The sequence below is a fragment of the Genypterus blacodes genome, unplaced genomic scaffold (assembly GCF_046128005.1).
Source record: "Genypterus blacodes isolate CSIRO-AG114 ecotype Tasmania unplaced genomic scaffold, CSIRO-AGI_Gbla_v1 ptg000022l_1, whole genome shotgun sequence".
NCBI classification, from domain to species: Eukaryota; Metazoa; Chordata; class Actinopteri; order Ophidiiformes; family Ophidiidae; genus Genypterus; species Genypterus blacodes.
The window spans coordinates 158060-282500 of NW_027466835.1; the positions used below are offsets into that span (position 1 = coordinate 158060).

The 124441-nt window shown below is 41.8% G+C and overlaps 4 protein-coding genes across 8 annotated transcripts; 2 read left to right on the plus strand and 2 right to left on the minus strand.

Annotated features, from left to right (window-relative positions):
• Window positions 1-8552: 8552 nt before the first annotated feature.
• On the minus strand, window positions 8553-10643 carry LOC142992495 (uncharacterized). 3 transcript variants are annotated; one of them, XM_076142963.1, is made up of 5 exons: window positions 10488-10643; window positions 10334-10397; window positions 9534-9863; window positions 9084-9437; window positions 8553-8720 (listed from the first exon to the last, which is right to left on the minus strand). In XM_076142963.1, the coding sequence occupies exons 1-4, from the start codon at window positions 10488-10490 to the stop codon at window positions 9121-9123; spliced, it is 714 nt and encodes a 237-aa protein (XP_075999078.1). In that variant the 5' UTR covers window positions 10491-10643; the 3' UTR covers window positions 8553-8720; window positions 9084-9120. The 3 variants fall into 3 exon arrangements, with proteins under 3 accessions (XP_075999078.1, XP_075999079.1, XP_075999077.1); XM_076142964.1 differs by having other exon boundaries at window positions 8553-9218; XM_076142962.1 differs by having other exon boundaries at window positions 8553-9437.
• Window positions 10644-18733: 8090 nt separating this feature from the next.
• On the plus strand, window positions 18734-63882 carry mgat5b (alpha-1,6-mannosylglycoprotein 6-beta-N-acetylglucosaminyltransferase B). The gene is made up of 18 exons (XM_076142988.1): window positions 18734-18880; window positions 19793-19899; window positions 29602-29746; window positions 33686-33795; window positions 35546-35619; window positions 37007-37174; window positions 39212-39376; window positions 42435-42604; window positions 49331-49462; window positions 51238-51371; window positions 51869-52003; window positions 53636-53640; window positions 54423-54578; window positions 54719-54865; window positions 55038-55154; window positions 57646-57720; window positions 62400-62671; window positions 63150-63882. The coding sequence occupies exons 1-18, from the start codon at window positions 18813-18815 to the stop codon at window positions 63346-63348; spliced, it is 2379 nt and encodes a 792-aa protein (XP_075999103.1). The 5' UTR covers window positions 18734-18812; the 3' UTR covers window positions 63349-63882.
• A 12423-nt stretch (window positions 63883-76305) lies between these two features.
• On the plus strand, window positions 76306-87888 carry LOC142992698 (SEC14-like protein 1). 3 transcript variants are annotated; one of them, XM_076143219.1, is made up of 16 exons: window positions 76306-76351; window positions 77508-77595; window positions 80327-80476; window positions 80771-80902; window positions 81554-81682; window positions 81784-81988; window positions 83225-83334; window positions 83674-83863; window positions 84369-84457; window positions 84552-84622; window positions 84703-84874; window positions 85651-85785; window positions 85882-86016; window positions 86215-86463; window positions 86729-86907; window positions 87118-87888. In XM_076143219.1, the coding sequence occupies exons 2-16, from the start codon at window positions 77533-77535 to the stop codon at window positions 87227-87229; spliced, it is 2121 nt and encodes a 706-aa protein (XP_075999334.1). In that variant the 5' UTR covers window positions 76306-76351; window positions 77508-77532; the 3' UTR covers window positions 87230-87888. The 3 variants fall into 3 exon arrangements, with proteins under 3 accessions (XP_075999334.1, XP_075999336.1, XP_075999333.1); XM_076143221.1 differs by lacking the exon at window positions 76306-76351 and adding an exon at window positions 76360-76754; XM_076143218.1 differs by lacking the exon at window positions 76306-76351 and adding an exon at window positions 76360-76750.
• A 27586-nt stretch (window positions 87889-115474) lies between these two features.
• Window positions 115475-118264, minus strand: nptx1l (neuronal pentraxin 1 like). The gene is made up of 5 exons (XM_076143183.1): window positions 117778-118264; window positions 117423-117630; window positions 116428-116672; window positions 116164-116343; window positions 115475-115696 (listed from the first exon to the last, which is right to left on the minus strand). Exons 1-5 carry the CDS (start codon window positions 118204-118206, stop codon window positions 115475-115477), a joined length of 1284 nt encoding a protein of 427 aa, XP_075999298.1. The 5' UTR covers window positions 118207-118264.
• Window positions 118265-124441: the final 6177 nt, after the last annotated feature.

Below are 124441 nucleotides of genomic sequence, written 5' to 3' on the forward strand. Positions count from 1 at the left end.
TAGTGTGTTTTGAAGTAAAGGATGCTGAAACGTATTGACAAGAAGGGGATTCGTGCTGTGGACATCAGGTTCGTTCACTTGTGGCTCTAAAAACATTGGGAAAAGGAAGCGTAAAGTTTCTGGGATGGTATCTGTTGACGTATTCTAAAGTTACTTGTCTTTGTTGGGCAAGCCAACCTGAGCACTGACAACAATATACAGTTGCTAAGAAACTACACCTAACGTGTATTTCTTTGTGTGCGTGTCATTTTTGGGTGTTTATTTAGCAGGGTGTGTATTGATACGCCCGTCAGTCAAACAGTCTGGCCAACTTTCCTAGAGTACACAGAATGGCAAAAAGAACATTTGCCCCTGGGCATCATAGTTATTGATTTATTAAAATATGAAACGGTTTCTTAACTGATTTTATCAGATGACTCAGTTTTAAAGTTCAAAGTTAGCAGTGTGCAAAGTGAGCAGTTAGCACACTCCAGTATGGTGTATATATAATGATGTAATGTCTGAACAGATGCAGGATTTGCAGTTTGTTTGATCAGGCGGTAGACTTAGACTTAAGGGGAGGCTATTAATGCAATTATATAATGTGCAAAATGTACAATTGCTTGGTTGTACATATAGGCGTGTACACTTTGTCTTTATGTAATTATATCTTTAATCTTTATTTAACCAAGAAGAGGTCCAATGACATTGACAGAGGTACAATGCTTCAGTGCCGCGCTTGTAAATGCACTGCAACAAACACATCCAAACTTTGACCTGATAATTGTTAATCCATGAACTATGGGAGATTTCAGACTAAACCGTCTTCATTCTCTCATTTGGTAGGAGAACAAACTGCAAATTCTGTATTTATTTGCCAAAATATGTACAATAATCTAGTAATTTCCATAGTTTCAATCAACTGTACCACCAGGGGTCGCTGTAATGTGACTCCTGAGGCAGAGGGATCACAGTTTGAGAACCACCACTGCAGCTATTATAAGGTCCGTCTCCTTCATCAAAGTCCATCTCAGGTAAGAAGCTTGACGTGCTCATAATTGGCGTCGTGATCGGGATCGCCATAAACAACCACAACTTCCTCAATGATCTACTTTGTTCCTTTGTTAGACACAAATTAGATTTCGATAAACTAGATTGTAGCAGCACTGCATGAACACTACTTGGTGGAGGCATATGTCAGTGTAAGAGATATACAGTATAAAGAGGTACATACTTTACATCATGACGGGAAAACATGTCCATCTAAGCCACAGGACTATAAACTAAACCTTTTCTTACTTGCTACTTCTTCTCATAATTTCAAATAGAAAAAACGACTTAATCAAACACGAATGAGGGTACAATCAATTACAAGTTTTCAGTTCATCCAAGTGAACAAGAAGCCCAGAGCAGAACACTCACACATGCCCCCTAACACCAGCGCACTCATTTCTTATCCTTTCTCTTAATCTTTCCTTTCTCTCCACGGCTTTGCGATTTAGTGAACAGATTGAATGAAAGCGCACATGCAGGTTGACCTCATGATTGTTTTCAGCCTCCTCCCTCCGCCGTTTGGCTGCAGGTCAATTGACATTGTCCTTTAGCTTGGGAGTAGAACACCGTGTCCTGGATAATAATAGGTGTGTCGGGGGAGGCAGGGACGAAAGCAGAGAGGCAGTGATCTGTCTCATTACAGGGAGAAGGTGTCCATCCGTGGAACACGCAGGATCACCTTTCATGGTTTCCTTCTCTCTTTGCTGTGTGAAGGCTTCCCAAAAACATTCTAGTCTTAGAGCACACTGGCCGTTATATAATAAATAGCACTCGATTGATGATGGGGTGTGTGAGTGTTTGTTTGAGAGTGGTCCTCCTCCTTCATGTCTGCAAGGAAAGTGGAATGGCTCCAAATTTATGAGTAAAGGGTTGATTGACACCAAGAATAACATCGAAAACAATTAGTCTTAAAATTTTCTTTAGATTTCCGGGGAAGACCAAGCATCAGTGGCAGTAGTAAAGGGTTAATTCATATTTTGGATCTACATTTATTCTGATATTCTCTTCTTGTATCCTGTGATGGATCATAGATTGGTGTATTTTGGTCTGGATGACACAATTCAATGGTATTGTTATACTTATTAAGTGCAGTTATTAAAGCAATGTCTTGACAAATCCTCTTGCTGGTTGTAACTCGGGTTGAGTTTCCAAGAAAATTCATCCCCATAAGCACCACAGGCTTCCGTATCGCTCCGATGAGGGAACTAAACTTGCGCTGAAATGTGAGACTGTGACAGCTTTCCTGCTTCCTCAAACACTAACCCACTTTATGTTCTCCTTCTGCCCTCATTAGTGGAAGGTTAAGCGTTCCCAAGTCTGCACTGCAGCGGCCATCCAAAGCATGGGGGAGCAGTCTGCAGTAAGCGTCTCTTTAATGTGGGCAGTAGTTGGATGGTCCTGATCTCAGGGCTTGTGTGGTGCTGCACTCCGTTGTTGTTATTTTCGGTGTATTGACGAGTTGCTATGTTAAACTTTACAGAAGCTCTGCACCACACTGATAACTCCACTCTCCACATCAAATCACATTTTCGTATTTCAACTGTCTCTCCGCCAGAGCTAGAATAGGAGTATGTTATCGACTGTCAGAGAAGTCTTGTGATCCTCAGTCTCCACATAGGAACTTTATGCCCTTCAACTTTTGGTTTAACTCTTGCTGAGATAGTTGGTGTTCTGTTCTGTATGTGCTGTGGGCTGTGGAATGTAATTAGTGAGTGGAGGAAGTGTTGCAGCCTTCCATGATGCTGTGAGCGATTCATATTTATGCACGCCGGGGAGCCAAGCTGCCCTGTAGTAAGATACATATGACAAAGCCAGTCTTCTGTCTGATACAAAGAGGATGAATTAGGATGGATGGATGAGATGGAGAAGCCTTAACCATTGCACAAATCACTCAACATAATAGAAAAACTAAATTAAAATATTTTTCTCTGATTGCCACACATTATTATATAACAGTGGTAGGATCATACTGGAATCATTCTTGGTTAAATAGAATTGAAAGCATCAATTTCAGTCTAAAGAAAATATTCCCACCATGTCAGCCTGCTGAGAAAATGAATAGTTGGACATGCCTCTTATTCAAATTGAATGTCAATGCCTGTATGTCCTTTATGTATTGACACTTCAAACATATATAATTTGCATAAAATAGCTCCACTGGTAGAGGGAAGATAGAGGAGGGCGGACCTGCGTCTGAAGATGACATTTAGTGTCTCCTATATGAGGCAAATTATCACAACCCTATCTGTATGTGTGTGATATGTGTGCATATGTGTGGGTGTATGTAAAGAGACATGGATGAGACAGAAATTGATTTTACTTGTGTACTTTCTGATCAAAGAGATATAATATTAATTACAGCTACTATTGCACAGGAGAGGAATATACTCTAAACCCTGAATCAAACAGGAATCAACAGGTCGCCTCAGTCAGGCTTACAAAACCTCAATTGTCAGCTGAATATGTGAAGATCTGAGAATGACTTTGTTGAAAAACAGGCTGCATAGCTCTCTGGAATTTAATTTCTGAGCCTCATTGACTTATAGGACAATGTTGGAGATTCAAAAGCCTGCGACAAAGACTATGAGGTCACGACCAACTCTCTAAAAAACATTCTTTTCTTTCTGGTCAAACGCTTACATTTAGATTATGGATTCAGAAGCACAAGAGAGGTGCTGCATAGATGTTAACGTCCTGACCTCTAGACTTAGCACGCAGGTCAGAGAGGAATCATTGTGACCTGATTAATGGTAATATGTATTCCAATAAACAAACCAAAAATTCTTATCCTTTAAATATCTGCTTTTATATCTGCATTTATTCAAAGAGGAAAAAATCTGAACAATGATAACAACTCCAGCGTTCTTAAACTGAACCTGGAGACAATCATCCTGAATGAATGCAGAATGGAGAAATGGTGGCCACCTGCTGCAACATAAAGCCTCCGTTCTTTTTATAGCACTTATGTTGCAAACTTCCCACTTCCCGTGATTACCATGGAGACAGTTTATCGATCCAACATATTTAGCTCCCTCGCCGTCTCATTCGTTGTCTCTCATCTCTTCATGGATATCAGTAATGTCTGCGTTGTATGGCCACTCACTGAGTCTAGAAATGTAAAGTGAGGTCAAAGGTCGCCACCCCAGAGCCACTGCTTTACAATATCATGCATTTACAATTCCTGCAACAAGCTGCCTTGGGAAATTTGGAGTAAGGAATCATTGTTGCTCTCTGGCGAATCACAACATATGGAAATCACAGTTTGTTTTTCCCTCTCGGAGCATCTGCCCTCTGCCACATGTGGGGAAATCTGCTGGGAGGAAAGCTGGAATTTGCATCCAGGATCTTTTTCAAGGTGAACTCATTCTTCAACCACTGCAGATAACTTTGGGCTTTCAGCAACCCCCGTAAACATCTGCACCGGGGTGACAGATGGGAGAAGCGACAGCCGACAATACCGATGAGGAGAAGAGATAATACAGTATATAATGCAAATACATTGTTTTCATTATTGCTCCTACTCCACACAACCTTATACTAATAATAATACCTACCAATTAGTAGATTTGTTATATCTCAATAACTGTATTTCGAAGTAAACATTATGTACACAATAACTCATTACATCCCATAATTACATACCAAAATAAAACAACTGCGCCATCCAAGCACAATCTCTAAAGGTGAGGAGTGTTTGTAAACAGTAATACTGGTGAATCAGCTGTGTGTGTGACGCTGTGTGTGTGACGCTGTGTGTGTGTGTCCTTGTCAGTCAGTGAGTTCAACTGTGCTGAACTCTCACCTGATTTTCCTGTGTGGGTTAACAAGGCTGCCAGCTCAACACTGCAAACACACAGGAACAGAGACAGCGACGTACACACACACACACACACACACACACACACACACACACACACACACATACTTCACTCCAACCAACCGCAGCGGAAGTGTAGAGACTCTTGAGCGGCGTGAACATCATGGAGGATGTGTGGCTGTGTGGCTTTGTGTGTTTGGGTTCCCGGGCACATGACCCGACGCTCTGTTTGACTGTGTAATGCAGCGAGATAATGGAGAGTAATGTGAGCGGCCATGTCAACCAATTGATTGAGAATCATACAACTGTAGACTGGCAGACTGGCGTGCATGTGGGGTTCATACGTGACGGTCAAGCACTTCTGTTGATTTTCCATTGAGGTTTCTTCAGGGCAACGTGATTTTTTCTTGTTCTCAAATTTCTTTCTTTTCAATCTTTCTGTACATGAGCGCCGTTAAACTGATCATTTCCAAGTAAAATGGATCAAAGGTTAGTGGGCCATTCAGTGAATAATGACATTTTGTTTGTGTTTTGTGTTTTTAAGGCCACACTTCTCTGATAAACGTCTTAGCTCTCATGTTGTTTTGCTGTTGCTCATCTTTCCCTCTCTCACTCTCTCTCTCTATTTCCATCTTTCTTCCTCTGTTGTTTCTCTCTCATCGTCGCTCCTCTTCTTCTTCTTCCCGCTGCTAGTCTGACTGACTGGCTGACTTTCTTAAGACACATTTAGCATTTTCTGAAAGTATGCAGTAAGCGGCAAAGATAAAGCAGAGACAAAACATCTATTATATGAATGTACAACTGTATGAATGTAATATTTTGCACAAGTAAATCAGTCGGCTAATGTAACGTTCTGCTTTGAGTATTCTGTCACACTGCTGACATTTAAATGCCACACAATGCCACGCAAATTAAATGCTATTGATTGTGACAGTTTTCTCCCACTCGCAGCAATACAGTTTACATCTTTAATGGGGTTTTGTATCGTAAATATGCAAATTTGTAGATTCTTTATGTTCTAAATTGACAAATGTCCCTTTCCAGAGCAGCAGAAGTGCTTTTCTCATCTGTGTCTTCAATCAGCAACACCTAAGTCTCCATCCTATATAGAATGAAACTGTATATGAATGATAGATGAGTTTATAAATTCATGTATCTCTCGCTCAGGTTCCCTCTGTTTGAACTGACTGCATGTTGTATCTACCATATGTAGTGCAGACCTGTAATGGAGGCATAAGTGTCCCTGCTGATGCACAGACAGTATAGTGATACTAAAGAGGGGCCAGGGAGAGGAGGAGGGGCCCGACAAACGCTTATAGAAAATAATTGGAATGTTATATAACTTAACTGTTTGATGTTGGATTCTTTTTTTCATGCTCCTGTGGTTTAACTCCATCTCTCCTGTCAATTAAATGGATGATCTGGTAATAGCTTTTCATCTGTTTTATCCGTTTCCACTTAAATCTCTCCTGTCAATTAAATGGATGATCTGGTAATAGCTTTTCATCTGTTTTATCCGTTTCCACTTAAATCTCTGGCACTGTCGCTGTGGAGCTCTAAAATACCACTGCGCCACAGATTTGTTTTAAAATAGAAGCAGTGGAAATGGAAGCGAGGCATTGTTTGCGGGGAAATGGTTGTGTTTTGCAAATTGTAAATCCAAGTTTGAGGAAAAAATGTTTCCAGCTCTAACTGTGAGCTGTGTCACCACGAGGTCAATACAGACGAGGTCATCTGAAAGAATGATACGCCTAATGAATGTCAAGCCACCTCCTCAGACCTTAGAGTGTAAACTTGTTTCCACTTTGCATATAAGTTGAGAAAGCTATAATGGAATAATGGAATGCTCACACCCTGTCTTGTCTGCTTCACATCAGAATGGCAGCGAATGTGATGATTCCGGCAACGAGTGCACAGACGAGAGGATAAGTGCTGACAGCTAAACTGAAGGGTGGAGATTTTTCTCAGAATCCATTTTCCACTCACGTGAGAATAAGGGTCAGGGGGAGGGGCTTTGAACACAAGTCCAGGTTCATCTGGTCCACCAGTCACTGTCAGTCAGTCCATGGCAACCGTTACCTTCATGACACCAGCTACACATTCCGAGCTTTCTATTTCTTTTTCTTTGCAAAAATCCCTGGCATGCATACAACTGGAAGGGCATACCTCTACCAAGGCTGAACCAGGCCAAGCTAAAACTCATCTTGTTCTAATAATGAAAAGAAAGAGAACAGAAGAACAGTATTCATCTTATGCAATCTTCTTCATTCCAGCGACACACTAGTGGTTGTTGCATTGTTTATTTGTTTGCAAAAAGAAAGATCTCTTAGATCTCTTTGGATTTAACCCCTTAATCAACAAATCCACCCTTGGATCTGCGTGGTTTATATAGCACAATATGTTATCTATGTACGTTAGATGTTAGTTGGATAAATACACAAATAAATACACAAATGTTAAATTTAAATACATATTAAATACATGTAAATTTAACACATCAATACATATTAACTGTACAGTATAACTATGTACACACACGCACGCACGCACGCACGCACGCACGCACGCACGCACGCACGCACGCACGCACGCACGCACGCACGCACGCACGCACGCACGCACGCACGCACGCACGCACGCACGCACGCGCGCACGCATGCACACACACACACGCACGCATGCACACACACACACCCTGTGACTGCCTTTACACTCAGATCTTTTGTCTGTTTTCTCACCTCATTGATCTCCAGTGTGTCTAATTTTGTTGTTGCCCTTCTGAGAGCAAAGCAGTTCAATTGGTTGTCTGTGCTTCATCTGTAGTGTGTGTGTGTGTGTGTCTGTGTGTGTGCTGTCTGCAGGGACTCCTCAGGTCATGTCAATGTGTGTTAAACTTTGTTTAGCTTCTTTAGACCCCTGAGGAAATGAGATGTCATTTCCATGTAAATCAGGAGAAGTCCCTGATAACATCCCTGAGTCTGTGCGGGTGATCCACACACACACACACACACACACACACACACACACACACACACACACACACACACACACACACACTGCACAAGAGAAGCACACGTTCATGTGATACTTACTCTCTTTGACATCTCATGAAATTCTTCTCTCACAGTGAGTGATCAAAAGGAAAAGTGACCCTTTCTTTTTCTGGTTATGTTACAAAGTATAATAAGCATTATAATGTACAATTGATCCTAGTCTATTTAATGTTTGTTTGTAACTTTACATCATGAGCCCCACTGACACACTAACAAATGGTAAGACATATCAAACTAACAAAGATAACATTTTGTCCAGCTTGGTCCAGACATATCAAATGTAAGATATTTAACCCATAATTGTCTGAAGAGAAACAAAAGAAACTGATTGTTGAAAAATATCAAAATGCAGGAAAGTCTAGTTTGGTGCAAAGTGGCGTGACGTGTACGGGTGGATGCAGATACACCAGAGGAAGCCAGACAAAGAAGAATTTAGATTCTTTGACTTTAGTTCGAAAGCTATAGGACAAATAGGAGAAGTGGTAATCACAGTGCCCACTTCAGGCTGACTGGCACCAACATCTCATGGATTCTTCCCTGGATCATGTCCAACCTGCCCACCATCATCTATTCTAAATCCACCAATAACTTTTTTTAGACACCCTCCTAAGAGACGAACAAGACCACCAAGGAAGAACACAACAAACATATAATGATGAAATACAGCAAGTTAATCTTTATTCATGTAGAACAGAATTACAAAGTCTCTACACTCAACACAAAAAATGACTCTTAGTGACTCAGTCCTCTTCTTTCCTTTTATATGTGCTGTGCTGCCACCAAGTGGTGAGACCTCATCAGCCTGTGCTTTGGGTTTCCTGGAGAGGCACGTTCACATTCATTTCATTGGCAGTTACATACATTATACAATGGGTCAAGGCCATAAAATGATCTATAATGGTGAAGTAATCATTGAGTTTTGGGAGATTACTTGTAATTCCCAAGAATACTTTTAAAGTAGTACTATGTGTAAAGTACTTTAAAGGGTACTGATGGTGTATTCCATCATCAGTTCTTTTTTTTGTTGCAGAATCTACTTAGTAATCATTCACAAATAATCAATTGTTTCTCATTTGTTTCTCATTTATTCATTGTTTCCCTGCAGAGGATTTTGTGGTGAAGTGTTTCCTGTTGTGATTCCCAATTAATTACATTATTACATCATAATAAAACACACTCACCCACTTGCTGGCGGTTACAAATCAAGCTTTACATGATTCATGTCAGCTTAAGGAGTCCCAGTACAAAGCAGATCCACTGCAGACTGAGCCGACACCCTGATGACTGCACCTCTTTATGGACCAGATACTTCCCTCCTATCCACAGAGAGCAGTTATAAGTATTTCCCGGTTGTGTCTCTAGAAGGCTTCTCACATTGTACAGCCCGTTTTGGTCCTTGTTGTCTGTCATGATTGCAGAATCAGTGATGTTATTGCTTCCCTGGAACCAGTGGACTGTCCCGCTGGGGTAAACTCCACAAAATCGGCACTCAGTGTGGGAAGCGTTGGTGGAGAAGTTAAAAGTGCCAGGACATTCTGGAAAGATCATGGATTTTTTAAAAGAAAGGAGGCAGATAATTGTTTAATTACTGGTGTGTGTGAAGGCTTTTAAAGACTTTAAAATGTACTTACCTTGCACTGTAACATAAGTTATGCTGTTCTCTATTCCTGAACTGGAGTATAGTTTGCAGATGTATTGTCCCTGGTTGACGGGCATCATGTTGGCGAGAGTCAGAGTGAAACTGTACTTATTGAGACTGTCTGCTTTTCTTTCACACAGACCTCCAGCACCAATGTCTGGATCTTGACTGGGACACATATAGGATACATTTGCCCCCAGCCACATAGCTTTAATAATATGGAACTGGTTGGATGAGCTGGCGTTACATGTCAGGGTCACAGTTTCACCACATTGGGCCACCACCACAGGCGGACTGGTCCTTAGCTCCAGAACTGGTGTAGCTTGATGAGACATGTAATTAATGAGACAAATGGCACAATATAATGTAATCATTTTCATTGCATTTGTCAATCTCATTCCCAGTACTAGATATTCCCACAGTCAAATGTACTAAAGGTATCTCTAAAGTAGGTCCCACCAACTGACAATAATGTGCTAAATAAGAATCTAAGAATACTGTGTACACATTCAGTATCTGGCATGCAAATTAGGGTCAGGGTAAACGACAAATAAATCAAAGTTATAGTGAAATATTAGTATTCAGCCAGATCTGTTTTCACACTCAAGCGTACTTTTATTTCAGGACAAGATGAAATCTTTGCCTGCCAAAAAGCACCGTTGCACATTGCTGAGCATCTTTTTGTGAAACATTTCCTTGATAACAAAACAAACTCATTGATTTTGAGATTTGAACTTGGAACAGGCATAGTGAGGCACACACACACACACACTCACACACACATACACTTACCGTTACCGTTACTGACAGCTGAGGTGAGCCAGATGAGGGAAACCAAGACAACAATGATCCTAGGCTGTTAAAATGCATGTTTACTGCATCAGACCAACATCATCAAAGCAGAGATTTAGATGAACATGAGCATGAGGCAGGTTTGTCTCCTTACCATGGTGTTACATTCAGGTGTTTTCTCCCTACAAAGCACAGTTCACAAAGATATTTGCAAGAAGGATCGTCCACTGTTCACACTTACGCTGGAGTGCAAACTTCACATGGTGTCAGGCTTCCTCACGGACGTGTGTGGACAAGCTCTGGAATGACTGATGAGAAAAAGCTAAGAGCAGAGGGAAGCACTTGCATTGTTAAGTTTCAGTGTCCTGCTATCATTTGTGAAATGTTAATGAAACCCTGTTTTTTCATCAAATGAAGCATGTTATATTGATGCTCTCAGTCTAACTCATACAGGAAATTTCCTTTTTCCTTTTTTAGTGTGACCTTCTATCGGGCCTGGTTAAAAGCTGTGCTGCAGCTGTCTCAATAACTTGTGAAACCCAAAACAGAACCCTGGGGAACGCCACAATCCAGAGAGGATATATTATAAATATTTACCATGGCAACGCACATGCTCCTACGCCTCCTTTATTCCAAGTAGCCCGGCTAAACTGGTACTTTGGTGAAAGGGTGGTCATGGTCCAGGGAAGAAGCTGGCATTAAAATGTCAATGTGGAATTAAGATAGACTGCAAACATGGTTAGAGTACCCAAACCTGCATTATTATCCAGGGGTCTGGACAACAACAAACAGGAAGGAAACGTGCAAGAACCACTAATGTGAGGCTGAGAGAGAACCGAGCCAGTGAACTCTGTATGTACTCAGAATACATAATAGAAGCAGCATCTCTCTGAGCTATGCCCACACATAATGTTGCACTGAATTTCTTATTCCTGCAGTATTTAAATGAGACAAACCTGAAGTTGGAGTTCATTCGTTCTGGGTCCTCTGATATTACAGCTCTGTATTTTCTCAGAATTGTGTTTAAAAAAATAAATCTACACAATGCATAGTTTCTGGCTAAAGTTGGGGTTTAAGGATTATTAATCATGTTTGCCAATCGGTCTGCATTTCAAGTTCAGATCTCTGTGTGAATAGAACGCTTCTGGTATTTATTTTCCACAAGTTTAGAGACTGATACGGAATGCTTGTTGTTAATAATTCATAATAGGGCTTGCAGATATGGCGAGAGAGAGGTTTGTTATGTTTGTTGTAACGGAAAATTCCACATCTGAAGCAGTCTGAACAGGCCTGAAGCAGGTAAGTGTCAGGCAGGAGGGGACTGGAGGTCAGCAGTGGCAATCTTAGACCAGATCTTATGTCCTGCTCTGTTGAGTGCAGTTAACTGTACCATGGAGGATTTAGAGGAGAACTATGAGAAAAAATGTCTTCTTCTTCTTCCTCCTCTGGATCTGTGTTTTTTTTTTACATCTAATCTGTAGAATCATACACAAGCACCCATATTGCATTTCAACTTCCTGAACCATATCGTACCACATTATTATGTACATAAACAGTCACATAGTCATACATTTTGTAGTTTCCAGATTGTTTTTAACGTGGAAGAAGAATGTCCTACTTTCATGTCTGGGATTGTAGCAGTGGTGAACCTAAACATTCTTCCTTCCGTGATGTGTGTCAAGAAACTTTGTGTTGACACGTTTAACCCTCAGGAGAGAGAATAAGCACACTCGTCCTCTGAATTTCACTGTAAAATTATAACGTCCTGATACTCCAGCATTAGGTCAATTTTACCCTGTTTATTATCAGAGTTTAACAGCTTTGAAGAGATTCTGCTCTACCAGTCTCACACAGTATATTCCTCCTGTAACTCAATCCACCCACTCGTCTCTGCAAAAGGGTGTTGAGAAGAGTTTAATGCGTGACCTGACTTCAGGGCAGCAAGTTCCACTTTGCCTGTACAGCAACTTTAAAGCGCCACCGGAATGTTACAACATAGTATTTGAGTTTGTTTTGCTTACACTGAGCAGCCAAATATGTAGCATCTCCTTCATTAGCTGCTGTGTGCTCCAGAGAGACTTCTTCTCCAGGGAACACAGTAAAACGGATTAGTTAACAGATTTTGTACTGTTAGTTGAATTTGGTGACTCACCCTAGAGTGTCTGGTTGCTTTTTCAAATAAACAAACATAGGCAGCACAGGCACTAATTAAATCTGTAAAGACAGGAAAACTGGGATGATCGCCAAGAACCTGCAGCTAATAACAAGTCTTTTCAAATAGTGTTTTTCCTGCAATTCTTCTGTCTTTTGTATGTAAGATTAATGTCTGTCAAAGTGTAATAACGGTTATTGGGCTATGATTGTGATTTCACCTCTCTTCCACCGCCACCACCCCCCGTTCCAAACAAACAACACCTTCCTCACCTCTGATTGCAGCCTGTGAATGGGAGCTCTGAGTGCAGCCAAGCAGATAAAAAGCGTGCAATCTGCTGCTATCTATCAGAAACTGGAAGTAGAACAGCAGAAAAGACATCGATTCAGGAAAGATGGCTCCACTCTGAATTCTCCACATGCTGCTGTGATCCAGAACGAAAAGGCAAGAAAACATGTTTGAGATGAAAAATTGCCTGTCACAATAAAGAGGGAAAAATCACGTAAACATGATTTTTAATGCTTTCTGATGCTATTAAAGATTGTTTATATGAATAGCAATAAGGTCATTCTGAAATTATTTGCATAAATAACAAACTCTACTGTTATTCATGCAAATTTTGCTCAAACCCACACATGAATCATTGTCACCTACAGCACCACAACTGGATATTTATCCCCAAAAGTGGGAGGTGTGAACCAATAATAAAAAATAAACCCAAACCCATTGTTCACTCTATTTCATTAAGCAAAAGCAATGTGAATTTGCTGAAATTTGGATGAAAACAACTGACTGTTTGTTCCACAAAGCACTGCGGTTGAATCTGTGACAGCTGATCTATAGGAAGATGTTTAAACGAGGCTTTTGTAGATTCCTGATAAACAAAACAGCAGACGCGTCGCCATATGTCTTACAGAAGCTCCTGTCTGTGTGCTGTGTGAATGCCGACGCTGTTAAGCCGTCTTCTATGGGTTCTACCAAGCTGTGAAACATAAATTCTTTCCTCAAAGGAGAAAAATCCCAACACGCCTGTTTTTCCGAGAGACATCAGAGTTCAAAGACGTCTCAGTTTCAGTTCAGTGTGGCGTCATGGCGACACGCAGGCAGGAGGAGAAGAACGCAGACATTTCAGAAGGAGAGCAGAAGAAAGTTTGTGTTTGATCTGTCAGAACCATAACAATGAACCCTCTTTCTTTCTTTCTTTCTTTCTTTCTTTCTTTCTTTCTTTCTTTCTTTCTTTCTTTCTTTCTTTTGATACTGTAATCAGTTCCTGAAATTAACAATATTTAAGCATAAACTAATTGAGGCTCTGTTTAAGTACCTATTGTATATTGATTTGAATCTGCCTGATCAACACATCGTTCACTGCAGCTCTTCGAATGGCCAAAACTGTTTCTTTTAGTACTCTAACCGCTATGAACCTTACAGATGCAAATTTCAAGAACTATTGCACTTCCCAGACTGGATACGTCAACAAATTCTGTGCAATTCTGTATGCCACAGAAATGGTAGATGGAGCTTCTATTGCTGTTTCTTCCAGAACAATATTTTCCTCATGTCATCTTTGAGATCAAACACGTAAACACAGTTCAAAGAAGCTTTTTCACTGTGCAGTTATCCTGCCTGAAGCTTTCCCACAGGGTGTCTCCCTCACCCAACACTTTGGGGAAGGTGCTGTGTGGTGCGAGGTTGAGATTTTCATTTTCATCATGGTGCTGGAACCTCTGTTGTTTGCTATCTTTGCCTTGGGTAACAACTTGCAGTATAGATAGATGGCCACACTTCCTTTCTGCTCCTGGAAGTTCTTGTTGATGAATAAAGGATTTAGAAGTGAGGAGTTTTAAATCACAAGGATTTATGCAAATGGTGGTACAGATTCGGTGGAAAAGGCTCTGCTCTCTGACAGGGGCTCTCAAATCAACCTCAAAGAATTCTGATGGGGGGGGAACTTATAACGCATAATACACACATGATGTGAGGCATATAGAATTAAATTGGTAAAATACAAAAAGAGGACGGCCGATGATCTATACGTTAAGACAGGAAATGAACTGAACTGAGTCAATCCGTGCAGTTTGCTTGCTCCTCCGTGTCTGCAGGGGCTCTGGATTTCTCCTCCACCTCCTAACACATGCAGGGAGAGTGAACTGGGGGAACTGTAGGTGTGAGTGTGAGTGCGAATGAGCTTGTCTGTCTCTGTCTGACAGACTGATGACCTGTCCAGGGTGTGCTCTGCCTCTCGCCCCATCGATCGCCAAATGTCAGAGCGCAGATAAAGCGGATTAGTGTAGAGTGTGTGTGTGTGTGTCTTTGAGTTAAACTGATTCCACCCCCAAACAATAATGTGTAACTGTGTAGATTGAAGGATCCATTCTGAGTACCAAGATGAACCTGACAACTTGCATACGTACATTTCATTAGGCTTTTTTTGTGACTGTTGAAGGAAAACTGCCAAGAAATATTGTAAAATTGCATAAAGGGATACGATCATATGTTCATGTACTGCAGGGTCACCAGCAGGCCTCTATGGAGATTCATCGTGTATGATCCAACCGCTCTTAAAGATTCATCACTCGTAAGCGTTAGTCCTCTACTCGCTTGGTATGACATGCACAGCCATTTCTGCTTTAATGGATCTGAATCTTGATAGAACCTTTATAAATGAACATTAAGGCAATCAGTACAGTTCCAGCACCTACATTAGAACTTCACAGGCGCTGCGCCATTACTCTTAGTTACATTAATGGCTGCCATGGACATTTATGGCAGTGTAAAGCGCGTGATGGATCAGCGAGAGCTCAGATAGCTGCTGAGGGCTCTTCAGTGTGAAAAGGTGGCTGATGGTGCGGATCTCCGTCTGGAAGACTGGAGAGTGTGAACTAAAAAGCAGATGGAAGTTTCATTTTCAAGCATTGGATTGGAGTTGAAGTGAAACTTTTCAAATGCAGTTGAATCACCTATTTGTTGTCTGGGTCTCAGTATATCCAGGATAGGCTTAGTACATTAACCCACCAGTAAAATATAATAACAAAAAAGGATTTACTCAGCTTATCCATTGTGATCGCACCATTCATTCTCATGTTTAAGTTAAGTTATAATACCTATTTATGCAGCAGTATAGATATATAAATACCTCACTCTGGGCTATATTTATATTTACCGCCCTCTTTATTTTTGCCTGAATGCATTGGTGGTTTGTTTTGATCGTTGGTAGGATTATTCAAAAAGTTCTGAATCGATTTCAGCAAAACATTGTGGGAGGGCGGGTCATTGCCCAGGGAAAAATGCATTAAATATTTAGCTCCCATCTTGATCCAGAGGCAGATACCGAAATGTTTTAAATAATAACATTATGAGATTGGACATTTTTCCATATTTTTGTCAATTTCTTTAAACGTGATTTGACACCAATTTGGCCCAGATCCAGATGAATTAAAAAAAATAATTGAGCACTATTTTCGATTATAGTTTGTGGCACTGTTGCTGTGCAGAAACCAGGTTGTGGGAACTGTCCAACTCAACTTTTGTCAAATCAATAAAAAAATGAATTTTGTCGAAGCCTGGGTAGATTAATGTGCCTGACTGAGTTCCTGTCTGGTTTCAGCTGTAAGGTAAATTAGGTATTACCATTCCTTGAAGTCTTGTTAATATCGTATCAAAATGTGTGAGAGGCTGTTCTGTTAGTCTTCCCTGAAAGTGCCTGATACCTCACCACATCCTATTACTTTATGACAGTAAGGACATTTAATTGTCCCAGACATGGTGACAGCGTATATCATTTGGCTTCTAAATCACTACTACTTGAGAGGAGGACGCTGGAGACAGGAAGATGTATTCTACATGTGAAAATACGGCTATTTGTCAGTCAACTGGTTTAGGGGAAGTTTGGCTGGAAATAAAAGAAGGTGGGGGTGCAAGTCTGTGTGAGACCGATCTTTTCTTTAAACCCACAGCTCACACAGACTTGGACTTTGATGCTCTAGGTGCAGAACAATAGGCCTCATTTACAGGATGAAACTCAATGCCCCCCTATTTTGTGTAGAGCACAGTGCTTTTGCGTTTTCATATTTTCATCAATTTTGCAATGGGCTCTATGTGAAATTAAGCAGTTTATCACGCACAAGCCTGTATTTTCGGATTCTGCCATCAAGATTTCCTGTTTAAAGTACAGGTTTGAGAGCGATGAAAACACTTTTCAGAGTCTGTTGACCCTGGACATCTTCTTCTGTGTAAAGCAGTTCTCACTGAAGCGGAGGGAGACAAAGCCACGCATAGAATGAGAGCAATTTGCAGTGGAAGAGTTCAAACAGACAGAATGATGGAGAGAGAGAGAGGGATTAAAACAAGGGGTTGTGGGCATGTCTATTGTGTTTACAGTGTTTAGGTCAAGGTGTAGCAGAAGGAAAAAAAAATTGTTGAACAGATAAGAAACAATTAAAAGAGGAGGAACAGAGAGAGAAAATGAGAGGTGTTATCTCTGGTGCCCTTCCACGAAATGAGAAGTGCAGGTGGTGATGTACTTGTTAAACTCTCCCATTGTGATTCTTCTCCTCTTCATCAAATCGTCTGAAAGCTGATACATTCTGTGACCACTTACCTATCTAGACAAGTACACACACACACACACACACACACACACACACACACACACACACACACACACACACACACACACACACACACACACACACACACACACACACACACTGAGGTTTTCTGCCCTCCCATGTTGTTTTATCTGCAGGTGATCAAACAGCCGTCAGCAGTGTCAGTCTCAGGACCAAAGAGGCGACAGCGGCAACAGCAACAGGTAAGGTCCAGCTGAGATTGAGAGCTTGAACAGTTACTATGGTAACAGTAAATGCTTGCTGCCCTCTTTGGTATATACTGGATGTGACCTTTGACCTTGGTCCCTCTCTATGTTTTGGATATTTGATATTCTCTCTTAAAGTGATACAGTTGCGATTTTATGAAATTATATAAATAAATTAACAAAATAGAATAAAATATTTTTACTTTAATGCTGAATCAGGGACTATTGGACAAATATTACTTTCTGATCTGAATCATATTGCTAGGTAACTTTCAGATCATATATTCCTTTGTTTTTATTTTATTACAGCAGTTAATTTGCTGGTTAAAGGATTTACAACCATGTCACCCTAATTATGCATCTTCATCAGACTCAACACTGTGGAATGTTGACCAGAATTCACATCTTACCTGTTGGTATTTGGCTGTTTGATTTATATGACCAGTAAACTATCAAACCCGAACCACAATTTTCAACAGAACATTTGCCACAATGCTCCAAACAAGCCAATAGAAGGCGCTGCTGGGTTGCTGTGGCGCTCTCATCTCGACGTGTCAGAGGCTTTTCAGCACCACGGACAGCGCCATAGTCACAAAGCCGTTTGTTTCCTTGCTAGTGTGACGAAGCTGCTGATGACATATTGATCAGGATTAATCTGTGGTCGCATTGCATTAAAGATGGTGTCAGACAGTTAATATCGCTGATCAATCACGTCCTTAACACTTGTAGTCTTGTATTGATTTAAGTTTTAGGTCATTAGTAAAGCAGAGGGAGGATACTTGTCTTAAGATAGCGTCACTTGAGTCAAAGGGATCCTCAAAACAAATTAAGGCCAGCGACATTACTTTACTAAACTTTAATAAACTTGTTTCCGTGGTAATTTTGAAACGCTTTTATACGATTTAGTATTCGTATTATGCAAGACGAGATAAGTGATCGTAAATAGGATACAAGTCAATAATAAGGCTTATAAAAAGTTGTTAATAAAATAATATGGTGGTTCTTTGAATGTTTAGTTTCCCAGTTCCGGTCGTTAGATGGCGCTGTCTCTAAGCGGACCACAGCTGATGGTCACAGGCGTGTTGAGCACCGAGTGTGCGGGGATTCACTCTGTGGTATTGGCGGAAACGAGCAGTCCTGTGTCGCTGTGTTTCCGACATGTTTCTACGACTTTAAAACAGATTTCAAAACAAAAAATAACGAATTACTTATTAAAGAAGAATTACGGAGTTCTGTTTTTGCGGTTTCCCCCCCCGCATTGGTGCTGCGGCTCAGTGCTCAGGCGGACAGGCGGACTAACCGAGGCGGAGGAGCGGAGCAGCAGCTGCGGGGATTTCTGACTTGAAGTTCCTCCACCCCCCTCCCGGCACCGCGCGGGTCACAGCCGGCCGGGAAGTTGCTCTCTTCGGCGTCTCCTCCGCCGTTCACGCCCGGGGTCCGTAGCTGAAAGTTATGGTTGTTACGGTGACTGTCAGAATGCTAAGGAGACCCGGTGCTTTGTACGAGTGTGGAAAATGATTGCGGCCAGCAGCGAGCGTTCCATTATGGTGAGGAGATGTCTCTTGACTTTCAAACCATTCAGGTAAGTGGACATGAGCGGTTTGATACTTTCTCACTTTACTCACATTTGCAATATTTAAGGTTTAGATCTTTGTTTGGCTTTAATTAGGAAGTTTCAGTGTCAGCAGCCAAGGAATAAAGTAACCACATGCTCATTAGGACATCCAGAGTGGTTGAACAGAAGCCGGTTAAGCATTTAAACACCGTGATGGTGCCTCCTGTTCTCTCATGCATTAAATTTTGGCCTTTATTTTGAATGTATTTCTCGTTTCACAATTATGCTTCAGGCTTGATTTGATATATTCCAATGAGCCACACACACACAAGTTCACACTACTGGTGTCTGGTCTGGCAGCAAAATAACAACAACAAACCTCGGTACCACCTTGGTAACAACAAAGCATGGCGTGCAGAAGAGTGTGACAATCTGCCCTGCATCTTTCACAGCACCAGGCTGCTGTCAAACCATTTTTTCCGGCAAATCATTTCAAAGCTTTTGTTCCAAAGCTTGTGAAGTCAAAGTCTGCCGCATGCTTACCGCTCTTTCCAAAATGAAACCATTCATCTGTGATTCAATGCTTCTGCTTTGGCTGTTTGCTCACTGAACGCGAGGTTGATGCGTCCATATAATAGTACATTGGAGTCAGTCAAACAGTCAGGCGAGTACACTAAGATTGTCTGGGTTTTGATGGATACAACAAGAACCTTTCAGATGGGTAGATGCATCATGTATCAACGCTTCATGAGGCCTGTCACAAACGACTAAGACATGATGTGATTTTACCCCAAAGAGCTTAACTTGAAGTAAATTTCTTTGACTGTTAAATTTTTAATCTACTTTCCTTGTGCCCCTCTGTCCGTCTCCCTGACCTGCATCTTGACTCGTGAGCGCCTGTCCCCTAACCGTCCCATATCTCTTGTCCGTCTCCTGCAGGATCTTCGTGGTGGGGATTGGTTTCTTCAGCCTCTGCTTCCTAATGACCTCCCTGGGGGGCCAGTTCAAGCGACCCAGAGATTCCCCCTTCACCATGCGAGCTGAAGGTGAGCTTGTGGTTGCATGTCAGTTCTGCTCGGTAGCCCCTCGGTCTGCAGCATCTGTGCCCTGAGCTGCTAATGAACAGGCAAGGCAGCATGCTGAGAGCTTTGTGGGGTTCCCTTGATTGTCGCCAGCAGGCTGACAGACCTACTCAGGTTGCTCATCAGGAGTGTGTGTGCAGGGTGCCGCTCCTCTTTTCACTCCTCTTCACCTCCATCTCTTTCCTGAGACGCACTTTCTCACTTATCGGCATCCACATAACCAGGTTTTGACCAGTATGAACTTGTAAAATACAGTTTAAGCATCTGCTTTGCCACCTCGCTGGGAGGTGAATGTGTTTATTCTGTTTCTGCTTTATTGAACTCATTGGAGAAATGCCACCGTTAGACTAAAGTACTTCACTGTCTGTCTCCACTGCCTCAACACATTTATTCATATAGCATAATGCATACAATGAATGCAATCCAAAGTGTTTCACGTGACACATGCATTAAAAGCATTGACAGTAAACATTGCATTAGAGCATTGGCATTAAACAAAGAAAGAAGAACAGCAGGTACACATGGTTATAATAGGTCAACAGTATAGGTTGATCCTAAGCCATTTAAGGCTTTGTAGACCATTAGAATATCTTTAAAATCAATTCTAAAAGCTACAGGGAGCCAGAGCAGGGGGGCCGGAGCTGGAGGAATGTGCTACCTCTGCTTCTGCCAGAATGCTGGGTGAAAAAAAATGTCTTTTGAAGTGAAGTTCATTGTTAGTTTGATAAAAGGCAATGATTGTTAAATGTTCCAAGCACTTTGCCCATTTTTCTGTCTGAATGTTGTCAGAAATGGGCAACGTTGTGATTGTGTGGAAATAACAATGCAGTGGGTTACATTTGCTTTCATTCTTTCTGTAACTGAAGGATAGAATGACCTGGATGTCAACATTTACACATGTGTAGTATATAAATGTTATTTATGTTATTTAAAAGTGCTTGTAGAAATACATTTGATTGATTGATTGATACACACTCCAAATAAACAAATCTCCACCTCAGTAAATGAAATATATTCATTCTTCATTCTTCTTCAAGACCCTAGTAAGAATATCAGAGAAGCTTTGTCTTTGTGGAATTAGCTCTTTTAGCTCTTTTAGCATATTTCAATATGATGTCCTGATCATTGTAAAGTGTCTCTGGTGAAATTATCCAACTGGCCAGTGGGGAACGAGCTGTTGGACTCCAGTCTGTCACCTTTCTAATCAGCGGCGGGCAGAGTGTTGACACCGCGGCTCATCCTGACTAATGAAAGCTGGCATGGCTGAGTGCTTCTGTCAATCACAACTCATCCAAAGTGTGTTTGTCAAATATCCTTGTATTTGTCCTACACTGATCTCAATTTGTTTCCATTCAAACAAGGCAACATTAAATGATGTTACCGCACCACTTGTAAGACAGCAATCCCCCCCCCCCCCCGCCCCCCAGGCTAATCAGTAATCAACATGTCACCCTGTGGCATGATTACCTAAATTAGTGTGTCGTGGAGTGGAGTGTGGCATTGGAAACGTTGTAGACTAGTCTGACTTGAACGATCCTTCATAATTACTGACCGGTGTCAATCTGTCAAAAAGTGTAGCGTGTAGGAGAAGATGGGAGACGATTTCAAGGATCTCACCTGCTTATGAAGCTGAAGGAATTGTTTAGGATGTGGGTGGGGGTTGTGGGGGTGTGTGGGAGGGGAAGCTGTGTGATTAATTAAGCGCTCACAGGCTGCAGCCAAGGGAAGGTACAGTATCTGGCCCCCAGCTCATTAAATGCTGCCTCACAACCACCCAGGAAGAGCCAGGCTACACTCACTCTCATCCTGTGTGTGTGCATGTTTGGGGAATGAGAGGGAGAGGAATGCACAGGGATGAAGTGTTCACCAGAGCAGCACCTTGATAGTATTCAGTGTACACACCCAGCCAGTTGCCTCTACTGGACCCTGAAGAGAGCTGCACTGAGCTACAGGATTGTATTAGACGGTTGATAAGAGACGCCTTTTGGATACACACATTCATCTGCATCCGTGCTTTCAATGAAGAAACACGGGTTTGAAAGTTACAAGGCAAAGAGGTTTACGGCGAAACTAATTTATGCAGAAATATCTTAATGATGAGAAGCCCCTGGAATCCTTCGTTTTGTGTAATTTTGCCTGAAGTTGTTTTCCGTCTTTCTGTTCTTCTCTCTCTCTCTTGCTTCCACTCGCTCTGTACTAACTATTGCTTCCTCGCAAAGTGATGTTGACTGATTTGTCGGGTGAATATGATTACAAACTCAAAAATATTTCATATGTGAAATTGAGAAAAGCAAGTGAATCATCATCAAGCTGTCATTTCTGGCATTTTAGATTATTGACCAGCATGAATTTATTGCACCTGGATTGTTCTTCTTCTCTGGGCTGCATTATAAACAGTCGTGCTTTACATCATATATATACTAACTGTATGAGATTATAGCTTTTGCATCACAGAGGTGTTGATGTGGAACAAAGCTCCGACCTGCATGTGGATACCAAGCGGTATCCAGATTTGAAATGCACGCACAGGCCTTCATTATTTGTCTTTTGAAGGTGCAGGAAACTAATGATGTGGAGAGGGAGGAAGAGGAGGGACAGTGGCAGAGACTATTTCTGCTGGAGTGGGGAAGCATGAAAGGCTAAGGCGTTTGATCAGAGATATCTTAAAGGCTCCAGAGGTGCACGGTAGCTTTCTAATCAGCTCTTTGAAGACCACAGTCGCTGCGTCCCCTCTACCACCGCTGGCCTTCATATGGCTCTGCCACAAAAAGACCAGAACTCTTTAAGCCCCCACCTGGGTCACTGCGGAAGCCATTATCATTTAACCATCCTTGCCCCCTGCCACAGGAAAACAGCCATAACACTTGGAATATTTATTGCTCTGAACTCTGAACTATAGCTCATGGCATGTTGCACGATAAACTGTATGTTGGAATTGTCAGGAAGCGCATAAGGAAGTAATCACTTTCTCCTGCCTTTTCTGCGTATTTTAATCCATTATTGAGTTGAGCAGCAGAGCGGATCACGTGCGGCGTCGTGCTCTGCATCCCCGTTCACTGCAGCCTCTCCTCAGACAGTGATGGAAGTTCTTTATTTCATGGCCCAGCAATCTCCACTACCTGCTGCATGAAAATGAGCATTTCATGACATCGCTCAAAGGAGAGGCGTGGCATTTGCGGGTCTATCAAAACTTTGAACTTTACTACTTCATTTGAATGAGAAACGGCGTAAGTAATCTGCCTGAAATCAAAGCGCCGGGTTCCAGAACGCGTAGCTGTTATGATAAACTAAGCTGACCTTTGCCACTGATGGAGTTGTAAAGAATGGCTAGAAATGAAAGAATGTGCGAGTGATTTGAGGAGTGTGAATGATAGCTGATTGTTCATTGTTCACTCTTATATAAGCCGTTCCCACTTGCAAGAAAAACACATTTCCTCTTGTGTTGTGAGGAAGAAATGATACAGAGGCTTCATTGATTATTACAGTTGCAGGCACAGAAGAAAATTGAAATGGATTCAATCTCAAACATTTTTTTTCCTGGTCATTTGAATCACATTAAGTAGCAGGCAGCATCTTTCGTCACCTCAGCCAAGGACGCTAATGTTCAGGTCGTGTTAAGGCTGTTTGGACCTAATACGGGGGGGAGATTGCGTTGAATTCTGCTATGGGCCGGCATGATGGTGGCGCTGTAAAAACCACGCTAAGGTTTCATCCTATAACTTTTTAACTGTGAGTCATAGAATCACAAAATCTTTCCAAATTTAAAATCAGGGTCTCCCCATGGCAAAATAAGCAATTAAGTAGTTTGTAGTTAAAAGTTATTTCTCTTAATAGACTAGAATATTATCAGAACAAAAGTGATGGAATGGTAGATGAATGGTATGAGGTGAGATTCATCAGGATATTCATATACATTTATTTTCACTCCCTTAACATTTATATTGATGGATATATTATTGCTGTCGTACTGTATAGATGTTATTGTTGTGCATTATGGAAAGCTAATTAGTGTTAGTGATTTGCGGTGCACTGTATTCTATTATTGCCTCTGCTTTATGGATTCTTGAGGTGTTGGTTGATGAAATCGTTTTTATTGCGTTTGTTTCATTAAATTAACTGTTGTAGCAAAGGCAAGAATAATTGTAATCATTTTCAAGTGTGTGCATATGCAAACACACACACACACACAGGCACACATGTATATAAGTATCCAGTACACAATAGGTCACAATAACAATGAGTTAAGTGAAGAAATTGTTTAAAATTGTACTATTATGTGACTATTCCCTTATATTCTGTGCTGTTATCCCACATGCATGCACCAGCTGGTTGGTGATGTCATGGTAACCACCTTTGTATCTGTGCTGCCTCATCATTTCGGCCAAATGGATGACATTCACTCAGACATATTTTGGAGCATGCATACAGTTCTGTTCATTCAAAACTGACTGAGCTGTAAAAGTGGGTCAGAGACTTCTTTCCCCATGTTGGTCCAGGTTGCGTTAATGTGTTTATTTCTGCTGTTGTTGCATGCAGGACTTTCATGTGTGAAAGGAAGAAATGTGTTAATGGAAATGTGCATCATATTTCCAAGCTTCCCAAAGAAAGCAAACCATTGAATTGTGGGTCTGGGAGAAAATCATTACGGCACTCAAATGTGTGTTTCTGACTGTGAATGTGAGTCGGACTGGAGTAGTGTGTGTGCGTGTGTGTGTATTTAATGTGGGTGCTCTATCAGCAGACTGTGCTCTCTGTGACTTTCCTCGCCTTCTCAGCTGCCAAGTGTGCTTTGCTGTTTTCACTCGAAGTACAAAACCAACTATGAGTCCAGCATCAGCATCGGGTGACGCGCTGGTTTACATTTGTGCGGCGAGAAAATCAGTAATAATCAAAGTTGACTGTATTTCGGTGCGCACAGTCTCTGTCATGCATCTAACTGAACATGGTTTAGTCACTGTGAGAAAGGGGGGATGGGAGATAACCAGGGAGGACAGAGACTTGGGTTTTAATTAAGGGTACAGAGTAGTTCAGGTAGTTTCCTTTCTCCAGGCTGTCACGCACAATAAGAGGCTGGAACTGCAGGGAGGTGAAAGTGACAGAGGTCGTTGGTCTAATCGCTTGTGGATCTCAAAGCTCCCGAAGAGAGGAGAAGCAACTTGGTCTCTGTCAGCCTTGGCTTTAATGAATATTTGGATTAGGACTGGGAGAGCATTTTCACCCGTGTGTGTGTGTGTGTGTGAGAGTGAGTGTAAAGGTGGAGGGAGCAATATATACATGAATCTATCCTGCTGACAGGTGAGTGGAGCGCTCTGACCTCAAGCGCAAGCTAGACAGCACACAGATGGTGTTGTCAAGGATGACAGGATTTATTATTTGGCTCCCAATAGTGCCGATAAGGACCAGAAGGAATATTTTAAAATACATGACATGATGCTACAGTCACTTATTATTTGGGTTTTGACAGGTGCCTCATTCTTTCTGTGATCCAATTGTGCTTTTAGGCTAAAAATGATCTTAAAGAATATCATCAATTTACCTGTCATGATTAGGCACTGGGGTGTAGAAAACAACTCTCATATATTCTGCTGCTGGTATTCAGGTATTTTTTGAGAAATATGAGCTTTAATTCATTGAGTTAAGTCAATTAGAATGTGATATCTTTATTATAAACATTGCCTTTTTTGATAACTAATGTGTTTTTGCGGCGCTACGCCTGTCTGCTCTCCAGGTCCATATACACAGCAAGTCACGACTCCTGATTCAAAGTAACTGAACGAATGAGAGCGAAAGGCGTTGGACAGAGGCAGTGGAGTAATCCTATCCTATCCTATCCTATATCTGAGACACATCTACACCGTGTCATTCCCTAACCTGGATAATGTGTTTGAATACAGATCTCCATTTACTGCAAAGTGTAAATGTGTCTGGTGACATATGGCGCTCCAGCTGCTTCTTAAACGCCGTTAAACCAGCCCTTTTCTTTCAATCTATACTGAATGCTAAGTCGTTTTATGGTCACGTTTAACGAGCGTTAATGCAGACATCCAGTTGATTCCAAGTTGTTCCCAAAATCTCTCTCGCAACTTTCCTGTAAATATTGCAGGGGTTGGTAAGTTTATGTGTTCTGATGAATGTTTGAGGCTGAAGAACCCGACAGGCATTTCAATAAAACTGCCAACTTTATGTTCACTTTGTTGCGAGCCACCTGTGTACAGTTCTAATTACCATGTAGATACACTTTCCACATGCTGTGAGGGCAGAATGATCAGCACCTGCGTCGCACGTGAGCCAACTGCTGAAATGGCTTGTTTGCATTCTGTGCTTGAGACACAGAGGCTGAAGGCTTTTTATTCAACTGTAAGCCTCAGGAAGTTTGGTGCAGGCAGATGGAAATGTTTGCAGGTATAAAGGTGAAGAATGTTAAGACCTTGTATGGTGCAACAGAGAATTCTCTTCCTCGAATGTCTGAGTAAGGCATTTAGATTCATGCATGTGCGCACGACATCTTTGCAAAATGTCTTAACAGTGGAGAGTAATTCACAATATCCTGCTAGGAAAGATTATTTGGGGATTATGGGGTGACTCAGTGTTGCAGAGCACTGTATCAAAAGCTTCCTTTCCACTTGTCTCACTTTCCCTAAATAAAACGCATATAGAATGATCAATAAATGTATTAATGTGATCATAGCTCGTCCCTGTTGGCCTCATTATTCCACATTCACATCAAGTCCTGGACATTATTTGGCTGAAGGGCCTCTGGAAATGGGAGCAGCTTGTCTGTGTGCAGCTTTAAAACGCCAATCTATGTAAAGTAATATACATATAAAGCCTACAAGTTGATCTCGGAGTGAAGGAAGGCTAGTGAGGAGGAATCGACCTCAGTCATCCGTGTTGCTTACTTACAGAGACTTTGCTCTGGTAAGTGTTCTGCAGTGACCAGGTTTTAGTAGCCTGATAAAGCAACACAGTGTGAGGCATAGTGATAGTTCTGCATGGCCACACGTGTCTGGTCAGTTGTTTGTGTCCGTTTCTCCCTGCACACACCAGGCTACAGTACAAATTGTAATCTAATTGGAATTTGTTCATATTATTGATTGTGCTGTGACAGTTTGGAAATGGAGTCGTTAAAGGAGATTAGTTATTGCTAAATCGGGCCTTTATTAAGCAGCAGATGAGAAATGACTCAGAGGGGGCTCTACATTAACACACACACACACACACACACACACACACACACACACACACACACACACACACACACACACACACACACACACACACACACACACACACACACACACACACACACACACGATCCCGTCCTGCTGCACCCTGCCAGCTTGCTGGACTGTGCATAGAAAAAAGCACATTAGCCAATGTGTCCCAAGGGACGGCAGGAAGCAAGAGTAGAAAAGGCCGCCTGATGAACAGTTGATTGGAAACATATATAAAGCTCAGTTCTAAAAATGTACTGTGTAGGAAGGGTGTTCGGTCTCAGTAATGGTGATTTACGGGCACAATGTGTGCCACGAAGCGTTACCGTGAAGAAATGTGTGTTCACCTTCCCACACTCAGCCCAGAGGCTTTGTTTAGATTTACAGCAGCGAGTTCTTCGCAGTCAATAGAGGAACCTCAGCACCTAGGAAACCCTCAGAATCCTCAGCCTTGAGCCTTGAGTCTCTTGTTTTAAGCTTGCATCAACCAATCATTTTCATATTAACATTGAATCCAATCATTACACTATATGTTGACGGTCTGTATGGAATTGATCGATGTCCCTTCTAGTCCACAACAATGATGAGAAGTGTATTACATACAAAAGTATGTGGACGTGCCTTTGAAGGAAAATCTGGAACACACACAGGTAAAGTGTAGAAGGATGTTTTTAGATCGGCAACTTTGCGACAAGTGATGAGGACGCTTGAGTGTTTCAGCACAAACGACAAACGAGGTCTGGAAAGAGATGGTTTGCTGAGAGGTGTGGAGGACCAGAGGCTCTGATCTGCACAGAGCGCTGACCTCAGGCTTAGCTCAGACTTTGAGGATGAATTAGAATGCTGTTTTATCACCCGCCACAGCACCACAGCCTCACAACTTCACCCTATGTCTGAATGCAAAATCAGCATCGTATCATCACCTCTGGTTTTGGACCTTGGTGATGTTTTTATCTCCAACTTCTTCTTTCCAACTTGTATATGCAGCAGGGGTTTGACTGGCAGGCAGTGATCTTACCTGATGCTCTCATGGATCATGCGGGGATGTGTCACTTCTCCTCTTTAAATCATATCTCCCATCATCCCATTGTGTGTCATTCCCGCTGTTCAACCCATTGTTAAGCTGATGCTATAAAGCTGGAGAATGGGAATTTGTTTTGTCTTGTTCCTTTTGTCTGTGGGCAGAAATGCTGTTGAATTATTCAAAGGGAGACAAGATTCTTCAGCCAGTTTGACTAAACACTTTTCAGGACCGGCACCACGATAGCAGGCAATATATACAGTAACAGTAAAGGGAATATTTTGGCTCTTAAATGTAAAATCAAACCCATCATTGAATCCCCACGTTCACACATTCAGACACTCGGACCCAAAGAAACAAGATTTTCTCCTTGATCTTTATTTTATTTACTGTTTTAATGCATTTATTTTTGGCAAAGGTGACTTTCCCTTGGACAGTGATGAATGAGCTGTTCCTGGTGGGAGATGCCTAACGCTACTAAGGAATGAACAAAGAAGCAAAGGCTTTGTTTCACTCACACTCAGAACAATGCGGGAAGGTTCACATCGCAAGGAAATGCAATATTTTCTACGATTGTTTGATTTCCTCTTCAAAGTCTCAGTCAATTGAAGACGGCCGCTTGAGGCGACTGAAATAGCTAATTGTATTTTGTAAGCACAAAGCACAGCAACCCTTTGGTGAGTTTGAGCGCAGATGCAGTAACGTGTGAATAATGGCTTACTTCGGTTGCTGAGAGCAGCTCAGGGTCAGGACCTCGACATAATAGGGGGCCGGTTGGAGACCTGGTTCAACCTCGGTGTGTGTGGCAGCTGCAGGCTTATTAAGCAAAGAGGTGTTTGTGAACAGCATCTCTCAGTTTGCCACCAAACACTTCATGAGTAATTGGGACCAAGCTAGAAGCCAAAAACAATACCGTCATACTAATTGCCGCTTTCTGTATTGGTTGAATGTTGGCTCCTAAGGAAGTGTCGGTTTAGAAATGAAGGAAGAGATAACAGAAGGGAGAATTAAGTGGAGCTTTAACGTAATTTGACGGTACAATAAGCCAAGTAATAAATGGATTTCAAAGGTAACCTTGGTAAGTTGGTGTGACCTTGGTGCAGGCTTTTAAACTTATCAAAGAAATCAGAAAAATAAGCAATATAAGTTTTTACCGATGTTGTTTTCTACACGATATACAAGCAAAAATACATAGATCAAATTTATGTTCCTTTAGCAGGACCCACCAGGCCTGAAAAATGTCAAATTTGTCCTGAATGAAGTGATTTTTCTCTGTTATGACTGAAGCACACCGTCATCTTCACCCTCTCCACTCCTCCTTTCCCTTTTCTCCTTTCACTTTCACGCTTAAATCCTCATTCTGTCTCGCCATCACTCTGATTTTTGCTGATAATATTTCTACCGCGCTGTCTCCATTTGTGTGTTTTTCAGTGCTCGGTGGCCCAGAATCCCGCGGGGTATTGAGAAAAATCAGTGACATGCTGGAGGTCATTATGAAGAGGATGGACACTCTGTCGAAACTAGGCAACGCGACCGACACCCACAGGCTGGATGAACTCAGCTCTGCCCTGGACAGGTAAAGCACTGGACTGTGTCACTCTGACCAAAAGCCAGATGAGAGGTCCGTCCTCTGTTCCACTTTAGAAAACTCCTAGGTTTTTGGATCAGATCCAGCAAACACAACATTGTGCAATATTGTGGTTCAAATGGACATTTCTGGGCGAGGTAACATAGCAACTGAACAACCAAACAACTGTAAAGAAATAAGCAGGGCTGATTCTGCTCATACTGAAAAAGAGCAATTACATCGACTGCTTCAGCCCGGCTCTGCACGGCACACAATTTTGAAAAGTGGTTGTTTTGCTGAGGTGAGTGAGAGAGAGGGAAAGAACGACGGAGGAGAGTACGTAGGAAGGTCAAATCTTTATGTATTTAATGCCAGAGTGTGCCTCAAGCTTAACTTGAAGGGGTTATCAAAATTCCCTTTCAAATGTAATCAAGAAGGTAAATGGATTATTATTGCATAATGGCACAATATCTACAAACATAACGATCGCTTTTGGAAAACGTTGCATTGTTGTAGGCTGAACTGTTGTTGTTCATGTTGCAGTGCAGAGTAGAATCTTGGCTACTTCAGTCCATGTTCAACTCTGTTCTTGTGTTGCTGATGAGTGAAATGATGTGATGATGTGGAACGTGAGCAGCTCCTTTAATGAGCCTAAACATCTTCTTAATGCCCCACCTACAGTTTAAGGGCTGTAATGTATCTTCTGAAGTGTGTAGTTACCAGACTGGAGTTGGGGTTTGAGTGGGTCGCTCAAATCACTCAGTATCCTCTCGATATCCAGCCGGGAAAAGAGGGGGAGATTGTGCCCTGAATTTATAAAAATACAGATGCATGAAGAAATGCTACCCTGTGCTCATGGCCTAAAGTCCCATGAGCCACCAGTGCTTGGATGTTTTGTTCCGCAGGGTGCATAAGGATGCTGAGACCATCTGTTAGTGAGGGTTTACTGCAGCCCCATGGCTCCTTACAGGGGGAAAAGAAGACAAAACATGTCCACCACTGTTCATGTTTACGGAAATACGACAAATCAATCACTTCTCATTTATATTCTGATATGTTAGTGACAACTTGTTAAACATGAAAAGCGGACAGGATTGAAAACTTTGATTTGTTTTGTGTACGCTTTAACATTTTTAATTCGATGGTACAAACTCCTTATCTGTTTGTTTGATACAGTATATGAATATACCTCAAGACACAAATCTGAAATTGTATTTTTATTCGTGGTCTCTTTCTGGAGCACTGGAGCGACTGACATGGATGAAACATGAGTGATGGTAGGATTAAAATAAGACTCTGAAGAAGATCTGACAGATGAAGCATGAAGAAGGTAAGAGGGTGAGAGTATGAAGCCCTGAGGCATCCTAGCAACGAAGGAACAGTCTTTGGGGAGTGACTCAGACCATTTAAATCTGCTGCTGAATGTAACATGTTGGAGTGAAGTAGGACCTGACATCCCACAGTAGTGACGCTGGCCCTTAATGTCCTACTGTTATTCGAAGGCTTGCTTGTTCCAATTATAGGCGAGTACTAAATTATCATTCTTTCTTTTAATGATGTGAAGATCGGGCTGACGAAAAGTTAAGGTGGCAGGTAAGACTCACAGGGTCCAGGACAAAATTCACTAACGACCGGATCAAAACCTGAAAATCAAGCAAATAGCTCCAACCGTCACGACATCAGTGTGCTCACCTGCATCTCACCATGATGAAATTCTCTCTCAAATCATTCTCTCAATCATATAATTGGCCTCTAAGGGACACAACTGGAAACGTTGCCGTGACGAGGGGGGAAAAAAAAGTTTGATTCAGAGTGATTTGGATTTAGATTTCTCTTGATATTATTTCTTGGCTTCATTTTTATTTTTTTTTACCTTGCTCAGGTTATTAAAAACTCAGTATGGCTTTGGGGCAGCGTTGAGACTAGAGTTAAGTTTTGAGATCATCAAGAAGAAACTTTATCAGTACACCCTGTGTGCTGTTCAGTTAGTAATTAGGCTGGCCTCTTGCTTTTCAGTGGCTGATGGCCTCTCCCGGGTCACGGTCCCTGCAGTGTGAGTATGAGTTAGTTCTGTGTGAGACTTAGAAAGTAATGCAAGCCTCTCTGCTGCTGTGTAATAGCCATAGCTGTGTGTGAGAGAGAGAGAGAGAGTGTGTGTTTTCTACTGTACTCCAGTTTGTGTAATTGCCAATTATTGGTGCTGACCCCATGGCCTAAAGGATGGAAGCTTTTGTTTCTCCTCGCCTCCGGGGCACCACATGGAAGAATGCAATTGAGGTTAAGGGTCATGTTAAAGTATGCAAATTAGCAGAGTTGGATTGTTTTCCCCTGACACGCAATTACATATTGCTTCCATAAAAGCCTTGCTGTATCCTTCTGACAGACATGTTTGCTGTTCTGACATGGAAAGCACCATGTCATGCAATCCACCACAGTGCTTTTGAAGCATACAGAGGCCTTTCATCTGAGAGTTTCCGTCTGTGCCCATCCCTCCCCTTCACAGTTGCTGAAACTCTTTTAAGTAGATTGATCACATCCAGACTCAACTCTTGCCATAGCTGAAAAGTTCACAGTTAACTTCTGTATATCCATAACTCACGCTGCATGACTCCAATTCTACTCCTGGATCCATGATCTCATCACTGAATCTTCCAAACACCTTCACTGGCTCTAAATAACAATAGAGTAGCCAGACACAGGGCTCTGGGAAAACAGAAAAACGGGGCGTGCTAGACTATGTGACTTTAGGTCCATTTACTGCTGAAAGCTCCAAGTTTAATGCCAGGCCCAACAGCACTTGGAACACCTGCTGACAGCAACCACAGTGGGAGCAGGAGCTGTCCTGGTTGGGGGGTGAAGGGCGGAGGAGAACTTAATCCATCATTTTGTGTTGGTGCAGCAGCCCAGAGCTCTGCTTCAAACTTCAAACTTGCTTGTATTCTGCTGATTTTTACTTTTGCATCAAGGAGAGCTGTTTGTGTCTTTGACTGGCAAGACATTCCATTTTTTTAGTTGCATTATTGAGCAACAAAAATTAATTAATTTGCATGTGCAAGCTGTCGTTCTGGGTGGCATTTGCACACCCGTGGCTACGTCGGTGCTCAATACCACGTTGCATACAGCTCAAACTGTTCATCAGTTCCAAATCTGTTCCCAACTAAGCCCTCTCCTATCTCACTGAGCTCCTCCACCATCATCATACTTTTCTGTCGCACTCTCTCTCCCCCTCCTCTGAGCCAGTAGGACAACACAAAGGTCTCCCTCCCAGAATTTTTCATATTTCATTGCATGAATCCATTGCTTATTAATCAAGTCAGCTGCCTGCAATCTGAACTTCTGCTCTCACCCCCGTGAATTTTCTTAGTCACTTAGAAAGATTGAATTTGGCTTTTTTGTGAGATTGTTTTGTGGTGTTGAGTGTTTTGGTTGGGTTGACAAAGTGTGCTTGTTCCTGCATGTGGCATCATTTAGAAAACTTTTGAATTCATTTTGCTGCTGTTGCTTTGTTTCATTTCACTTACTCACATATTTTCTTCTGTGTCTTTCTCTAAATATTGGTCTGTGATTGTTTTGCCAATACTGCTTAAAAGCCAACGAGGTCGTGTGCAGTCAAACACATCTGCTAACAACCTACTGTAAGTGTGTGCTGTTCTTTGTTCTCCCAAGGACCCACTTTCATATGCTGAGTCACTTTTTTATCTCAACAAATAAATGATCTGTCAGTGTTTAAAAGCTTTTTCCATTTCACGCTTCAACTTCTACACAATTAGCATTTCTTCCGCTTCTTCAGCTCGACTGTGGAAGGAAACAAATTCTACTGCTGGAAAGGCAGCAGGAAGACATTTGTATTGTCCAAGATGGTGCTTGTGGGAATGTTTATAATTATTTGGTTATTTTTCTGTTTGTCTGTGCGTGTGTCTGTGTGTGTGTGTGTGTTTGCACAATAAGGATCCAGCCTATAGGGCTTGTTGAGCGGATCCAGGCCATAGCCCAAAACATGTCTGATATGGCAGGAAGAGTGGAGCAGATCCTACAACGCAGCATATCCAATCACAGAGGTAAGGTTTTGAAAATACACACACACACACACACACACACACACACACACACACCTAATACCTAAGGAATACTAAAATACATCTGCAGCACTTCAGATTAAAGCCCTGCCCACTTCAAATCCATCAGATCTGCTGCACACACACACACACAGACACACACACACACACAGACACACACGCACACACACACACACACACACACACACACACACACACACACACACACACACACACACACTTCCCCTCTTCCTGCATGAGCCCAGCTGTCACACATGGATCCAGTACATCACTTGAATGAGCAATTGAATGTAACTTGTACTTGCTGCTGGATCATATAGGACATGGCAGGCAGGATTTATGGTCGGGTCAAACTGCAAGCCACTATTCATATCAGGGTGAACGTGCTCCAGTGTGCCACAGCAGTGTTCCCTTGTTGTTGCGTGACTACAGGATGTTTAAGTCTTCCTGATGAATTACCCTCTAGTTAATGGAATCCTGGCCTGTCAGCTCTCTCTGTTAGCTTTCACATTCAATTTCTTTGCTGGGCACTTGGACAAAGTAGATTATGAGAGCGCACCCATTTATTTTCTTCTTCTGTATTTGTTACATTACATTTAATGTACTCGCTCATTAGAATGTCTCTGAAATAGGAAGACGCTGTTGTCAAAATGTCTGGTGTCATTAAAGTGTGGCGGCTAGACTGGTTGATCTTAATATCTGACACTGGCAGGCTGCAGCAGTATTCATAATGAGACGCTTGTCTTTATCGTGGCAATCAAAGAGAATCGCTGGCAATTATTTATCTGTGATTGTGCTTGGCAGGATGCTGGCGGAAGAGCAACAACCGCTCGTTTAATTAGGCGCACGAGGAAAGATAGGGAAGCGAAGGAGAGGAGGAGGAGGAGGAGGGAGAGTCAGCCGAGGGGGTGCAGGGAAAGGGGAGGAAATGATTTTATTAATGACTTGCATGCAGTCTATCTTTAGTGTATGCGGTGAGAGAGTAGGAGCAGAGACCTGGCCTTTGAGCGGTGGAGGCCAGGCGTGTAGAGGAGCTTATTAGCTCATTGGGCGAACCAGTCCAATTAATCTCTGCTCATCTGGAGGCTCTAATGTTGAAAGATTGCCTAAACACCCAGGGGACATGACGTGATTGGGTCAATATTAAATCTGTGAAGTCCAATTGGGAGGTCTTGGTGATCAGATTTCTTTAGCTTGTTATGCCATTTCATGTCCAAGCACTGCCAGGGCACTGATGACTTTGATCATGTCATGATCAGAATTTGACACTATGATCAATCACAGATGATCTTATTTGATTCTTCAATTAACTGACCTTGCCAGCCTCTTTTTAACAACAGTTGTTCCTCTGTAATGTCACACACAAATATGCCTTGCCACTATTAAATTCTTGCTTTTTCATTAAATCTAAATCAGCTCAGATCGCCATTACATTCCCTTTTATTGCAGTGGCTGTTTACATACAGTGTGTATTTTAATGACCGGCGTGGATTCCAGAAATACTACAAAATAACAAGAAGCCTCATTAAAATAATCACAGTATTTATTATTCTTGATAAAAGACACAGAGAGAGTTAGATCAAATAACCGGACTAGATGCTCTTATATAAGCTCTCTCTTGGCAGAATCTATCACCACTGCCACTAACTACAGCACACCTCTCTGTTTATTCTGTTTATTCGTCTTTAATGTGTTTATTGAGAAATGTGTGTGTTTGCTTTCTTTTTTCCAGGTAGGGATGGAGCGTTGGGACAATGTGAAACTCCCAAAGATCCCCGTTATCCAGACTGTCCCAGTAAGATGGATGTAAGTGTTGATATTGCAGTTGTGTCCTTGTATTATTTGTTTTGTGGATGACTTACCTTGCTAAGATGGTTCTGAGGCTGCTTAGGGGGAGTTTGGTGCTGCTGCAGCTGCAAACAAGAGCAAAGGCAAATGAAAAGAGTAAGAATAAAATGAAATAGGTTTATACAAAAATGTGTTTGGATATATTGAGTAGATTTTTAAGAAGAGATGTGAAATAGCAACAATAGTCAAAGTGGAAAACATAGTATGAATGACGCAACATAAACATTGAAACAAGTATGTGAAATGTGGAATAAGATAAACAATAACGAAAGAAATACAGAGTTACATTCACAGATCCTCAGTCTTGCTGGAACATTTGTATATTTTTCTTGTGAGCAAAAACAGAAGAGACCTGATGTTACATTGATATGGAATGAGACGAATAGTGAAGGTCATCCAAAGCTGCAGCAGAGCAACAAAAAGAGCCATAAATGTTTAGTTGGAGATGCAGTTCGTCCTCCCCTCTGCAACCTGCTTCTAGTCTCTACTCACTAGCAACAATAACCCTCTCACCTTTTGTCTATCCTGTCTGCTTCCTTCACCTGAGGCTCACCTGCTTAGCACAATAATGCAAGAAAAGTTTGTTTGGCTGGCTCAGATAAGCAAAATGTATTCATAATGTATCACATTAGGAATGCAGCTTATCCGCCCGCATAGATGTTGTCCGGCTTGACGTCACAGTCACACATAACCAGCTGTAAGTGAAATCCATAAACAGCCACTATGCTTTAAAAAGACCTAATTGTTTTGTTCCCGATTTAGCTGTGGGCTTATTTCCATTTGCAGTCCCCAAGCAGGTAAACAAATTACAAATAAAATTGAAAAAGTTCCCTCTTAAGAATCGTCTCCGTGCTCGTTAATGAACTTATTTTGAATCAGGCATTACTTCTTGTTTTAAATTAGAACCAGCCTGGGGATGTGAACAGTTAAAGCACAAGCAACATGTTTGTTGTTGTTTTAGAAAATGGACGCTCATACACAAAGGCAGCTAGACCTTTGGGCTTTAAGTAGGGTAATGACCCACCTACTGAGGTCCAAACACAATGTAACAGAATCTATGAGTAACGTGAAGGATTCCTAATGCAAAATTTAAAGTTCTAACATCTGATACCATTATCCAGATAATGTGTGCGTTTACATTAGTTGAATTTGAATGCAAGGTGTAACTGGAGATTAATCTAATGGATTAATCAGAGCAAAACAACCCAAACAAGACTTTTGGACAAGAACATTTTAGAAATCAATATGTATTGTATTGTATATCCTCATAAAAGTACTTTTTATTTGCAATATCCCCAAAAAATCGACACATTCAATTTGATGAAACTCTCTGTGTCTCCTCCAGTGGATGCGTGCCCGTTGGACGTCAGACCCCTGCTATGCCTTCTATGGTGTTGACGGCTCGGACTGCTCCTTCCTCATCTACCTGAGCGAGGTGGAGTGGTTCTGCCCCCCGCTGGTCTGGAGGAACCAGACGGCCACGCCCACCTTCAAGCCTCTGCCCAAGAGTCAGGTAACCCAAGACGCTCTCACTGTAAGTTACAGTCATTTAAGAACACAATCTAAACATTTCATCAAGAAGATCCCATGAAATACAACATTCAGTAGTTTATTCCATTAAAATTAATGGATTATGTTGCCCTACTTCCTGTAAGCACAGAAGCTGCTGAGAACCATTTATCTTCACAACTGCTTTGTAACATTGTGGTTTCCTTGTGATCCGACACTCGACAGGTATGTTGCTCATTAGAATGTCACAGTCGGGTACTGAATGGTGATTTTCACAGTTTAAAGCCGCACTTAGAATGTTTTGTGTCACCTCGACCTCAATGTACAAACCATTCAACATTTCAATGACATATCTATGTATTTCTTCCATAAACACAAATCATGTATTCACATTTTGATTAATCAGTTTTACACATTCACGCAATTTAATTTAAGCTTCAATACGTCCACGCATTTTCTTCACAAAAGGCGTTTTTCGTCTGCAGGCACCAACTGTGAAATTATTTCCCAGCATCTTTTCACAATTTCCATATTCATCCTCCCGTTTTTCCCAAGTGACACAGGAGCCCCAGTTTGGTGTGGTGAGACTCTGAATGTGCTGTTCAGAGCCGTCACTCTCAATTTATTATTCTCCTTGCTGCATTACTTGATTTATTTCAGCATCAACAAGTAAAATGTGTATTGGTTTCAATCAATTCTCAAGGTCTGTCCTGAACTTCACCCCCATATCTCCCCCCCTACATCAACCACCCAGGAGTGCTGTGCAGTCAACACACTCGGGCTGTGAGGTGTATTCACCGCGCATCCTGTCTTCCTGCTCTAATTGCCTGCATGTATTCACCGAGGCTAATCCCAAAGACTCAACTTGGGTACTCTGCATTTTGCTTTTGCATACACCGGTTGCTCTTGAGAACAATAATTCACCTGCATTGTGGAAGTGCAGTGCCGCTCTGCATATTGATTTACATTTGAGAGATTTCTCTGGTTTATTAATTGCGTAACTGTGTTCAGGAGGAACGCAGAAAGAATAAGAAGTTTTTGTTTGTTTGTGTCAGATTATGTTTGTGTTGGCCTTGAAACACCCTCAGTGCTCCCCGTGCAGTTACCGCATTGATTATCACCGGCCGGGTGTGATTGTATTGGGGACTAGAGGAGATATGAAATGAAAGCAGACTATGATCCAGGATTCCTTCAGACAGGCTGTGTGAGCGGCCAGACCTCAGGGCATTAGCATGAAACAGGATGGAACCCGGCCTCTCTGCACTCTATACAATCTCAACCGCCGCCACTCTTTCACTTAGACTGCTTCCACTTGTATAGAACAGCCGTATAACGTATCATGTTTTAGTGTCAGTGCAGAGATGTGCTTCTGGCTAAGTTCAGTATAAATCTCGCCTGAATGCCAGCCTGTCCTGGAAATTCCAGCTTTTAAAAATAACCTTCACAAAAGCTCTGCAGAGAGAAATGAAAATTACTGCTGCAAGGGAGTGTGCTCCTCCTCTGGATTAATACTGGATATCCATTGTTCTTACATTCAGAGATGATCCAAAAAATGTTATTTCTAAAATTCAGATGCTTGTGGTAAAATGACTGACACATTGTTTTGAATGAGACCAGAGCTTCCTGTTCAGTCATATCAGTGACATCAACACAAATAGATAGAAGAAATGCAGATAAAATAAAAATGTGTATAATTTATCAGAAGATTTGCATAGAAAGGACAAAATAACACACATAAGTGTATATAATATGCATTATTTAGACACATTTTGCTGTGTATGCACCATAAATATGTGTATGCATAAATATGACATGTTCTCTTACAGCCAAATGAACTTGATATCATTGGGGTTACAGATTGCTGTAGATATGCAGGACAATGTTTACAACAACCTTCTATGCTCCGCTTTAAATACATTTTCAAAGCCAGCTGTCCATCTGTACACACTGCTAGTTCTTGGATACATTTAGTGGGAAATAAAAGTCCAAATTGACTCGATACACAACTGTTTCCAACACATCCATTGCTTCTGTTCCCCAGGCAGTTTTCCAGTCTGATATCGGAACCCTGCTGGAGCAGGTGGGCACCGGGAAGGAATCTCTGAGCTTCATGAAGCGACGCATACGCAGACTAGCAGCACAGTGGGCCGCCGCCGCTCGCCGGCTGGACGACAACCTCCGCCACCAGTGGAGAGAACAAAAAAGGGTGAATATATATGGATTTATAGATATATTTTTCCTTTCATATTTATGCATACTGGAGGATGAAAGGAGCTTTAGGTCCATCTTTGTAAGCTGATGATAAGAAGTCAGTGTGGGTCTTTCTCTGGTATTTGCAGATCTTCTTTTGTGAACTGGTTCCTGAAAAATAGCTCCTAATATGAACAAAACTGCAGTGTCCTTTAATGCTTAAAAGCTTCCATAGGTTACCAGAACAGCTGTGACATTTTATTGGATCAGCGATTTCTTTTTTTCCCATTTTTCTTATATTGGAAGCTCCTCAGCGGCGCCTGGAAGCATCCTGAGTTACTGACATATGTAGTTGGGAAAGGAGAGCGACTCCTAACAGGCATTGATTGGCTTTAGTACACTGGCACCACTGACATTTACCTGTCCTCCATGGCTCAAACAGCTGTGATGAAATGACAATGACTTCACATTTCTCCCCATCTTATACTTTAGGGGAATAACCTTTACAAGAGACCAGCATTTGGCAGAACAGAAAGTAAAGTTGGAGAGTGCATGTTTTTTGTGTGTAAGCCCAAGGAAATCAGCTTTACTGAGAGATATTACTATGTTTTATTTTAGATTTTAGATAGGTCTATAAGCTATAGTAAGTAAGTAATAGTTCAAACCCTCTGGACTTGATGTTTAGTCGCGTGACACCATCAGCTGTCACGTGCCACATAATGACCCCATGGCGTCGCCCAAGGTGTCAACAACTGTAAGAGGATAAATGTGTTTTTACTGCCCAACACTTTTACCCAAGCTTGTAAATGCTCCATTGGCTCACTGTTGGTGTAAGCAATCTGTAAATGCATTACCTCACCGGCGTACTTCCGCTCTTAAACTGAATAAGCAACAAGCCATCTAAGTTCATTTAATGCATAATGTTGCTGTCAGAGAACCACAATGTGAACAATCAGTGCACAGCGAACAATAACTACTCCAGTGGAGCATTAGAGCACAAAGAAGACTTGTTTATTTCTGTTTTCCTCACTCCTGTGACTGGAAAACACACTGAATCTTCTAATAATAAGATACTTTCCTACCACTGTAATCACGGTAGATCATAATTTGTTTCACCCAGTAGCCAGGTTAGTTTTCTCCACATCTGAACCAACACGCAAAGCACTACAGGAAACAGCACCTGATTGGTTACGATCCCTACCAGACCCTCATATTCAGGAAATGTCGGTATCCTTTTAATCTCATCTATTTATAAGTCTATCATTTCTGATGCAGGCACAAAGTTTTGGTTGAAAATCCAGTATTTTCCTTTTTTAATGGCACATTTTCTCATCTTTCTGCTTGGTTCGGAGGAAAGGTCTCTCCTCTTTCACTTGTTGAGGCAGTGATTTGTCTGATGATGACTTGTTTTTCCGCAGCATTTTATATTGCTGCTTGGCTGCTCAGTTTTTCTCCCCCACAACACAAACAAAGACGACCCGTTGAGAAACCCAGCAGCTGTTGGTCCACACAGGAATGGAGTCGCACTCACTATTTGGCAACTCAACAAGCACAGTGGGAATATGCATAATGTATTTGTAGTTATCTGGGGGGACGTTAAGCTTCAAAGCTGTATAATGTCCGGCCGGTTTTGAGTGAATCGCTCTGTACGATTTATTGCTTTGAGGTTTGGTTCTGAATCGGTGTGTGAGTGTGTGTGTGTGTGATTTAGAGCTTCAGTGTCGATACTTTGTAGTCGTGTTTCCTCAAATGTGTCTTATTCCTTTTATTGGCTAATTCTGATATAATTTTTGTTTTCACACTACTTTCTTACATCTACATCTTTTTGTTGATTCAATCAAAAGATATTCTAGCACAAATTACCAGGCTTTCCAAATGCCTGCTGGTGCCGGGGTTTATCCTAGTGCTGCATGTGACAGTGATGCTTACTGTCAATTTAGTATTGAGCTGTGGTCCTGGCTTATACATCTGAAATACAAAAGGAGGAAAAAACCACACACCTGCGGCTGTGTTCTGTTTAAACTGACCCGTCTCATTTCCTCTGCCGCCTGTTCCTTCAGCTTTTAGATTTTAATGTAGACGTCATATTCAGCTCTACTTTGCCATCTACATTTTTTTGCAGTCATCAGTTTGAATCAGCTATGAGTCATCAGGTGTGATGGTCATATCCAGGAGGAATTTGGGACATAATGTTTATTAGTTTACTGAAATAACAGCTGTGAATGGTTTTCTTTAATGTAGCACTTTAAAACCTGTTTTTGCTCCTGATGTATTTTTATATTGTAGTCTAACGACCATGTGACTCTTTAGAAACTAATTCTACATCCTGCTCCACTTCTGTAATGTGTGTATGTGGTATACAAACTGAAAAATGCCCTGTCCTCTTTCCCGTATCTGTGTATATATGCCGGTTTTCACACCTGGATAGTAACCATAGTAAGAACAACATGGAAACACGATCTGACAGTAATACAACAGACAAAGACTGCACGTATTTAATCGCTACAAACGAAATCAGGTGGAAACGAGTTTGAGGCAGCAAAATGTGCAAATGTTTTTTTTAATTTGTCACTGAGAAAAAAAGTGTAAAAAAAGTGCTTGAAATCGAGGCTACAGATGGCAGCAATTACAATACACCCGTCCAGGCTGGCAGCTACTGAAACATATAACACAAAATAATCTTGAACCTTCTCCATTAGCAATTCAACATCTCCTAAATCATTCTGCATATCAGTTTGCCGTCCGCACTCAGGTCAGTTTTCCTATTTGGCCAAGCGTTTGCTGTGAATATGCTGCCACTCTGCTTTACCCGTTTCATTTCTCAGTCAGTTATATTTAAAATCGGACATCACTCGTCCATTCCGAATATCAAAATGTATTCATTAAAGTATATGTGAATGCTTTGAAGCACTGGAAATTGCCTCTGAGGATTGGAAAACGTCTGCAGAACAGAAACTAACGCAGCTAGTGAAAATTGATGCAAATATAGGGCGTTATCTTTATAATAAGGGTTTCCTAATCACACACACGGTACTGAAATGTACACCTTTTTTCTCTCCGTCCTCTGCCTGTAGATACTGGTCCACGTGGGTTTCCTGACGGACGAGTCGGGGGACGTCTTCAGTCCCAAGGTGCTGAAGGGAGGCCCCCTGGGTGAGATGGTGCAATGGGCGGACATCCTCACATCCCTTCATGTGCTGGGACATAACCTCAAAATCTCCGTGTCTCTGAAGGAGCTGCACGGGTAAGTGGAGACCTGATTCCTCCTCCTCCTCCAGCTGCAGGCGCCGCTGCTTGCTGAGATTCCAAACTATCCCAACGGAATTATTTGCGGTTCATCAGAGCATCTTGGCAATCTCGTGCCTGTTGATCTAGGAAAACATCTATATCTTTATTTGCAGAACGTCTTCATTGCTCAACCTCAGTGCTTCATTCACATGCAGCTGGATGCTCTACAAGTGATCAGCGGCTCAGTGGGAGCGATGTTGCCCACACACTCTCTCAATCACCTTTGGCCCTGACATGATAAGCTACCTCTGTTTCAGCCTGGAGGGGCTTGACAGCACCTCTTCAGTCTGTGCACTTCCTTCCTTCCTGCTGCAGCTTGTTGACTCCGCAGCGATAACAGGCTCGTCTCCAGCCATCACAAGCATATGCCGGTGGACACCACTCATACGGCGCTATAGACACACACACACGCACACACACACACACACACACACACACACACACACACACACACTAGCAAACACAAGCTCTGTAAAGGACGGTCTCATCTGTAAAGATAAGGGTATTGATTGTTACACAGCTGAGGTGCAACAGGAAGAGAGTGATCCAGACATTTTCTGAGCCGTGATCTTTCATAAGAGTTGGGGGCTTCACAGCGGGTGGTCAGGAAAATGGCAGCGAACGAGACAAGACTAGAAGTTGATTATTTTCTGCCAGCGGGTGGCTCGGGGCTGGAGCAGAAGAGGACCCGGCAGTGTTGTTGTTGTTAATGTTATCGAGCAAGGAAGGAAGAGGCAAATGCATTGACAGGTTAGAGCTGCCCTTTGTTCTTACATTCCAGGCTTTGCAGAAAAAGACACTTTGATAAGGGCAGGCATGGGAGATCGCTGAGGTGGGATAAAGACGCCACAGTGGGACCGCCTCTGCTGGCCACGCTGTTATTTACTCTGCTAATTGGTGTCATGGTGCATGGAGTCATGGCAGTGTCCACCAAGACACCAGACATCAGAAGACAAACACCGCTTATATTATCCAAAGAATAAAAAGGTGAAAGTGAGCGAACTTGTATGTATCGGTGTGTGAGTGTGTGTGTGTACGTGTGTGTGAGTGAGTAGAGCAGAGAGGAGGAGGAGGAGGATCTGTCAGCTGAGATTTTATAGGTATGTGTACGTAAGTGTGCAGTGGCATTTCATTAAGCCGATATTGGTCTCAATTCATCTGGAAATGGAATGTTCAGCCTCCGAGAAAATATAATGGAGGGCTGAAATTGAAGCCAATTGGATTTATCAGACCTGGGCCACATTCCCTCTTTGCTCGCAGCGACACAAAACATGACCCAGTGCACGTATTCCACTCTTTTTATGGCCGTATCTGCTTCAATCGGCCGGCAAATGGCAGGTGCCGAACATCCTTAAATCCCTTTTCGTGACTATTAATGAAGAGAGCAGCGTTTCCCTCCGCCCCTCGCTCCCATACACACACACACACTATTAAATTGACAGAGCGTCGTGCAGGTAGTGCTCTCACAGATGTCCCCAGGCTTGTATCTATTTACATTTCCAACTCCATCTCCCTCCCACCCGGGCCTGGCAAACGAATGGGGCGGCCCGCTGCGGTTCTTATGTGGACGTGGCTGTTGATATTCTTGTTGTTTTCCCTGATCAAAAGCCACCCCGGGTGGTGCTTAGTTACAATAGAGGCTGAGCCGTTGGTTTAACATCGCATAATTGCTTCTAATTAGCAATGTTCCTGCTCTCTGGTGGCTTCACTGATCAGTCACTTTTTCTGGCTCTTTCCTTCACTGTAGTTTTAATACAAATCAGTTCCTCTCACACTTCCTCCCTCCTTCAGACGGTGTCCTTTCTCTCCAGTAAGCTCCGGGCTTATGCACATCTATCTATCTATCTATCTATCTATCTATCTATCTATCTATCTATCTATCTATCTATCTATCTATCTATCTATCTATCTATCTATCTATCTATCTATCTGTCTGTCTGTCTGTCTGTCTGTCTGTCTGTCTGTCTGTCTGTCTGTCTGTCTGTACATGTATCTATACATCCATCTATTTATGGATCTTCATTATCTTCATCATCATCTTCATCATCTTCATCACTTTATTACAGTGCTTCTAATCTATGTAAGCTATGAAATTCACAGCACAGAGGCAGAAATGAACTGTCACTGCTGCCAGATGGATGACAACGGGTGTGCCCATGGCAACACATTGCTTTTACAGTAAAAGTGTGTGTTTGCTCTCCATTCTAAAGTATTCTCCCCAAATTAGTGGCAGTGTTGTTAATTAATTCAGTAATTACAGCCCAAGAATGTTGAATACCACATTTTTTGGTGTAACATTTTCTATATTTGTAGTGTTAAATAAATTGGAGGTGAGATTTGGAGGATGAAAGCTCCCTGTGTCTCCTCCAACGGCGGCATGTGCAATTATCTGGTGACGGGAAAATGGGACACACCTGAGGACGGAGTGTGTAATGTGAAACCAGGGTGGAAATCGTTAAAGGAGGAGAGGAGCAGCAGGTGAATGGAAGAGAACAGCAGAGAGAGAGAGAGAGAGAGAGAGAGGGGAGAGGAGAGGAGAGGAGAGGAGAGGAGGAAGCTTGTGGCAGTCTGTCAGGTTTCACACTTCCTCAGCAGACTGTCAACTAATAGTGGTGTCATGGAGCTCTAAGCGGAGGACACCTGTGTCTCAGTGCTTCACCCTCCACCTGCAGCAGACACCACGTGGTCACCTGATCGTCTCCGCTCTCACACTCTCTGCAGCTTTGGCAGTGTGTTCTGCTTCACAGTAACACAGAGGGTGTGGCAGTGTGCGACACCGCTGTTTTGCAGCAACGGCTTTTGTAAGTAAATTACATCCAGTGAGCCACAGCTGAGCACTTGACTGAGTACTTTAACACACTCAACAGGTAACGTCACCCGCTATTTGTCTGTCTGTCCCTCTGTTTGCAAACATGCACACAGACACATATAGTGACTGATCCTTATAAGCATAAAATAGGACATTCTAAAGTTTCATCTATCCGGTCATTATCTGTACATGCTTCTGCTGTGTGTGCAGGGGTGGTGTGTGTGTAGGGGGGTGATTCAGCGTTGCGTCCTGGAAATGAAAAACGACATCAAAGCTGTTTTTTCCCCGCAAAGCTCACTAAACGACCTGCAGAGGCTTGTTATGCTGCCAGTCTCACTTTGTTTCAGCTCATAAGTGCTGATACACTCTCTTTCCCCCGTCCTTTCAACTGATGCGCCTTTGCTTCCAAAATGAAAAGTGCAACGTTGCTACAATTAAAAATAGTCAGTTTGGGAACAACAGCGGGGCCCCAATCTAGAGACGGAGACGGGCGCTAATACAATGGACGTCTGCAGGGGTGGAGACACATAAAATGGTGTTTTCAGGTCAAATAATAGGAGCTAGGCGATATTATTGCCAAATCTTTCAGCTGTAGTATCATGATGTGGGGGCATGCAGGGATGGGGAGAGTGACAGAATCTTGTCCCCTAGCAGCTCGCTACCGCAATGTTCCTACCTGACCTACATACTCCCGGCAGCCAAGTAGCATTGTGTGGTTTGGTTTGCATTGGGATTGGATCAAAGCTGAGGCACATTAGTGAGATCAAATTCCAGCCTCATGTTTCCTGAATCCACTCCTCATCCTCATTACAGTAATACAGTTTTTGTGAATGGGGTTTGTGGCGTTCAATAAATGGGATTGGCTGCCTGGTTTTGTGAAATAGATGAATCTCATCCATGGAGCAAAGAGGAAACAGGGACTTAATTAGTGCTGACTGGCTTATATTTACCATAAACAAGGTGTAAATGCAAGTAAGTGACAGTCGATAATGGATCTGGATACAGAAATTGGAATTTAATCCAAGGTTTTTAAGCCTTTTAAGCATGTTTGCAAGGTCTATGACACCCATCACACATTCACACAGGCACACACGTTATAGAAATCATTTTAATGGTGTGAGAAAAATAATCCACTGTTGGTTCTGCTGCCGCTCAGCCACCGACTTTTATTTTGACGTGAGACTTGATGTCTGTGATTACGGAAGGCAAGGGGGCAGAAACGCTTTAACACAAAATGAGGACGTGCGAGAACAAAAATGACACTACACATCAAAGTGGCGTATCGGCGACTCCTGCTGGGGAGAAGCCAAGCGTTTGATCATAACAGAAACAACATCAGAGTTTGTATCTGTCTCGAGTGATCCATTATCATGCCAGTCGCCACTGCCTCTGCCATGTAGGTTTGACACACACACGCACACACACATGCACACGCAGGCACACACCATCTCTCCTCTCTGCCCATGTCATTTTCTTCTCACTGTGAGCCTTCGCTGCAGCCCTCAGTAAACTCCTTGCCCCCAGCCTCAGCTCTTCTTATGTGCCTGAGGAGTCGGCCCCAGCCAATTCCCCTCACCGCTGGACATGCCTTCACCTCCTAAAAGAGCCAGCTGAAGCCTGTGCAGGCTCTCCCATTGCGTTTGTTTCTGACTTTCTTTCCTTTTACTAAACTGGAGCGCTGCCATGGTGCCAATGACCAGCTGTGAGACGGAGGAATTGTGCCTGATGGTGGTTGTCAAGTGGTTTCAGGAAATTCATGCAAGCCTCCCACCTTTGTTTCTTTCTTCGTAGTCTTTCTTTTGTGTAGTTCCTTCTCCTCTCCTGTCTTTTGGAAACCTCAGTGGGTTAGTCATGCCCAAAAACAGAGAGAGAGACGGAGAGAGGGACAGCATTTTGAATTGGAAGTGAAATCCATTGACTTTCCTTCATGAACGTCGTCGCTCTTTTGTTTCTTTGTAAGCACAAACTACTTTTCTCCGCTGACGTTGTCTTTGCTCCAGACTGAGCTCTGACACAATACTACATGGAATAGCTGAGGTTTGGTGCATCTCACAATGAGGCAAAGCGGTTTGGAGCACCCACACACACAGGCTTGATGGTACAATATAATGCCAGAGTGTGAGGCTGTATTGTAATCATATATGGGTTTGCCTACAGACCCGGTGTGAGTAAAGAACTGAAATACTGCTGCGCTGGTCACACACACCTTTGTCTGTGTAAATGCTGAAGTAGCATCTTGTTGACTGATGAAACCGCCTGACACGGCCTCGCTCATTATCCCATCAATTGCAGGAAAACCGACTTCCATTGTGTTTCCGCAAGGTTACAGTGCTGACTAAGCATGATCAGAGAATATCTTGCTAAGCACGTCACCTGATTCTGTGCCTTCTCCCAAACTGCCTGGAAACGTTTCATTCTACATTATTCAACCACTTACTTATTTTGCGGATATGTTTGGAACAGATTTATGACACCTGCATATCCTCCTACACTCCTCACTGTACTGTGCTGCTTTTGAGCCGAGTTTGAGTGACGTTGCTCTTCTGAAATGCTGAAGTTTGACAAAGCAATGCCTTGGGTTTTTAATGAAGAGATGCCTGAATGTTTTTTTTCTTTCTCAAACATTGTTACCTTCATCCTAAGTATAAACTGGAGTTACGCTTTCTGGAGTTATGCTGTGCTTCGTTTAAGTAGATTACTAATTGGCGTTTCCTGTCTTTTGGTAAGGTAAAGCTATTTTAAGGGCTCTCATCTGGCCGCGTTTGTTCAGGCAGCAGGTTCATGTTGTCAATTATTGTCAGGTGGGAACCTTAAAGCAAAGTAAGACATGCGTGCTGTTTAAATTAGACTTATAGGCGTTCGGTGTATAAAATGTTCAGTCCCATCAGCTGATACTGATAATGCAAAATGCCTCAGGGCTGTAGGGGTTGTGATCTTATAACAGAAAAGAGGAGAACAGCTAATCCAGTAGGCGTTAGCACTCCTCACAACTCAACTGTTGAGTCGTCAGTGGTTGGATGGCAGCTCAAAGCTTTCTGCCGTATCCAAAGACGTACAATTAAATCCACCCGTCTTGCATATTTCCTTCTGAAGCGTGTGTAATCTGTGTGGGTCTGAGTGAGACAGACAGACAAATCAGGTAACTGCCCACTGTGCTCCCTGCCAGCTGGGTTTGAATTCTATGTCGAATGTTTCTGCCGTCAGCCTGGTGACAGCACTGACATGATCTCTCTCTCTCTCTCTCTCTCTCTCTCTCTCTCTCTCTCTCTCTCTCTCTCTCTCTCTCTCTCTCTCTCTCTCTCTCTCTCTCTCTCTCTCTCTCTCTCTCTCTCTCTCTCTCTCTCTCTCTCTCTCTCTCTCTCTCTCTCTCTCTCTCTCTCTCTCTCTCATCTCCATTTCTCTTCGTCTCCATTTCTCTCCCCCCCTCTCTCAAGCCTTCCCTCCTCCCCCTGCCAGTCTTCACAGAACATTTTTGAAAATAATCCCCTCATAGTCGACCAGTTTATTACTTTGTTTTTTATTATGCGTCGCTTTAGGAAATCTATTAATGTTGAATGACCTATGCGTCATTATTCATAATTGATTCTTCTGTCTCTGGCAACACACACACACACACACGCTGAGTGTTATTATAGCACACTTCAGATGCCATTCAAGCACTTGACCCATTATTATTCCCGCCGTGCTGCACCTTCGCTTTACTTTCCCTTTTCCCTTTATTCGAACCCTCCCGGGGACTGACAGTTATTTTCAGGTGTGTGTGCGTCTCGGCTCACACAGAACGGGGCTACACTGCTTTCGTGCCATTTTGTGTATCGTCAGATTGTGTATGATCTTTTCTTGTGCACTGAAACACATTTGACCTGTGTGCAGGTTCTTAGGCGTCCCTCCTGGAAGAGGAAGCTGCCCTTTGACAGGACCTCTGCCCTTTGACCTCATCTACACCGACTACCACGGTTTGCAGCAAATGAAGCAGCACATGGGTCTTTCACTGAAGAAGCACAAGTCAGTCGTTACCACTTATTCCCTGTTTTTGGTTGGTGTTAAAGCACTGTTTTGTTGTTGTTGCCGGTAATTGCCTTCAGCAGTGAAACACTTCACTAATGGCTTATTGAATGATCGGTTTTATAAGCTTGCAGCCTCACTGCACATCAGCAAAATTGTCCCTGTGGGGGTTCCCTTCTGACCTCTGAACACCGCGTTCAATCAAGCAGGTGTAAGCTTGTTTAATGTCACCTCCTCTGCCTCAGTGTTAAATATCTGTTAAATGGATTAAGTAATTACATTCAGACAAACCATTGTGTCCAGGAAGCTGTGATGCAGGCTTTTTACTCTGATGATACATGTAAGCTGATTTTGTGCTCCTTTGATCTAAGTGCAGTGTAAGAGTCATGTTCTATGAGCAAATCCGACAAAAACAAGACATTAATTAATAATGAATCCAAATTACAACTCTGCACGACTGCAAAACATTAATGTCATGTTTTTACATTGTTGATAATATATCTATATACAACCTTTATTTCTGTTTATTTCCTTAGTTTTTTTGAAGACATCAGATTTTATTGATTTGACCATCAAATAATAATACAATTTTAACAATAGAAAAATGGGTTTATATGTTTTTGTCTCCATATACTAAATGAAAAAGATAAAAGAATAAAAGATGAATGCATTATGAAAACAATGGATGATCATCTTGGGCACAAAGTAGTTGAGATTATATAGTGCAGCTTTATTGCAGTCTGCTTTTATCCCGTCTATTTATCGTTCATCTTGCTCTGGATGTGAAAGAGGCGAATAGTGCTGCACCCGTTTAATAACTCGCCAACGGGCATTTTACAATCATTCATCCCAAGCATTGTGAATATGGTGCCCTGCCCTGGCAGCTCACCAAACAAAGTCTCTGCTGATTAGCATCAGTATCAGGCCAACTTCAGCCCATCGACTAGAACTCATCAGCTGTCACACTGCGGAGGAGTTGTGGCCCTCAGCAGCCAGGAGACTGATTAGGGATGCAGGGCGTCGGGAAATCTCCTCAGATCAGATTACATCAATCGATTTATACGTCCCAGGCTGCTGATAAAGTGGTGTTTCGCATTCTCTCGCTGAGGCTGCACGTTGTCAAAACATGCATCATTTGTGCTATGTCATGATGTGTTAAAGTAACTCCTCAGGGATTTCTGATGATGTAATTTCAATTCAAAGTTGATGAAATAGTTCCGTAATGGAACTTTATTTTGATGCAGATTAAGTAGAATATCACTGTCGATGTGTTGACTCAGCATTTCCCAAAGAGAGTCAAATATGACAAGGGAGAAAAATTTAGTATCTCCATAAAATATGTTTGGGACTCTGATCTGGGTTATTGGCTGAAATTCTGCATGGAAGCTTCCAGGTTGTGTCACGTGATGTGTCACAGCCGACGGCCCTGTGATGGCTGTAAAACGGCTGTGATTTACGCCCCGTCCCTGTCACCCTACGGCCTTTATAAGGTCTGCTTAGTGATGGAGGACTGGCAGGGCAAATGGACATCCATCAACTGGCGACAGCTTTACAAGGCAGGACTCTAAGAACAAGGCAGATCTACAGCACTGAGATGAGCTCTCATAACTCAAAATGCTAATATTGTTTATCTTCATGTGGCTTTTTTTTAGACGGTGATTCATGTGTTCTATAAACATGTTAACTTACCGCACACTTACATTTCTCTCTTTTCTGAAACTGCTGTTTGTCTCTTCCATCCACCTTAACTCAGCCTATTTCTTACCGTGTCCCAGGTGCCACATCAGGGTGATTGACACATTCGGGACTGAACCTGCATACAACCATGAGGAGTACGCCACTCTGCATGGCTACAGAACCAACTGGGGCTACTGGAACCTCCACGGCAAGCAGTACATGACCATGTTCCGTAAGTGCTTTCAATACTGCTTCACATTTTTCTGCAGTAAACATCTCCTCTAAAAGGGCGGACAGACCAGTTAACCAACGTAACGACCTCAAAGTTGCTAAAAGCTTTGGAATCCGTGTTTGTCGCTGTGTGCTTTTATTTGATTCAGTGTTGTTATCAAAATTATGCATTAATGCTTTAACTCCAACTGGTGAAAGTGCCCTGACTACACGGTTTAGTTTCACCTTACCGCTTGACAAATGCTGTGTTTATGCCATTTATCGCATTGTTTTGTGTTTGGAAAGCTTTAATCCCTGGCTCATTAAATTCACCATTAAACTTGAGACACGACCGGCAACATCATCTGCACAGGTGTGAGACAAAAACTGATATTGATGACGATCATAATAATGATTTAGGAAATGATTAAATTCAGGTTTTAGATAGTTAAACCATACCACATTGAATTGACTTTCATATTAGATTGGAAGTGTGATATTTTTAGGTGTTTTTTTCAGCTCACACTCCAGATAACTCTTTTATGGGCTTTGTGGCTGAGGAGCTGAATGAGACGGAGAGGCTGACTATTCAGAGGAACAAGGTGAACAATATGGCTGTTGTGTACGGGAAAGAAGCCAGCATGTGGAAGGTCAGTATCACACAAAAACAGATAACTATAAAATCATGTAATTGTGTTGCGAGAAACGGCAATCTTGCTCTGAATAAATTGTAAACATGTCGGCATTTTATTTTATGAAAGCACAGGTAGAAAGGATTTGATGTGTGGCGTGTCAGATGCGAAGCAACCTACAGGGGTTCACAGTAATAGAAAGAGAGTGAGAATGCCTGATCCTGGTATGTGTGTGTTTTGTAGGTATGGAGTTCAGGCTGCTTTAAACATTCTATACCATTTTCCTGTAACTGGTTGCGAATTTTCAACAAGCTAATTAGGTGACGATGCCATTCTGTCTGTAGGTGCTGCTTCAGAAAGATCAATCCATCAATTAATCAATCAAGGTTCATTCAAAAGTACATAACTTGGTCGTGAATCTGATTATCATCGAATCAGTCATTGTTTTCATCCTTTTGTAAATGAAAACAGGATTAGTTCTTCACCAAAATCATGGTTTACAACAGCCAATCAGCACAAGGCAATGAATGCAAACCCTGTCCAAGCAGATATTATAATCTGTCAGATCTAGATTGATATCTGCATGCGGGCTAAATTGCATCTGCCTGAAACATGTGGTCATTTTTGAGAAGAATGCAAAAATGTAAACAGTTGCCACATCCGAATCCCAATTTGTCTCAAACTGTAGTCACCTCTTTATTCAAGTCAACATTTCACAATTGTACCATTTCACGAATTACCTCATTGTTTGAAGGTATTTAAATGTAATGTATTAAAATTTAAACCACAAAATTAATGAACCAAGTTTGCAAAACATGTTTTTGAAACGAGTGAAAGTCCTCCAGGAATATAGCCTGAAGAATGTAGATGAGCAATTGTTTTTGTTAGGAGTACATTTTCAGTTCCTTGGCAAAGCTTGTTGTGCTTCACTTTGATGCGTTCAGCAGCTTCCCCAAAGGTTCCGTTTGCTTCAATCTGACTGAGGCTTTTTTTAAAAACTTCACTGCCACTGAATCCCCTTGTTTCTCACAGCAACCAGAGCTGTGCTGTAACATTTGTGAGTTTGAAGGATTGTCATGAAAAAGCAACTGGTGTTGGTCTCCCCACAAAATGAACATCCCTCACTGTGAGCTCTGTCTTCCTCGGTTTTTAGGTTGACGTGTGAGATTTTGGGCTGCTCAAGACTTACAAAGGAAGAATGATGCTTCATTTCATATTCTCTCTTTTCCTATATACCTTCCTCACTCCATACTAACATTCTCCCTTCTTTTCCACCTTTATTTTATACACAATCTATGATGGATACACAGCTTCAAGTAAGTACGCCTGCATTTCACTGACAGCATAGATTGTTCCAGTACCAACTCTGTGGAACTTACACTAAAAATGTTATTCCAGTTTTTTAGTGCTTTAATCATGCCTCATAATGTATTTTTTAACAGCGTTTTTTTTACAACATTCTCTTATGATCTACCTATAAAATATCTAATTCTTCTAAAACATACAATAGACCAACATCCCATTCCCACACTGCAACATTTCACAAGGCCTGAAACAATGAATTAATGAGTTATGAGCAAATTCTGCTGCACTTGCCCTCGCTGTGCCCAATCAAAAGCTTCTACCAAATATCTCCATGATGCCAAAAATAAAGATCAAGTAAACATTGCTATCGTTTCATTTCCATTTCACTCTGACATTTCTCCAGAAACCATTCCATGTATCGGTAAACTGACAGAGCGAAAATATGAAATGGGGATGACGTGTTTGATGATTCAGTTAAGCCTTTACTGAAACTAGATACTTTCCCAATTACATAAATACCGATTGGTTGCGGTTGTTACTTCTAACAGGAGCAGATGCAGCTCATTAGATCGACTCCTGCTCTCCTCATTACCATTAACCGATACTTCTGCTCAGGCGATAGACACATCTTTGCTCTCTTAAATAGCCTCTGGCCTTTTATTGGTTCCATGTGATATAAATCAATCAGATAAGTTGTTTAAACTACTCATAACGGCGTTGGTCCTGCAAGGATTGTTGTCCTAAGCTCCACCATCAAACACCACAATCGCACAACTCTTTTCTATGTTGGGAGAGAGGAGTCTTTCTCTGCTGGTGAGGCAGTCTGGCTTTCTGCCTCAGCCTTGAGACTTGGAACAGAAGTGTCCATAAATACAAAGCTGCACAGACAAACTGGAAACTATTGTGCTCGTGTTACCTGCATGTTGACAGTGCATCAAGTGAAACAACAACACTCACAAGTTGAATCGCACCATCGGGGATATGATGTGCTGCATGCAGTGCTGGAGGCTGATAAATATGGCTGCTAGTCTTGCAGTTGAATATGACTCAACTTTGTTTACGGAGCTGATTTAGTCACAGAAATGTTAAAGTCCACTTTTGTTAGGTTTCACTGATGTTTCTGTGTGTGTTGTAAGGGTAAGGAAAAGTCCCTGGCCATTCTGCATCGCTACATGGAGATCCACGGGACAGTATACTATGAGACACAGCGCCCCCCAGAGGTGCCAGCTTTCGTGAAGAATCACGGTCTGCTACCTCAGCAGGAACTACAGCAGCTCCTCAGGAAGGCCAAGGTGGGAATTTTACATAAAAAGTGCAGAATTCAGATATTCTATGAAAATGTAAAAATGTATCATTGCACTGTCGATCTTACTGGAGGATTCACCTTGATCTATTAATCCTGTGACCTCTTGTTAAATCATTTTCTACCAAGCTGTTCATTGGATTTGGCTTCCCATACGAAGGCCCCGCCCCTTTAGAGGCCATAGCCAATGGCTGCATCTTTCTGCAACCCAAGTTTGATCCCCCTCATAGTTCCCTGAATCACGAGTTCTTCAGAGGAAAGCCCACCTCCAGGGAGGTAGGTGAAGCTGTCTTCTTACTAGCCTGAGGGTGGCCAGCACCTTTACAGTTTAGTAGTAGTTCAAAATAAGGTCAACAGTCAATACTTTAACCAAGTACATCATGGAACTTATGCAATTATCTGCGCTTCAATTGCTGCGTTCACACTGTCACATTCATTCTCTCCGCAGGTTTCCTCTCAGCACCCCTATGCAGAGCAGTATATTGGCAGGCCGCATGTCATCACAGTCGACTTCAATAACTCCAAAGAGTTTGATGCAGCCATCCGTGACATCATGAGGATCAAAGTATGTTCATTTTCTCTGTTTGACCTCCGAGCTCACCACTACTCATTGAACAAAATAATGGACTTCCAATAATAGTTATCCACCACGATGCCCATTACATTAATACAGTTGGTGAGAGCATCATTTGCTTTCACAGACTCCATATTCTGCTCTGACCTACTTCTAAGCCAACAGCTTTTAATAGAGCTCTTAATCATGGCTGCCGACATACAGCAAAAATGCTTGGTTGGCTGCCTCTCTGCTCTCAGCGCTGCTAATTGCTTGAGCTATTGAGCAACTCTGTAGGTAAGCTGTGCCCACACCTGGGGTTTACATGGCAGCTGTCCAGAGGTCTACCCCACAGGCAGTAAATACAGTCCACAGCAGATCATATTAATCAGTCATGCTGCGCTCAATCTGTCACTAAAACAACACCGCGCTGCAGTCAATTGGAACTCTCGCAGTGCCAAGACGTGTGTGTGTGTGCGTGTGCGTGTGCGTGTGTGTGTGTCTACCTGACAGGTGTATTAAATAGACTTGTGTTTACTGCTGATAAAGGCTAAATGTAGCACCAGCAGTGGTAAGTGTTTAAAGGAGTAGATCAGAGGGAAAAGGAACACCAACGCAGCAGACTGACTGTATCGTCTCACTTTGAAAGAGTCATTTGGAAATGTATGAGGAGCTCATATAGCTTATTTTATCCGGTCAAGCATACCTACATGTAAATGAAGTGGGAGCAAATGCAAGTGACAGCATGTAGACACAATGGGGACGTGCTGACCAGCTGGTAAGTGTTCTGCTTCCTCCGTTGAGGAAATATATGTCCAGCAGCAACAAGAGCACGTCAAGAATCTGCATATTTATAAAACCCCGAAAACTTTCAAAACAACTCTCTGTGGCCAAAATAAGAGTCCAACTACAAATACATTTAGCCCATATATACTTATTTTGTTACAATTACATAATTGAATTCAAATGTAATCTGCTTTTGTATTGTATTTGGACTGTAGTTGGACTTTTATTTTGGCCTTGTGGCTTTAATAAAGAGTAAAAATCATCAATTCCTCATCCAAAAATATAGGTGTTCCCATTTTATTTTCATGGTATCCTACGTTGTTCTGTTGTTCTAAGTAGAAGTCATCTTGTTGAACCCTCCCAACCCTGGTGGTCAGAGGTGGACAATGCCGCTTGGCTATTATACAGACGAACCAGCTGAATGGGTCATCAAATATTCAAATGCAACAAGGCTTACATATTTGAAACCTGTTATATATTCAAACATTAATGAAGTAGCTCAGTATATGTATCGCACAGTGTAACAAGCTAAGTGCTGTTTTAATGTCAACAATGTAGAATCAGAATTAGAAACACTCAGCAGATGCTATGAAAGAGGTGTTAAGTTGTGAAATATGAATGACTGACTGAGAGACACAACATCTACTTCTATTGTGATACTTCAACTAGATGACCAATGACCTGCATGACCGAGAACCTTCATGTCTCCTTTGACAAGCACATCAGTCAGTTTGAGGATATAAATTATATAGTTATTTGAAGAATACTGAATTCAAACCATCCTCTGTGTTTCCCCCTCTCTGTCTCTCTTGGATTCTATTATATAAAGATGCCCAAAAGGCAAATTGTGCTGTGGAATAGCCGATGAAGTGCCAGACACATTTCATTAAACTCAGATGAAATAAAGTAATATGAGGCTGCTAAAAGGAAGGGAGCACTAAAAGGAACCATTTATCAATTTAAAAGCCTGAGTGGTTTAGTGGTCTGATAGTAAACAATGCCGTCTCACTTAAGCTACATTTGGAGGTTTTCTATACTAAGGGACCGACTGAACGTATCCCAGTCTGATATATTTCATAATTATCGATGTAATCTAACCACGGTTGGCTTAATAGATATGAACGTGTGCTATCTGCAACACTACTGGCCTGAAACGGTGTGGCAAACCTATTGATCAGCGTCTGTCTACCTTTAACAATCAGCCAATGAGTGACAAGCCTCATCTGAAACACAGATAACCGTATCCGGGATGCACGGAATGCACCACAGCGAGAGCAGATGACCTGGGATTTATGATCAGTCTAATCCATTGTTTGACATATCAATATAGTCGCCACTGAAAAACGAATTAAATCAATTTTTAGACCTGTCACCTGTGATGCATTAGGTCATTGATTTACACATGGTTTCATGATATAAGCCTTTCACAATTACGCTAATGAATATGTCAGCTTTGATCAACTATCAGGTGCTCAGTTCCTGTAATTATACTGGTGTGCTGCTGTGGAAAGTGGAGTGTGACCCTCTGTTTTCGTGCTCTGTGTGTGTGTGTGTGTGTGTGTGTGTGTGTGTGTGTGTGTGTGTGTGTGTGTGTGTGTGTGTGTGTGTGTGTGTGTGTGTGTGTGTGTGTGTGTGTGTGTGTGTGTGTGTGTGTGTGTGTGTGTGTGTGTGTGTGTGTGTGTGTGTGTGTGTGTGTGTGATGTTTGTGTGTGTGTAGGTGGAGCCTTTCTTGCCCTATGAATACACCTGTGAGGGGATGCTTGAAAGAGTTCATGCCTACATTCAGAATCAGGTAGGTCACATATATACTGTAATAGTACCATAGATCATCCTGTCATGATTACATATCTGTTCATATCATGTTGCTTCTTCAGATTGGTCAAAGGTCAAGGTTAGATTCATTGGAAACCCCAAATCTCCTCTGTTGTGAACGTGAGTGTGAATGTGTGTGTCTGTGTGCCCTGTGATAAACTGCAGCCTGTCCAGTCTGCCTCTTACACTGAATTAGATATTAGACCTCTCTGTCGTAAAAGCATGAGATCAGGGGTCAGCAGGCTGCACAGGCAGGGTCTCTGTGTTCAGGAGAGGATTCAGATGGGGTCAAAGGTGACTGCTCTGTCGGTCAGACCTGAGTGGTTGTCATTCACTTGGAAGTTACTTTTGCAGAGCTGTGGCTCACTTTTAGACAGCTTTTTCAGTCTTTTTCAGAGTTTGAACACAACTCTATAACTACTGGGTGCTCATAGTAATCACAGAGCTTGTCACAAAGTCAAAAGTTCAACAAAATAGAAAACTTAAGGCTTGGGAAAAGTTCAATATAGAAGAATGTCATAAGAAAAGATGGATTTCTGGAATAAAAATGTTGGCTGTGCCGATGCAGATACAGTAGACTTTCAGGCTTAGGTAGAGGACAATGGAAGGAGTCTGAGCAGGAGAAAGATTTCATGGGCTCAGGCCACAGGCTCATGGCTTCTGTCACCAAAAGCTAAGTCATAATGATTAATTTAGACTCGAGAGAAGTTTTATAGCACAAAGACAGAGACTGTATGTAGAACCAGGTGGTGCGGTGTGAGGCTGAAGGGCTTCTTCTAGAGGGAATGTTTCAACCGATGATTTCTCTGTTTTGCTATTAAACATGATTAAAGAACTGGATTTAAACACAGTACTATTTCAACATTGTATCAGTCATTGAAACATACGGTTCATGAATAATATAAACAATACTGGTGATTGTAGCAATAATTAAAGTGAGACATAATTAAACAATTACATAAACACTTATGTGAATGGATATGAATAAACAATCACTCTGTTACTTTGATTACAGATTAAACCCACATACAACAACAATATGTTTCAATACAATTTAACACAGTCTTTGGAAACTGTGGAGACTTCTTAAAGACACACATGTGGTTAGACATTGGAATGCACCAGCACGTCTAGAGGAGGAGACGATGAGGAGACTAAACATAATTCCTGTTTCTGATATCAAGTCAAATATTGCAACTGACACAGTGATCGAAACATGCAAATGTATAGAATGATATTTGGAGATTAAGGAGGTCAAAAGGTCAAAAAGCACATTATGATCCTCTCCTCCCAATGTGGGGGCGTCTTTAGTTGTTGTGAAGTGGAAGAGGGGAACATCAGGGTTTTATTAAAAGGGAAATTCAAAGTTTTTACAAAGTCTCGCCTGGATTGTTACCGCTGAAGAACAGTGTGTAACTCACTGCTCAGTCATATTCTCTCTTTCTGATTGCTCCCATGAATTATTAAGTATGCAACATGTATCTTTCCTTGCCAAATATTTTCCAACTGCCTCTTTCCCTCTGCTTTCAAAGAAAAGAGAAGACACTGTCCTCACTGCTTTCACATACAGGGAGAGAGTCCCACGAGAGACAGCTGCCAGCTATAGGGTTGCCTGCTGCACTGGTACTGATGTGCGTGGGCTTCTACTCCTCATTTCAGCCACATACCACCAAATGTAAGCGGCTTTTAGTACGAACCGACTGCGTGTGTTGAAACACAGAGAGACAAATGTCCGCAGGCCGGGAGAATCCCCCACATGAGTGTTAGAATGCCGCCTTATCTGGTGCAATATGCTGTAGTGCCTCTCCTGCTCTTCTGCTCTCTCTCTCTCTCTGCTGTGTCTGGTCGAGGGACAGACAAGCACACAACACTACTTCCTTTTCTATATGTGTCCTTGACTTGTAGTGAATTTCGGTCCTGCTTCATTCCTAACACTAACTCCTCCAATCAGATTAGGCCGCACTCTCTGCATTTCATCGTCTAAGTTAAGGTTTATCGGTCGGCCTCACAAACCCGTTGCACCTCAGTACATTTCAGTGATCTCATATGGTGTAGAGTTTGATTAAATCCAATTCCTTAGGCATTCATAGCTTTGGTGTTCTTTGGGACAGTTGGAATTCCCTCCTCATGCATCATTCAATGAATTAACTAAGATTGAGCTCATTCACTTGGTTTCTTCATCGCTTAGTCACTGTATGTATTTATTCTTCATGTACACTTCCTGAGGTCAGCTGTTATAGCCCGTCAAAGCACAGAGAGACTTTTAGCAACAGTGATGAAATAGAAAAAAAATACATGCAATACATAAACGTGAACACAGGATATGATGTTATTGTAGCCGTGCTGCTGAAATCCAACCAAACTCTCATCTGGGTATCTATATTTGATGTCCATTTGAGATGCACATACAACATCAGAGCACGCCAGCAGACAATCTCCATCATCTGGTGGATCAGGTTCTCTCTTTTCTCCCAAGTTTATTAAAGATGCTATCAGATGACTTAATGAGCGTGCGGTTATACATATTAGGAATCATATATCATAGATCATGTTCAATACTGAGATCAAAAGCATCGCGATCAGACAAATGATACACATCAGAGCTACATACAGCAATCTTTCTCTGTCCTTATCACATATGCATGAAGAATAATAACATCAGTGATCATTGCTTTTGCTTTGCTTTCACTTTGCACAAAGAGTTATGCAGTCTTATAAATGTCCACAAATTAGTATTGCCAAATGAACAGTGTCTTGGCTCACTAATATTGCTAAATGGTTTCTAATTTGCATGCCATATTAAACTGGCAAGATTTAATGCATTTTCTCACAGTTTTTGTGCTTATCACTGCCATAACACAGCTCGTCAGAAGTATTTGTCTTCAAACAGATCAGTGCATTATGCTATTGATGCCACTATCTCGCAGAACAAAAACATGCAAGAAGATGTGCAGAGTGATGAACTACATGCTACGTGCAGCACAACATTTTATGTAGACATTAAAATTATTCTCTGCTCCCTTCACCTTTTACCTGCTGTAGCTTTTGGATAAGTGCTGGTACTGAAGTTATCCAGTTTACCTCATTTTCCTGATGCTTCTTACACTCAGGGCAGCTCAGGCTAAACACAGAATATTACCTATTATAAACAATAACTGCTTATATTTACTCAGTATACCTGCTCTGTGCATTTGACACACTATCAAGCAGTTTGTGTACATACTGTGCCTGCCAAAGCAAAGAGCAGATCCTCAGCCAACTAAGCAGGGCACAGATCCAAATAGTACTTCTTTAAACGCCCCATTAAATAGTGTCTTTGTCTTCTTCCAACATGATGTATTTCCTGTTGAAACATAATGTCAGGGTTGTAAAATAAAATACCCATTGGTGAATCATTAATCTCTAAATATCTTTAAATTGATATTTAAATCTCTAATCTTTGGGTAACATTTGCTAGTTCCCTGGCATAATTAATAACAAATTCTTGGGACGAGTCAGTGTTACACTAAATATGCAGCACAATAAATAATGCTGGCAGAGAGGTGGACTTTGTCTGTCAGCTCTCAGTCCTGCTTCATGGGGAGTGTGTGTGAATATTTGTGTGTGTGTGTGTGTGTGTCATTGCAGCTCCACTATGAGACCATGAGAGATCAGATCAAAACTTTCCATTTAAATAAACTGACTAATCAACTGAGCAGAACACTCACTCACACACACACACACACACACACACACACACACACGCACACTCACACACAAACACAATTAGACACACACAATTAGACACACACACAAGTAGACACACAATTAGACATGTCAGCTAGTGTCACATATGTCATGTTGTGATTATACACTCACATCTGACTGACATCTCTCTGCTCTGACCCATTGTGATCTCCCCCCTGGCTTGGATGTATTCACTCTCCCAATGAGTACCTTCTCCTTTCTTCCCCCTCACTTTTCTTATACGCTCACTTTCCTGTCCACCCCTGCCTCCTCACCAAGCCGATGTGCTCTCATGATAGCTGAGTTCCCCCTTTGTGTTTGACTATTGCAATTTGAATGCCTCTTGTCGTGTCCCTGTCCTTCACTTCCAATTGACCCAATGAGCAGACCTGGTGTGTGTGTGTGTGTGTGTGTGTGTGTGTGTGTGTGTGTGTGTATGTGTGTGTGTGTGTGTGTGTGTGTGTGTGTGTTTGTGTCCTGGTTTGGATGAGGAGTGGTATATAAGTATAGGATGGATTCAGATATTGAAGGCTTCCTTATTGCTGCTGGGCCCAAGGAGTGTGTTTAATAAACGGCCATGGAGGCCAGAGGGAGATGTCAGAGAAATGTTATTACCTGGCTCTTATGAATAGCACCAGCTGGAGGAGGAATCTAATCATCTCTCTCACCAGGCTTAATTCTGCCCCCAAATCTCATTTGATACTTGGAAGCATAACTGCTCTCATATCATTGCCTGCAAGATTGACGAGGGCTTGTCAGTTCTGATAAGCACAGTGGCAATGGTTATTTTATTATGTTAGCAATCTGAAAGTTATATTTGGAGCTAAGAATTTGACACAGAAATTAGTTCACTTTTCTGTAGTTGTTGCTGCCAGGTAAAAGTGTTCTCTAATACTGGTTCTTTGCTGATTAGGGTGTTTTTGTCTCATACAGGACTTCTGTTCTCCTGAAGTTCCATTTCCTCCAGTGAACTCCTCAAGGAATTGGCCAGGTAGCCCACCCAGCCCTTTCATCCTGCTCCCAAACTCCACCACCCTAGCCTGGGCCTCCAACGCCGTCTCCTACGCATCCTGGCCACCGCTCAGTGCGCTGAGGCTTTTGGCTTCCCTGGAGGGCCAATCCTGTGTGGAGGCGTGCCAGGGTGCGGGGCTGATATGTGAGCCTGTCTTGTATCGGTTCATCAACATTAAAGAAGCCTTTGGCGCGTAAGATGCTTCTTTTTTGGGATCCTTATTAAGTTAGTCTTTTTCCCTGTACTGGAGAGGTAACTGAATACAGATACAGAGACAATGCTCGGATATGAACAAGTAATGCACTGTAAAAAGCTAATATTACCTGAATTGCAACAGTAATATTTCATTTGGTGTTATTTTTGACTTGCCGCATCTTTCTTTCATTATGCAAGTAGCTTTAATGTGTATAAGGTTTAAAATACATATATACAATATACACCAATACCTCACCAAACTACACACACACACTATAACGTGAATATTCAACAATAAGTAAGTGGGATAATCCTGGCTAGCCTCTGGCCTTCCTGTAACATTAGCATGTAATATTAATGTATTGTAATAAATGCATGAGAATAATAAGGCCATTTAAATCTATAAAGTAATAGCTATTGTAGTTTAATTCCAGGATCTGATGTTTACCAGTGTGTCCTCCCTCTGTGTTTCCCAGGCTGGATTTCCTGTGTGAGGGAGTGGAATCGGAGATGAACCACCTCTTCCCTGCCTTCTCAGCAGAACATGCTGAGTGTAGCCTGCAGCAAGACCCCCTGCTGTTCAGCTGTGCTGGTTCCAGTGCCAAATACCAGCGCCTCTGCCCCTGCAGGGACTATCGCCCGGGCCAGGTGGCGCTGTGCAGGGACTGCCTATGACCTCATGAGTAGAGCCTCCCAACAACAAAAAAAACAGGAGAGGCAGGCTCTCCACGCAGTTTCTCCCTGAAGTGGGTCAAGGAGATTCGGTGGTGAAGTAATGCATAACAAAACCCAATCACGATTCTACTCCCGTACCTCTTTTCTGGGACTGAGTGCCATGGTGCAAAATCTCACACTAAATGGCTGCCAAAGTAGACGATGTAGTGACACTACTCAGGGAACTGCATGATTATACTCCAGTTCTGGTGGGCTCAAAGCCGCTTCTCAGATTTAAGGTTTACACGGGCACATTAGGAGCCGAGTCTGTACTAAGGTTATTCTGAAATGTGTCTTTTGGATGAGTTAGAAATCACGAGCAATCGCGTAGGAAAGCCTTGACAAAAAAGTTGCAATGCTTGAATGAAACGTTTAAGTTCTCACAAGTGTGTTTACTCAGTGTTGTGTACATAATGACCATAGTGGAGTTTGGATATTTGTACTAGATGCACCCAAAGCCATTTAAATTATGTTGAGATGTACTATTTTAGATGTCCTGTAATGAATATATTTGTACATAAGTGTTGTTTAATAAAAGTATGAAATATTTCATCATTCTTTCATCGCACTTTATGATAGCTTATTAACTGCCTCCGAAAGTGGGAAGACAATTCAAATGTACGATGTCATTAATCTTTTAGGGTCAATTTCACAAAGCAAAGTGTGGGGGAAATATCCTAATTACTTCTTTCAGTCAGTGATTTATATGCAAACACTTCTGGCTCAGATTCATTAGTTTATAACTGCAGCCTGGAATATCGGATGACAATGGTGTTTTCAACAGTCTTCAGTCAACATTTCAGCATTCATGGCTCCCTGTGGTTTTAACTGCACTGTAGATATTTTTGTCCTATAATGTGCTTCAGCAGAGAATATACTGGATAATTAGTCGGGTCATTTGTAAATGAAGACACATTTCGTTAGCAGCAAAACTGTTTATGTAAATGAGAAGCATGCATGTCTCTATTGCACTTTATGCAGCTTATATACAGTAAACTAAGCTCCACAGAGATTAATGGACCTCATTATATTGTACGAGACCTCATCCAGTTATGCATAAGATAAGGACTTTGCTGTGACAAATGATAGTCCACATTTCTATTAAAAAGTCTTGTTTATGTTTTACTGTTGCTATTGAAACAAAGAATTCGCTGTAGCTTACCGACAAAGTGAAATGTACTGTTGCCCACTGAGGCAGCACAGCCATTACATTGTATATTGCAATATTTCCACAAGCATTTCCATTTTCTGAGTTGACAATGAAATATGGTTGCTGTTACCTGCCAGTACATCTGTGACATCTTGGCCGATAATCTGCTTTTAAAAGGCTAGTTTGTCAAGATGTGCTGTGACAAACTGGTTCAGAATGTCACATCATAGGAGACATAAATTGGTACTACCACCAGTGTGTGGATCAATTTTATTTGATGCTTAAATAAGCACCCTAGAATTTTAGATTAATCCTTTTGATGTATTCCTTGCAGATATTCATGTATTATGACTCTTGTAGTTTGAATGAACAACAAAATCCAAACAAGCGACTCAAACTTAGGTCTTTATTGAAGAACATCATTGTAGAGCAACACAGAATTATTCGCTGTGAGACAAACTAAACTCTGTGTGAGTACATTTGCATGTTACCTGTGCTTATAATAACTTACAGACTGGTCGTTCCTCTGTGTGCATGTGTGTGAGTGTGTTTATAAGGCAACTCACACTTCTCAGTGTGAGTGGATTTATGCTATTAGAACAGCTGTATTATCACAGAATCTACTTTTCCCAGAAGGTAACAGAGAGCGCACCTGTCACATCCTGTGGGAAAGAGAAGTGGAAGTTGAACTGAAGTGTTCATAGACAGTGCAGATATACTGTATGTCTAAAGGGAAAGGCGAGCCCTCCAGCGTCACCTGCAATACTAACTGAAGCCACAGCAGACTTAAATCTCAGTGGAGTGAACCCAGGAAGCTTCTTGGCAGAGATTATTCTCATGCAAAAACAGTCTCATTACTCACATCATGCACAATCAAACTTTCCAGGTGTGTTTACTTTGTAATTTGTCATTCACTTTTGTCTCTTCCTTGGTTTTGTTACCATGGGCCTCATGAATAGAATTGTGGCTAGAGTTGGAAATTCCCTGCTATTTCAGATTACCTTTACATAATGACTTTATAATATACACAGGATAGCTGCTATGTCACTAAAGTCATTATTGTCTGAGGTGCTGCTCCACTGAAGCAGAAAGCCTTCCTTAAGATAAGGGGAATTTAATGAGACGTCCTTAAAAGACAGAGTTGGAATCTTCCACTTTTGAAATAATGACAGCGCTAAGTGTCTCACAGAATTATAGAAAGACCATTTCACAATGTGCTCATTTTGCCTCTCATCTATAATCCCCAAAACTAATATTCAACCTCCACTTGATCTCCTCAAACTAGAATATATGAGAGAGCAGAGAGGGCAACATAATCAGTTTTGGTCTGAAACTCTCCCTTCTTTTGTAACGAGAATTCGGATGCAGAATGTATTGTAAGAATGAACTTTTCATCTGCTCAAATCTTATGACATTATGAAATCACATATGGAGAATCCGGCAGAGTCTGATAACAGCTTACACCCACCATCATTTACGTCAAAAACATCCAAAGTATATTCTTTTTGAGCAGAATGTGAATGTTTGAGGTCATTAGCTGCCATTTTTTGCAGTATATAAAGTTGATGAGCGTGCAGTTGCATGGTTACATTGCATACCTCGGGAGTATGTACACTATATTTAATTAACTGCAAAGAAACAACAAAAAAATTACATATTGCTTGGATACTCTGCCAGGCTCATAACTTATCTATCACCCTCCACCTGATATTTTTTCCCCTTCAACAACTGTAACATCATACAGGATGTCATTATAGGGGTGCTAGGGTGGTCCCATCCATGTCTCCACCTGCTGTAATTTGGGGGAAAAAACAGACAAGATCAGATAAGATAAGATAAGATAAGTTAAGATAAGATAAGATAAGAGACCTCACTGCTTTGAGTCTCTTTTCAATGTTTTGACTGCAAGCTATTTCTTCTGTCTGCAGTAATTGTAGCAGCAGCCATGCACACACACACGCAGCCATGTGTGTGTGTTTCGAAAGCGTATAAGCAGACAGTGGCCGTGATACAGCATGATTCATTGTGAGGAAGGCCACCTTTTCTACACCGAGAGGTCACACACACACAAACAAGGATTAATCTCTGTTTTCCACACACTGCGGATATCTTCATCCCTCCTCTCCCACTCATCCTCCTCTCCTCACCGGCTCCCCATCTGCTCCTTTATCTATTCTCTGGAACTCCTTATCTTCCCTTGTCTCCTCTCCCTGCTTTGTTTCTCTATAGTGTGTTCTAGTGCTCCTCTATTTCCTCATCATGTCTTTCTGAAATTCTCACTCTTCTTTTCTCGTCATTCTTTGCCTCAAGTATTTGAGTATTGCCTCAAGTATTTGAGGCAAAGAATACATCACTTATACTACTGCTTCTCTCCAACTGCCTTTTCCCCCATACTACCAGCTCTGATAAAGCTACATTAGGGAATGGACTATAATATATAAAATAATCCTCATAATACTCAACAGGGGTATAGCGACAGAATTTACAAATAGCTGTAAAACTGGTATTATTTATAATGACAGAATCGTTGAAATCGGGAGGAGAAAATGTTAATCTCTCTCTCCTTCTACCTCCTAATGACTCTTCTCAGTCCCCATCCTTTCTCTTTGTTTCCAGCTTCTTAATTACATATGAAAACAAACACATACAGTTCGGAGACAGCTGCTAAAGATAACAGATGAATTCAGCTGTGACGCAGCATACATGTCATTAGATTTCTTCTGGTCCATTGTGGAAATGAATTGGCTTGGTTCAACCCCGAAATTCAACAATGTATATCCGTTACATCTGACTGAAGAGATTAAACAGAGATTAAACATCAGCAATCATTATTGTTTATATTTCTACTGCACTCAGGAGTGTAACCTCATCCATGTCTGTGTGAACCTGTTTTAGTGTGACTGGATGTGCAGCACCTGATTAAACACCACACTCACGGAGAACTCTACTCATGCACGATTGGCTGCTCTTCATCTTCCCTGTTAAATCAGCCTCATTTAAACTGAACCAGCAACCGTCCTAATGCATTCATGCTATTTGTGTGTTTATTGCCTTGCTTGCCTTTTTTGTACCTCTGTATCATCCCAATGGAATTTCCTATTGCACAAGAGAGGGAATCTCTCTTGGAATTGCCTTACCTGAGGTTTCTTCCTTTTTTCCTTATACATTTAGGTTTTCTCTGGAGTTTTTCCTAGAGAGCTCTGGGCGGGGTCGGGAATTTTCCTGATGTTGTGGGTCTGTAAAACCCTCTGAGACATTATGTGCGATATTGGGCAATACCAATTAAATTGACGTGACTTGACTTGACTTGGCAAGAATGCATGAGGTGTCTGGAGAATCGACTCACAGAGGTTTGTGTGCATCGCTACACACCCAATAAATACCGCTGCCGGTCCCTTAGCACTCATTAGCATTCACTAAGTAGCCTTCACTGCCATGTCAGTCAGCCCAAATACACTGGTTCATAGTAAACACTAATACTGTTTCTGTACTCCTGGGCTAAATAATTTAAAACACACAGAGGATTATGGCACACAGAGGGCTGCAAAGACAAAACACCAGCTGTGTCCTCCAAATTCTGCCACACGGTCACCTGTGAATTGGGTCAGACCTTGAAGATCACTGTAGAAATGCAGACAGTGGAGGATTCAACCCCTGAACTGAGGCAACTTTCATCACAAGTTTATTAATTGCTCCTAGAATAACCGGATCCATCCATCAGTAACACATTGGCATCCATGTCATGCACTGCCACTGTGTGGATTGATACATGCTTGGACAAGGACACATAAATCCAAATTCTGCACTGTAACAAATGCTAATGTGAGGCTGAAATAACGCTGACTCGGCTGCAGGAATCAGTTTTGATGTGGCTTTTATAGCTGCGGATGGATTTTATCCCCACTTGTTTAGCCTTGGTGGAGGTATGAACAACACTGAGTAACCATTAAAGCTGCACTGAAAGCTTTTTTGAGCACATCTGGGGTGTTGTTGTGTTGTGTTCACCTTCAGCACCATTCAGCCTTCCTGTGCAGCGTGATAACGTCTTCTCAGGGACGATCTTTTGTTTTGCTCTGCTCTGTTGGTATTGTGTTTGCAGCCTGTCCCTATAAGCCTGAAAGCAGAAAACTGAAAAGGAAAGCTTTTCCTTTTTTGTTTGATTTCTTAAATCAACGGCAATTTAGAGAAATAAAAACAACTAATAGAAAACAGACCTGCCCAATGTAAGAAATCTAAAGGGATGACTTACTGAAAAACTAAATATTTCATGGAAACTATTTCTAGAATCAGGCTCTGCTGTAGCTTACATTTGCTTCACATCGAAACAACTGCAACTGATGTTATGGCCTCCAGGCAGCGTCTCATCCTGCAGGATATTCTACCTGCACTCCATTAAGATGCAAATACTCACATTAGACCGATGTTTAACTACTGTACGTCTTCATTAATGTAATATGTGCTGTTGCGAAGTGGCTATGGCGAGTCAAGAAGCTATTCAGTCATCCTAAATTACATTCATCCACATCCATGGCTCCCACCACCAGCTGGCAGGTCCGGCTGTATCATCCAGGCTGCATCTGTCACCGCTGTCTCACATGTTCGGCCTCTGAGTCTGCTGGAATAATGAATCTGTTCAGTTTCACATGCGGTACGCTGGACATAGAAAATCCATCGTCTATAGTCTTCCTCGGGTGTCTTGGAGTGAAAGCGTGGGACTGGGTGTCCGCAGTGCAGCTAGGTGACTGCACACCGTCACTCCTGGGAGGATCCTGGTTCTTTATAGACAGTCCATCTGCCCCGGTGACCCTGCTGTCTGAGTGAGCTGTCAAGATGTCTGAGAGTAATGGAAGTGACGACGAAGAAAAGAGATGACAGGAATGGAGAATGGGGGCTGCAGAGATAGATAAATCAGACTCAGACATGCCAGAGAGATCAGAAACTGAAATTAAGCGTGTATAAACAGTGAGGTCATCTTAGGGCAACTTTGAAAGGATCCTCTATAAACACAATGCCATGGTGATGAAAGGACAGAGTGCTGAAATGAGAAACAGAAAAACTCTTTGCTACATCAACATTGAAAGTCCTTGATGCACTTTTTGCGGGAAGATCGAAGGGGTTAAGTTTGACAGCCAGACAGATTTGGTTGTTCAGGTTCTTAGACTATATAAAGTAAAAGCTGCATTTATAATTGTATAGCAATTCAACCTTCCATCCTGAAAACCGTGTGGATGTTTGGACTTAAAGCTGTTGCTGGCTTCGTTTGGCTTTAGGCGAGACAGTGACAGGGATTGTGGTGTGCAGAACAAAAGGTTGCCTTCCTATGGTGAATGAAGCCTGGAGCGGAGGAAGTCGGATTGCTGCAAAATCCAACACCTGAGCCCTTTATGCCACCGTCATAGGAGGCAAACTGACCGGGGAGTGTTGACAATCTACGTGTGACTGCCTCCCTCTTCTGTGCTTGCTGTGACGATCAAAATTATTCTTTATTCCCTTTAGCTGCTTGATGGCAGTAAAGTGTACACATTTCTACAGCAGTTTCCCCCTGCAAAACTCTATAAAGCTCAGAAATGACACTTTTTTGCCAGACTTGTTTTGTGCAAATCCCATCACAGAACATCCTTAAGCTCTAAATGGCTTTGATCCAAAACACACATCACATGTAGTAACTCATTGAGGCGTTTACCCATGATTAAACATATTCCCTCTCCCAGAAATGCTTCACATCAGCACCTGAGCTCAGTGTTTGCATGCAAAAGACGTCGTTTGATAAATGATTCAACACTTGGTTAATCAATTCCCCTGACGTCCTTGTTGTTGCTGTGGATTCATCCATAACTAAATTGAAGGTTATATAATGGGATGAAATCTGTCTAGGATGCAACCTTAAGTCACTTCAGATACCTCCCAGTTTTTCTAATGACGATTGCTTCTTTCTGTATGAGAACTAATTACTTTGGTTGCTATCTGAGATTGCTCCAGCGATCTGCATGGTGCGTCAGCTATGGTGAGAAATTGAATACAAAAAGCTGCAGGAGTTACTTTTTCCAATTACCTAAACCACACAAGCAAGATATTCCATACCGGCTGACAATGTAATTACATGGAATTGTTTTCTTATCCCGCAGATCCTCATAATGGTTAAGTAATTAATCCTTTTGTGCCGCAGTGGACGGCTCTGTGTGTGTGTGTGGTTGGTGACGTGGTACTGTCACATCTCAATAAAATAATCTCCGGCTTTGATCTACGTTAATTGATCTCATTTCAGCTAGTTAAGTTCTCCCTTGCTCTGATGGACACAGCTGTTGCTCGGCTTGCTAGTGCCTGCTAATTACACGCCACTGCTAATGGCCGACATGGCATGGGCTTATAGCAAGACCGATGCGTCTCTGTGCAACGGATGATTGGTGTTTGGGTCCTCTCGCTCTCTCTACTCTACTGTGGAGAGACAGGCGGAAAAAAGTAAAGCAGAAGCCAAACTCTGCCCCGAAACCTTCTCAACACACTGTTTATACAGAGGGAGTACATATTGATACAGTGTGTGAGCAGATTTCCTATGCAATATTCTGCATTCAAAATGGCAGCTGTATGCAGAGAGAGTAGGCAGACAGTAAACAGCAAGCAGCCGTAGCAGGCGGGCCGTGACAGCTTTTACTTTCCACTTTTACTCAGAGCTCCGTGTGAGAAAGTGTGAGTTCAGAAAAGTGATAATAAGAGCAGATCTGACATAGTAGTGTTAAGCAACTCCAGTTTCAAATCCAGAAGATGGGCAGATGAAAAACAAAGGGCGTGATCCTGCAGCTTGTGATACATAGAGGGTTGTCCTGCATCCCTGCCTTCTTCTTCTGCATATTCTGTGGGGGTTTGAGAGCTTTAACCTTGAGTTGAAGGTAAATACGACATACATTGGTTTTTCCTCTCACAGCTGATGATGGCTAATGCTTTCCATCTTTACTCCCAGACCAGACGATGACTTCTCCTGTGTTCAACTTCTGTTTGCCAGCACCTCCAGTCCATCTGGCACCTCACATTGTAGTGCTTCACCTCACTCATTGCTTGAAGACGATGTCCCAGCTTGGCAGATGCGCACGTTCCAGCCTCCAACTCCAATCTGCTCTCTTGGCATCAGGAGCAGGTCAGTTGTTGTGGTGACTAAGTCCTCTCAGTCATTGGTCCAGACACCCGGCTTGCTTCCTTCCTGTTGTCAGTTAAGGCTTCTTCCCATGTAGTTGTAGTTTCCATTCCAAAATACTTTTAATATCCTGACTTGGGACAGGCAAGGGACCACAACCAGACACGGACAAGGATTGCTCCATTGAGTGTGGACCCGCTCATAAGGCACAATTTGTAAGGAAAAAGTAGTCCTTTATTAACAAATAATAGTCCAAGGAACAAAGAAGGGAAATGCAAATGCAGGTTATCCAGAAACACGTCAGGGCGCATCACGATATAAAATACTAAATTATTGAAGAAAGATAATCCAGGCCACAGGGCAAACACAGTCCAAACCTCAAAATGCAAGTCCAACTAAAAATGTCCAAAAAAATTTCCCACAAAAAAAATGCTGGCAGGAAACAGGAACAACTGAAGTATCCAAAATAACAACGGTTGCTTTAAGAGACGAAGAATAAAAGTAAGATAAATCCCAAACGCTGAGATGAACAACATACCCAGGCTGCAGCAGTATATCAGACTGTGGAGTGGACAGAATCACAGAGAGCACTTGAATGATCGTTTGTTTTTGTTTTCATTCATCTAATTTATGTGCTAGACTATTTACTTGTGACTGATGACCGGCTGAAAGCATGCAAGCATGATTTGTTCATCTGACAATTTCGGAATTTATTAGCAGACAAGGATGGCCTCAATCCATCAATACACTATTGACTGGCACAAAATGGAATGTTCACACCCCTTAAGGGTGCAGTGACTGTGTGCTGGCAGTGCAGGCAAAAGAAGATCACCCCTCCATAACGCATTAGCAGTGGGCTTTCAAACTGAACAACCTCGGCAACCCACTATGACACATCAAGTCTCAAAATCGACTGTGAATGATGCAGCAAGAGGCGCCTACAAGTGACTCCGCCTTTGAATCCCCTGATTGGTTGCATCTTTCAGCGACTCTACAGGCTCCTCCTCCGTCTCATTTGAATAGGAAAGGCCAACTGGAAGCGTACTGTACATCATGATGATTGATTCCTCTGCATGTTGTGGGAGGAGTGATTTATCATGTTGTGCCTCAGAGTCTCACAATCTGTCTTGATATCACAAAACCAGCACATTATGGATTTACTAATTAGCGATGCTGGGGAAAATCATTACACCTGGACTGAATCTGGCTGCCAACTTTGTAGATACCACATTCTTTTTTCTTTTGGCAACCATAGATGCGTATCTTCAACACACCCACACAGTGCTGTTACACAATCACACACACCTGTCAGCGCTGCCAGGTATTGTTTTTTTATAGGCATGCAGTATTAGTTCAGGGTTAATACAGTTGCCTTGGTGGAGGAAGCATCTGTTCTTGTCACCTGGCTACGTTTTCCGGGCCAGGGTCCCATATGTGGGGTGGCTGCTTGGCCCACTCGGCCTCTTTTCGGTTGTGTGTCTGATCTCTGCTGCCTCCCTCATCCAACAGCTGAATCTGCTGCTCTCAGATGTAATTATTTTACCTCTCCTCCAGTCCGTAACCCAGTTTTCCTCCTTACAGTGATCTGTCATGACTAATTCCAACTTTTCATCCTCGTCTTGATGTCTACGCTCTCCAAGAGTCTCTTTTATTTCTCAGAGAGGCTTGGGATTTCATAAATCACATCACATTTCTTCCCTGTTTCAATTTCATCCTTAAGGCTTTCTGGATGCTGGTGTAGTTTGATGTTGGGTTTAACAGGAGCGCCGATGTGATGTTTTCCATTACCCTCCGTATGTTCTCTGTAATGCCTCAGTTATGGGAAATTGTATCTGTGCTATTTCTCCAAGGACTGGGGGTTTTGCTCTTTGTATTGTCCTAATACTGACCTGAAAAAACACCCTACAGTAATCTTACCACCTCCAAACCAAATACACAATCATATTCCTCTTCCTGCTGTCAGTCTGCCCCTTCATGTCTACAATGTCAGTATATTTATCTATAGCTGACATGGCTCTGTGGCACACACACTACTCCCTATGATTTTGGCACAAAAAGAATAAGCTGAGTAAAAATATTCATTTTGTGTGGGTTTGTTTTACTTCTCTTCTCTTAAATAAAGCGAGTAAAAGTATGGCACTAAGACACAGGGTTAGTCTGAGGGGGTGGAAGAGACCACATGAGGACATTATTTCCGACTTTAAGCCAAGAATATCGCTACCATTGCATTTACACTGCATCGTTTGAATTAACATGGTTAAATTAATTTTTTCCCATTCCAATAAGAGAGCCAATAAGAAAATCCCTGAGGTTATGCAGCTCACATTGCTTCTGCTTAATACATCTTTCTCTGTATATGGAAAATTACACGGTTCTCCTTTGCATTTAGGGACACGTTGTATAACAGGTTTTATATTCATGTGTGCGTTTTTTGCCAATATATGTCACAAGACTCGTTTTGTGAAATTATATTTGGAGGATATATCTTTTATTTTCACTAACATACAGTATACACTTTGTAAATGATGAGCCGTTGCTTTCTCTGTCTGTAGTGTTTGGTAATGAACTGAGGACCTCAAGTGGACAGAAAGAGAACCACATGCCTGCAAACTGGATCTGATAGATTCAGTATTCCAGTTGATGTTGTCGTTGTCCTACAACCGACAACCTTCCCTTTCCCAACCCCATCTCCCTATGTGGAGTTTGACCTTTGTGCCCTTGTCATCATCATCATCATCATCATTATCTGATGAACATTAACATGAGTATTATATGTGGTATAAGATGTAGACCAGGTACAATAAGTAACAGGTATATGTACAATATTGTGCCTGTTACATTGTTCCTTCCTTAATAATCTCACGGGTGCCACAGAGAGAGAAAGTGCACACATTAGCAGCCTGATGGAGGTCTACACTCATCAAAGCTCATTTGAAAACCAATCAAGCAGTCAGTGCTGATGTTCTACAGTCACCTCATTGTAATTATCTGAAACATGCCTGTAGCCCTGAACTGCCAGTCAGTCTCTTTCTTTGTTCCTGTTTCTTCCATTTGCCTCTAGCAACACCGATCACAGATTACATCTATTCACATGAGCTCTCTTACAAAGGGTGTTTGTGTGATTTGTCATATAGGAACTGACAATAAGACATCTGGCTTAAATCCAACAAAAAAAGGCAAATGAAATCTCTCTCTCCATCTGTATGTTTCCACTGGTAGAATTAGCACTAATGAGCAAATACAAATCAACATGTCAGCATCCTTTATCAGAGTTGTCTCAGCTACTTTCTACTTGAATGGCTTCAGTATTTCATAACTTACTTTCCAGAAGGAACACACACACACACACACACAGACACACACACACACACACACACACACACACACACACACACACACACACACACTCTCCGACTATATTTGGGTTGAAGAAAGCTGTGTATGCATGTCATGGGATATTTTATTGGAATTTTCAATAGCCCAGTTCATGGTGTTCATGGTGTGAAACTCCACGGCTTCTCAATAAATTCTATATTAGTTCAAACATCATTTCAAATTCCTCAAAGCAAAGTCTATCATTCTGTTCTGTGAGATGGCCTCAATTTTGATTTAAATTGACTTCTTCCCTGAGGTAGCTTTCCTGGAGGAACAGAGGAGAGAAAAGTTTTCAGAGCCGGATCAAATCGGAATCACTTGAGACTAAGTGCCAGAGGCAACTCCACCTGCATCACCACCATCAGCTGAGTAAAGAGGCCTTCAACAGCAGCAGAGGTGTAGGTGGGGGAAATAAATAAATAAATCCATGTTTTTATCATTAATTCTGAGTGGCCTGTGTGTGTGTGTGTGTATATCTCATATATATCACATATTAACAGAACCAATCACTATTTTGGCTTTGGAAAAACACGATCGATTCTGTTTAGCAATTGAGATTTATAACAATAAATATCTGATGTTGTAAATGTTATTGGCTGAATCCTTCTTTCTGTGCTCATTATTCTTTTAACAGACTGAGCAGCTGATGACAGGGCTGCATTTTAATGCTGGAATACCGACGCATGAATAAGTGATATCACTGGATCATTTTTACAAGCTTTATTGCCAGACTTTGCAGCTCAGCGGCATCTGAGGTGTGTGAGGTTACCCTGAGGTATTCAGGGGAGAAATACTTCCAATATGCCATAGTCATTGCCATTAGCCATTAGAGATAATTGGACAGGAGTGGATTCTTGTTGTGGATCATGAGGTCAAAGACAGCCAGCTTTACCTGTGGAGATTTACCAGCTGGCCACTGTTAGCACATGTGACAGAGACATCATGTGTTTGGGCTGTTTTTCATCTGGGCAGAAGTTATGAATGGGTTTTCATATTCAATCTGGCCAGGGAATGACCTCGTCTCTGGATGTTCCCTGTGTCAATCTCTGGTATTTTTTGAGGGCTAACAGATTCAGCAGCTTTACATTTAAATGCACTCAGAGCGTTTCAACACCCAAGTTCACAAGTTAGTGGTGTAACTGTTGGCTGTTGCTGTAACAGCGCCAACATCAGGCCGATTTCTTTTTCTTTTTTTGGGGTACAACATAAAGCACTTTTTTTATAGAATGAGCCAAAAAAAAGGGAAAAGTCAAGTTGACGCAAATGGGCGTGGCCTATGTGAATGGACGCAGATAGACCCAAGGAAGCAGGTACTTCGATTCTATGACGCACGATCCAAATGTTACAGCCTAATTCAACAACATTTCATGTTATCTTGATACAAATCGGAATACAATTATCCGAATGTCTCGCTAAGACAGACAGACAGACAGACAATCAGACAGGCACCGGGTGTCCTCAGGTTGAACGTTGTGCTTTGTCCCAACATGCTGACTTGTTGCGTTTGTTTCCTGGTGGGACTGTCACCGGGGGGCGGAGCTTACAGCGTGAAGCATGGGAGTCTTAAAGTCTTTTTTCTTCTCATTTCTCACAACTTGGAGACTATTTTTGCTCTAAAACTGACAACATGGACGGTACACAAACACACCGACTGTTGCTGTGACACACAATACGACTGCTGACCAGCTGGGATTCAATACTGCGATACAGCAAGTATTCCTTCTGTTACTGTTACAATTTAACACTGGTTGCAAACTTTAGATTGGTGCAATGACTGCAATACGATTTATATACCAACTTGTGTCGTTCTTGTACGTCATCAGACAGAAAAATACATAATCATTCTGCACAATGAGATCAGTATCATGTTGCCTGCTGAAAGTGTGTTTTTCTAATTCTAACTTTAACTCACAAATAAAAAAGCAATAGAAATAATACAGATATCGTTTTCAAGTTTATAGCCAATAAACAAAAACCATGCTTTATTGGTTTTGAGGCAGTAGTTATCTATTGAGAGTCAGCCTACAACAGACTTAGGTAAGTTGGTAAAATGTCCACAAATGTATGAATGAAATTGAAAATTGTACGATAACCAAATATGTCAATGAACTGATTTTTTAAATTTTTTTTATTAGTATCCAATACTTGTTTGTTTTTTAATAGCCAGCCAAACATAAATACATATACAATTACAAAAGGAGAACATTACATAAAAAAGAAAATTTCGCCTGATTGGCGCCTTTGCAAATGTAGCCTTCAGCTGTTAAAATAAAAACTCAGATAAAGACTTGGAAGCAACACAACGTGCAGGATGAAGTTGATAATAGCGTCTGAAGTCTGCTGTTTTTGCTCAGATGGTGTTATGTGATGAGCACATGCAGTACAGTGTGCAGTGATAATTGCTGTCATGTCTTTCTAATCTCATTCTGCTGTGTCATTTTGTTCTCTGTGTGTTATCTGACGCAGGGTTGCTTGTGAGGAAGACTCCACCATGGTGCAGGAATATCAGTCCCCCGTTCGGGTGTACAAGCATTCTTTTGAGTTAATCATGGCAGTGAGTTAAACACATTACTGATTCTTGACCTCTTATTTTGTAGAAGGCCTTCTGATGTGAAATATGTTGCTGTCTTAATGGCAAAACAAATTTCCGGGTGAATTGTCGAAAATATATTGTTTTGATTGGACTGCAGCATTATTAGTAATAACACTAAGTAGGAGCCCACTGTGCATAAGCAAATCTAGTCTATAGTGATCTACAAAAGACATACTGTGAGAAAGACACTGTCAGTACTATACAGTTTGCCTAAATAAGTCAAATTTACACTCGGTATTCAACCACCTGTACCACCGTAATGCTTTTCTTGCATGTGTTTGTGTTTAATAATCGTCTCTTTAAGGATGAATGGTTATTGTGAGGTCAAACCAATGGAACACCGGCTACATTCAGGAGTGTTTGGGCCTTGGTTGTGCAATTGTTAGACTAAAGATTAATCCTGATGTTTACTCCTAATCATGGTTCTGAAAAGCTCTTCAGATTGTCGCTTCAATTTCCACAGAAGTGTTTGTCTGCTGGTGTATTTGTCTAGCTTTTGTGACGTAACACTCAGCAGCAGCAGCTACAAAGGGAGCATTTTAACTTATTAACAGTAAACACAAATCCCACTGAGTCAACATGCTGTTTTTACCACCAGAGTTGTTAATTTCACAAAGCATATTTTTAGAATATGGGGCGCTCAACTCATTCTAATTCTGCTGTTATAACCTCTCCTCTCCTGCAACATACATCAAATCCATGCCTGCAGTGATCTCTTACATAGTTTACAGCAGGAAATGATGAAAAAGCAGTATGACCTAATAAAGTGCGTTGACAAAATGTAAATTCAACACATAATATCATGTTAATGATGGCAGTGATAACAGTAATTATTTCCTAATTATGTTATATGACTTCAGCCGGCCCCTTACTTCTGCTTCTCCTGCATAATTTTTGAATCCTCTCTGAAATGATGACCCGCTTTAGTAGAACACCATGACCTTGCTGAAGGAGTTTAAGGGAAACCGTGGGTAAAAAGTAACACAAGCCCCTGTTTCTTTATCCACCAGTTTTTACCCAGTTTCATAATCTGCTCCAGCCGTTGTTTCTTGTGCCTTGCAGTTACACATTAAGCCAAACGGTTATGCAACCTCCTCAGCGCACACAAGGCTAAACGTCCGCTCCCTGCTAAACGATGGTCCAACTTTCTTATTGTGTCATGACTCCAGGTTATTAAAAGCTTCAAACGAAGCCTCAGTGAGAAGTAAATAACAAAGATTGAAAGCTCTCAGTGAGGAGTCCAATGCTGACAATCTTAATCACAAATCCTGATCAGTGGCCTGTAATGAGGGAATGACCGGTGACATCACTGTTAACCCCTTATGACACCGTTTTATGGCTCATCCGGGTGTTGATATATCAGCAATGCAATATGATACAACAGATTAGTTACAGTAGACTGCGAGAAAGAACATGGGCATTGTTTATATTTCACAACAGCAGATGTTAGATTATTATTGGCTTGTGTGATGTCTGTTGTGGGATTTAAAGTACATAAGGACTTATGAGGACTAACTAATCAGTGAACCGTATAATTCATTGTATCCTGCCAGTCTTATACATGTTGCACTTCCAATTACGCGTTTATGTTTGTAGCCCTGATAGGAATAGTTGTGATAATGATTTCAGCCTGTCTGCATTCTGGTGTGTAGCATTTGGCCCTGTTATACATCACCAGTCAATGCTGTTATTTACTGAGAAAGCCTTTCTCATTAGTTTGCCCAGTGAATAATGGCCATGGTATTGATTGCATTACTCATATGCTGTGCTGTATTGATAAAGCCATTGCGTGTGTGTGCGTGTGTGTATGTGTGTGTGTTGCATCTGTGTTCAGCTACCTGCAGTAATTCAGCACCTCAAACTTGAAGCCCTCTGAGGCTTTTTAAATGCTCAGAGTTATTGCATACATTTTAACTTTTTTCTGTCAATGTATTATAAAGTACATAGCTTATAGTGGTAGCTTTCTATGGTAAAGTAGTTGGATAGTAAATATGTGTTTGGCCAGGGGGTGCATTTATGGGATTGTCGTGCAGTTACCAAAAAGTGCTAGAAGCTGTTAGAGGCAGAAAAATATCAACACATGAGCACAACAAGATACATTTTCTCTAAGATTGTTCAGCCTTGATGGAGGTAGCGGTCTAATGAGTTACTCCTGACCTCCTCTTTAGCCAGTGAATTGTTCTATAACAACATCAAACAGACAATTGTCCTTTTTTTTCACAGTCTCACGCCCCAGCTCCTCTCCTGCCTTAGTTAAATATTGTAGATTGAGTGAAACTTGCTGCTGCTGTGAGACACGTGGACAAAGGTCCAATAGGTCACAGCTCTTGAGCTGAGCCGTTCAGCTGCTTAACATCAATATTGGCAGGTGAGGCCCAGAGCATTTGGTTTGGGCAGATGGTCATATGCTGTGAGCACTAAACCACACAGCATCCACTGCCTGTAAAAGCCACCAGCTGCAGTCTGTTACTTATCACATAAACCCAATCATAAAATGTTAATATTTATTTCCGGATTCAGTTTACAGAGCGATGGCAAGAGCAAGAACTATATTATGCAGGTGTTTAAATACACTTAGTGAATGTGTGAGTAAAGGTCAGCTGATCTAGCTTCTCAGTGACTTGTGTTCTTTATTGAATGTACATTATGAGCTCTTTTTATTTGTCTCTCTCTCCCTGTCTCTCCCTCTCAGGCCTATGTTAGGAGGTTTCCTAAGTGTCCTTTGATTCCAGTGTTTGTGGACAGTGAGATCATCAATGAGAGTCAAACTGAGGACGGGTCTATCCTGATAGTTGAGAGGCGCTGTACCATCGATATTGATGCCCCTCGACTTCTTAAACGGGTACTGAGCCTCATGCATTCTGCAGAACAGTACACCATGATTATGAGCTGAGCTGAGCTTGACCTAGTTATCATGTATGTGAACTGGAATTCTTTTCACTCATAAGAACCTTTTTAAATGCAAAACATAATAGTGCATGGTACAATCAGCTATAAGCGCAACACAGTACTTCAAGCAGACACTCACTATATGTTCTAATATATATAATACTAATATTACTCATAACTATGGTATCACATGTGTTGCTGAGGTTTTTGTTTGATCCACTGTGTTGTGTTGATTGTGTGTGTGTAGATGGCTGGTGTGGACTATCTGTACTTCATCCAAAAGAACACGCTGAACCGCAGAGACAGGACGCTGCACATCGAGGTCCACAATGAGACATTTTCCAGTAGAGTTATTGTCAGCGAGTGCTGCAACTACACAGTAAGCCACAAATTCTGACTAGATTATTGTTTTTTGTTTTAGGACAGCTGGCTCTTTGTTTCATAGTTTTTCCCTCAAACACTTTTACTATGCTCAGTGGCTTTGGGCAGCACAGATCCAGACAATATGCTGGGTTGCATTTTCCTCCATGGTGATTTTGAAGTGACACTGACTTTCATTCAATGCATCAATGAAATTGGATTTTTTTTATTTCATAGTCTCTTACACTTCTGAAAGCTTGAATGTCTTTAATGTAAATGTTTTCAATGCCACAGCATGGAAAATAATAATATAGAACTCTTAAAATACTTACATCATTGGTAAATCCTTTCCTGAACCAGTGAAATCCTGTTCAACAATTACTAACTGGTTAATCATTAACACCACTGGTGTTCCTTTCTTTGTGTCATGATCTGGGTATGCTCCGGGTGCTCTGGGTTTCCTCCCACAATCAAAAAAACATGTATGCTAGGTTCATTTCCTGCCAGTGCCCTTGACCAAGGCACCTGCAGATCTGGAGTTGAGGACTGATGCGGCCCACTGCTCCTCAAAGACGATGGCTTACATCATATTTCGTCACATTTTGTTGTAAATACAATAACAATGAATCATTATCTTCCAATCTTCACTACTTTCCATCCTCTTCTACAGGTTCATCCAGAGAATGAGGACTGGACGTGCTTCGAGCAGACAGCGAGCCTGGATATGAAGTCGTTTTTTGGCTTTGAGAGCACAGCAGAGAAGATAGCTATGAAACAGTACGGCAGTAGTATTAAAAAGGTTTGCATATCTTAGATCTCTGGCTAATCATGCAACTTCCATGTGTAGTAGTTATTATTGTGAAAAAAACTTTCACCGTTAAGATGTATTCTCATTTATAGGGTAAAGAGATAATTGAGTACTTCCTCAGAGAGCTGGAGGATGAAGGAGTAACACACGTACCCCGTTGGGCCCCAGCTATCGTCCATACAGCTGATGACACCACACTCAAGCGCCCGGCATCCTCTGCTGCCAGATCCATTCTGGTGAACCGTACTAATGAAGATCCTCGAGGTTCCACAGACCTACTGTGTGGGTCTCCTGATGGTGAGTGACTCAATAAGCCACAGAGGAGCATCCACATGACAGTGAAGTATTCATCTCCTTAGGTTGTGCCAGGGGAGAAAAGTAACCAGCTGCAGTACCTGTCTTACTGCTCCTGAGTCTATTTTTAGAGTAACCGTGAAGTATGTTTACGTGTGTAGGGTAAAAAAAACGTTTTCTTCCATAAAGGTGAAAGATTTAAAGGACAAACTAGAATAAATGGAGAAACATAACGAGTGCAGATGCAAGTAAGTCATTCCTATCTTATCATGCTCTGTGGCATGTACACAACGTCCCAGACTTTGGCACCAAGATGAAAAGAGGAAAATGATCTAAGTGGCTTTGAAAAGAGGGTTCATTATTGGGACACCAATGACAGGAGGAGCTTTAGTTGTAAAGACTGCTTAAATGGCCAGCGCTTCAATAGAATCCTGACATAAAGCAGCATTATTAAATTTTTAGAGCCCCCTGGTGTGTGTTATTGTTAATTGCATCCACTCAGTCCCACCCTGGCATCTGGATTATCGTATATGAATGGCATTCCATCCGTCTAGTCGAGCTCCCGGGACTTGTACAATCTATGACATAGGGCATTGAAGCTGCGCTGGCGGCGTCTCGCTAAAAGACGCCTCGCTTCTACCTTCATCCTGTCACTCTTTAGTACGTATCATTTATTAAAGACGAAGATGCGGTTGTCCCTGTTAATTTGTTGGAGCACAGCCGAGCCTCTAATGTGACACCGCTGCTTATGCTGTTACACGACAACTGCACTTAACCCCGGGCTAACCACTTTGGAAACGCTTCATATAACCCTGGCCAGATTAACGTCTATAATAAAAGGGGCTAACACTGCTTTTATCCAAACCCCTCGTCTGTGTTTCTAAGAGCCACCAAAATGCAGATGGGGTTGAAAATTGAATCCCCGGGGTCAGTGGGTAATCCTGAGGTTAAAGCGATTAACTCTCTGACGTTAAGTGGTATAAGTTACTTACGATAATGATACTGACACCCGTTGGGACTGAGTCTTTATCACATTTCCCAGTCTCACAGCGGTGTAGCCTGCTGAAACAAATAAATCAAACAGTGTTGAGCTACCTGAGACAAAGGAAAATCTCTCAAAATCAACAAACCAACAAGATCGCTGTGCATTGTTTCCACTCATGCTGAAGATGTACAGCATCCATGTGAAGCAGGCGATATGTGCTAAGTTTATACTGTTTTTTTTTGTTTGCCTCGCAGACAAGCTGGATGCAGATTACATCAGACGTTACCTTGGTGATTTAACGCCTCTGCAGGAGAGCTGTCTGATTCGACTGCGCCAGTGGCTACAGGAAACGCACAAGGGCAAGGTCACGTAAACACACACTGAGATTGCTTGAATACAGTTTGTGCAATGATTTCGCAAGCAGATTTTAAGATAAACACGCAATTTTGTACAATATAGGCTTGAGTCAGTTCAGATCTTGCTTCCAAAGTGCATCAGTTTGCCGATTCACAGAAATACGAATCTCCTGTTGATATCATTCAGCAGTGGATTGTACTGTACTAGAATGCATGACATGACAAGATCTATAGATTTTAGTCCCTGATTGTACCTCATAAGGAACAAATGTGCAGGAAATGTACTCAGGTGTGGATCTATAGGGTACAGTTTCTGAAGTTCTGCTCCTACTCTCATCCTGATACAGATTCCTAAGGATCAACATGTGCTACGTTTCCTGACGGCCAGAGATTTCAACCTGGACAAGGCCAGGGAGCTCTTGTGCCAGTCACTGTTGTGGAGGAAGCAACATCAGGTGGATTTCCTGTTAGACTCCTGGGAGCGCCCACTATTGCTGCGGGACTATTACACTGCAGGCTGGCACCACCATGACAGAGGTGCTGTGTGAATAATAACGTCCGTCTGTCTGTTTGATCCTAATTTATTCTCACATTCACTTCTCTGCAGGCTTTCTGCCTCACTATACTGCAGTGCTGTATGTCTGTGTACGGCTGTTCTGTAGCCAGTTTTACGGTCACACTCATTAGTCTATATAAAGAACATGCAGGAGGATGTGGTGTACTATTTGTGTGCTATTTTTATAAAGTTCAGATAAGTGGAAATGTCCAGTTAATGATCGACTGAGCACCATCTGTGCTGCCTCCCAAGCTTGGTAAAAAAAAGGAATTGCTCTTAAAACCTCACCGGGTCCACCAATCAGATAGACAACAGGAAGTGCCCTTCGGACGTTTACATGCTGAATCAGTAACTGTCAGCATAGTAAATACCTTAACACACACAATTGGAATTTCGAGGCTGGGTTAATTGGGATTAATAGTAATTGATCCGGCCCATTCTGCCTGTTGATTAAACAGTCTATGTGTGTTTCTTTGGCGTGTGTAGATGGCCGTCCTCTGTATGTTTTGCGTCTGGGGCAAATGGACACGAAAGGTTTGGTACGAGCGCTGGGAGAGGAGGCACTGCTGAGACAGGTGAGGAGAATATAGCCACAAAACATGTTTACATTAACACAACCACTTTCTGTTTACACTCCATTAATGCTGTGACTTAATGATTGTGATTCAGGTCATTTCCATCAATGAGGAGGGGCTCAGGCGTTGTGAGGAAAACACCACAGTGTTTGGTCGACCTATCAGGTATCCACAGTCCCAGCATACTTTGACTCATCTATGCTGTATGTGCAGTCATGTCATGTCCATGTTGATTTGCTCATCAGCTGTTGGACCTGCCTGGTAGACCTGGAGGGTCTGAACATGCGTCATCTGTGGAGACCAGGTGTGAAAGCTCTGCTGAGGATCATTGAGGTGGTGGAGGCAAACTACCCTGAGACTCTGGGCCGCCTGCTCATCCTGAGGGCACCTCGAGTTTTCCCGGTGCTCTGGACACTGGTGAGGACAAACACTGGCTTTAAGACTCAATATCCACTTATTAATAGGATTTAAATTATTCAGACATGTCACCATTCTTCAGGTTGTACATCCAGATACACACAGATTGGATCTTCCTGACAGGAATCCCGAATAGATTGGAACAATCCGGCCACAAAATGAGCACTGAAGTGGAGAGAAAGGAAAATAATTGCAGTAATTGCTGCCATGCTGTATTCACATATTTTCCTCGAGATTAGATCAAATGAAACTGATCCCTGTGGGGACATTTTGTTATCACTTAAAGGCTTAAAGGCTGAAGGGGCTTGAGGTAAAGGAGATGAGTGTAAATAGAACTCTAACACATGAATATAATGTAAAATGAAAGGAACGGGGAAATTAAATGAAAACACAACAACACTTGGGGAATAATTGAAGCTTTGTCATGTGAAGATGTGAATGAAACAGAAGAACCTGATTATGTAAAACAACATGTGTAGACATTTGATGATATAAAATAATATCTATTATAATAATATATAATAATATCTAGCCTTTGATCTCTTTTCAATTCAGTAATTTATATAAATCACAAATGTGGATCCTAAATGTATCAACCTGCTTATGTTGTCTAATGTGCAGCGGAAATGCTTTCAATACACAAATCAATAATGTATCCCCTAATGAATGAGCTTTGCCTTGTACTCAAAACTGAATAATGTATGTTTTTTATGAATTAGTCCCTTTCATAATGACTTTTGTTGCACACTCTCCTCTTCATCATTCCCTGTTCCCAGGTCAGTCCCTTCATCGACGAGAACACCCGCAAGAAGTTCCTTGTTTATGCTGGCAATGATTACCAGGGTGCAGGTGGGCTGGTTGATTACATTGACAGAGAGATCATCCCTGACTTCCTGGGAGGTGACTGCATGGTGAGATTTCCACAACTATTACTTAATACTGTGTCCAAAAAGATTTCCTACATTTCCTTGCACTTATTAACTTTTTGGACACTACTTCATCTCCAGTGTGACGTCCCTGAGGGTGGTATAGTCCCCAAAACTCTGTACAGGACAGCAGAGGAGCTGGAGAGTGAGGAGACCCGCCTGTGGACTGAAAGCATCTATAAGAGTGCCAGTGTCTTCAAGGGAGCGCCATATGAGGTCCTGTCTCCGCTTTAATACACCTTCCTTTCATAAAGCGATGAGAATTTTCAGGAATATTTCTGTCTTTGTCAACTGGATTCTTTTGAAATCTGGGTTATGGTGCCACTAGCTGGATAAAAAGTTCATTGCAGGTTTCTGTGTTTAATGTCCTGCTGGGTGCTGACGCTCGTCTCTGCCCTTGCATCATCCCCACAGATGCTGATTGAGATCACAGAGGCTTCCTCCGTCATCACCTGGGACTTTGACGTGTGTAGAGGAGATGTGATTTTCAACATCTACCACTCCAAGAGGACCCCCCAAGCCCTGAAAAGAGACGCTCCTGGGGGCCACGGCGTCACATGCACGTCCACGAACGTCCAGCTGATAGACAGGAGCTGGGAGCTGGGCCGGGACTACAGCATGATGGAGACGGCCCTCGTGTGCAGGGAGGGGGAGAGTGTGCAGGTCAGACAAGGGAGAAGATAAAACAACCTTGCATTGTTTTTTGTTTCTTTTGAGCATTTTCAAGTGAGCTCATGTTTGAATGATTTTGTTTGTATGTTGTTGTATGCTGCAGTGCCATTTGCATCACAGTAGTTTCAGTCCCAGCGTCCCAGATTTTCCACTTCTGATGACACAAAGAACACAGAGAGTTGTATCCTGTTCCCTGTGGTCCTCCTTTTCCCCCCGCAGCCTCATGTGATCAAACACCTTTCCTCTATCCAACCAGGGCTCCCATGTAACACGCTGGCCTGGCCTCTTCATCCTCCAGTGGCGTTTTCACAGCGCGCCGGCCTGCTCCGCCTCCAGCCTGCCTGTTGTGGATGATGTGTTGGCCTCTCTGCAGGTCTCCTCACACAAGTGTAAGGTCATGTACTACACAGAGGTGCTGGCCTCCCAGGACTTCAGGTCAGTTTGTTTATTCCATGAAATTTGTCTCTGGTTCTGTCCTATTTTGCCCGGCGGTTATTATAAAAAACAATGGTATGATATTTCAGGGTTAATATTTGACCAGATATATAGTTATAGAAAAAATGTGCTATTTACAAACCCTAACAGTATGTCACTGTAATATTTCCTTCATTCTTTGGTCTTTCTGGTTGCTGTGCTTGTTTTTAGGGGTTCCATGAACAGCCTAGAGTCCAGTCATAGTGGCTTCTCCCAGCTCAGTTCCACCAGTGTCACCACTTCCTCCAGCGAATCACAAGCCAGCTCCAATTTTTCCATGTAGCGTTTACACAGAGGTGGGTGTTTCCATCTGTCTCTCAGCCTACTTCTGTTACCTTACAAGACAGCAAGGTTTACTGATTACTGATCACCAAGTGCAATTTGATGTGACCATAGAAGGCAAGAAGGTATCTGCTTCTATCCATTTTAATGTAGCTGTGAGGATTTACAGGTCAGGAAAGAAGTACTTGACATGTTGACTGACTTAATATGAGGGTCTGTTATGGAGTTATAAAGTATAACAATGGAAATGTGTAGCAACTATGTACAAGTGTCTGATTTATAGTTAGATGTATAGCAATTGTTATAATAAATGGTTATTGTTAATAAATGAGAAACATATGCAATCGCCATATAATCAGTCAGTCATTCTCATCTATCTGCCTGGCCATAAATACATGCATACATGCTTATAAATACATACAAGGGAAGATTTGAAGAATGCAAATAGTTCAAACGTTGTTATCCCTGAAAGTTGTTTCATTCTCCACTAGATGTCAGTATACTCTGTGAATAAACTTAAAGTCATCTGCAGTGTCAATGTACAGTAACTCACTATACACACTCTATACAGGATGAATGTCCATTTTTATGTAATTAGCATGTAAATAAAATTAATGAAGTAATAATTGAAATAAATGTCATCCTAGCAAATAATATTAATGTGAACTCCATTTCCATTTTGTATCAATTCACATGGATTTGCAGAATTAAAATTGTTCTTTGACAGAATTATAATTAGGATTCAATCATCATCAGGTGTTTTACTAATCATGCTACAGCACCAGTAATCTGGAGATTAAAGGAAATCCTTATATGCACCACAGCTTTAAGATTTCATGGACTGTAGTTTTTGGGGCTTGTTCGGCTGCTGCCTTTTCTCTGGCAGCTAATTGTGATGCAATATCGCACCGAGCTCACTGTTATGATGCATGTGGCACGAGGCCAGATCACAAGAAGAGATTTACATAAAACTTTAATTCCCATGAACATGACCAGATGCTTGGAGCTTAAGCTAAACTGAACCCCCCTGTGTTCCTCTCCTTTCTCTTGATTCTGATGCTTGTTGCGAGCTCATGTCAGGCTGCTGCTCATCCTGACGCAATTCAAAGTCAGGTGGATGGATTTTTCTGAGACGCTGATTGAACATGAGCTCGATGTCCTGCTGGCTTGTCAGCGTTTGTTCAAAATAGGAAGTGCGCTGACTTTGCCACGAGCTTATCTGCTGATTTATTCAGCTTGGTCTAATGACCCCCCAAGACACACATTGTCAACATAAATAGCAGCGCCTCTTTCTACTGATGAACCTAATTCACTTGCAAATATTAACTGTCCTTCTCTAGCAGTAAGGAAATTGATTGTATAATTATTTTTTCTTGCTTTTCCAATGCAAGACTTCAAAAAGTTGAATTATGCAGATAATAGTAAGAATTACATTATAAGAACGTTCCCTCTATAAAGCTCTATACGCCAATTAAATGTGTTTGATTTATGGTTAAATAATAAATAAATGGAATCACAGCTTCACTATGAATGCACCATATCAATAACTAACAAATGCCCAACAATGGTGGTCAATGGGTCACATTAGCGGGATTAGATTAGATTATATTAGATGGGTCCTTAGCTGGACAGATGCTAAACACCACATAGTAATGGCCAACATTTGATCTCAGATTTGTTGTAATGACTTTAACCACACATCACCGCACCCAAGTATTGCTTGATAGGACATAAACCATAAGCCATCGCCTGTCAGAGGCCCTTGGAGTAATCCTAACCACTTCACTCCTTCATGTCACGACTGTTTGTAACACAGTCTTATCACAGTCAGAGGAGATCTGTTCAAAGCTGTTGAAAACTACTTGGATTCCAAATGACAGCACAAAGCTTCGAAACCTCAAAAAATCCATTGACAATTAAACACAACATAGACTGGTGATTCTTATTCACTGAGACTTTCAGCCAAAACAGGATGTAAATGAAACACATTTGAAGGAAACCAAAAGTTTCCTCCATTAATAATTCTCTAATGCTTTCAAGGCAGGTAACTTATACATTATCAAAAGCCTCGTTCATGGATGAATCCAGGATCAAGGAGAAGAGAATGCCAGTCTCTCTTAAATGCTACTTCACTAGAACAGATCAGGGAGATAAAACAACTCAAGAGTGTGGGCAATATGTGAAAGTGGGCATTCTATCCTTAGACCTGAAGAATATTGCCATAATAAAATGAACTCTTCTTTTAACAAGCAGTTTCATAAGCACAGGCTTGACCCGACGCTCTCACCTCACTGCTGAAATGTGAGTCTGTAGCGACAGTGGAATCATTCTCACGCTTTGAAATAACATCATAATCAGAATGAGTAGATTCCCTAATTCTTTGCGAGCACAGCAGGCTGAGAGATAACGGCGTGCTGAAATAATCTCGCACGTAAACATCCCATCGATCAGTGTGAGTATATAGAGGATATGACGTGAGGATGAATCATCTTGGCTCAGGACCTCCAGTGAGCATCAATGCCAGAACAAATGGAGGCAGGGGTTGTGGTTGGCCCACGTGAATATTTCATTCGGTTTCTTTTTTGTATTCATATCTTCTGAGCAGCTATCCAAAATAATTCATAAAGATACCAAGGTTACATTCTAACAGTGCCTTAAAGTCACAATGAGCGGCGCTGTTTTCTAAACCAATTTGGGTCACACAAAGAAGATTTAATTAGATATCAATTTATAAAGTTTGACTTTGTGTGTGTGTGTGTGTGTAGATTCCCCCATTAAAACCAAAGTTACTGATTCATTTGCACTCCTCTGACAAGCCTGACCTTCCTGCTAATTGAAAAGGAGAGCTCTGGATTAGTGTGCACTAAATTATTTTTAAAGAGCCAACTGGAATACAAACTTTTCAAACCGTGCATGTTTGTCTAAGATGGTGTGTGCGCGCGTGTCTATGTGTGAGAAAGTGTTGTTTCTCCATGATTTGTGCAGGCTGCATCCAGTAAATGTTTAATGCCTCCTCCAGCTGAGTTGTGGACCTGTCTGCTTAACTAATCTCATATCGGCTAGGTTGGAATTCATTTTCTGACTTGATGTAGTGCTAGACCTGATTAATGCATCCACAAACAAATAGATACAGTCACGTCTATTTATCTGTGATGCTTTACACTAGCTATCATATCTTGCTGCATTGATTTTTTTCTCTGCAACAAGCGGGACTATCAATCTACTCTCAATTTAGACCAATTTCTGAGCGCTACCCTCATTTGCAAACAAACTGTCGAGGCTCCGCTTAAGTCATAGGTTCTTTTCATATGTTTCTCAAGATCAGGCCTAGTTTAATGTTTTCTTGGCTCAGCGCCTTCGATGTTTCACATTTCCATTCCACTCACTCTAAATGGGAACAGAACTGTGCAGGTGTGTACAGGCTCATTAAATGTTAAAGTGGGAGAAGACATATGGAGCTGTTTGCTGGGACAGAATGTTGACAGTGCAAAGCTTTACAAGAGTTTGACAATGGCAATTTAGAAGTTCATTCAGACAAATACGGCTTTACTCATCCATCTTCTCCGTGTCCCAGTTAAAGGATTTAGAAAGTCAATACAAGTGTGAAGTGTGTGATCTACAGCTAAAATTTACAATACGTGTTGTATTATTTTATTTGTCAAAGACAATATCAAATACAGATACATTCAACTGAGCACTGTGTGTGTGTGTGTGTGTGTGTGTGTGTGTGTGTGTGTGCGTGTGTGTGTGCGTGTGTGTGTGTGTGTGTGTGTGTGTGTGTGTGTGCGTTTGGTGCAGTGATATAATTGGCTTCAAACTCTTGGTTGGCTTAGAGCTTCAAAACCTTTTGAGTCTGGCTGGTGCCTCTAACTCCTGTTGAACTGATTTGTACTTCTGAGATGTTATCATCCGTTGTGTGACCTCATACAAGCCTTGATGTTAGCAGTGGCAGATGGTTGCCATGTTGGGGGTTATCAAGTGTGCACCCTTTCACCATTTCGTTGATGAGCCCATGATGTCTCTGGAGGTCTCTTTAAACAAATACGTCAGTGGCGTCATCCAACTTACAAGGCTACAACAATGATGTCACCAAGCTTGCATAGCTGCAATAATCATGTCATGACATTCCAGGAGGGCTCAACGGTGGATTCTAGCGTCCCAGAATCACACATCTACTCCACTGTGCGTCTGAGGTTGCTTCACGGTGTTAATTGTCTCCCATTGTTTCATATTTGTTGTCTTGATCACTTCAGGTCTGTGCTTGGTTATCTCCCTCTACTAATGTCTCCACACGCTCTGGTTTGCATCCAGTCACTTAGTTTCACTTGAACTATTTTGCTGTCTTCATAAGAAACACTGATCAATGCCCCTATCTCCTCTGGAAAAAATATAGAAAGAAATATCATTAAACTATGTTGAGTAACAATGCAGATATTTAATTTTGTCTAACTTTTGTTTTCGGTTGTTTTGGTGTGCCTTCAAGTGTCACATGTTGTGGCCTTGAAGGACTTGAAGTATGACAATCAATACATTTTAGTCAGTTTCTCTAAGGCTACACACACACACACACACACACACACACACAAACACGGTACAATAGTGTTAATGATGTCTGGCACCGATGCTGGCTGCTCTGTTTCTTAGCATAACGAGGGAGTTAGTCTAAGCCAAACCGTAACCGACCCCATGATGCATTCTGGCACTGCACCAGTCTGTTTGTGGCCTCCGTGCCTTCAGTGCTTGTCTGAACTACCTGTTTTATCGTGCTGTTGAGTTCAAATAAATCAGCGACACCATAAACGCACAATGATTTTCTCTGCTGACAGTAAGTTCATCATCATTTCTAGTCTGACCAGAAAGGCTGAGTGGCTGAAAAAGTTCAAAATGGCACTTCTGTGGTAAGACGGTGCAGCTGGTTGCTTTTCTTTCTTTTACCTACTGTGGTGAAGGCTTGGCTCATGAATATCCACTGTATCATGTTATGAAAACAAGGCTTTATGGTTTATGGTTATAGGAAGTCGGGTTGTAAAGCCTGAACTTACAACTATACAGCCATATTCCTACAAAACCAGGATAGAACAACATGTCTGGGACCAATCACAGCCTTGGAACCACATGTAAATGATTTTAGATTATGATTGTATATTTTGCAGTGATTACATGGTATGGTAACTTTTAAATTTCACGAAGAATCCTTCAAGTTAAGGCATTATGTATCGTGACCTCGTAGCATCGTTTGAGATGTTTTGACAAGAAGATGGTTTTTCATGGCTTTTTGTTTGTTTCGGTTAGATTAAATATTTGGTGTCAGCAGTTTCCAATTATTATTGGCCAGTTTTTGTTGTTGAGGTTCACAAAGCATTTTTATTCATTATTGATGAACGCAACAAAGTGAAACAAGGCAGGAATATGCAGAAAATTCACACCTTGCCTATGCGAGCTGACTTTGTTAGGAGAAATAAACTCAAGTAAGATTTCTGTGAAAATGAGGGATAGGAGCTTGAATTTAATCTGAAATTCATTTTAGATCAACACTTTTTCAATCTTAAATGATTCCAGGCGTTTTCCCTTTAACATTTTTATCTACTGGAAGAAATACAAAACAAAATCAAACCTTTTGCAACAATGACTTTTAATTGAATTTGATTGAGTAAGAGTAACGCTCATATGTTCATAAAATCAAAAGGTTCCCCATGCAGCCTTTGAACTTACTACCTTTGGAACATAAAATAGACTCATAAAGCTCAATGCTACCATGTGTGATAAAAGGAAAGGTCACCCTACAAGACCAGGAAATTATCTGGACCTTCATCATGACCAGTTATAAAATGACATTATCAGCATGTCCCATTCTGTTAGTAAAAGTTTATATACAGTATGTGTCAGATTCTGCCCAGTTGTACAATAATGTACAGACTTTATCCTGTGGTGTTGAAAGTTTCGTAGTCAGTTTCGAATTTCCTCACTGCAGCGACAAGTTTGTGAGAGATGCAGATGTGGAAAATGATATGGACGTCCTGCCAGTAGCTGGAGAGAATGACTCTGACAGGCAGCTGGGAGAGGATATGGATCTTGACAGGTCTGCCCATTGTAAATGCCAGAGGGAAACTCATCACCTGTCAGGGGAAATGACTTTAGGCCGGTGTCTTAGCCATGTTTGTTGCCTTTCCATTCCTAACTTAGGAATTGAAATGAACAATTCCACTCAGCATAGTCACACAAGACCTACAGCCACAGCGGGAATGTGTTACTGTGATGAAGGCTTTTAGCACAGCTCTCTTTGTACTGTTTTCTTTCTCTCCCCTCTGCTGTCGTGCAGTGTGAATGGATTGTGGTTGTAATTGCCTTGGAGGCTGGTTTAGGCTCTGGACCAAGGATCCTCCAGCAGTGATCTGTTAAGCCTATTACATACTTGTTGCATGAAGAAAGATGATTCCAGCTGGGTGAAAATCTGGGTGTGACAGACAATTTGTGCCATTTGCACGACATCCCGTAGCGAGTTGTGCTAAAATGTAGGAAAAGCCCTATTTTCTGTAGATCGTTAGGAGATCAAAACACAGCTGAGGAAGTAATTATTTCAGAAGTCTTTGGTCGTTAAAGCTTGCTGAATGTGGCAACAGTCTGATTGGAAAGATGATGCAAACAACAGCCAGCTTGAGGGAAAGCAGGAGGGGCTTTATCTTGACTTTTCAGGCAGTCTCCCCTTTGATGTTCAAAGTTGGACCTCTTCAAGTAAAATGTTAAAAGATTAAAGTGCTGATTTAGATAGCAGGCTACCTGCACATATTTCAGAGGCACTGTCCCTGATATCTAACTGTGTTGATGAATGTATTTATTTTCTTTGCTTGCTGTGAATATTGCATACGTGCATCCACTTAAAGCCAACAGATGGTGACAATCGTAGATCCGTGCTTCATGGAGGTTATCTGGTAGGAGACACAAACTACATGCCCGCTGTGCTCAAATCTGGTGATAAATATGTTTAGCATTAACAGTGTCCTGCTGCAGATTTGTCCTCATGTACAAATATAGCCTTTGCAGAAATTCCACAGCTGACACAAATGTTCTATTTTGGTGTATGCTTAAAAGCAATCAATAGACCAAATATGCTAGAAACACTGTTGAAAGAGTCATGATCGAATCCCCTATAGAATTAGACCCCTGCTCTAATTTCCGACAAACCTGACATTCATTAAGGGAAGCCCTTTATTACCCTTTACATTCAAACCATTACTATACTTTATGGCTGCTTCGTGTAAGACAATTTACAGTTAAATATACTGGCAGCAATCGGGGCTTAGAGAGGACGCTGAGGTTAACACTCTTCTCCCGTAAAGTGTAGGTGGAGAGACATCAGGGTTACAATTTCATTTAACTCAGTGAGCTAGCTTGTAAACAATTGAGCTGTAAGGAGTGACCTTGTCCAAAATCCAAGTGATATTGTCCAACTTTATCTCACTTTTAAGTTAGTTTCATCATGCTCGCATCAACGGGCTAAGAAAGCACAACCCTTATGTCCGGCTCTTAATTTAGGACCAGCAGTACAGATTTCAGAATAAATGTCTTTGTTCCTTATCAAATGAATGAAAACTGAACATTGTGTTGCCACTCTTGATGTCTGGTCCTCATCTCAGCCATGACATTTAGCAGAGTAAAATGACACAGACCATTAGTGAATATATTTTCCATTCAATCTCCTTAGCAGTCTCACGCATCTTCATCACATATTCAACTGTGAAGATGTAAGATTAATTGCAAAACCATGAGAATTTGAGGCATAACTTTATTGAAACATAGCATAACAAAACAGGCATTTTCCACAATGAACATGAAGAGGCTGACAGACAGGCAACTTGATTTTTTAATACAAGTTTTGTCAAGTGAAAGTCAAAGAGCAGCTTTGAGAGCGTCAAACGGCTTTGAGGCTGCAGAGTTCTATTGATGACTGTGAAAGAGGACAGGTGAAGGATTTCACTTATTCAAAATAAAATTTGAATCTCCTTCAGCTACTGTGGAGAGTCGAAATTATTAATATGTTCTTTATGAAATCCATGTTTTGTATCAAGTAAATGAAAGCATAATACATGTGTGATTCCCATTCACTTTGTACAGCTGATTGAGGAGTTCACCGCCCCTACAGACCCTTATGACATACCATTAAAATGATAATGGTATTTGAGATCAAACTTTCCTTTCTTTGTATCACTCTTGGAAAGCCCACAACTTGTAAAGTTGTCAGAAGCTGATTCTTCTTTGTTCTACATATTGCTTCTATGTTATCAGATAGAATGTTGTGTCAGCTACAATCAAAAGTCACCATGTCCGCATCAAAGACTTTCATATCTGAATTTTTGATTGCCTTTCTGTCTGTGGATCAAAGGCTCTAGGTTGAGAAGGTATTATTCAGTGGAGGGAAGTTAAACTAAAGAATATTGGATATTGAAACTAACCCAAGATGAGAATGTCCTTAATCAGCCTCGTAAAAGTTAAGAGAAAATCTTGATACTGATGAAATTCCGTATTTATTAACTTAATAGCTGCTAAATATTGTAATGCATTTGTGGAGAAAATGGATGAGAGATGCAGTGTTGCGTATATGATATGAATGAGTAGAATTCTATTTTCTGTGCTTCATGTGATTTGATTAACGTGATGCTTTCATCACCCTTTCACCTTTTTCTCCTGGACTGTGATCATTTGATCTTGACTCCAGCCACCTTTCCTACCTCACATTAAGAAATTAGTCATTAGGTCTTTAACGGTGCGAGTCTACGCTCAGTTCATTGTTCATTGCCAGTGCAGCAATAAAAATTCATTACAGTGTTTCACCTGTAGTGAGAGCTGGATATGTGGGGAATTTCATTCTCATGTTCCCGAGGGCTGCAGTACTAAAATGTAATTTCAGTTTGAATAGTTTTCCTGAGGCCTGTAAGCTCTTCCTTTATGCTGAGAGATCCGAGCGTAACATTACTTGCGAGCCAGGATGGGGTTTTCCATTATGCCTGGGCTGATGTCTGTTGAGTTGTACCGCAGCTTTATTGTTTGCCTGCCGTGTTTCATAACCACAAGCCACATATTGCTGTGAACCTTTTCAGATAGCTGCAGCCAGATATCACAAATATCACTTTTATTACTGTTGTTTGTGTCTGATCACAACTCACTTTCTCTCACTTTCCATGTACCTACTCAACACTGAATCAATTAAAGTATGTTTTTTGCGGTGAAGGAGACACCTGTAAGCTGACAACTAGCAAAGCATTATATTCTGACTCACACGTGGCCTCCATGAGTTGCAATGTTGGCTTTAATATCCAATTTTAAAACACGTCTGAGATCATTTTATCCAGGTTATATCTTAGGTTACACCAGAACTCTGTCTGTATATGACTCATTATTTTCATGCTGTCTTAAGATTGTGTAACTCACATGCCTACATTATTCTGACACCCGGGGGTGAACACAACAGCACCGCTACAAATCTCCTCTGAATACATCGAACACCTGTCGGACTCAACATAGCAGACATTCCAGGCAGGCCTAGATCCCAATATACTGCGACAGAAAATAGTGTACGTGTACACAGAATTGGAAGGATTCTACCTTTCCATGAATAAACCTGACCCGTTGCTTAATTGGAATACGAGGAAGAGTCTGGCAGGTGAGCATGTGGAGGTGGCATCGTCGGTACTACAGCCTCTAATCGTGGTGATTTGAATCCAATTATAGCATTCTCATGACATTTGACAAAAGTTTGCGGTGAAGAAAATTGCCTCAATCAGCAATTACATTTCCAGAATGCCATTTGCTACATGTAGATAAATGTTGTAGCTCATGATGGGTAAATTAGCCCCCAACTCTGCCAATTTTACATAAAACTGCATGGGTAATTTGTTGTAAATTGCTTCTCTCTATTTATATCTGCTTTGACACTTTCACATACAGTAGTCGTTTTTAATGGGAAAATCACAATGTTATATTCATTGAAGTAAAATGAAGTACCTGCCAGGGAATAAGGAAGACCAATGGGAACCAGGTGCTTTGCTCTTCATTGTAAAGGCTGATGCTTAAATTGCTTAATAATACAACGTAAAAATTGTAAATCAGGCCACCATGAAAGTGTTTATAAAATATTGCTGGTTTTATTCTTTTCTACTTTCTTTCTCTCTAACCCTGGGGCCAGATTGTGCCTCTGAGCAAGGGGTCACATATTCAGAGACAAAGAACACAGTTATGGTGATTTATGGGTTTCTTCTCCTACAGCACACATTAGCAGGTGTGGGGTTCAATTCTGCACAGTGGTGGTCACCGGCGCTGGTATAATGAGGGTCAGTGGGGCAGTGCTGGGACAGGTCACACTGCTTTTGAATGAAAGCCAAACTCTACTTGCCTATTGCTGGATTGAGCCCGACATCACTGCAATGTAGAGCTGAGTAAAAGAGAGAGATGCCCCTGAAATATAAGTTCAACACATCCATCCTCTATACAGTGTTTTCTCTTGTACTACACTGGAATTTTTATGTTTAAGGTTTTTGTATGCAGACTTTAATACACCTGTCGTCTTCGCTAAGGCAAAAACATATACTTCAAATGTTTCGCAAATTTCTTTGTTAGGTTGCCACATGGATACACACCACCTTATTTTTGGAAGGCATATGAACTGTGTGTTTTCTCATAACCTAGATCATACTTCACCCAGCAGCATGACTCCATCCAAGACGACTCTTGCAATTCAGTTGTTTCTCAATATTTATGGAACTGGAATGTTGGAATATTGAAATCCTACATGTTGGAGTTATTCATAACTCAATTCTTTTTCTTTAGATAATAAGCTTCTTCCTTTAAATAGTGATTGTGAATACCTAGCAATAATAATATTGCTTGAGGGATATTCTGTTAATGACACATTCCAACGTTCAAATTGTCCAGCCTTGGAGCCTCAACTCACTGTTGCTTTCTGAAAGTTTTGATAAATTTAACTCAATCAAAATAACTTCATCAATCAATGGAAGCTTACCTAAGGGGGCGAATTATATCATTTAGTGCTCATCTTAGGAAAATTCCTAATAACGCCTTAAGGAATTAACAAATGATATCCTTGCACATGCTCTTGCCCCATCAGCAGACCTACTCAACCAGCGCTTGATTCTTCAAACGGAATTTAATCTCTTATTAACCAAACATGCAGAAAGTGTAATTAATAAAAAACGGTATAGGACGTAGGAATATGGCGATAAGACTGGGAAAATTCTTGCTCATCAGTTGCGTCAAATAACTGCAGCTCAAACTATACCGGAGATGATTGATGAGTTCGGCTCCAAGTGCTTAGAACATGCAGAGATTAAAGTGTGTTTTCACAGGTTTGATTCAAAGTTATACACCTCAGAACCTCTTGGGAATGACTGTTTGATTTCTTTTGTAACTCTGACTGACAGGTGCTGAGATGTACCAGACTGAATTCTGTAATGATGGAATAAACCGGAATTTAATAGAGAAACCCCTTTTCAGACTAGAATTTGTGTAGGAGGAGGAATTTTAGGTAAAACAAAACCACCATTTATTTATTGAGCAGTCATAAGAGATGTTTATTAAAAAACAATTCCCTTCTCTTTTTTTCTTCTTCTTCAAACCCTAAATCAGATAAAGGCATTTGAACAAGACATCACATGACCCTTGTTGATGCATGGAAAAGGTCTGTCGGACTCACCATATTACACCTGTCAAGCAGTCCTGTCATCAAGGACCATAATTGATGGGGCTTTCTTTAAACTTTGTCTTAATTATCTCACCGTGTGCTCTTGTTCGCCTCTATGGGTTTATCCGATTCCCTCGTGCCTTTCCTGTGACTAATTTGGTTTGTTATTTGTTTGGTTATTTGATTGCTCTTCCACTTTGAACCCAGCATTTTCATTACTCTATCGATTTTCCCATACACTTGTCCATCACAATCTGGGCTGTTATCAGCTCAATTATCTTAACCTTACGCCTGTCAAGCTATCCATCTAATATAAAGAACGCCTAATACATTTCCATACTCCTGTGCCGTAAACGGTCACAGAGTGAGGTCAGAGTGGTTTTATTGACTTGTTCCTCACCTATGTGTTTTTTCTTCTCGCCAATCAATAGATTGTTCCTAATTATGAAGGGAAAATGTCTGTGATCTTCCACCTACTGAAATAATTGCTGCTGGTACAATACATTGGTTTGTTCGGTAGATTCCAGGTATCATTAGAGGCCAGTCATTTGCACAGAATGGAGGCAGTCGGGAGAAAGACGAATGAAGATGAAGAGGATGGTTGTTAAAGGAAACTGCGGTGGTGGAATGCAGTGGAGAATGACAGGCTTTGAGGAGTTTTGAAGCAGTGGGAAGAAAGGAATATGAAGAATAGAGACTGGTTTGAATGCGAGATTCAGACTGAGCCAGTCATTCTGCTCTCTAGTGTGATCAGCTTTGTTGCTCCATCTCAGGTGTGCTGCCAGCGTTAAGATGAGAAGCGATCATTCCCTGTGTAATTATTATAATTATCACCCCTGGCCCGGAGGTTAGGGCTTCACCGGCACTTTTCAGTCTGTGTATCTGTGTGTACAGGACATCTCAAAGAGCAACAGAGGAATCTTAATGAGATTTCTTTAATAGGGAGCACAAGGGTCATGACAGAGCTCAGATTATGGATAGAGTTTAAGGCAGATCTGATACTTGATGTGGCTTTCTTGCCTTCAGATATGCAAAAATGGTAGAAAAGAACATGGAAATATTGATGAATGGCCCCTTTAGAGTGTAAATAGGTGTGCGCAAAAGCAGGGCGTCTTTTATTCGTTCAAGTTTCAGAGGACTATGAGAAAAGACGTGATGTTTCCAGTGAAGAAAGAGACAACATGATGTCATTTCTTCCACATCTATTTGTTTTTATTGTGAAATATCCACATGTACAGTGTGTAAATATCAGTGGTGTCTTTATCATGCTCATCCTCCCTACAGACGGTCGATTGAGGTATTTGGTTGTTATGTGTGATTTCACGGCTACTCTACAACAAGAGACAAAAGTAAAACGGAAGAGTGAAGCGTTGTTATGTTTTCACTTTGTGTTCATCAACAGAACTGAGCACCCTAGTGGTTCACAGATACAAAGCTGTCAGCAGCACCCTCCCTCTTCCTCCCCCTTCACTGAGCATTGACAGAAATCTTGCATCAGAGGCTGTTGGGACAAAAGAACAACGGTTTAGTTCTGAAAAGGCGTGAGATGAAGTGACAACTGGTAACATCAAACTGATGCAATATTTAGCCAGTTAAGTTCAGCCCTGTGGAAGATAATGTGTTATTTCGTGCTCATTTGCCACAACAGTGCACAACATGTTGGTGTGGAAGTGAGTCATTGTTATATGTTGCCTCTATAATTGTTTCTGTTGTGAGACGGGCACTTTGTAAGTGGCTTTGGTAATTTTATATAAAGCAATGTGACGCATACTTGAACAGATGCTCATTGTGTGTCTTTGTGTGGATAGACTATCTCTTTAGGCATATCTTTGACATGATACACATTATGCCTGGGTGCGCTCACCATATCAGAGTAGTGCAGGGGCAACATGTGAGTTTAACAGTTGTTCTTCATTAGTCCTGCTTTCTAAATCAAGATTATTTATTCTATTGGAATTCATTTATGGTAAATACGAAGATGATTTTCCTCTGTTTAGTAGGACCAGAATGTCATTCTTGCAACTCCTGCTTCTTCAAAACAAACACGTATTTCCTCCCTCATTCATTCACACTCCCATTTACCTCCTGTGGACAAGCCACAGCTGAACAGGGCTTTAAATACCCACTCAGATTGATCACCATCTCATTCTTCTTCTAAAGTCCCAAGTCCCTGACAGACTGCAAACTCTGTCAAGTCTAAGTGTTCAGCTTTAGTCGTCAGGATCGATACTCAATGTATTTAAGTTGGAGTTCGTGTCTGAGCGACGTGTCCGATTGAGTCTCTGATGGTCCGGACCTAAAAACAACATAGCTAACAATCATCTCCTGGCTAAGAAAAGGAAACAGCGTCACATTTTAGGTAGAACTATTAGAATTTCTTAGCTTGTACAAAAATTGGAAAGCTTGAGTAAATTCTCTTCTGGCCCGTTTCCTGGCCTGGCTTGTTTAATTCAGGGCTACTCTTGGACTGTTCTTCTCTGAAGCGGTGCCTGCTGAAGTGATAACACAGAGTCCACTTCCAATGGATTGGATCTCTTCCCTTGTTCTCTATCTCTCACATCTATCTAGCAAGTAAAGTTGGTATATGCAAGTAGCAACAAGTTCCGCTGCAGATGCTGTAGTAGACATTTACTATTGCAACACACACAAATAGGTCCACACCCATTCTGGGACTAGCCAGTGAACATCCAATCAGATGAGACTGTGGGTCCCTGCTCTGAGTTACAGACAAGGGACCAGGGAACAGATGACCTGCGTCTACTCTTTGAATTACTCCTGTTAAGATTGTTTTCTTTCTTGAACGCCGATGCTGCGGCTGATCAGCCACAAAATGCATTGTTAAAACAGAGGTTGTAAAACTGGACACTTTCCCTTGTGGAAGCATTCACAGCACCTTTAAGGCTTTGAAAGACTTGTTCGATGTACGCATCAAGTCCGCTGCCAGTAAAGCTGAGTGATTTGAGGCTGAGTTGCCAGCTCTCCATTACTCTCAAGACCTGAAATAATTGAATCCAGGTGGATATATGTCCTCAACAAATCCCTGGCTGCTGCTCCCTGAGCAGACCTTTAAACTGAGCTGTATGCATCTAATCTACTGCACCCTACACTCTGTGCAAGAGTGCTATCAGAGGAAAACAACAAAAATCTCCCCCGTCTATAATAAAATGAGTATCTGTGGCCATGTTTTCAGGAGGAGGAGGAGTGAGTCATGGATCGAATGGGAGCCACAGCATTCATGTTGGCCCTTTCCCCAATGACGCCCCACTGCTCTTTTCAAGTGTGTGTGTTTCTGAGAAATCCCTATCCTGTGTGTGCACAATTGTGGGAGTCTGTTTTGTGGTTGGCAGTATGATTCATTGTGTACCAACTCACCCTCATCTGCAGACTAGATTAATTTGTTAAAGCTCAGGGCCCATTTGTTATTTGGAGAGGGGGCACAACATAAAGGAACACACCTTTGAATGCTTTGAACTGATAAATGGCCCAGTGAAGTGTTCATGAGCAGAGTTGTTTGATTAGTATGCAACCAGGAACTGGGCTACCTTTTGTCCAATTGTGTAGTGTATCCCCTTGTGTGTGTTCTTTTTTTAACATTAATGAAGTGGGGCTCTCGGAAAATGTAATTTCAATGGGATTTAACCTGAACAATTATTGCTCATGTAATCTGTATTTGTAAAGGCTTATTGTGTAGTTTATGTGTTATTGTTGTCTGTGGCTGCGGTCAGAATGAATTCAGTTAATACACGGATGGATTTCTGTTTCTTAATTAAATGGATTAAACTGTTTAAATGGTATATATAAGGTACATATCATGGGATCAGTGAGGTTTTAATCCCGGTCCTGTGAGGCTGCGTCAGACCATAATAGCATTACTGAATCAGTTAAAGCAACAGGGGTTGGCAATACATTCAGCCTTTGATAGTGGCCTGCTAATCTTTTACACACTATCACTGATTTAATGAATTCCAGAAGCCTTATAATATAATTGTTTCACTGCAAGTTGTTGAAGCTGTAGTTCATGTGAGAAAGTTTGCACACTTGGAAAGTGTGGGAGTGCAGGAGGGGGCAAGAGATCCAACTTTTTTCCTTATTTTACTAAACCTTTATTTAGCATAGACGAGGCGTGATGACTAATTATCATTTTAAATTTATGGGAAAGCAGGCGTCGAGTTTTCAAGTAGTTTTTGGATTTGCGCTCACAAAATAAAACAAAAACCTAGTTAAAAAAATCTATTGGATCCACTTTGCACAAGGACTGAACTTTTTTATCTTAAGAGGATGTTATCTTCATTTCTTATAGTGTAGGGAGTAAGTAGTAAACATTATAAAAGTTGGAAAAAGTAGTCATCTGTTTTGACACATGGCTCATCAACTGGTAGCTGCACATTTGTCTTTGCGCACCCACGTGCCTGGATACACACATCCGAAGTACAAGAGCAAGTCAGTGTTGTATGAGGCAGTGTGTGTATGTGCACAGCGAAGTTGCCGCAGGGTTTCTTTTGCCCATGACAGACTTGTAAACATTCTGAAATTAAGCCTAAATGAAAAGAAGACCCATGGCAGTTCCACTGTTCTGACATATTGTCTACATTATTTACTAACTTGCAATATATTATGTTCTACAGTGGTGGAGGAAACTAAGTTTGTATCTCATAATAGCTGCAGGAGAAATCCAGTGTGTGGTGCTGCTTCTGAACTTGCCTCCAGGCGTAAATGTGAATCAAAGTAACCAGTTGGACTTAGATATTATTGCTGAAATGTTTGTTCATGAATATGTGATTGTTGGCTGTTCCAATATTTTAGCATTTGAATAAGATGAGTGGAAGCAGGGGTTAGCGGGATACAATCTTATTAGCATTTTGTGTTATATGCATCAAAGCTAAACAGGAAGCAATCATGTTCTGATCTACAGAAAAATGTGGTTTGAAAAGCTGCTCCTCTTTAGGACGGAAACGTGTTATGATGGCTCACTATGAAAGGGAGGAAGACTATCGTATTGTGTCCTTGTGCCCTAAATTATCTACACAATTTAAATCATCACAATAAGCAGCAGACAACAAATTGTTTTCATTCTTTCTTCCGTTTTACAAAAGCTGATACACTTCACTAATATGAATAGCTAACTTACTTACTGTTTTGCTTGGTAAAGGCACAGCTATCTAGAATTTGCATTTTGTGACATGTTTTAATCTCTGTTTTGTGCTTTGACTCAGACAGAAAATCCCCAAGCAGATTGGTTTCTATTTTTGATTCATCAGCTGGGCCATAAATGGATTTAGCAACTCCACACACCATCTCTGCTGATCTGGTCTACTGCCTAAAAACGCATCCAGACAAACGATACAAACCTTTGCTGAATCCTCACTCTTGCCTGAATGATTCCAGCGATTAAAAAAATAAAATAAATGCCACAATTACAAAAAACAAGCACCATTATGTAACGTATGGCTGGTTAGGTGACCTCATGTTGGAACCAGCCGGTCCACACTGAACCCTGAGGAACGGCCATCACTGCAGGATTACAATAAACCACTGCTCTGCAAATAATCATACCCAGGATTATTTGCTGCCACATTAACTCTGTCTAACACACAAACCTCTGCAGGGCTCCTCACACGTTTGAGGCTTGAGAGGATTCTCTCCCACATGCACCAGCCAGTAGGGACTTTCTCAGAACATAATAATCTACATGTCAGTTATGTCATCATCATTTTCTCATAGTGACAATGTAAGCATAATTTAGCACCTCATTTGTCAGGATTTTAATGGTCAGCTGTCACATCAGATGCTATAAAATACACACTTGCTTTTTTCGATCATTGTCTTTGTCACTGGTGCTGATGTGAGCGGCATGAGTCATTAGATCCCATACATGATGAAAGCTTTTACAGCGTTCACCACGGGGTGGGTGGCACCGTTGGAAACAAGACTAAAGCAGCAAGCAGAATGAACATAATCTAAACATCGTGCAGCAATTTAGTGCTTAATAAAATGGCGTCCTTCCATTTAAATATAAATATAATATGTGTTCATTAATACGCTGAAATACACTTACATTTGTACCTAATGTTCTTGTATTGTACTTCTACCTACAGTACAAGTCACTACTTTATCACAAAAGCAACAAGCTCATTGGGAAGCATCTCTACTGTAGGTGGCACGGGGGCTGTAAGATGGCAGCCTTTATTAGAGTATCGTCAGCATAGCAATGAAACAACAACCTGACAACAACCTGGCTTGATATCTCGGTGGATGTTGTGTTCCTCCGCTACATTTTATGTTTTATTGATCCCCCTGCAGGAACGCTTTGTCTTTTGGCTGGTTTCCCTCACAGTGATCATGGTGCAGGCTCAGCTATAGATTAGAAGCTTGTGAGGATCGAATGTGCTGCTGCTGAGGAAAGTTTCAGCACAGCAGACTTTTGTCCAGAGACTTGAACACGATTCCTCTCGTCTTGCATCTAATTAGTTTTTCTCTCATGCCCGTACACTTTAGTTTTATGTGTGCTTGACTGGATTATTTATGTTCCAAGTAGTTTAATGGTTGTTGCCAAAGCACAAGCAGAAATCACCTGGAGATGTTTTTTTGTTTGGCTGAGCTTTTGTGCAATTTAGAATTTGTGTGACTCAAAGTCCAAAGAGAGATTTGGATCATTACCCACTGAGCTCTCAGGCGCTCAGGCTGCTCAGATCAAATACAGATTTGAAGTGAGTCTGGTCACAAAGGTTTTGTGATATGATGTGTTTTTAATAAACAGACTGAAATCACACTCGAAGCCGACACTCGACACAATACTTACATTTACAAATATTGCAACTTTAAATTGACATTTAATACAATTACGTGCCCTTAAAAACATTCCCTGATATTGCGCTTGAGGCAACAAAAATCAAAGTATGCCCGCTCTGAGTAACACACCCAGATGATGAAATTATAAATGGATTTATCCTGGTCTAAACACAGTGAATGATAATCTAAGAGTCAGGTTCAACTAAACTCAGCTGGTGTCAAATCAACAAGTAAGCACTTTTTGATTAGTTGCACGTTGAACAGGCCAGAGAAATATAACAGTAAGTCCTTAAATATATTTTCATTTTACAAGAATGTCTGCTATAATTCTTTAAATTCCACATGACATGAGCTGTCGCTTGCCAGTGTGTAGCAGGATGATGTCACTATGTAGAGTTAAAGACCGTGCAGCTTTGTGTAGTGGATTGATGTCTAGTTGGCGGCGTCTGTGGCGCTTCTTTTGTCTCCCCCCAAGAGAGTGGACACATTCTCTTTCCTTGTCTTGCTGTCGATGCGGACATTTGGAAGCCAAGTAAAGCCGGGAGCTGAAACACACAAAGGCTCACACGGATTCACACTAATAGGCCTTTTTTTTTTTTTTAAATGGAACATTAGCCCGGTGTGTTTCTCCTTTTCCTCTGCTGTCACAATGGGAACCTAATTGCAGCAATCTCTGTGCTGTCCGATACACAAACCGTGTGTTCAACCTGAGGCCACACATTCAACCAAACCTTTTTTCTTATTCTTGACAAAGGGCTTGTAGGGTGACCCAGACAGATTGTGCATTTTAACAAGCCTGCCAACTTTTCCATGAGCTTAAAGGTTAAAGAAAGTGGAGGTAGACGACTGTTATCCTGTCGTCCCACAGCCCCAGACTGCTTTTCCTCTCTTCTCCTCAACATCAAAAGTCCTTGAGGGGCAACTAAGCAGTAGCATATAGATCTTATTTTTACTTTTATACGTTTTGATTATCTGGTTTGTTATTTATATATTTTTTCCAACGAAATGCCAGGTTTTTCATCAAAGGAACCTTTCTTTCGCTTGCACAGCAAAACTCAGTGGGGGTTAACACAGCGTCGCCAAAAAGTGACTCTGTTACATGTCACACACAGAGATGGCTGTTGTCAATTAGTATAATGATGATCCCCTGTGTTGTCCACAGCTTTTTTGTATTTTGTAGGAATGGCGCTCAAGTGTGTCTGTTTTTATAATGGCCTTAAGTCCTTTGTCAAACCAGAAATCGCTGAGCTCGGATGTGGATTTGGATGGAGACCTGGCAGACTGAAACACACGCTTGGACAGGAGCCGCATTAACGGAAGAGCCGTGGCAAGAGGTGATTTATAAAAAGATAGACACACACACACACACACACACACACACACACACACACACACACACTGCAGGTTACTCAACACATCAACTGTGCCGTGGGGAGATGCTATGTGAACCTGCCTCACACTGCAGTGCTTTGCTGCAGTGTGTGTGGAGGAAACGTGGGACAGCCATTGCCAGAGGAATATTCTCCAGCAGGTGAAGCAGATGACTGTGCTATTATAGTCAACCTGTCAGGGGGGGAAAGAAGACATTTTCACATTTATCCTCCTGAGTCAGTGGGAACTCTGGTCTAAGCAGCTCTTTCACATGCACAAGCAGCATTATGTGCACGAGAATAATTTCATGCCATTAAATGAACACTCAGCCCCCACACCGCCGGGCACACACATGCATCCTAATGCAGTCTTGAGTTTTTTGGTAAACATTCATTTCTGTCACTTTGCTGTCAGGTTGCTGTTGGCAGTATTGAAAAGTTGAAGACATAAACTTCCCGGGTTTAGTTTAGGTGTGGATGCTGTTATATTGATTTTATGGATGCTAAAGTTCATGGAAAAATGCTGCCTCTGTCTGTTTCTTTCCCTGGTGGCACCGTCATAACCTTTGTGGTGTACTTTTATTATTATTATAACCTCTGAAAAGTCTATTCCCCTGGTTTCTATGCCTTCAGTCTGTCTGCATCCATTCACGCCTATTTTTGGCAGATTTGGTTTTCTGCCATTTTTCTTCTCATCTCCTCTTTCAGTTTTAGCTCAGTTGTCCCATAAACACACATAGAATGTCTGGAACAAGCTGGATAAATGTTTCATCCTAGCTTTTTCCCATTTCTTGGTGTTATGCCACGTTTTTGCTGCCAATTCTTTGCCATTGTACAAAGTTATTTATCTCATGAATGAATTGGTGTATTGTAAACACATTTTGTGCACATTTGCATGCACTTCTTATGCAAAACAAAATAACCATTACTCCGCCTTATTGTGATACTGTAACAACCACAGTGAAATTTTGTCAATAACTTCTCAACTTGACATTGTAAAATCAAACCTCTTTCCCTTCCAGGTGCATCTATCCATGCAGACCACATCAATAACAGGCAAGAGACAAGAATAACCACTTTCTCCAGGTATGCTGCAGATAAAGGTGGCAATAGTAAAGTAAAATTTCTGAGAACACACACAGTTGAGGTTCTCAGTGAACCAGCCACAGGTATAACTGCCCTATCCAGTTAGTTTTGACAGATGTTTCAGTGACAGCTCCTCACAGAGTAACCAGAGCTCATCCCTGTGCCTCTGAGGTCATTCATTATTCATGGTGGATGCAGGACGATGACGCAGTCCCGTCATGTCTCGTATCACAGCCAGCTTGACAGCACCGGTTGCATCAGGCCATCAGAAAAAGTTCACGACATTGAATGATCACTCTGATGGATGTTAGCGACACAAAAAGATATTTCAAAAGTAATCTGTAAGCCTCGTTGTGTTTGTCACTTTTCATCCTTCAATGATCGTAACACTTCCAATCTCAGGCATTCATTTCATTGCTATACACTACAGGCAAAAAGCGTCACGGCAACTGGGCCTGCATGAGTAAGAGAAGATTAGTCAACACCACCAATAGCGCCGGTGAAATATCTGGTCTTTCTATTTTTCACCCTATTATTTTTGCCTCTCCTCTCCTGACAGACTGTCCACGCTTTTCTTAACCAACCTGACAATGCGTCTCTTACAGGTCACGGCAGGAGTCGTGAGGAGCCGCATAGCAGAAAGATAAAGCTGCCTCATTCTGTTACTGTGCTGCTGAGAATGATGAAATTATCCTGCAATGTTTGCTCGCCTACCTTTGCAACTTCTGAGGAAATTTGGAGATATTCAAATTATGAACACCTAAAACAATGAAATTAATAAACAAACAACTAAAAGGAATAGGTTTATGTATTCCATTTAATCGCAAGACCTTTTCAGTGTATTGCTGCTTAATTTACTGGCTATGTTTTGAATTTCAGGTCCATTTTCATCTCTTCTTCTTCTTCTTCTTCTTATTCAATCTAACCAGTGTATGTCAGTGGCCAAATGATAACAATAATAATCTTTAATTTGTTCCTCTCATGAAAGAAATGCATATCAAATTGAAGCGCCCCTTGTATGGAAGTATTAAACAACTGTCTAGATATGTCTTTATATGCGTTCAAGGCAAGAGTGAAGCAAAAGCTACTTCCTGATGAATTAAAACAGGAAAACAAAATCTTTCTCTTCATTTTAGGCAGAGTTTTGTGCAGGATGTAAAAACCTTGATATCCTTTTGTAACTTAGTGCGCTCATTCTTTTTGAAAATTCCTTTTGAAGATGTATTTGCACCTTGCAGTCCTGCTGCTTTCACAAGGAAAACAAAGAGCGAGTCGGGGCTTTGCAGTAACCTCTGCATACCAAAAATATATGCTACCTTCAATTTTTGCCGAATGGTGCTGTTGACGCATTTATGCTTTCAATACTGTAGCTGTTTGGTTTGGAAAGAGTGGAGATTTACCTTGTCAACATTCCATGGAGTGCTGCCTTTTTAATTAGTTTTCTTTCGCCAACATACTATAAACACCTTAGAGAGAGAAAGAGAGAGAGAGACATGCCTCAAACCAGTTTTTGTCAGGTTGAAATATCGCCCTAAAAAAGCTGCATTAATTAAACAGTCCCTGCTACGTTTCATGTATAATACAGCCTCTCGTTTTCCTAACTACGGCATTATAACCCGCAGGTCAGCATCCTGTCATATGCACAAGTCTTCTTCAAACTTCCTTCATAAGTAATGGAGTGTTTGTTCAGGTTAGATGAGGACACACAACCTCCCTGACGTCCCCAGTTTTCTTGAAACCTTCAACCCTGTTACCAAACCTGAAATCACAAAATCCAATATTCATACTATATTCACAAAACCTCTGACTCCAATAAGTGCATCCCAAGTGCAAACAGTGTTGAGTGGATGAGAACATAATTAGCATTTTGCAAAAAAAACATAGGTCAATTTCAATCATTTTGTGTAATGAGGTGAAGATTATATTTTTATTCCATTATACCAGGGATAGATTTTGTGACACACTAGCGAGCAGGCCTCCATGTGCTTCTCTACCCGGGTGTTGGTGGTGTGAGGTATGCAGGACTGTACTGGGCTCTTTGTGATTGACCTGATTATGGAAAACAGCCCGTGGCATCGCTCCCAGAGGACGGAACGATCGTGGCGACATTATGACAAATATTCCTGTTGTGATGGCTTCTGTCACAACATGGCTACGCGTGTGTGTGAAAGAGAGAGAGAGAGAGACAGAGGGAGAGAGAGAGAAGTTGTTATAGCCTTATGCTGAAATCTGGGAAATTCACGTTTTCACCTTTCACAATTTTATCCATGTGAAATTAAATCTACAAAACAATTAATTGTGCAAAAATCAAAGGGGCCTTAATCGAGTCCAGTGTAGGTGAAGATAAGGGAAGAGAAAATGGGCCGGGGGACGAGGGAATGTGTGGAGAGCAGGGAGCAGGGATGTTTCACAGAGAGAAATGGAAGCCAGGGAGACGGAATTGATTGACTGGTTTGAATTATGCAGCAAACATGTCCCTTGAGATTTACTGCAAAAACTATTGACACCAGCATCATAGCGGTAATTACAGGCACTTGGTCTCACGCGTTGCGGAAGTGTCGCCGACACAGGTGGCAAACACTGCAGCGTTTATTAAAGTCGTGCGCTGCGAGCTGATGCCAATTCTGAAAGGTCATTTGCATAATATTCCAACATCATTTAATGAAATTATCCTGTCAAATGGATTTTAAATTAATTATCTGGAATTATTTTGCGTGTGAGACGTGTTAACGGCGATGTTCCATGTCGTAACATTTCCCACTTGTGATATTATCTAGCTATATTAAACCAAGCCAGTAGAGACTGTATGGTACAAGCCGAAACAAGACATCGCACCATCCCGCAACATTGCATGGTTAACAACAACTGCAACTTTCTGGCCATTTGTGAGTACAAGAAGTCAACACTGATGACTGTGCCTGTTCCGTATCTCTAACATTCTTGATAGATGAATGCAAACATTATTTAAGTCTGCAGAGGCAACACGCTTTGAGCTCCCAGCAGTGAGCTAACAGGAAGGAAGGTTGCCAGGAAGTGTTGAAATGCACCATTAATCTACTCTGACATCCCCTAAATATGAGATACCGCTGCAAGATGTACTGACCACACAAGTTCTAATTTAGTGATACAGCTGTGCCCGTGCAGGATATTCATAGATCATTTTCTGTGGCAGTACCGCATGTATCTATCATCAAAAGCAGCCTGTACAAACGGTCATGAATCAGGTCCTCAAAGCGCTTGAGCGTACCGAATATGCTGAACTTTACTCAAAGCCTCTAAAACCAGTACAGCGATATGAGAGCAGCAGCTTCACACCGGCCTCGGCAGTGCGTGCTGCACCTCCAAACTGCAGTAGTTTGGGAGATGAGCGGAGATTTGTAGAGCAGCACTGTCAGGATGGTGCTCGTCTGGAACGTTCGATTTTTATGGAGGAAGTGGAATTGCCCAAATGAAATAAAGGAAGTCGGAACATGCTCACCAGTGCCACACTAACAAAACCATCAAGTGCTGATAGAAGACCAAAAAAGAAAGTACCTGATGCAGACATGGAACAAGGAGAATAAACAGAAAACCCTGAGATTCATGGCGGACAGATATAGAAGCTTTTAGATCAATCTGGGATAAGCAACGCCTAAAGAATTCATAACATCAAAGTGTACAGAAAATCTATTTACCATAGATGTTTACACTCAATCCAGTTCATGGTTCAAATCCTTGCCCTTGCTGGAAAAGTAATTACTGTAGACGCCTCATCATCTGGAAACCCACATCAAGGATACATTAAGAAAACAGCGCTGTGTTTTCGTGTTTGCATTTCTGCAGAGAAAATACTTTTTTGCATAAAACTGACTGAGGCTTGGGGGTGTTACTCTGGCAGGGAATTTCCCATGCTGGGAAGAAATCAATTATTCATTCAGCGGCACGGAGGTTTGAGTTCCAGCCTGACAGCAACTGAAATGGCTCTGAGATTAAGGGCAAATATGGGTGTTTGTCTCCTGTATATTCTGTTTGGCTGTTCACTCTGGCGTTCTTGGCTGGGCGTCCCTTGTCAGGTTGCTTCGCCGTCTGAAATCTTTTGCCTATTTAATGATTTTGAACGGAAATGATTACAGATATCAGCATAGCAATTAGTCAGTGGTTTGTTTTCCAATTCATCAACCACATGATAAGCCACTTTGCGTGCTGATCTTAATAAACTACACCAAGGGGCCACAGCAGGTTAGGACTGGCAGCAGGAGTGGCGGGTTATTTTTGTACTACGCACAGGTTGATTCTTAATGAGCCTATTAAATTGTACACTTCTGTTCGGCATGGATTTAACTGTGTGTCGAAACATGCGGGGAGGAATTGGTTCATTTCCCTTCAGCTCTGGCGTGAAATAGCAGAGATTGATGGGTTTGTTTCTGTTTTAAGCTGCAATTACCCAGTATCGGTGGAAGCAGGTCAAAAACATGAAAATTGGATGCTGGTTTTGGTTGATGGTGTGACGTAAATATATATATGATCTCCTGATCTCCAGCGCAGGCTTGTTACCCAAGCTGTCCGAGCAGCGGCTACACCTTCATTAAAGCAGCTCAGACATGGACACAATATCACATTGTCTCCATGACATGTCAAGGACACTAACACAGGCAGCTGTGTTAGTGCTGTGTTGAAAAGCTTAAAAATGATCAGTCAGATGTGGTGAATGTACAATTTGTGATCTGTAATGCAGATGCAAAGCTAAACAAGCATGGTGGTAATTTTACCTCGTGCCTGACCTTTCCTCAAAGCTAATTTGACTCTGAGTGTGGACACGGACCAATTAGTGCTCAGTAAAGCTGCAGAGGGATCAACAGGCATGCTATTATCTGGCTGTGCCAAAAATACGCCTGACAAGATCTGGGGCAAGATGTAGGTCAAGAAAAAAGGCCCAGACCAGGCAAACGTGAGGGACTGCGGGTCATCAAGTCGACTTGGATGAAGGTCAGAGCAGAGAATGGAAGTCGATGTCTAAACAAGCCTCCAGTGACCACTCAGGAAGAGATCATGGCGTCTGCTTGTACACTGCACAGCTTCATGTTTGTGTGGATGGTGGATTCCTGTGTTTGGATGTGACTGTTGTTACTCCACAGGAGGGATCCTCACAGAAACCCAACACTTATTGTGTCACACTAGCCTTCTGTAATGGCTGTGTGCTAACTATGAGCTGGTCGGTCTGGTGTCCAGGGAACAGCCTATTGTTGCGAAGATCTGCCTTCTCCCCCGAGGTAGAGGATGGAAACCAAATTGTGGGACATGCGACCTCGCTGCGGTGGGACCGTATGACCTCGCCAACAACACAGCCGGGAGCCGGTGTGCTTACAATGACGCAAGAAGAAAACAGACCAAGAACAGAGCGGTGAGCACATCCTTACACTGCACGTCATCTTTGTGTGTCAATCCATGCAGATAGGGGGCGCAATACAGTCACCTGTTACCAGAATAACCTGTAACCAGCAGAGGATGTAGTGAATGAACTAAAAGTCAAAACTCAAAGGCAGCTTCAGATGTGTTTATTTGTGTGAGAGATTGTGTGTGTGTTTTGGCTACAGCTTTAGGAGAACAATTCTTTCTTCAGCCTCTCTGGACACACTGTCCCTCTCAACAAGGTTACCCTGAGAGCGGTTCAAACCAGAGGCTATATGGTTGTTGTCATTGTTGCATTCGTAGAAACATTAGAAATAGATTTTGCCTCATTAATTGATTTACCATTGCAGAATAGCTGGGTGATGTCATCACTATGGATGGGCCAGGTTCTGTGTTGATCTGCCTGTTGTGTCATTTATGTTCTTTTACAAAACAAAGGTATCCATGATGGCCGCCTGCTGATGTACCAGTTTTAGTACACTGCCATATATTACAGAACAAACTCAGTAAGTAAAGTTTTATTTAAATGAGGCTTAGATGGGGCAGTTGGCAATTAAGCTGTTTATGGTCTTATGAAGACGTTAAGTTGTGAACTTTAATAATTATGCCCTCATGGCCGGCTGAGCTCATGTTTCCTTATGTCACAGATTTATAATGAGTGCACAAGTTTCACACTTATGCAATTTCAGAACTTCAGTTGACGCATTAGGCAGAAGAGCCAGAAATGGAGGATAAAACAGCAACGCAGAAAATAATTGAGAGCTTGTGATTTAGTCCGGCTGAAAACCCAAATTAGAGCATGAAATGGAGACGAAGCTAATCCTCAGAGCTCTCACTCTCTCTTTCACTGTTTGTCTGTCTGTCTGTCTGTCTCTCTCTCTCACTCTCTCTCTCTCCTTCACACACACACATACACCACAGTGATGCAAACACACTGTCAGTCACCTGTATATGATTCGGGTAATGATTCAGGTATCACAATTTTATTAGAAAAACTAGAAGTTTCTCATCTGTTGGTGTTGCCATGCTTTAAGCATATAACAATACAGTATAAAATCTCAACTCAAAAATAAGAAAAGTAAAAGCCAAGATCATCAATGCTGACACAGCATTTACAGTTAAGTTAAGACATGCTGTTACTGTACACTTAACATTCCCACTGAAGTACAAACACCTGCAAAACGCACCATTGTCATCAATGAGTTGCATTTTTCAATATACACTCCGATCCAGCTTCAGTGTTGCAATAAACGGCTCTTTTGGAAAAATCAATTTACAAGAACAGAAACACAAACGCACAAACACTCTTGCAAATCAAAATGAATGTGCTGAGATTTTTTTCAACAGCCCAAGGCACTCAGGCTTGAATGTTGGCAATATATATGTTATTCTTTACACAAAAATCACGTCAAGCAGGTGGTGATAGAGAAAGAATTGTGATAGAGGAAGAACACCACCTAGTTTAGAATCATTCCTTTTTTTAAAGTCCACTTTGTCGCCTTTCACAGTGAAAAATCCCTGGCAGTCCACAAAGAACAGAAATGTAAAGAAATTAGTGTTTTGAATTGAGTGACATTTGTCCTCTACAAACTACATAAACTCCCGCTGTACTTTTTATTCTGGCCTGAGTGTCCTCTGCTCCGTGGAGTGCCGTCGACTGCACTCTCAAATCAAATCCCAAATAGACGCCGGGTGCTTTCAAGCACTACTGGATGCCAAAGTATCCATTCCCAGTGACCTGCTAATCTGGTAAGAATCTATCAAGCGTCCACAAAATGACTCATTCAAACATCATTAAATCCGGTTGTCATTCATTGAAACAAACTCCTCCTGAACTTCTAAAAATGAGCCTACACGGGCTGTAACAACACTGGCTTTAACAAATGCATTGGTTTTTCTCGTCCCTGCAGTTCAGTTGAGTTCAGTTGAGCTGGCGGCAGGCCTCAAACGTCCACTTCGAGGCCCCTCCGTAAATATCGAGGCTCGTCTCCAGCCATGAAAAAACGTTGCCCACTTGTGCTTTGCTGCTGCACGTGGCGAGGTTGTATATCTCTCCGATGGACAGTTTCCGATCCCAGATGTGAAAATTTGCCAAGTCCCCAACAAAAGCCTGCGTGGCGTCAAATCCTCCTCCGAGCATGTCCTGTGGTGAAGACAGATGGATTTAATCAAGACTGTTCCCTCCTGCATGCATCTTCAGTATAAAGAACAAACAGCACTGTGGTTGATCTGGAGTTTGAATGTGACATGGGGATTTTATTTAGTGAAGATCCAATGACCTTATTAAGTTTATGCTAGTATATGCATACAGTAATTACAGCAGGGAATTGATTGAAGTATTGATGTCTGATAAGTCACTTTAAATCACCTTGTTAGCTCATTTTCAATGTCATAACACACAGCTACTGTAATCAACAGTAGTCCGTTCCAATGTGACTTAATGATATTGGAGTAGAATTCATTGACCTCACTGCATTACATGATGGAGAAGGTAAGACTGCGTGCGTGAACAGATGGATAAAAATAACATCTCCAGACTGAAGCGAGTGTGTTACGGTTGGGGCCGAAGCCTCCACATAGGGAGAGTATTGAATCAGATCAGTGCTCTACCTGCTCCTGGCCCAGGATCAGCAGGCCGTGGGGTTTGATTGGATGATAAGGGGCCAAGTTCTCTCCGCTCCCCCTCATGACTCCATCCTGGAAGGCCTCCCAGACGCCATCACGAGTGGTCCACGTCACACAGATGTGATGCCACTTGCCGTCATTGATGAGGAAGGGCAGCTTTGCCACCTTGAATGGATTAAAAAGGAATAGGATTCAATACTTTCTACTGTTAAACTGAAACAAACAAACAAACAAATGTTACAGTCGTACCTTGTCGTTGATTAGAATCTCCATGGGGTTGTTCCCCCATTCGATGAGGACCAGCTCGTTGGCTTGGCCAGGGACGGCGTAGGAGAAAGGTGTGCCCACTCCCGGGGACGCGTTGGACTTGAGCCACATGCACACCGTCAGGGCGTACATCTCTGGCAGACTCTTCTTCACCTTTGCGTACATGTAGTTGGTTCTCAGTGGGAACGTGAGCTGGAATTTATCCAGTGGTCTGCTTTCTCTTTGACCTGTGGGGAATAAATAACTTGTTTGGTGGTCGGATTGTTTTTTATGTCCGTTTCCTTTCCTTTTTTCAGCACATACCTGTATACGTCCAACGCCCACACCCTGGGGATTCACCGGATTGATGTTACGCAACAAATCCATCATCATCATCCTCATCATCCTCACCATCATCATCATCATCATCACGCTACAGATTGATGGTATTAACCTTGTTGTTTTTAACTCTATAACCACTGGTTTACTGTAAGGGATCAATATTCTACAGTCGTCACAAACGGTTACCATGTTGGCAAAGTTTGCGCTTCTCAAACGGATCACACACTAACTGGAGGGAGAAGGTCATTGGGTGCATAGCGGTTTAATCTACATGAATTAGTGGAGGAAAGTGTGGAATCTAGCGGGCCGTACCGGCGTTTTTGTAGATGAGTTAAATGTTAAACGCGCTGCTGCAGTCGTAAAAGCCCGTAATGGCACACGGGATATGCAAAGCAATGCAGCTTTTCTCATGTGCGCACTCCCGCGTCTCTGTGCCATGTGGCGAGCTGATAGCGCCTCACCAACGATAAAACTCATCTTCATCCTCATCCTCAGATGTGATAACGGCACCAGAATCTCAACCCGATCCCCTTTCTTTCTCCTTACACTTTGCCACAACATTTCAAAATAAAAGCTCCAGCGCAAAACCTTATTTCCCCCCCCTCTCCCTTTACTTTGTTGTTGTTGTTTTTCCTCCTGCCTCTCTTTTCACGCACCTTTCTCCAGGTCGGTGATCCTGTGGTGTAAAGACGTGAGCGTGGACTCCACTCTCCCACGCTGCTCCGTCTCATTCCGGAGCCCGGGCTTGCCCTCCTCGATGCTGTTCACCCGGGACAACACTTGCTTCTCCAAGTCGTCGATTTTACTTTGGAGCAGATCTTTCAGGCTGTTTGCTTGCACTGTGCTGTTGCTTCGGCTGTATTGCTATTAACGGGGAAAAGACAAAGAAGTACTCAATAATAATACTAATAATAGAGCCAGATTAAGGACTATATAGAAATATGCAAGTATACAACAGGTATGTGCCAATAAGGAGCCTTAATTCAAGTGTTGGGTTATGTTTCATCCTACCTCTAGATTTTCTAATCTCTGTTTTAGCGACTGTAAAGTCTGAGATAGTTGCGCCAAGGTGTCAGCGGGGCCCCTGGATACATCCCCCATTGTGTTTTTGCTCCCAAATTCCTTCCTCCTGCCTCCAGCGTCGGTGCCGCTTTGGCTCTCGCACCTCGCCAACTTTGAGGTCAGTTCCCTGATGGTCTCTTTTTGGTTCATGATGGTCTCTTTCTGCTGCAAAACCGTCTCCCGCAGCTGCATGACGGTTGTCTTCAAGTCCTCCCCTGGCACACTGTTCTGCACGGTGGCCGCGCATATGTCCATGTCCTTGGGTACGGAGGTGCAAATGAACTGAGTCTGCCCGCCGAAGTTCTGAGACGAACTCCCCAGAAACAAGATGAAAAGGAGGGAAAGTCTCCAGGAGATGCCGCTCTTGGTGGCCCGCATGGTTGGGCTTCGGGCGCTGTGGTGCGTTTACGGTGCCTGCAGAGCCGTGGCGACGTGTTGCCGGTGACCCCCCCACTCTCTCTCTCTCTCTTTCTCCGTGCGCCGCCGCCGTCGTTGTCGCTCCCTTCCAGTTTGTGTAATCCGTTTGTTGAGAAATGCCGCGTTTTTATACGGCGAGCTCGGTTCTGCGCAGAGCGGCTTCACTGCATCACGGCCAGAGGGGAGGGAACCGGCGCCGGCCCCCCGTTTTTTAATCGGCTTCAGATCGAGGCAACGTCACACACTCCGGGAGATGAAAAACCATTTTGCTTTCAGGCTCCCAGATGTTTAAATCTTTTATTACGTCGGCTGCGTTGTCATTTTTCGCCGTGTATTATTCATCTAGTATCGGCTGTGGGGAGCGTGGTTGCGTGACATGACGGGAGAGAGGGAGAGATGTGCGTGTGTGTGTGTGTGTGGGCGCGCGTGTGTGTTGTGTTTGGCACACAAGAAGAAGTCAGGATGTTGACGCAGATCAGAAGTTGCAGTAGTTTGCGTAGTTGTTGCGTAGTAGTTTGTAGTAGTACAAATCGGCTCCACACACACAACCTTCAAAGCAAAAAGTGCTCAATTCTCACTCACTTTAACATCTAAAACCAAGAAGTGTGTCTTTTATTTTCATAGCTGTTGATTCCCTTTGCTTGTTTGATTGTTTGAATGCTTATTGTTGTAGATTTAATTTCTCTGGTGAGCCACTAACCCCCTCTCATTTTCCACAGACCCTTAAATCACTGCTTGTCTGCTGAAGTGGGAAGCTCCTCTGTATTTTCCATTCAACATCAACATCAATCTCTTGTAATCATCTCCGTAACTCAGTTTCTAAAATTATACGAGGCAATTTGCCTTATCTATTATCCAGGAAGGACAATAATGTTTTTTTTGTTGCCCACCCAGCCCCTATTAATTCAAGCCAATGTTGGAAATAAAATGAAAAATGTTTTCAATAGGTGATGAAAACGAATCGGTTCTTAGATTAAAATTGATGAGATGAAAAAGATGAACTCATGGACATCAAGCAGTGTGAGGGACAAAGGTCAGCGTGAGACAGAAGATATTGGATAGATTCCTTGGGGAACCATGGTTGATGGACTAACTGTCCTCTCTCAGGTCAGTAAAATTAATCTGCCTGTTATTATTAAGACCTGCTGTTTGATTGCTATGTTGTCTGAAGGAAAGATTTCCTTTGAAAGCTAAGATCAAGTTCAATCTCAAGTAACTAAAATCATACGCAAGAGCCTTAAACTATCAAACTTTTCCTGTAGCAGCTGGACTTCCGGCATAAATCACACCTCTAATATGTTTTTCATTACTTAAAAAAAATCTGAATTTAAGCACATCAGCCACACTCAAGTTAACAGAGCATCACTATATGACATCACTCAGACTTATTAAAACCCACATTTATTTATTATTTAGTTATTGTCCATAAACCTGTCTGCCTGTGGATTATAGTCTGTTAAGTGATGCAACAACATCTACGAGGGATGAAAGGGTTGCTGATTTTACACTCTGGTTTCTAATCCCCAAGGTGGTAAAGTGTCAAAACAAAAATGAAGCTTAAAGATGCAAGAGAAAGTCATTTCCATTAAGCCCTTTGACTTCTATGTTACAGTAATGAGACTTGGTGGATTTAACGGTGATGTAACTGACTTCACTTCACTTCACACACACACACACACACACACACACACACACACACACACACACACACACACACACACACACACACACACACACAGTTAAAGTGATGGAGTAATTGTGACATAGGTCAGGGGTCATCAGGAAGGTCTGCTTGGTCAGCCAGGTGCCTCCTTGAGCGATACAACACAAAAGGATTTCCATCTCTCATACTGAATAACACACTCAAAATATTCAGAAGCGTTTAAAAAATCCAATAGTTACACAGTGCAGTGATTTCTCCTCTCATTTCCATTATGGAGCAAAGGAACAGAGACAGAATTAGACTGTTAGCTGTGCTGCCTTTGGGTGAAATCTAAACCTGGCAAAGGAAAGATGTTGTACGAGATGTTATATAAGAGAAAGGGAAGCACAGACTCTGGCCCTGTCCCCTGACACACTAAACTGTTACATTTAGCATTTCTCCCCACAATATGAACCACTTGGGGATTCATGCTACTTATGCAATTCTTTACAAATGGTATTATTTACATACATCACTTTCCCAAACAAGAATTGCCACACTGAAGCATGGTTTAATCATTTAATGAGGCGAGAAAAGAGACAACTAAACTGTGTAATACCCCTCACTTGCACTCCTCTTTGTAATCAGGGATTAAGATTGAAAAGCTCGTGATCATCTTTACCCTTTGGGATCCTATGACTGGATTTCCCACTGCTGAAAAATGTCCAAAAGTCGTGCCGTCTTGATAAATTCATTATTCATCGCTTCCCACACAAGCAGGTCTGAGAGCGGCGTGCTTAAAGCAGAACATCCTCCGCTGCTCGGGTGCTTCCCTCTACAGCTTGCTGTTCCTCCTCCCGTCAGCTCGACCCCTCCCTGCCCCCGGCCCTCTCCTCCTATAGGCGGTATAACACCTTACTCATGCAAACACTGCAGGCACAGTCTTGTATTGTCGACTTTCCATTCTTTTCAAATTAACATTTTCCCCTGCATGCCATGACACCAGTTCACCTTGTAAGCGTATTGAGTTATTCGGCTGAATTTATAATGTGCTGGGTGATGTGCATGAAATAATAATAGGGTTTGAATGAAATGATTATTTGTTGTGCAAGTCACTGTGATAGACGTGACAACACAACAGTCTGTGACAGCAGACTCACTTTACTAATCTCACACAAAGAGCTGCCAGTGGCTCTTCCCTTCCTGTACAGTATATTGCTTTGGTCCTGTAGAGCCATGCTGCCTGCCCACTACCCACCTGTTGGAGCGTCTCTCCTCAATAATGCATTCAGACTCAGTGGAGAGGCATTCTCCAGCTGCAGGGATCAATGGGTGTAATTTCACGTGTTGGCATCCTGCCCCGACCGCCTTCCGCAGCCCGACTATTTCCCCACCTTCTGCCGAGATGGATGCCGTAAAACACACAGCGCTCATTAGCAAAATAAAGCGCCAGCATTTTAGGAATGGCATTGTGGGCAGCGTGTTTGTTTCTTCTGAATACTCTGGATTCCCCAAGATGTTGCCCTTGCCCTGATTATGATAAATGGCAAATATGGCAGTTGTTTGTGTGGCATGTCTGCAGGCTTGGGTCAGACCCTGCATTTCTTTAGTTCTTGTTTCTCTCTGCTGCCCTGACTAATAAATGTAAATGACAGAAAAGGGCATTTGGAAATCTCGAAACACATTTTTGCTTCGTTTCAACAATCTGCTTAAGAGCCACGGTCACTTCACGTCACGATCTTCTGTAGTTTAGGCTGATATCACACACCACCTGGTACAAACGTTATTATTAATAATACAAGAAAACAGAGGCAACAGAATGAAGGATTATAACTCCATAACCTTGAATCGGACCTGAAATCTGTGTCTCAAAAATGCACTTGCTCATTAAATAGATGTTTTCCGTGTCCTTCATGGAGCTAAAGTTGCCCAAAAGTAATGCTCTCTACCGCACCGTGACTGCTTGGTCAAACTTTCTAGGAAAAATGTTGAGTTGCCGTATATACATTTTATTTTTTTAATCAAGAATAGCCTAATTAAACCAACCTCTTTGTCTGCCAGGCAAAAGCAATTCTCGCCATACCAGAGGGGGGGAACAGATGCCATTTTGGGGTCATGGGTTCTTTAGTATGCAGAAGCTTGTTGGAGTGCAGGAAAATGTCAGGCAGTTTCCAGCACATAGTAAAAAAAATAGCCCCCAGAGGCTAATTAAGACAAAGACATTGTTAGTCATAACCTCTCATCATTTTTGAGTTATTTCCCCCATGGTCTGCAGATGGAGTTTTTCATACAGTGTGATTGCTTTCCGTATGTTTTATTAAAGATGATTATTTAATAATTTTGCCTGTCTGCATGAGCTGAGCGACCATCTGAAATTGATGCAATGCATCATCAGACTGACACTGGGATCATTTCCCATGCTTATGTGACAGTGATCTACTTCTGCTGGAAGATGAGGAAATATCTCGCATGGAAATCTCCCCTCCTGTTGCCTAAAGTACATGATGATCACATACAGCATCTCCACATTAACTGCTCAGCATGTGCAGGGGGATGTGTGTGTGTGTGTGTGAGAGCGGGGAGGGTCTTTACAACTCCCTCGTTTATCATTGAATTGTTCAGAGCAGATCTGCTGTATAATACTTGCAAGTGCTCACATATGCATGGAGATGGAGTTTTTATGAGCTGCTGTTTGTATACAAATAAGCAAACATTCATGTCGTCAAACCCAATGCCGTGCCGTCTCATGCATGTTTGGATTTCATGCATTATCTGCCATCGTGACATTCATACTTTCCTTTTTCTGGCAGCAGCAGCAGCAGTGTGTTTGCTTATGAAAGTTACTGTACGTAATGTTTAAGTGTCTTCTGCTGTTCCACACCATCTACAGTAAACTGAGCTGATCTGTTGTGTGCTTTTGCATCGGCACAAATGAGTTTAAATATTTATTCCAGTAAACATTGCAGCTTGTTTTCTTATTTACAGAACAGTTTGACCTTTTTTTTTACGGAGCTGTGTTAGTTGTGTCATATTCGTTTTGAACAGTGACGTTATAAATTTCCAAACACTCTTTCTGTGCCGCTCTTTGGTTTTTGGTGTGTGTTGCATTTCTCAGGATAAGATCTCAAAAAGGATCCAGTTGTTTCATCCAGTTTCCAACATTTTTGCTTATTTCTTGAAACCTATGACTCCAATCAGAATGAAAAGTCCAGGCACGTGCATCATATGATGGACTATCAACTATAAATAAATATTATGGCATCTCCAGGGTGCACTCCTTGTTGCACACAATAACACATCTTTATCGCCCATGGAGACCCTGGACACTTGAGCTGAGCCGATTTTCCTCCATTTGGAATTTTCTCTGTAACAGTTCAAGAGTCACAAGATGTACATGCTGAATGTCTGGCCACCTTAACATAACGTCATGATCCAGCATGATGACAACATGACAAACAGACCCAGCCAATCGTTAGAAGAGAGAAAGATGATTTGTTTCCATAGCTGGCTCTGTTTACTGGCTGTAAAATATGTGTGTATCCGCCGCGTGACTGGGCCAGCTGTAGCTTATCCACATTTGTGTGTCTCTGTGTGTGTGTGTGTGCTTTCAGTATGAGTGGCATCCGTGTGGGTGGTTTGTACCCATCATTAGACACATAGTTCTCCCACCCTACCTGCGCTTTTGCTTGAGTGTCCTCGTAAAAGCGCTCGAGCAGAAACGTTCAGTTATTATACAACAATAAACTTACAAAACTTGCAGCGTGGGTGTAGCATCTGTCTGAGTGCATTTCAAGTCGTAATTATCATTAAATTACTTTTCAGTTTTTGAGTTGAAGTCCTATTTTCCCAGACATTATATTAGATTGAAGTATTAGCCCTTAGAAATCCTCCATTAGTGAGGCTTGTATTGGGTATTGAGCTGCAACAATGGCTTCCAAATTTCCTCTTCCTCATTGCCATTCTGCCAACGCGACTGCTGCTTTGGTATAAATACAAACAGCAGCGTGTGTCGTCTCTCGGCACCTGAGGGGATGATACATTATGAATTAGGCATCAGACTTCCTCAGGCTCACATCACAAAATGCCTGGTGGATTTGATTTTAATCTGAGCTCGGCTCGGTTATACGCGTGCTGCAGATTTTAACCACTAATATCTGCCGCACATATATTGGTTTAAATCAAAGCAGTTTCAGTGTCGCCCTACAGGACAAACACCCAGAAACGGAATAATGTGATGATTTGTATGCTTGTTTTACGGCGATTATGATCTGAGAAATAAGGAACGCTAAAACCAAACTGTTGGTTTTTAGTAAACAATACACCCTAGATCCAAATAGTGGCACGCAGCCTTTCAGAGCCGGCAACAATATATGCACATGATTTATAGATTCCCCCCTTAGATCCTGATAATCCCTAATTGGTTTTCCGTTTTGCATACCAAGTGACAGATGTATGTGGAATAATGTGCAAAATGTAATGTAAATGTAATTCACACCACATGACCCAAGGCTGCATCATCTGCTCACTTTGTTAACTTATTTGTAATGCTCAACG

What these genes read in the sequence shown, in the direction of transcription:
- LOC142992698 (XM_076143219.1), top strand. Translation starts at nt 77,533, where the DNA reads ATGGTGCAGGAATATCAGTCCCCCGTTCGGGTGTACAAGCATTCTTTT. An exon ending in AGGAAACGCACAAGGGCAAG is followed by an intron (nt 83,335 to 83,673) that starts GTCACGTAAACA and finishes ATCCTGATACAG; the next exon opens with ATTCCTAAGGATCAACATGT. An exon ending in AGGAGGCACTGCTGAGACAG is followed by an intron (nt 84,458 to 84,551) that starts GTGAGGAGAATA and finishes ATTGTGATTCAG; the next exon opens with GTCATTTCCATCAATGAGGA.
- mgat5b (XM_076142988.1), top strand. Translation starts at nt 18,813, where the DNA reads ATGATTGCGGCCAGCAGCGAGCGTTCCATTATGGTGAGGAGATGTCTC. An exon ending in TTGACTTTCAAACCATTCAG is followed by an intron (nt 18,881 to 19,792) that starts GTAAGTGGACAT and finishes CGTCTCCTGCAG; the next exon opens with GATCTTCGTGGTGGGGATTG. An exon ending in AGCCTCTGCCCAAGAGTCAG is followed by an intron (nt 37,175 to 39,211) that starts GTAACCCAAGAC and finishes TCTGTTCCCCAG; the next exon opens with GCAGTTTTCCAGTCTGATAT.
- LOC142992495 (XM_076142963.1), bottom strand. An exon ending in AGCTGTCAGTAACGGTAACG is followed by an intron (nt 9,864 to 10,333) that starts GTAAGTGTATGT and finishes TGTCTCATCAAG; the next exon opens with CTACACCAGTTCTGGAGCTA. An exon ending in AACTTATGTTACAGTGCAAG is followed by an intron (nt 9,438 to 9,533) that starts GTAAGTACATTT and finishes TGATCTTTCCAG; the next exon opens with AATGTCCTGGCACTTTTAAC.
- nptx1l (XM_076143183.1), bottom strand. Translation starts at nt 118,206, where the DNA reads ATGCGGGCCACCAAGAGCGGCATCTCCTGGAGACTTTCCCTCCTTTTC. An exon ending in AGAGATTAGAAAATCTAGAG is followed by an intron (nt 117,631 to 117,777) that starts GTAGGATGAAAC and finishes CCCCGTTAATAG; the next exon opens with CAATACAGCCGAAGCAACAG. An exon ending in AGATTCTAATCAACGACAAG is followed by an intron (nt 116,344 to 116,427) that starts GTACGACTGTAA and finishes AATCCATTCAAG; the next exon opens with GTGGCAAAGCTGCCCTTCCT.